Source organism: Miniopterus schreibersii (assembly GCF_964146895.1).
Source record: "Miniopterus schreibersii genome assembly, chromosome: 4".
NCBI classification, from domain to species: Eukaryota; Metazoa; Chordata; class Mammalia; order Chiroptera; family Miniopteridae; genus Miniopterus; species Miniopterus schreibersii.
Genome location: NC_138105.1, coordinates 24,663,716 through 24,807,894, shown reverse-complemented (window position 1 = coordinate 24,807,894; position 144,179 = coordinate 24,663,716). Strand labels below are relative to the sequence as shown.

At 42.8% G+C, this 144,179-nt stretch overlaps 3 protein-coding genes across 3 annotated transcripts; 2 read left to right on the top strand and 1 right to left on the bottom strand.

Annotated features, from left to right (window-relative positions):
* Positions 1-33,551: 33,551 nt before the first annotated feature.
* IL5 (interleukin 5) lies at positions 33,552-36,463 on the bottom strand. The gene is made up of 4 exons (XM_081135668.1): positions 35,300-36,463; positions 35,076-35,108; positions 34,171-34,299; positions 33,552-34,063 (listed from the first exon to the last, which is right to left on the bottom strand). Exons 1-4 carry the CDS (start codon positions 35,591-35,593, stop codon positions 33,965-33,967), a joined length of 555 nt encoding a protein of 184 aa, XP_080991794.1. The 5' UTR covers positions 35,594-36,463; the 3' UTR covers positions 33,552-33,964.
* Positions 36,464-44,857: 8,394 nt separating this feature from the next.
* On the top strand, positions 44,858-114,714 carry RAD50 (RAD50 double strand break repair protein). Its single transcript, XM_081135667.1, has 26 exons — positions 44,858-45,303; positions 47,343-47,426; positions 49,278-49,429; positions 56,613-56,798; positions 57,131-57,335; positions 66,967-67,095; positions 67,329-67,494; positions 69,773-69,966; positions 70,373-70,579; positions 71,630-71,812; positions 72,284-72,441; positions 74,371-74,546; positions 75,100-75,337; positions 80,880-81,069; positions 81,392-81,518; positions 81,929-82,122; positions 83,763-83,873; positions 84,305-84,397; positions 84,469-84,582; positions 91,766-91,893; positions 94,091-94,315; positions 106,424-106,509; positions 107,041-107,183; positions 109,417-109,550; positions 110,906-111,417; positions 114,095-114,714. Exons 1-25 carry the CDS (start codon positions 45,175-45,177, stop codon positions 111,090-111,092), a joined length of 3,939 nt encoding a protein of 1,312 aa, XP_080991793.1. The 5' UTR covers positions 44,858-45,174; the 3' UTR covers positions 111,093-111,417; positions 114,095-114,714.
* Positions 114,715-130,210: 15,496 nt separating this feature from the next.
* Positions 130,211-132,314, top strand: IL13 (interleukin 13; the record flags this gene model as incomplete). The annotated part of the gene is made up of 5 exons (XM_081134036.1): positions 130,211-130,226; positions 130,320-130,534; positions 131,496-131,549; positions 131,784-131,888; positions 132,207-132,314. 5 exons carry the CDS (start codon positions 130,211-130,213, stop codon positions 132,312-132,314), a joined length of 498 nt encoding a protein of 165 aa, XP_080990162.1.
* Positions 132,315-144,179: the final 11,865 nt, after the last annotated feature.

Here is a 144,179-nt window from a genome sequence, read left to right as displayed (position 1 = left end):
ATCTCCTCACCCTCCTCTCCGGGGGGTGATGACGTCTGTCTCCCGAGCGCAGGTGAGGGGTTCCACCCGGGCACCTGCCACCTTCTTCAGAGTGGACACCGGGATTGAATTCCTGAAAACCAGCCTGGTTCCTCAGGCCCGCTAATGGGATGTCAAAAAGGGAGGATTTCAGTCCTCACATTGCCCCCTTCTTGAGGAGTGACCCACCTCCAGGTCACTCACCTGCCCTGGGAAAGTAAAGGAAAGCCTGCTGTGCCTGGGGTGCTGCCTGGGGCTGCCCGGCGGGCCAGAGGGAAATCCCACTCCGGCCACTGCTGGTGCAGTCTGCCAAGGGACCCGAGACCGCAGTTTTCTCAACTACAAAATAATAAGGCTACCTCGCTGGTTTACAGTGACAGAGAGATAATGTCTGTAAAGCATCATGCCCCACTTGGACAGCAGGTGCTGTGCGAAATCCCTGACCAGAGCAATAGTGACCAGGGAGACACCTCGCCTCCTTCTCAGTCTATATCCTTGGGACTGCCCTCCAGCTGGCCTTACCTAACGGGAAAACAAGAATTTCAGAGAAGCCAGGACTGCTGAGTTGGGGAGGGGGTGGGGTAGCCTTGGTCCCTTACAGTACTCCTGCCTTAGGCCAACTCCACAGCCTCAGGTGGCCCTTGCGTGGGAGCTCCTCCGTAGTAGCAGCGTTGGTGGTGTCTCTGGGTCCTTAGAGCTTGGTCCAGAGACGTTCTGGGCTGCATGGGGCAGTTTCTTAGGGCTGGCCAAGACCATGGGTCTAGCCAAAGGGTTGGGGAGCCCAGGTCCCAGGCCATTCGGGAAGGGCAGCTAGTTAACTTTTGTGCTTACAACTAGACCTTGCCTTACCTGTGTACTCGTAAAGGCTGGGCTGAGCGTTCATTTTCCATCCTTCACCTCCCCAAAGCTGCTGACTCAAGTAAATCACTCTTCCTGGCAGGGCTGGTTGTGTCAGGCCCTTCATCCCAGCTCTCCCTCCATAGTAGCACAAAGTTGCAATGATGCAGGCTATATGAATAGACACATTGATGCAGCATTCCACCTGTCAGTCACTCTACTACCTCCCTCCCACAGAGGAAATGGATGGGTTAGGCCAATTCTGGTGGTGGGTGCAGGAGCTGGAAGAGGCAAAGAAGCAGGAAGAACTGTGAGGAATGAGCCTAGGTGGGTGTTAAGCAAAATGGGAGGTGCTGAGGGCCTGGAAGGGTTGCAGTGCTTTAAATGACAGATGAGAATGGAACCCACTACAGAGACCAAGACTTTCTGAGCAAGAAGAGCAGAAACAACTGGCTCCTGAGTTGTGAAGTCTGTTCTCTGTGCAGCAAATGCATGCTTGTCCTGTCCCTGACATAACCACTGGAAAATTCAGAACGAGATTAGGGAGAGGAAGTTTGCATCTCATGTGGTCTGAGAAATTGACCAAAATGACCCTATGAAGGCAATTGGAGACTGTAAAAAGTGCTTTAAAACAAGAACTTTATATTAATTCACAGATAATCATCCATATGTGTACATGTATATATAATGAGCATCTTTCCATGCCATGAAATGTACTTCTGCAATATCATTTTCAATGGATACATATTATCCTATCATAAGGATAAATAAGATTTTACCCAATTAATCCCCTTTTGTAGGACATTTAGGTTATTTCCATTTTTTCATAATGCAAACAACACTGTGTAGCTAAACCTTTGCACACATCAATGATTTTTTGCTCAGGAGAAATTCCCCAATGTTGCGATTCACCAATGAAATTGTCTGAAGTGTTCTTTGACTTTTTTTTTTTTTCACTTTTAACATTAACTTTAGGGATTCTATTGTATCTTGAAGCCTAAAGCAGGATTGGGACAGCTATACTCCAAGTAGGTGAAATAAAGCTACACTCTGTTGGAGTATCTTAAATTTTTATTGTAGCTCCTCTTGATGAATCCCATTCCAAGATGTATCACATTTTCCCTGTAATGCTAATCAGAACACAAAGTCTTCCTTAGTTTTTTCTTAGTAATTCAGGGCTGACCCTTTCCCCTCTCTGACTGAAAATACTCATCCTCTGTGATTCCAGGTGTTCCCTCTGTACAGGTGATGTCCAAACCCAAGCTCTGGCTGACTTCTGGACACTCCCCTACAATCCTATCCATAGATTCACACGCATACAAGCAGAAGTCCTGGCCTCCCCTCCCATACTGCCCCCAGCAGCTTTCTCTTGTCCTATTTCCAGCTCCCTCCTGGTGAAGTCTTTCCCATCCTCCACACCCCTTTGCCTCACCTGGTCCTCTGGGTCTTCCTTCCTCGAACCAAGTCATGTTTTCACATTCCAGGACCAGACTGTTTTGCCACAGCCCCCTCTGTGGCCTGCCCCTCCAGGTGCCTCTGCACTAGGGTCATCTCCCTAACTTTGATGATCTCCCTAACATTCAGGTCCACCCTGGAGCTTTCTGAGTTCTCCCAGACTCCTCAGCCCTACATTCAAACTGATGCTCACTCTGGTCCCAAGGATCTCATTCCAACCTTCTCTCCCACAGCTTCCCTATTCTTGGCAGTAACTAGAGGGTGGTGGAAAAGAACATAGAATTTCAGTCCAAGAGCCTGGGTTCTGGTGCCTTTGCTATTTTCTGTGTGACCTTAGGCAAGTTACTATCCCTCACTGGGCCTCAGTGTTTACATCTGTAAAACAGAGATACTTTAGTCCATCTCCTGATGTGAATACAAAATTTGATAGACTGTCAAACTCCTTTCTAAACTATAAAACATTAGTCAGCCCGGCAAGAGTGGCTCCGTTGGTTGAGTGTCGTCCCAATACACCCAAATGTTGCTGGTTCAGTTCTGGTCAGGGCACATACCTGGGTCTCAGGATAGATTCCCAGTAGGGGGTGTGCAGGAGGCAGCTCATTGATGTTTCTCTCTCTCTCTGAAATCAATTAAAAATATATTTTTAAAAGAACATTAGTCAAATGACATGTAGTAATAACAGAAATGCACGAACCTTTCACTGCACTTCCATTCTGTTGTATTTTCCCCTTCATGTCTTTGCACCTTCCATTTGCTCCACAACCCTGACTTCCTGGGATACTTTGAAACATTCACCCCCACCCCCTAATTTCAGTTCTCCCCGGCTCACTACCCCTCCCCCCACTTCAATTTCAGTCTCCATTTTAGGGCCCAGAGCAAATGCCTGGTCTATGAAATACCCCCAGAGCAGCCAGCTAGAAGTCATTCCGGAACCTCCTCAGGACTCCCTCACCCTTAACTTTCATGTTGCCTTTTCTCCAGTTATCACATTCCGGGTGGTGGCCTTCTGGAGAACTCTGCATTTTTCCATGAGACCTGAGTTGTTCACACCTACAGCTGAAGTTAGCTGGGGCTTAGCTCTGGAGCAGGGGCCCGCAGGATGCCTCCCATCTATACTGTCATTTACTGCGGGTAAATTTAGGGGGCAGTTTCTCTGTATAAGGCCCTGGGGCTTTCTAGGCTGGCAGGAGGGGCTGACTGGCTGGCAATCAAGATGCTGGAGACAAGCTCACCCTTGTGGGAGCCTTTTCCCTGATGGACCAAATTCTATCCTCAGCCTCTCAGAACACACTGTTACCTCCTCGGTGGGTCCAGTTAGTCCTGAGGTGCAGGACCATTGAGGCTTTAACTAGGTTTTTGAGATTAGGGCAGCCCTGGGCCCCTGCTGGGCCTGCTACCCAGAAAAGAGGCCACAGTCCCCAAAGCAAAGAAACCCACAGCAGGCATTCCAGCTTCCAGGTCCAGAGGGAGGGCTCTCTTAGATGCTCAACATTCCTCCCAGCCATCTTTATTTTCACAGCAACCTGGGAGGAAGTCAGTCCTAAACTGTGAAGTGCAGACCACAAGTCAGACATAAAATCATCTGTGCATCCAAAAGCTTAATGATAGAATCCAGGCGGCTTCACTCTTCCCGAAAGGAGCCTAGTTAGAGAGAAAGGAAGAAGTTTCTTAATTCATTCAACAAACACAAATTGCACTCCTGCTCTGGGTCAACTCCAGGTTTGGCCCTGGGGATATGCTGGGGCACGAGTCTAGCCCCTCCTCTCTCATATCTCTGGAAGAAACGCAGTATGACACAGCAGAATAAACGTTGTGCAGTTATAAAAATCCTAGATGCGGAGTGGGTGGTTGCAGCTGGCTGGGAAAGCGCTAGGGGTCCCGCCAGCGCCCCGGGCTGTTCCGGAACCCCGGAGGGGGAATACGGTGTCGATGTGGGCTGCCGCTGATGCCCTGTGCACTTTCATTTCTTATAAACACAGCATTGGAAGGAAAGAGGCCTCAGCTCCCCATCCGGCCCGAGGGGGCCCCCGCGAGGCGGGGTGGGGGAGGACTCGGAGTGGAGCTGGACCGGAGCAACACCCTCCTCCCCCGCGCGAAAGCGTCCTGCAGCACGGCCAGTGCTATCGTTCGTCCAGAGTGCTCCTGGCAGGCTTCTTGGACTTTACGGGGGCAACTGTACCCCTACTTCGCCCTGGGGAATCCGAGGCCTGGTGTAGAGCCGCTCGCCTCCCCCCGCCCCCCCCCACCCACTGGGTGTGTATATTTGGAGGGGAGGGGGGCACAAGCTCTCCGGGCCAACTTCCACATTCCTGCTCAGCCCAGACTGGGGGTGAGTTAGGGTGAGCGGCCGGCTCCGGGCTGGCTGGCTTCCCGGAAAGGGAGGGAGGGCGGGAGAAAAGGAAAGCCTCCCAGCCACGCCGCTGGGGTGGCTGCCTGGGAGCGCCCCTCCCCCTCCGGGAGGCGGCCTCGCCCACTCCGGGCGGCTCACCTGCTCCCAGCCCCGGCCACTTCCTCCTCCTTCCCCGCCCAGCCTCCCGCCGAGGGCCTTGTATTTGCAACCAGCTCCGCAGCTACAGGCTGTGTGACTTCGGGCAAGTTACTCGCCTTCTCTGTGCACGTTATGTACCCCCCCCCCCACCTCAAGATGAAACCAGTAACACTTTGGGTGCACAGCCCTTTGTCAACGCCCCTGCCCTCCCTTCGTATGCCCCCCCCGCCCCTCCCTTTGCCTCCCGGGGCCGTAGGACACACACAGTAGGCGCACAGAAATGGCGCCCACCTCTGCTGCTGCAGGGGAAGGCCGCTACGTCCCGCCGCTGGGGCACTCCGCCGTCCGCTGCAGCCAGAGAGACTCAGGTTAGACTCGCAGCTGCGCCGGCCGGGGGTCGGCGCGGAGCCGCGACACTCAGGGTGCCTCCCGCCTCTGCTCGGCCCTGCGGGCGGGGGAGCAGCGGGCAGGGCTGGACAGGCCACCCAGTTCTGCTTGGCCCGCGAGCCGGTTCCCCGGGGAGGGTCCGTAGGGGAGGAGCCTGGGTTTCGGTTTCTTGCAAACGCCGCCGCGACAGGGAAATCGAGGAGTTTCCGGGAACCGAGCCGGGAGTGCTGAGGTTCGCGCGGCGGCGGGGGCAGGGACGGCAGGGCGCCCGGCGCCGCGGGCCGGTGATCCTCTGGAAGTTCCAGCGGGAGCTGGGGAAAACCGGCCCCGGAAAAGCCCCACGCACATGCGTCTGCCCCCAGCCCCCCACCCCGGGCGGTGTCCCCACAGAAAGGGGCGTGGGGGGTAGGTGAGGGGCCTGTGTAGGCAGGCAGGGGCGAGGGAACAGCGCAGGCCGGTGGAATCTGAGGAATGGGGAGTCCCCCTCTCTCTGAAGTCCCCAGTTTTACCACACATTGTCACATCCAGTTTTATTGTCTTTATAGCTCTTATCATTGCTGAAATTATCCCATTTGTGTACTTTATTTGTTGGGGGATTTCCCCTGTGTGACTTGGAGTCCCTTAGAGCACAGCCCTGCCTGCCAGTGCAGCCTGCTGGGTCCCCGGGGCCTAGAACCCAGCTCACAAGGAGAGACTCAGCGAGGGCTTTTTGAATGAGTAAAGAAATGGAGTGAATTAGAGGCATCTAGAGTGGGCCTTGTGGCCTTCTGACCTGCTCCCCGGGGACCTCTGGGCCCCTCTTTCCTGGCCCTCTAGACCAGCCAGGTCCTACGGATACCCGCAGTTGAAGGAGGCCTTAGCCCCTGTTGGGGGAGTCCTCTGTGGCTCCTTGAGAACTGCCCTCCAGATGGAGTAGGTTGGACAGTGAGCAGACTATAGTCATCACAAAGGAATGCTGCCTGTGAGGGTCGGCAACTTCCTGCCCTCCCCAGAGCTTGCAGCTCAAGCCAGAGATGTTTGTGGGTTGAGCTTGGATGGGAGCCAGAGAGGCTGGGAGTTTGGAATGGTGCAGGCAGAGTCCAGGACTCTCCCTGACCTCTTCAGAACAAAGCAATAACTGGGGTCAAGGTGCGCAGTGTCACCTGCAAACCCATGTCTCCTAAATTCTTACTTTCAGGATACCAAGTCTGTGATGGGGGTCTCCTTCCTGATAGCCCTGAGACCATGGCTCTTAGAAAGACAAACAAGCCCAGCTGGGCGTGGCTCAGCGGTTGTGGGCGTTGAATCCAGGAGATCGCTGTCAGGGCATATGCTGGGGTTGTGGGCTGGATTACTAGTTGGGGGCGTGCAGGAGGCAGCTCATCAATGGCTCTCTCATCATTGATGTTTCTATCTCTCTCTCCCTCTCCCTCCGTCTCTCTGAAATCAGTAAAGATATATTTAAAAAAAAAAAAAAAGACAAGTACAACTTCTCCAATCCAGAAGAGCTGGGAGTGGGGCAAGTAGCAGTAGTACCACTCTGGAAGCACCCAGCTAGCCAGTGGAAGGATAGGCAGACAGACCCTCAAGCATCCCTTATCCAGGCCAGCATCGACCTCCTCTGGCCCAGGCTCAGAAGCAGGTGGCTGACCTGGGAGAGGGCCAGGGAAACTCCAAATTCTGCAATTGTGGAGCTTGTGCTGTGAGCACAGCCCCTGGTGACCCTGGTGACTCAGCCTGGGAATCCCAATTCCAGAGGCTGCGCTGGAATCAGGCTCAGGACAATGAAAGGGTACCCTTGAGGGGCATAGTGATCATGACAGCAGTTTAGTGAGGCCCCAAACCAAATAGATTATTGTCCACTCTTTCTGTTGCCCAAGGCAGGACCCACTGATGCTGGTTCTCTGCCTAGTCCAACTAATGTCTTTGAGGTGGAACCTAACCGTGATCCAAACCCATATATTTGACTTGGGAGAGGACCTATCTTCCCAGTCTGTGTTGGGTTCCATTTAAAGTCACATTTCAGAAACAATAGAGGTAGCTTAAGCTAGAAAATATCAACAGGAATATGTCTTTGTAGCTTGGACTCAGCAAGAGCTGAGTTTATAGGTGCATTCATGGAAGGAAAGCAGGGCAAGAGGCAGGGGAGGAATAGCATGGCCTGGTGGGTTCTGTGTCCTGAGTACTGTACTCTGGCTGAGCACATCAGGTACCCTGTAAACCAGTGTGACATGGATGATGCATGGATGGATGGATGAATTGATGGATGATGGATTCAGATTGTCTCAGCAGTGTGCACATTTTCCCTGAGATGGTCTTGGCAACAAGACAGTTTCCACAGAAACACATTGATTCACCAAAAGGAGAGAGGGAAGGAGGAGCATGGCTTCCCTGAGCAGCACTCTGATCATTTCTGTCTAGTTCTGTCCCTCCAAGGGGATCTCTGCTTCCTTTCCCATTGCCTTGTTCACATATGTGGCCCCTCTAAGTCCTGCAGAGAGACTGGGAATCCAGTGAAAACGGGCCAGCCAGCTACAGAACAAGGGGAAGGGGCTGTTAATATCAGGTGGGTGCTCTCTTCCTCTCCTGAAGGTAGGTCCACACAGGGGCTCAATTTAAATAGGACCTCAGCCAGATGTGAGAGTTTTCAGTCCTTTCTCTGCATGGATAAGTCTTCAGGAAAATCTGTTTACTGACTGACTGATAGGAGGGTTTAGGGTCAACAGAAAACCCCCTGCCTGGATAGTCTGGGAGAAAGCATGACTGTCTGTCCTCCAGCTTTGCAGGCCACAGTGACTGTGTCACCACGTCAGATAGCCAATCTGAAATGCTGCTCTGGGAGTATTTCAGAAGACTGAATCCATATTGGGGAGCAAAATGTGTCTGGGTCGGTTGGGAGGAGTTCTGAACTGGTGGACTTCTGGTGACTGGTCACCCCCAGGAATCAAAAGCCATTCTCCCGTCTTCGAGAACCTTTGTGAATGTTGGAGAGGGTTCCCCACAGCCTCATGGGCTGGAGCACACATGTATTAATTTGCTTTTAGTAGAATAGTCACTCCAGAAGGCTGAAGACTTGGGGGCATCTGATGATCATGGAACGTTGCTCAGCCCTGTGGCCATACTGCCTGTGTGAGGCACTTCAAAGTGCGCAGCCACAGTCCCCACCACTACTGTGGATATGAGCTCTCTGAGAGCAGAGAATGTGAGTGCTACACTTACAAAGCCAGCTCCCTGGCATCTAGCATGCTCCTCAAAAACAGTAGGCACTTAGTGCGCTCTGACAGATGTGTGTCATACCTGGAGCACAAGGCAAAAGGCAAGAGATACTGGGTGTGAGGACAGGAGCGGTTTATCTCAGCCATTGTTCACAGATGGCTACTCTGAGGACAAAGCATTCAGCAGGGTCATGAGGGAGTCAAAGTTTAATGGGCTAGCAGTGGAACAGGGCATTCCAGGATGTGGAAACAGACCAAGGAAAAGCCTGAAAGCTCAAAAGTGCACACAGATCCTGCTTGTGGTGTGGCTGCTTCGGGAGCTGAGGCTGGAGCAGCCAATGGCGGACACACTCGGAAGAAATTTGAATGCTGTACTCAGGAGTCTGGACTTTATCCTGCAAGACAGGGTGCTCCTCTGGGCATACCCATGGTTCCTCCCTTTCTGGAGAGCCAGGGTCTGTCATCAGATGTTTGTTGAAGTAAATTCTAGGGCAGATCCTGTGAGGGTAACTGGGAGTCTGATCTGTTCTTTAGAACTTTCTGGGCTTTCAGGAAGATGAGATGTGTGGCAAACCAGAGAGGAACGAGGGTGAAGCAAATAGTGTCCTAGGCTGCAGAACACTCTCAGGGGCCAGCTCTGCACTTGCATGACCCCAAGAGTGAGCACCTCCTTAAATTGTGCTCCCTAGGCACCTACTTGCCTTACCCTAGTCTGGGACCCTGCTGCATTCTGGAAGAAGGGTGATGGGCAGGAGGCAGCTAAAGTGATCCAAGTGGGTTAGGCTGTGGCCATAGGAAATGGGGAGAAGTGGGCCTACTTGAGAGCAGGATTGGAAGACAGAATTCGGGGATGGACAGGATGTGGGATGGGTTGGAGCAGGACCATTCTGAGGTCCTTCTCTAGGTTCCCCATTCTGGGAGCTGTGTAGGGAGACGGACCCACCACTCCACCAAAGGGGCCTATATGCCTACAGCCAGGGCCAAAGCAAGACTCTGAGCCTTGGCTTCTGTCCAAGGTTATGAGTCTGGGGAATCAAGGGCATTGAGCTAAAGAGAATAGGGCAGGAGGTAGAAAAGTCACACAGCCGACCCCAGGAATGCCCAGGTCACTGGTGACTCCAGCTAGAACATGAAACAATACACCAAGACTGTTCTGCCATGCCCTTTGGACACTAGGTATGTGGGCACAGCAGCAGGGAAGGCTGGATAAGAGTGCCTCCACTTCTGGATGGAGCATGTCTATCAATTCATCATCCCTCTGCTGTCCAACAGGACCAGAGTCCATCCCAGGTCCACCTGTGTTCCCAGGGCATTAGCAGTTTGGCCCCTGGAGCTTCAGACTCCTGGAAGCTCTGACCCTGTGGCAGCAGCTCCCCCTGGGGGCGAGGGTATAGGAGTCTAGGGGAGGGAGAAGGGCTCCAAGGGCAGGGCCAGGAATTGAGACTGGACTTTGGTTAAGGCAGATAGGCAGGTGCCACTTAGTAAATAGAGCACCTGTTTCCTGGTCAGTAGCCTTTGAACAGGTGATAGAGAGTAGGACCCAAGCAAAGGCAGACAGAGATGGGTTTTCTAAAGTGACTACTGAGGGAAGCCAGATGAGGACCCTGTTCTCTCCCCTGCCTGTGTGACCAAGAAGACTTGCACCCTAGGCTGAGCACACATCTCCTCAGGTGGGCTCAGGCGCCCCCTGGGTTCCCGCAGAGCAAGCCCCCTGAACCCACAGAGGATTTGGCCTGGGACTGAAGGCCAAGGGATAGACCTTTGAAGGCTCAGTGCCCTAGGCACTCTGAAAAGGCAGAGAGTCATCTCCAGACACAATTCCTGCCCCAACTATCCAACCCAGGCTGGGAATGGAGGCAAGAGCACGTTAGCAGATCAAAATCGGGACTCACTCCCCTCCTGAGCCCCAGGCCAGTGCCTTGGGACACAGGGACCAGTTTGGAGTGCTGGATGAGATGGACAGAGGAGTGAGAGGACTCTATGTGTGCCGCTCCGGTCCCTTCCAAGCCAAGAAGTCCACAAACAGGGCCACATCTTGGGAACCCCCTTCGCAGAAATTTCTACCACGAAAATAGTGGCTTTCCTTGATAAGCCCTGCCCAAACTTGGCCCTGCCATCTGGAGTCCCCACCTCACATTAGAGGCTCTAGGAGTTTACATCATGACTTTTAGTTACAGTGAAGGCTGAGACCTCACTTGGCTCCTGGGAGCCCGGCAGGGGTCTTGACCTCAGGGAAACTTCTCTCCCAGGCTAAAGCGGTGTCGGTGGCCACTATTCTCTTTAGGACTCAGAGAGGGCTGAGTGCTCAGGAAAGCAACTTCTCACCATGCCCTAGGTGTGGCCCTAGCAGCCACCTTGATTCACCAGGGCAACGTAAGCTCCTCAAAGAGACTCCTCAGACCGCTCCGCTGCCAGGCTCTCAGGGAGAGGTGAGGCCTACGGGAGAGTCCCTGAAGAGAAGAAACTGGTGCTGTGTGTTAAAACTGTCCATGCACCCTAGGAGCCATACTCAGCCAGGAGACCTGGTGCCACATGGCCTGAGAGAGGGTGGGAGCCATGGGAGCAATAAGGTGTCACCAGTTTCTGGAAGGGATGCCACCGTGCTGAGGATTGTGGGATGAGAAAAATCAACTTTCAGACACCAGGAGCACAGCGAACAGCAGATGAGGTCCAAAGGGTCTCATTTCCTGACAAGCAGGCCTTGTGAAGGCCTTTGGGCTGTGCCTGCCAGCTGTTCTATTGCCTCGTGTGCATTCTCTGAGGGCCTAACAGCCCTAGCAACCAGGGGAAGGCTGTCCCTTGGGTGGGAACCCACGCCAGAGCCAGGGACATGGCAACTCTGTCACATGGTCCCAGAACACTTCTAGAGGAATCCATCTTCTCTTTTAGGCCCCTCTGCAAATTTTCTCTTGTCATTTTCCTGTATGTGTCTTTACTCTCCCTCTTCTAGCCTAGGGATGTTTTTGACCGTTGGTGCCATGGGGATGGATTACTTGACAAATTCAGACAGCAAACATTTACTCTGTGGCCAGGTGCCATACACAGAGGTAGGTGCTGTGGGCACAGACTTTCAACAAGAATTTATTGAGCCTGTACTATGTGCCAGGAATAGCTCTGCACACTAGGGATATAGAAATAAAGAAGACAAAGTCCCTGCTTTCATGAAACTAATATTCTAGTGGAAGCAGGCAATAAACAACAGGGAAAGTCATTTTGTGATAACTATTCTGCAAAAAAATAAATTACTATAGCACGGTGTCATAGGGAGTATGGAGGTAGGCACTCTAGATTTGGTGTGCAAGGAATGTCTGTCTGAAGTGGTGACATTTCAACTTTCTAAATAGCAGAAGAGTCAGTGATGTGCAGAACAGAGCAAAGAGTACTCCAGGCAGAGGGAAGAGCTTGTGCAAAGGTCTTAGGAAGAGCAGATGGTGTGTTTGAGGAAAAAGATCATTGTGGCTGCAGCATGGTGGGCAAGCGGTGGAATGATAGAAGAAGGGACCAGGAAGACGGGCAAGGATCAGATCATGGGCACTTGGGACCCACTGTCAAGGGCTTGGGTTTTATGCCAAGGGAATGGAGAGCCTTTAAAGGATGTTATACGTGGATATGAAATGACGCAGTGTGCATTTTTTTTTTTTTTTGAACTTTTTATTGAGGCATGACATATATACATAAAAGAATATAAAGCACAAGCATATAGCTTGGTGAAATTTCTGAGTGAACACATCCATGTGACCAGCTCCCTGATCAAGAAACAGAACATCCCCCCACCCCAGAAGCCCCGTTCCCCCATTCCCTTCCCAGCTGATATCAGCTCAAGGCTAATCATTGTCTTGACTTCACCATAGATTAGTTCCACCTGTTCTTGTACTTTATACAAATGTATATAAGTAAATATCTGTACTCTTTTGTATCTGGCTTTCTGCTCAGCATCATGTTTGTGAAATTCACCTACTGGATATTGTTGCGTGAAGTGGCAGTTCTTTCCTTTTCACTGCTGTGTAGTATTTCATTATGTGAATATACCACAATTATTTATCTAGTCTATTGTTGATGGGTTTTGGGGTAGTTTCCCGTTTTTGTATGTTATGAGTAGTGATGCTATGAACACTCTTGTACACGGATTTTAGTGAATGTATTTCTGTTGGACATGTGCCTAGGATGGAATTGTTGGGTCAAAGGACATGTTTACTTACCCAAAGGGTAGCTTTAGAAGCTGTTGCTGAATAGTTTTCCAAAGAGGATGTGTCAATTTACATTCCACCCAACATTTGGTGTTAAGTGTCTTTTTCTTTTAGCTTTTCTGGTGGGAGTGTAGTTTATCTCTCTGATGTTTCCGTTTGTATTTCTGGTTACTGAAGAAGTTGAGCATGTTTTCATATGGTTATTGGCCTCTTCTGTAAAGTGCTTTTTCAAGTCTTTTGCCTATACTGTATTTCTACTGAGTAGTTTGTCTTTTTCTTATCGATTTGAAGTTCTTTATATATTCTGGATCCGAGTCCTTTGCCACATATATATGCTGTAAATATCTTTTCCCACACAGTGAATTGCCTCTCCAGTCCCTTGTGTCTTTTGAAGAACAGAAATTCTTCCTTTTAGTAGAATCCAATTTATTTTAGTTTCCAGGAAATATGTTTTGACAGGTTGAACTTAGCTTCTATCTTTCCGGCTAACTCCATTTTTCCCTTCTGAGTCATCTGTTTTCCATGTTCTGTCACAGGCCCAGGAGGGGTATGGAGATGTGCATCGCAGCATCGAGGTGCTGGCGGTGAGCATCTCGGTGTCATCCCTTAACCTTCTCTTGCTTAATGCATCTTCTGGGTTGATCTTTAAACATCCCTTCTCTGTTATTGCTTCTGGGTCCCTTCCCAAAGATCTCAGTCCTCACTTGTCATCTCCCTTCGGATCAGCCTCTCTCAAGCCATGTCTGGGAGCTGCTCAGTCAAGTCTTTTGAATGAACCAAACCAATTCTGGCGCTGCTGTGTACCAGCTGTGTCAACCGAGGCAAATGCCTTCACCTGTCTGGGCTTTTTGATTTCCATCTCTGGCTTGTTCAAGGCGCGGCGAAGAGGCCAGGGTGGCTGGGCTACGCAGTGTGCATTTTTAAATGCTCGCTGGCTACTGTTTGTAAACTGAAGCGTAGGCCAGTCCAAGTGTCTGACAGTGGGGTAAAGGTGTAATGGGCACCATAGAGAGAAGATATCTTAAGACTGACAAATGAAGCAGACAATTCCACAGATTATAGCAATTTGTTATAGGGTAATTTACCTACAGGAAGATTGCTTCGGAACAGCAGTCTGCACAGATTATCCTCCGATGACAGACCCCTGTTATGGTACCTTTTAAATAGTATATCTTGAGTGCTAATGATTGACAAGACAAAGGGACAAAGAATGCAGTAGTGCCAGGGACCATCCCTCCTGGTGGTCTTATGATAGATGGTTGTTTATAATCGATACTGTTACCAGTTTGATATTTATCTTGGTTGCCATGCCATTCAGCTATTACTAAAAGCAAATTTATGGCTGTATTTTAAGGAACATGGGTAATCATCAACTGAAAAGCTTTGATATGTTTGCTAAGGACAGTGAGGCTGGTCAAAGATCACAAAAAAATGGAATGAAATCCGGGGCACAGAAATAGAGTGAGTTTTGCTCACATCTACATCTATACACCAAGTCTTTCTGCAGGTGGGGAAGCAAGAAGACCACGGCGGAGGCCAGAGGGGGGGAATGACCCAGGAGAGGCAAACCAGGGTGGTGGTGGTGTAATGGGAAGAATGGGGAATGAATCCAGGCAGAATATGGAAGGGAAGCCAAACGGAGGTGAATAAAATGTGGTGGCTATAGATTGGGAGAAAATGTTTGCAAATTATATATGCCATAAAGGACTTGTATGTAGAATATATAAAGAATGCTTACAACTCAATAATAAAACAACACATTTTTTAAATGGCTAGAAGATTCATATGGATATTTCACCAAAGAAAATATACAGATATACAGGCAAATAAGCAGAAAAGATGCTCAACGTCATTAGTCATTAAGGACATGAGAATTAAAACTGCAATGAAGTCCTACGACACATCCACTTGGAAGGCTAAATGTAAAAGGTTATGCCAAGTGTTGGCAATGGCGTGGAGCCACTGGAATGCTCCTAAATTATTGGCAGGAATATAAAGTGATACAACTACTTTGGAAAACATTTTGGCAGTTTCCTATATTTATCCAAAACAAATGAGAAAGTGTTGTATGTGTCTACACAAAGACTTGTATTTGAATGTTCATATGTTCATAGCAGCTTCATTCATAATAAGCAAAAACTAAAAACAACAAAAATAACCACAGACAAGTGAATGAATAGATTGTAGCATAATTCATACAATGGAATACTACTTGGCACTAAAGAGGAATGAACTAGGTAACATGGAGTGAACATACTCCACTAAACGCAGCGATAAAACCTGGGCAGGATGCATGGAGGACTCTGACAGAGTAAATAGCTGGTGAATTGAGGAAGAAAATCAGAATTTGGAGTACCATTGAACTGGGGATGAGTTTCCCATTTTCCCTCCAGCAGACTCCGGGCTGGACTTAAAGCAGTCTGAAATCTAAACGTGGGCAACAGGGCACAGACAGTGAAAACTCTAGGAGAAGCCCTTTAGTTCTGGTTTGAAGAATGGGAAATGAGCTCCTAATGCTCAGAGAGTGAGGAAACACCTCCCTCTCATAAATTTCCTTCATTCTCTCATGCTCCAGCCCCCCAACATTCCTGAGGCTTGCAGGCACCTAAAACTCTAAGGGAGGGAAACATTGGCGGCGTCCCCAGGGATTGGGACAAACCCTGTTGCTCGCTCTTGCTCTTGCTCTTGCTCTTGCTCTCTTTCTCTCCATTCTTTTGCCACTTGGCCCTGAAAGAGGGCACAGTTGCAGGAAGACGCTGCAGAGCAAAGAAACTAAAACTCCAGCTTTTTAACCAAAAGACCAAAAAGAGGAGCCCCAGGGAGTCACAGATGACTCCATAAAGTCATTTGTGAACTCCTGAGCTCACTTCCAAGCTGAGCAGACATGTGTATCCTAAGCAGCATACCAAGTACTTAGACCCGAACTGCAGGATAAGCCACCACCCTGTTCTCAGACTGATCACTGGGTGGTGCACATATGGGACAAATCTAAACAGCCCTGCAAAGGCTTCTAAAATGGAATTAACATTGAGACCACAATCCACAGAAGCTGGTCAGGACTTGTGGCCTGAACCCAATAGTCAATTCCCTGCTAAAATATAAATATCAGTATTCTTCATAGTATTAGAACAAGACCCATTCTCATAAAATTCGCAGTGTCTGGGACTCAAAAACAAAATTACTTACCATACAAAGATCCAGGAAAATATCCATTTACATGGCAAAAGATTATCAAAAGAGGCCAACAGTGAGATGTTGGAATTAAGTAGCAGACTTTAAGACACAACAATGAAAATGTTCCAAGAAATAAGGACAAACACTCTTGAAATGAACGGAAAGAGAAAGTCTCAACAAAGAAAAAGAAGATACAGAAATAAAGAAATAGAAATTTTAGAACTTAAAAGTACAGGATCCAAAATTTAGATACTCACTAGATAAGCTCAAGAGCAAAATAGGAAATAGGACATGGGAAAGAGAAAATAAACATGAAAGTAGGTTAATATGAATGATCCAAACTGAATAGCAGTGAGAAAATGATTTTCATAAATGAATAGAGCTTTGCCCCAGTGTGGCACAGTGGTTAGAGCATCAGCCCGTGCACCAAAGGGTCATAGGTTCGATTTCTGGTCAAGGGCACATACCTGGGTTGCAGGTTCAATCCCTGGCTCTGGTAAGGGCTCCTTCGGGAGGCAAACAATCAATGTTTCTCACATCAATGTTTCTCTCTTTCCCCACCCCTCCTCCCACTCTCTCTAAAAACAAATGGAAAAAATATCCAAAGGGTGAGGGTTAACCAAAACAAACAAACAAATAAATAAATAGAGCCTCAAAAAGAAAACCAGAAGATTTAGCATTCACGTCATTGGAGTTTCAGTAGTTTATTAGTTTAATAAACTAATTAACAAATTAGTTTCACTATGATAGCAACAGGGAGTTTTTTGTTCTGTATTCTGATTGTGGTGGTGGTTACACAAATCTATATCTCTGTTAAAATTTGTAGAACTGTTCACCAAAAAAGTTTTTTATTGTAATTTTAAAAATAAAATATCAAATAAGGAATACACTATTGATACGTGCAACAATATGGGTAAATCTCAAAATAATTCTGCTGAGTTCAAGACACCAGGCTGAGGATGATCTCATTTTTATAAAATTCTAGAAAATGCAGACTAATCTATAGGGACATAAAACTGATCCATCCTGTGATTGCCTGGGAGTGAGGAGGTGAGAACAAGTGGAGGAAAGAATTGTTAAGCGACAGGAGGAAGCCTTTGGAGCGATTGATCTGTTCACTATCTTGACTATGGTAAGGGTTTCTTAGGGGCATACATGTTCCAAACTTACTGAATTGTATGTGGTTAGCCCAGTTTCTCCTATGTTTATTATGCCTCAGTAAAGCTGTGAAATAAAATAGCGTGGCTGTCCTCAAGGAGCACAGGATGCAGTGACAAGGCAATTGACAGTAGTGTAACCCAGAGTTCCAGGAACAGAAGCTGTGGGAGCCCCTTGCCCAGCTGAGAAGTCCTCTGTGGTTGGTCACAACTTGCACTATTTAACTTTTGCATCCACAGCCTGAGCAACAGAAAACTCATGATAAAGCTGAGCCTTTGAGGAAGTGTCTCACTCTTTCCAGAATGCCCTCCCAGCACTTAATCTTTTATCCTCATGCTGTATCCCAACTTACCATTCACAAGCTGTGTGACCTTGAGCAAGGTACTTGGCCTCTCTAATCCTCACTTTCCTCATCTGTGAAATACGGGTAATCAAAGTGCCCATATGGTAGGGTTGGTGTGAGGATCGAATGACATCAAGACTCTAAAGCAACAACATATCCCCATTTCACAGAGGGTACTTCTGGGAGGATTTTATTTTTTATCCTTATGAATGTATATATATTTTCCTTATAAATGTATATATATTTTTATATTATGCGCATAACACTTATGATGTTGGAGAGAGAGAAACTCTGGGTCAGGATACCACAGTCCTAAGTAAGGTTGGGTACCTTTCCATCCCACTTACTTCCTACGGCCAAGAGAGCCCCATTTCAGTTTACAGATGGGGCCACAAGAGACAAAAGAGCTCACTGATGGCAGTGCAGGGACTCCTGACTCCTGGCCCAGTGCTCTGACAACAAGGGCAGAGTTTGGGGACCAAGGTCAGAGGACAATCAGAGAAATTATCATTTGGGGGCTGGGAGTTGGAGAGCAGGGGAGGTAGTTGAGTGGGAAACTGTCTCAGGAGCCATGTAGCATGCTGCACTCTACGGGCAGGGTGAGGGGGCAGGAGGGGGTGAATGAGGCACACTCGTGGCACTCAGTCATTCCTCCACCCCTTCGCTGTGCCATCTGATGTTCATTTTGTGCCGGTGCTGCGGGGGACCCGAGGGATGAGTGAGAGAGGCCCCTTTTCCCCCCAGAGCTAACACGGTTACGGCCTGAGAGATGAGGGCTTAAAGTGGGATGTTTGGGCTCTTGTCGGGCGGCTCAGTTGATTGGAACATCGCCCCGGGCATGCACCAAAAGGTTGTGGGTTCAATTCCCAGTCACGGCACGTACCTAGGTCCCATCGCCAAGTCAGGGTGCATATAAGAGTCAGCTGATCGATGTTTCTCTCTTACATCGATGTCTCGCTTCCTCTCCCTCTCTCTCTCATTGGTAAACATACCCTCAGGTGAGGATTAAAAAAATTAAAAAGTGATGTTTTATCACAATTCTAATTGTCAGTGCCCATTGGCCAGTCACCCTTGTCCCCTGGGTTTGTTCTTGCTGCCCACTGGTCTAGGTTTAAGGTGAGCAAGAAGCTCTAAGGGATGGAATGGTTAAGAGAAGGACTGAGACCAAGGATGGTTAATCTCTTGATGCTCTAGGTCTTCCAAGCTCAGGGGCCCGCCTGACCTCTCTCCTTGACTGGACTCAGGCCACTGCTGAGGGTCACCCCCGGAAATGCAATGGCTCCTGTGCAAAATACAGAAGTTGGTCCAAGGATTTAACTCTCCACACTTGATGCTGGGAAGGCTAGTGATTTGTCTCTAAAATGGGATTAGTAGGTTCTAGAATTAATGTCTGTCAGCCACCAGAGGGCGGTATGTCAACACTCCAGAAAACTACCTCAGCCAGAGGATGGTAAACAGGGCTTTGCTTCCTTCAACCCAGGCTTCCATGTCAGACCGACTTTATTTGTTTTTCTTATATGTCTTAAGCACCTTAAACTTTAGAACCACTGTGTGTGCAGGGACTTCCAATGGCAACCTTGCAGGGAGCCACGGAATCCTGCTTTAGCAGGAATTCTTGGGGAAATACCTGGACCAGCCGGTAGAGGGAGGTGGGGAACTGAAATCTTGAGTCCACGGGTAAGCAATGAACTGAGGTCACAAAGGGCTACAGAAATTGCTCTGTATTAGAAATGAACTGTAATTGGGTGAGGAGGGAGAGGGAGTTGGCAAGATGGCAAAAGGTTGGAGACAAGGGGAATGAAAAACGGAGTGGAGATTAACCAATGCCACCCCAATAAATTCAATTAAAAAAAGGAGAGGGGGAGAATTGGAAAATCCACCAAAGTGGGGTGGCCATAGGACTTCAAAGAACAGGAATCCCAGTGCTCAGCTTGAGGTTGCTTCTGCAATCTGGGTGGCTGGTCAGCTTTGCTATGTGAACAGGATTCAGTGGGAAGGGTTGCATTCTGTCGGGTGCAGAACAGGAGCAGCACTCCTGTAGAATGTTCTGGGTGAATTAACTCCACAGAGCAGGATCAGGGACCCAGTGGTGGTCATGCGAACACAGGCCCCTGGGATCTTACAGACACCTTGGCAAAGGCTTTGGACTTGCCCATGGGCAAATGGGAGCTTGAGTCTTCTCATCTCCAGGTCTTGGGAGCCTGGGGGGATACCTGTATACATCTGAGTTACAGGAGAGGGCTCCAGGGTCATGAGACAGCAGATGGGTGAAAGAAGGCAAGGACCTCAGGTCCGGGGAGCCCCACCACCTTCAGAGAGAATGGAATTCAAAGTGAGGGAAGGCTTTTCCTGCAGAAAGTGAAATTTGGATGGATCCAGAAGGGAAAGACGAAGATGCAGGGAGTGGGAGAAGACAGACCAGGCATCCATGACAAGCTCTGTATGCATGATGGACCCTGCCTCCTCCAGACCATCCCACACCATTCACCCCATATCACACAGAGACCCAAGTTCAAGCCACCAACCCTAGAGCAATAGCTTTCTAACTTATTTCCCTGATTAAACACGAACACCCTTATCTGTTTCCGCAGAGATGCAAGAGATTTTTAAAGAATGTAAGTCAGATAATGTGCTTTTTTTGCTTTAAAGCTTCAGTGACTTCCTATTACTAGGAGAAATGCAAAACCCTCTCTGTGGCCTGCATGGACCCTCCCTTTACCCCCTAGCCCATCTTCTGCCTGCCATGTGTTCCAGCCATCAATGTCTTCCTGCTATTCATCAACCATGCCAAGTTCATCTCTGATGAACTTGCCGATTCCTTCTATTTAGATCTCTCTTCCCCCAGACTTTCAATTAGGAAGTATGAAAAGCACACCAGCGGTGGCAGACTTTCCCTTTTTATCAAATAGCTCTAAAATGTCACCTTCTTAGAGAGGCTTCCCTGACATATAAGGAGGCCCTTGCTCCCCAGCACCTCCCTCCCTAATCTTGCTCTATCACATCAGTCCCTATCCTTACTGCTATCTGAAATGGCCTTTGCTGATCCAGTGACTCTTCCTCCACTTGAGGTCAAGACCTTGCCTGTCATCACTACTAATCCTTAGTGCCTGGCATATAGAGGTGCCCAATAAATATTTTTTGAAAGAATAAATGTTCAGTCAACTCTACTCAGTAGATTCGATCATCACTACCAATTTATAGAAAGGGAAACTGAGGCCTAAGAAGGTTTATGAACTTCCCCAAAGTTTTGCTAGAGGCAGAACTTGAACTCAGGCTGCCTGACTTTCGTGCTTACACCTTGATGGTGGGTTATTTTACCTCTACGTTTGTTCTTTCCTGGATAGCACTTAGCACACTTTATAGTGGTTTTGTTTGTTGTCTGGTCCCTCTACTGGGTGTGATGTTCCTAGAGCAGGGCTGTGTCCTGCTCCCTGACGTGTCGCCAGTGCTTAGGAACATGCCTAGCGCATTGTAGGTGCTCAGTGAGTGTTTGCTGGGTGAACGGAAACTGAGTGAACAGACAAGGGAGGGTTAAAAATGAAGGCGTGTGAGTGCACCAGCGGTGGCAGACTTTCCCAGGCCCCAGCTGAGTCCAGCGCCCCGAGCCCGGCAGTCCCCGGATCTGCTGAGAAGTTGCCTCTTACTGTTGCGAAAGGCACCTTTTGGGGCAGATGACAGTGGCCTCGCTTCCTCTTACAGCCGGAGTCACCTGCTCCATGAATCTTCAAACTTGGGGTCATCCCCCGGCGAAGGGCCTGGGTTTGGCCTTTGCTCTGACCACAGCTGAGGGTGCAGCCTGTCCACTGGGGTAACCCCCAGGGTTCTGGGTGGATCATTACGTTATGTCAGCACCTTTTTCAGCTTCTGAGAAACAGGAAAAACCACGATATGTGGGGGAGTTTGACAGGATGATAAGGGGCACGATCGTGTTTCTTTGGTTTGGACGTGGGGGGCTGGGGTTGCTGCTTGCTCTCCTCTAACTCTTCACTTTTTTCCTTATGCCAGAATTCCGGAGGGAGAGGACTGTGTGGGAAATATGCTTTAGGGGCAAAGGAAAAGGGAGGGGGGGACAAGAGTTTTAAAAATTATGATGATGAAACAAATACATACAAAAGAAAATATACCCTACGTGTACAGCTTAAAACATAACAAAATAAACTCCATGTGTTTGACATCCCATCCCCGTAAAGGGTTAGCACCACACTTCCTCCCTACCATAGGTAACCACTACCTTGATTTTTGTGGTTAATCATTTCTTTGCTATTCTTTGAAGTTTTATCACATCTGTAAATATCCTCAAATTATATATGATTTTATTTTGCCTATTTTTTACTTTTTTTTTTCTATTTTGTCAGTTTATTTAATTATTTTTTATTTTATTTTTTATTTTTGTTGTTGACAGTATTACAGAGGTCCCCCACTTTCTCCCCTCTGCCCCCCCCCACCCAGCCCCTGTCCCACTCCAGGCCTTCACCACACTATTGTCTGTGTCCATGGGCTATGTATATATACACATATAAATTCTTTGGTTAATATTTTTGACCTTTTTGTAAGTGGAATCATGTTGGATGTGTTTAAGACTCACTTTTACTGCTCAACAAAATGTTTTCGGACTCATGCATGTTGACCCCTACAGCTGTACGTTCATTTACTCCACTGTACCTACCTTACTGTAATCTGGTGACTGAATTAACCACCATTTATGTATCTATTTTATACTGATGGATATTGAGGGTATTTTTTCAGTTTTAGTTATTAAAAACAATACTGCAAAAAGGACATGAGGTAAATACTGAGGAAATATAAATAAGAAAATAGACTGTAGTTAATAATAATATATCAGTATTGGTCCATTGATGTGACAGATATGCCACGTTAATGTAAGACAGATTAGTAGGGGAAATTGGGTGTGGAGTACGTGGGACTCTGTACTTTTGCCACAGTTTTTCCATAGATCTAAAATTATTCTAAAATAAAAGGTTATTTTTAAAAATGTTTTTCAATTACAGTTTACATTCAATATTATAAGATCTTATTTTTTAAAAAACTCAATGCTGTTAGGAACATACTTGCTTCTATCTCCTGATGCCCACGGGCAAGAATTTAAATGTACTCCAGATTGAAATTCTGGGTCACAGAGTACATGCATCTTCAATTTTACTAGACACTACATGTCAAAAATACCAATTTACTGTCCCGTGCACAACGTGTAAGAACTCCTTTTACTTCACTTCCTGGGCAAGACTTGTAATATCTGACTTTTTAACTTCTGCCTGTCTGGTGGGTGTAAAATGTTATCTCACTGTGGTTTAATTTTGCATTTCCCTGACTACTAACAAGGTTGAACATCTCTTCATATGTGTTTATTGGCCATCTGTGTTTCCTGTTCTAAGAAATGCTTATTCATGTCATTTACATTTAAATTTTTTTTTTCTAGTGGGTTATTTATCTTTTTCCTATTGATTAAGAGGATTTTGTTACACATTCTGGAAACTGCTCCTTTGTCATTTATACTGACATATGTTTGTCCTCACTTGTGGCTTGTCTCTTCGTTCTCCTTATAATAAATTTGATGAATGTTCAGTTTCCTCAGTGATCTGTGCTTTGGGTGATTTATTTATGAAATCCTTCCATTTGGCTGGAGAGTTCTTATTTGCTTCTTCAGACCCACTCTCGATCCTTATTTAGCCTTCCCTGTGTCCTGGGAGGGGAGGCAGACCTGTCTGGACTACATTAGTGACTTCTTTGGTCATGGGCTCCCCATTGGGTTTGACCACGAGGAGTGCTGACAGGCAGTCAAAGCTAAATGAAGTCAGGGTATTTTTCCTCCCAGCTCTCTCCTTGCAGAGTTACTGCAGGCTGGCCGTGTCCCCTACTGAAGTTTCCAGCTCCTACCAGTGGCCCTTTCTCTGAGTCTTAGTAGCTAGTCCCTGTCCTGTTACAGCTCCTGTTAGCCTCAGGGGACTGCATTTTTCCTCGTGGTTTCTCTACACCCTATTCTCACTTTTATAATTGTCCCTTTATTAAATAAACTCTCTTCAAGTTACCCAGTATGAATATTCCAGCTGTTTCCAGCTGGATATGCTCCCCCCAAGGTCATTTTTTCTTTCTTTCTTAATTGGTCTATGTCTACCCCCGATGTCTCAACCTTGGCGCTATTGACATTTTAAATGGGATAATTTGTTGTTGTTGTGGGGCTCTGTATTGTTTAGTAGCATCTCTGGCCTCTACCCACTGATGAAGATGCCACCCCCTCCCTCCTCTTCAGTTGTGACAACCAAAAATTGCCAGTGTTCCCCAGGGTGAGAGGAGTCATCCTCTGTTGAGAACCACTGCTCTACCCTCCATGTAATTGCTAAAGCCTGATATCTAGTGGCACACATTCTCCCAGTTTGATCTTCTTTAGGATTGTATTGGCCATCCTTGGACCCTCATTCTTCCATGTACATGTTAGTAAGCCCCATGATGATTGGGGTTTTGACATGAGTTACATTGAATTTATAGATCAGTTTCCAAAGTACTGTACTTACTGGTTTTCCTATCCATGGACATAGTATAGTAGGTCTCTGCATTCATTCAAGTTCTTTGTAATGTCTTTCAATAAAGTTTAATATTTTTCCCATTATTTCCTTAGATTTATTTTTGGCACTTTATTTTTTGTATTATAAGTATCTTTAAAATTACATGCTATTTGTTGGTGATGTATGTAATTGATTTTATATATGATCCAGCACCTTTTAATCATTTGACTGGCACTACATTCTTTGGGTTTTATTTTTGTCATATTGTACTATCTGCATATATATACATTATATGTATGCATATATATGAATTTCGTTTCTTCCATTACAATCTTCATATTAATCAGTTCTACTTATATCTTATTGCAAAGCCAAGACCATAAGTCATAGTTTTTAATAGAAATGGAGTTAATAGTATTCAGGGCCACCACTAGCCCATGTAAAGCCTGTGTACAAATAGGAAAAAGAAGCCTCTTCCTCAAGACACTTTACTTCCATCTGGTGGGAAATTGTCATAATACATATTGAAATTTACAGTGTCTCTGATACTTCTGGTGTCCCCTGGGCTTATGCAGTGCACACACGGTTGTGCTGCAGATTGTGCTGCAGGTGTTCTGTACTGTCCTGATTTTAAAGGGATACTTTTAACATATCACATCATTGAGCACAGTATTTGCTGTAAGCTTAACAGATTAAAGAATTTCCCTTCTGTTTCAACTTTGCTAAAAGTAGTTTTAATAAATGGATATTAAATTTCAGTAATGCTTTTTGTGCATTGATATAATGTGATTTATTTCTTCAGTCGGTTATTGCGGTAAATTACATTAAGAAATTTTCTAGTGTTGGATCTTGAATTCCTAGAATAAACTCAACTTCTTTACTTTGTAATATCCTTTTACATGTGCTAGTTTTGGATTGAAAACATTTTGTTTACAATGTTTGTGTCTGTGTTCCTGAGTGAATATAGGGTCATAATTTTCTAATATTGCCTCCCTCTGATTTTACTATAGTATATGTGAGCTTCACTAGAGCAGCTGGGAAATACTTCATTTTGTGGTTTTCTGGAAGAGCTTATATATGTTTGGAATTACTGGGACTTGAAATTTTGGGAAGACTCACCTATAAAACTGGCCTTTCTATATTCTTTGTGGGAAGATTTTTTTAACAATTAACTCCATTTCTGTAATGGTTCTAAACCCTTCAGACTTTCTTACATCAGTTTTTGCAATTTTTATTTGTATCGGTCACAGATTTGTGTGCTTTCTCAGATTTCCTCCACTCCCTGCTTTCTGTCCCCTGGCCAGCACCCCACCCGCACCTCATCGCCCCTTCACTCCTGGACATAGATGAGATCCACACTGTGTGGGATGGGGCCTGGCTTCTAACGTGGCTGCCCATGACCAGATGGTGCAGCTCGTAAGTTCAGGGAAGCACGCTCCTGCGGAGTAAACCTTGATCAGTGGGATATGGGAGAGAAAAGAGAGACTGGCATATGAATTCCCCTCTCCTTTGCCTTTTCTCTGCTCTTGTAAGGTGCACTTTTTCTTTTCATCACTTCTGGAGAAATTCCAGGTAACAAACCAACATACCTGCACCTGCTGAGAGACTTGCTATTTGTCCTCATGCCTCAGTGTGGCGCTGTGGCCAGTGCGGTCATGTATCCCTTCACATTGACGCATCACATCACTGGCTGCACACCTGTCTTGTCTCCCCTCCCTTTTCCCCTCAACCTCACCAACCTAGGCTTCTAATTCCAAAATATATTGCCCACACTTTAAGCCTTGCTCAGGCTCTGCTTCCTGAGGAGACCTGGGCTATGACAATCGGTGTCCAATATAACAAGCCTTTGGAATGAATTTTATAATTGTATAGCTCACCTCTCTAAAATAACAGAAACCTATTGCTGAGGATAAGTAAGTTGGCAATAACTTCTGGCATTCGGTGGCTTTTCCATTTCTTAAGCTTTTAACTCTGGTTATTTTGGATGAAGGGCAGGTGGAGAGAAACACAATGGGAGACAAAGTGGCTGGAATGTGTGAGAACCATGTTAATTACAAGGATTGCAGGGTACAGGGGCGCTCCAGCTTACCAAAGACAACGAGAGGCTCAGGGCAGTCTAATTCCAAGTTAAGACGTGCTGTGAATGCTAGGAGACTTCTGTGGTAACTTTAAAGGAGACCTTGCTTCCTACAGCCACAGGGCAGACCGAGCTGAAAACTGAGCAGAGTGTGATCATGTGCAGGTCTTTGTAGGGCTTCAAAGGAGAATAGTTGTTCACCTTTAACAGTCTTTTATGTCAAAGTCTGGAAAGGATGGGACCACAAGACCTGGGATAGGAGCATTTGAGTGCAAAAACCTGAGAAGAGGGTATAGGGGCATAAAGGGTGATAGAAGGAGACTTGACTTGGGTGGTGAACACAATACAATATACAGGTGATGTATTATAGAATTGTACACCTGAAACCTATATAATTTTATTAACCAATGTCACCCCAATAAATTCAATTAAAAATATTAACACCTGTGCAGCAAGATTCTAGTAGGAATTAGAGAACCTTGATCTTTGACTCTCAGGGACCTGAAGTGGTGGTTAATACATTAGTGTTCCTAGAGGCAGAGAAGTGGGTCATCAGTCAACATCCTATCTAATATCTGTGTCGTCAGAATCAAGAGCTTGTGGGTAGAGAGGCCTGACATCAGCCACTACAATGGAAAATCAGGCCCTTCCCCCATTTCCCAGCTCTAATGCAGTTCATAAATCCAGTCTCCATTCATTAAACAGGAGAACCCTACAATGCCTCTGCATGTACATGCAACAAGCTTTCTTCAGTTCTTTACTAAAGAGACCTAGAGCCACCATCAGAATATCCGTGCACTGGTAAAGGGAATTCTCAGACTTTCAAAGGTTGATACATACGAGGTCTGAGCTGACACTGACACCTGGAAAACCGAAATGCCACCATGAGTTTCTGCTAGAGTAGAACTCATATCAAATAAGTAATCAGTGGAGCTGTGGCAGAAATCTTCCTTACACCCTGTGATTACTTTCTTAGTTCTTTACTGTATAAATAGGGTAAATATGCCCAGCACCTGGGAGAACTTCTACATGGGTTCTCGGATCTATGAAGTAAGGGTCAAGTGGAAGGCCCTGAAGCTATCCCACCCCCCACCACCCCTGTCAAGATAGTACATCAAAGGCAATATACAATACAGTACTGTGTTCCTCGATGGTTGCCACCATGACATCCTGAACATGCAGGAGTGCTGGTCCCTCTCACACTCCCATTCAACTTACCTCCCTGGCTTCTGCAAAAACCAGGGCAGTTCAATTCAGGCTGTGGCAAACTAGCTTGTACAGTCTAGCCTTCTAGTTAAGAACAATTAGGAAAGCTTGTCAAATAGTTCAAAAATCTGCTTGAAAGAACCAGAGAACTAACATGGCAATGAAGACTTAAGAGACTAAGTTCTTAGAAGGAAAGCATAGAAGTGAGCCTGACAGTAGGCATAGCTTTTTGCCTTGAGACATTTACAGATTGGGAAGCTGTGGTCCGGAGATTGAGAAGCTGAGCAACTGAGAAGCCGAGAGAAAAGCTGTGGTTGAGGGGCTGTGAATGAAGTGAGTTTGGGGCAGTCTCACAGGTACAGAGTAGAGGAACAAAAATTGGAACTCAGGATTCCCAACTAGGAGGGGTTTCTGTAAATACTTCTAGGCTTTCCGTTAGGACCCCTGAAGAGTTATACTCTAAGCTTAAGAACCAACTTAAAAGAGACCAGTTTTTTTTAAACCAAACCCAGCTTCCCATCAGCCATGTCTCAGACTAAATTAAGATGATCTTTTCTTACCCTAATTGCGTGCCAGAAGTAAAGTAAATAATTTCTGGAGGAAGATAACATCATCCTGTATAAACAGTAACTCTATAATTCCTTCTTGCATTCTTCCTGAGATGATTTTTCTCCTTCCAGGAGTACAATCTCTCAGAGTCCTTTCAGTGAGAGTTTATTGATAAACTCTTTTATAAAAGCTCTCTTTTATTCATTTTAAAATGTTTTTAGCGAATTGAACAAATGGGCAAAAAACATGAACAGACACCTCCCCAAAGAAGATATACAGATGGCAGATAAGCACATGAAAAACTGCTCCACATCATATGTCATTATAGAACTGCAAATTTAAAAATGAGATATCACCCCCTACACACCTATTAGCATGGCCAAAATCCAAAACACGGACAACGCCAATGCTGGCAAGGATGTAGAGCAACAGGAACTCTCACTTGTTGCTGGTGGGAATTCAAAGTGATACAGCCACTGTGGAAGACAGACAGTTTAGTTCATCAGTTTCTTAGAAAAAATAAACATACCCTTAACATATCCAACAATCATGCTTTTTGGTATTTATGCAAATAAGCTGATAACTTATATCCACACAAAAGCCTGCACATGGGTGTTTATGGCCCCTCTGTTTATAACTGCCAAAACACGATGTCCTTCAGCAGGTGAGGACAAATAGTTGTGATACATCCACAATGGAATATTATTCAGTGTTAGAAAGAAATGTGCTATCAAGCCATGAAAATGGAGGAATCTTAAATGCATATGACTAAGTGAAGAAGCCAAGCTGAAAAGCCCACATACTGCATAGTTCCAATGATGTGACATTTGGAAAAGGCAAAACTATGAAGACAGTACAAACATTAGTGGTTTCCAAGGGTTGAGGGGGATGAAAAGCTGGAGCACAGAGGGTTTTTAACACAGTGAAGCTATTCTGTGTGATACTATAATAGCAGATACACGGCATTATACATTTTCCAAAACCCATAGAATGTACACCACCAAGAGTGAACCCTAGTGTGAACTATGGGCCTTGGGTGACAGTGATGGGCCAGTGTAGGTTCGTGGATTGTAACACGCCCCACTCTGCTGCAGGGTGTTGTTAGTGGGGGGTATCTGGGAAATCTCTGTACTCCCTGCTCAGTTTTGCTGTGAGCCAAAAACTGCTCTAAAAAATACGTGTATTTTTTTAAAAATGTTTTTAATTCATCTTTATTTTTGAAAGCAATGTTCACTGTTCACAGAATGCTAGGTTAACCATTTTTTCCCTCAGCCTTTTGAAAATAACAATCTGCTGTCACCAGACTTCTGTGTGTTGCAGTTGAGACCTCAGCTCCCAATCTTGTTTATTTCCTTGGTAGGCAATCTATCTTTTTCTGGCTGCTCTTAAGATTATTTTCTGTGGTCCACAGAGGAGTGAAGCTGCTGCCTCTAGGGTTGGGCACTTCTCAGGGTGCCATGAGGTTCACCTGCCCTGCCTCAGAGGTCCTGGTAGAGGCTACTTTGAGCAAATGTCCGTGCTGCACTAGGTCAGAGAAACCCTGGCCTCCTGAGTTGGTTTTCCATACATGAGTCAGCACTTTGTTTTCAGATGTACAGCCTGCTGTTTCTAACCTCTGTGTGTTCCTAAAATAGAGAAGAAGGAGACGAGATCTGTCTGCTCCACATGGAGGTGGACCCCTGTATCACCCCAGGTGCCAGAGGAAAATATTTCCTTCTAGTGTATATTACGGATTGAATAGTATTCTCCCAAAATTCATATGTTGAAGCCCTAGCCCTCAGGACCTCAGAATGTTGGCTGTATTTGGAAATAGGACTTTTAAAGAGGTAAATGACAATGTGGTGTCTAAGGTGGGTCCTAATCCAATCTGACTAGTGTCCTTATCAGGGGAGATTCATCTATATAGAGAGATTCCTGGGATGTGCACATACCATGTGAGGACACAATGGGGAGGCAGACATCTGCAAGCCAAGGAGAGAACCAACCCTACAGAGAAAACCAACCCTGCCAGCACCTCAATCTTGGAATTTCAGCCTCCAGAACTGTGAGAAAATGAAGTTCTGTTGTTAAAGCCACCCAGTCTGTGGTATTTTCCCATGGCGGATTAGCAAGTGAATGCAGTGTGAACTGAATTCAACCCTTACATCACCCCACTAGTTTGTCAGCAAAGTGGGACTGGACTGGGCTGGGGAAAATTTGCTCTCTGAAGGCCTTGTGGAAAGTTTCGAGGTTAGACAACAGTGGTGAGGGATAGGGTCTTCCCGCGTGAAAGTGGCCAAGTCAGATGGCTCCATCTCAGTGTTTGTTCAGATTTCAGAGGCCATTTCCTCCTGGTGCTTGTGTGCCAGTTGCTGGGCTGATCTTGTTTAGGAGCAAGTCTTGCATTGTATGGAGAGGAAGGAAGGGAGTGGGGCCATTTCCAGGCTCTCAGCATTGGTTCCTCTGCTCAGAGGTAGCTAATCACATGGGATTGTTTGGCTTCTGTACTTGACTCTGGGAAGAATCGTTTGGAGGAAGATTGCTTCACAAGCACCTGCTCAGGTTGCCTGAGTACCTGTGGTGCATCACTTGATTGTTGGTTTAGTATGACGGAGATTTGGTCCAGTGACGTGAGAATGGCCCAATTTATTGGGAACCAGTTGTCAGCACGCAGTCCTGGCCACAGTCCTGAGCATTTCACGTTGAAGGTATTATTATATTGTCTCTCATTGGCTCGTTTCAGAAAGGTGCAGGGTCTGTTCTCATGGAAAGCAAGCTTTCTTGTTCCTGGTAACTGCTACCGCACTGGCTACAGAGCTAAGTAAAGTATGGGGGCAGTGACTAGGGGTGAATTGAAGGAGTTTCCTGTTTCTGCAAGTCATCTTGAGGACCTAGATTAGCCTCCTTTTTATTTTATTTTATTTATTTTTCAATTACAGTTGACATTCAATATTATATTAGTTTTAGGTGTTACCTCCTCTCCTTACTCACTGGGTCAGGTGGACAGTTTAGAAGAAAACAGATCTCATGACCTGGTGAACTGAGAGATGAGGTCAAGACCAAAGAAGCATGCTTGTGCCTCCTCCGACCCACAGTGGGATGCAAAAACAAGTGGCAAAGCTAGAATTCGATAAAGAAGTTCCTCTCTCTCCCTCTACCCTTGCTGTCCCTCCTTTGTTCCTCTTATAGACACTTAACAGGTGCCACTAACTGTGCTGAGGGCCCCACAAGGAGCCGGCTTGGATATGCTGATCAGCCATCTTATCTACTTCACTGATTTCTTTTTAAAGATTTTTTAAAAATATATATCTTTTATTGATTTCAGAGAGGAAGGGAAAGAGAGAGAGAAACATCAATGATGAGAGCGTCGTCATTGATCGGCTGCCTCCTGCACGCCCCCGACTGGGGATAGTGCCCGCAACCCGGGCATGTGCCCTGACCGGGAATCGAACCTCAGTATCCTGGATCCTAGGTCAATGCTCAACCGCTGAGCCACGCCCAGCTGGGCTACTTCACTGATTTCTTAAGGCCAAGAGAATAAGACTTCCTCAGAAATTACGGGAGGTTTGGAATGAGACATACCAGGGTTTGAATCCCTCTGTATTAACTGTGTGACCTTGGCCAATAATTTAAACTCTTTGAGCCTTTGATTCCATAGCATAAAAAAGGAATAATATTATCTCACATTGTGTTGTGATGAGAATTAATTGAGATACTGATGTACACTGTTTAGGAAAGTCCCAATCCAGAAAAGGTGGTAAGTGGTAGTTTGCTCCTCTTGCTCGGCAAAGCACTGAAACACTGAGAACATTTGTGGAAGGATTACTGTGTTAGATATTAGTGCTGCTCTTCAGTGTTTCTGATTGTCCTCTCCTTCTGGGCACAAGGGAGAATGATATTTCCCCTGCCCCTTGAAGTTATTCATGGCAGCGTGACTTGCTCTGTCTAATGTGATGTGAGTGGAAGTATTTAAGAATGGATGTGTGACTCTTGCTTTTCCAAGGAAATTGCAAAAGCAGCTGTGGATACAGAGGCACCATAAGGCGAAGCATCCTGGAATGCAGAGCCAGTACGTGGAGGACAGCTGCTCTGAAGGTTGCCCAAGACCACACCACAGTAGACTCTGTGTGACTAAGAAACAAACTTTTGTTGTTTCCCCCACCATTGGGATTCAGGGATGATCTGTTACTGCAGCATCCCCTGGACTATTCAGACTGACACATGTACAGGGATGTACAAGATGTATCTGGAAGCACTGCCATATAAAAACAAGAGCTCTGATAGAGAAATGTTCAAAGTAATGCAGGACCCTGAGAACGGAGCAACTAATACTGCTTGGCTAGGCAGGGAAGAAATCAAGGAGGAAGCATTTGAGCTGGACTGTGAGAGCCAAGGGAGAGGAATGAATGAAAACATCTAGGGGACAATTCCATGTTCCTTGTGTGGGGAAAAGCAGATGAGCTGAGTCAGTGTGGGCAAAGGCACACAGGTGTGAAAATTCTTGGGGTGTTCCGGGAAGAATAAGACCTAGCGCTCCCCATAGAACATCTCTCCAATGAACGTTTTCCGCATAGAACGTTTCTTCATGTAACATACGTGCCTTTCTATGCAATGCCTGTCTACCAGCATTTATGTGGGAAAATATTATATTTACGTCCCCCAAACTTGATGCATTTTTAACAAAGTGATAGGAGGGAGCTCAACAGAGAAAGTTTGTAGGTTCACTCCAGATATAATTGGTAGCATAGCAAAGTTCATAGAAGACCATTGGAAAGGCTGTGAAGGTCAGCTAAGGGGACATGTAGCATGTTACACAGACAGAGTAGCCATGTTAATGACTTGGTGATCAGAGAGTACTGCTTTAAATATTTTACACCCTTATTTTACCATAGTTCACTAAGTAAATAAATAAATACCAAAAAAATATTTCACGACCTAACATGTAAGCTTATTGCTTATATACAGGCATTTTACTATGTTTTATGTTTTGAGAAAGTGGCTAAGGACTTTCAATTTAAAATAATGGGAATGAGGCCAGCCGGCATAGCTCAGTGATTGAGCGTCGATCCTGAACCAGGAGATGGTGGTTCGATTCCTGGTCAGGGCACATGCCCGGGTTGCGGGCTCCATCCCCAGTAGGGGGCGTGCAGGAGGCAGCCGATCAATGACTCTCATCATTGATGTTTCTCTCTCTCTCCCTTTCTCTCTCTGAAATCAATAAAGATATATATACATATTTTTAAAATGTATCTATATATAATGTATTTTCTTGATCCTTGAGAAGTTTTCTCAGGGACCTCTAATTATGGTACTGATAGTCATAAACAAGCAGATAGAGTGTTATTCTGCCTGATTTCCCTCTTCCCCTGAGAATGCAAGATGGTAAGGACCTTTAGAACCCAGCCTTCTTGATATAACTGCCTACCAGCACTTCTCTGCCCCTTTTGTTATGCCACAATGTCAGGAGAGGTGAAGGAGAACTCCCCACTCCACCAGGCCACAAGACTCTGGGCTCCGCCGCAAAGAGGGTTTCTGGTTCCTTCCCTGAACCAGCAGTAGGATTGTTCTGCCAAATTCTTTCCATAGGCTGAGATGAGACCTAGTTACAGATTCATACACTGTCCTCCTCCCAAGAGAAACCTTGAAACACATTTTAATTCTATGGCCAGTCCTGGAAGGCCCATTCATTCATTCATTCATTCATTCAATCACCTACCATTGAACCTGCATCATCCTAGGTTCTGGGTATACCGTGGAGAAGAAACCAGGCTCAGCCCCTGCCCTGTCCCTGCTGCCCACATCCTCCCTAAGTCCTGCTGCATCACTTTCACTCCCCGTACGCCTAGCAGCTCTGTGACTTCTGCCAGCAGGGCGACGGAGTGCTCGGCTGGCACACACACAGCCCCCCCGCCCCCCTCAGCCTGTTTGCACACAGGCTGCGCTCACTTCAAGAGTAAGACAAAGACCAGCAACAAGTTGAATCAGAGTTGTCTATTTTTGTTTTATTGGAACACAGACTGACATGAAATAAATATTAATTTTCCAAGTTCTTAACCATTTCATAAATAACATTAAGTTAACAGACATTTTACAGAATGTTGCATTAAATAAGATCAAAGTATACTTCTACTTTGCCTAGAGCTAACTAGAGGAAAGTTAGGATATAGAATCCATGATTCCTATATCTGGAATATATCTAGAATATTTTGTTTTTATGCTTTCTGCCTATGTGAGGTAGTGAAGCAGCAGTATGCCCAAAAAGACTGTTACTTTGCCTCGGAAGTTTAATTACACTGAAGATGAAGGCCCTACCCTTGGCTGGCCCTCATTCTCACGGTAATAAAACAGCCTTCTTCTCCAGAGTCCTTCGCTACAATAAGCCAGTTCAGTCTCAGCTTTCCGTTGTCCACTCAGTGTTTATCACACCAAGAAACACTTGCAGGTAGTCTAGGAATTTTTTTGCTTTCAATCGTTCCCCTTCACATTTTTTCTGTGAAAAAGAACAGACAAGAGGCATTGTAAGAATCTGTCAATTCCTGTAAAAATAGGCGCAGCCAGACAAATCTATTTAAGTTTCCACTGAATTTTTTCACTTACTTTTTCGTTATCTATGTATTCTTTTATTGAAGACAAGTTTTGGAAGAGCTTCTCCACGGCATCCCCTTGTGCAGTTTGATTCCTCAATATGTCTATCCCCTGAAAGACTTCTTTAATGCACAGTTGGTGCTAAATGAGGAAGATTTGAAAAATATAAGTAATCAAATCAAGGAATAAAAAATAGGTCCAAAAAGCTAGACTTTGTTTTGGGGTGTTTACATGAGTTCTCTTCTCCGAAGAGTTTTTTACCTGTTCCTTTTCTAGGTGGCAACCAACTCATATTGAATATAATTTCTAAAAGTAGATGAGGTTTATATAATTCCCGAGGAATTTTACAACTGATATCAATTAAGTACTCTACCAAAAATACAATGTTTTGGAAGAAAAATGCAACTACCTTACTGATTGACCTCACATCAGAGTTTCCTTTCATAGTTCTAGCTGGTGATTTTATTCTATTTAGATTAATGAAATCATATATTTTACATTTTAGAATGACCATGACATACTCCAAATGTATACAATTCCACTATATGTCAGGATCACTTTAAAATGTGGAAATGACTGTTAATAAAAAGCATTCACTGCATATTTTAATGTGTATTGACCATGATTCTAAAAATATTACCCTAAGTTGCTAATACTTTCAAAAAGACATTAAAGCGAGGAAAGCCGTAGATAGTCAGAGTTGAATGGAGGTGAAGAGGCACCTCTCACCTGACAACATCCCCAAAGGATCTGGTTTAATGGATTCTACTTGTTGTAAAGTCATTCCTAATAAGCACACACATCCACATCACACACATAAGAACAAAATATAGAACATAAATAGTCCCAATGATAACTATTGCTCTATAGCCTAAAATATGCAATTTATCTATTCATGCAATCATAGTTTAACTTACATTTTTATGTTCAGGAGTAGGAATCATCAGGTTCTGAGAAGAAAAAGAAATACATTCATTTTTAAAACACTCTAGCATTCATAACTTAATAAAATGATTGTGAAATGGTTATCAATTATCTATTGCTAACACTCATAACTTCATTATTAATAACAGATCTTTAAAAATTAACCACCTGAATGATTACCAATGCCTTTTAAAGACTATAGAACTCAGAAAGTTACCCCATCGCCTGTCAGCAGAGTCCGGTGAGTAGAGAGCAGGGTCAAGGTCTCTGCCACCAGTCTTTTCAAGGGACTTTCTAAGGCAATGGCACAAATGTTGGCAGCTCCAAGCGCAAGGAAAGTCAGAAGCAGAAGCATTCTCATGGCTCTGAAATGTTCAGCGATTGTCTTGGGCAAAGAAAGTGCATTGTACAAGATTATATACCCAACCAATTTATTGTCTCTCTTTGAGGAAATGAATAATTTCCAACAATCAGATAAAGGGTGTCTATTAATGGCGTTTTGTGAAACCATGTGTTTCCAATGCCTTGTATCTTAAAAAAAATAATTTTACCTTTATCTTTTAATAGTAAAATCCCTGTTTTTCCCCCCTTCAAAAACACTTTCTAGTCAAAAAGAAAGTCTTTGGGCTGATACAGCATTTTCCCACATTTGCATTTTTTAAACTCTGAAGATTAATTTCCTCTTAAAAGATATACATAAAAAGGAAGTATGACACAAACCACTAAGTAAAATTTTAGGCTAAAATACACAAATATTGGGAATTTTTTTTCAGGTCTACTAAATTCTATCACGGTTGTTACTAGGTCAATTTGCCTTAGAAGGAATTGAAAATACTGGTGGGATGGGAAGATGGTGATTAGAGCAGAGACCATCAAAACTGAAGGGGGTCAAATTGTGTTCACTGGGGTCTTGATTAGGATCCTTTGTGTTGTCAGTGACCCAAACTGGTTGAAGCTAAACAGGGAATTTATTAGCTCATATAACCAGACAGTCCAGTGCAGAGACACCTTTATATTTTGTTTGCCTTGGTGACTCTTCTTAACTCCTTTCTCAGGCAGCTCTCCAACTGTGGTCCCAAGATGATGTCAAAACTCCTGGATCTGTATGTATCCTGTGCTTGAGCAGCGGGAGAAGGCAAATTGTGCTTTTCTAATGGCTCAATCCAAAGTCCTAGAATTCAGCCTCCTTGTGACAAGGGATCGCATGTTCACCCTTGAACGGTGGCCAGGGGTATGGGACATGCTGATTGACTCTCCCTGGAGCTGGAGGTGGGCTTCATCCCACCCAAATGGCATACTTAAGAAATATGAGGTCCTAGATAGTAGTAAGAGGGATATGGATGCTGGAAAGGTGACCAGTAAATATCCATCACAACCACATAACATACGGGCATGGCCTCTCTTTCATGTCCAACAAGGGTGGGGGTGTCCTTTCACACCCTGGGTGGGCCAGGTATGATCAGAGGACTCAGCCTTTGTGTTTCTTAGGCTCAGACCTGTAATCCCAGAAGGGAGCAAATGAGGCCCCTTCTAAAACACACACTTCCTTCCTCCCTGGCCTGAGCACACATAATGGAGCCGTAAGCCATCTGCTTTCAATGGAGGATTTCAGTGGGTATCCCAAAGTGGGTCTGTGTTGGGGCCTGGAAGCCTGACTTTAGGACTGTCTTGAACATCTAGGGCAGATGGTACCAAACACAAATGGCTGTGCAGAACCCTTTTCCAAAGCCTGAGAAAGAGGCACCTGGGAGGTAGACATGCCTTTTACATGCATGTAATGAGAGCTCTGCACAGGTAGGATAAAAGTAGCGTAGGACTTTGGTGGCAGCCTTCCTGTACCGTGTCTGGTTTTGTTTGTGCTGAAGTTTGGGACTCTTGGTTAGACACGTCTGATTTGAACACTTGAAAGGCCTTTTCCTTGAGACTGCAGGAGAGGTACTGGCTCACTTCAGAAGTCAGGTAGGAATCACAGACTTGGATCCAGGGTTGTTGTTTTTTTGAAATATGTCTTTATTGATTTCAGAGAGAGGAAGGAAGAGGGAGAGACAGAAACATCAATGATGAGTCATTGATCGGCTGCCTCCTGCATGCCCCCCACTGGGGATCAAATCCAAAATCTGGGCATGTGCCCTGACCAGGGATTCGAACCATGATCTCCTGCATCATAGGTCAGTGCTCAGCCGCTGAGCCACGCCAGGCAAGGTATTCTTAAAATACACGATCAGAACCGAAGCTGAGTTCTGGCAGGAGCCTTCTCTCCCCAGCGGCTTTCCTGTGAGAGCGTTCCTTCTGGTTCTCCTTGGACTCCTTTGGGCTACACTGAGGAAGTGCGGCCTTACATCAAGGTTTCAGAGGCATCACCAAGTGAGTTATTATTTTAATACCTTGAATACGCCAAGTTCTGAGTATCTAACTTCTTTACAGGGCTGCATGGGCAATCTGGTTGATGGAGGACTGAGATACCACTGTACTAGCCTTCACTCAGCAGGAGAAAATTCACCCACCACTCACCACTTTTAGGAGAGTCATACTCACTCTGAAAGTAAGATGAGCAAAGTGCAGTGTGACAAAGGTGGTGGGGCTATGGGAAACTGCAGCATGCCTGCCGTCTGCGCGTGGCAGGTGCCACTCGGCCCCAGCTGATTGTTGCCGTGTGACACCTTTGGGCTTACGTTGCCAGATCATCCGTTATTTTTCAAAGCAGCCAGAAATCCTGATTATTATGTATAATCTCTTGGTTTTTAAATGTTGGCAATTCGTATTTTCAAAAACCATACAGGGTGCCATTTTGCGGCCTCCAATTTACAGTATAGCTGTGGATCCCTATTGGAAGACTAGTTACTTTTTTAAAAACCTAGTCAAAATATTTCTTTTTAAATTGTGGTAAAATACATATAACAAGATTTAACATCTCAACCATTTTGATTTGTACAGTTCAGGGGTGGTAAGTAAATTTACAAAGTTGTGCAATTCATCTCCAGAATGCTTTTCATCTTGCAAACTGAAACTCTATACCCGTTAAACAAGAACTCTCCATTGCCCCTACCCCACGCTTGGCTACGACACTTCTACTTTCTGTCCCTATGAATCTGACTCTTCTAGGTAACTCATATAAGTGGAATCATACAGTATTTGACTTTTTGTTATTGGTTTATTTGACTTACCAAAACGTTCTAAAGGTTCATCGATGTTGTAGCATGTGACAGAATTTCCTTCATTTTAAGGCAGAGTAATATTCGATTGTATGAATATATCACATTTTGTTTATCTGTTCATCCTCAATACATATTTAGGTTTCTTTCATGTTGTGGCTCTTGCAAATAACACTGCTATGAACATGGGTGCACAAAATTAGATTTCTTATTAAATTGTTTTGTCATTAACTTTTCTTCTACGAGTCTGATCTCCTTGGCCTGATTGGAAACTCTTTCAGAGCAGTGTCCATAAAATAATGTATTTGAAAGAACTTTACTAATGTAAAACTCCAAACAAAAGTTAATGGTTTTAATCTCCTGTGCAGAAGAATCCCAAGTAATTTATGTAGACATTCCAGCCTCAAGGAAGTGGAGTATAGCCCGCCTTAAGTGTGCGATACATGGTAATTTTATTTAAAAGAGTACGGTATGGAGAGGGGATGAGAGGAGTAACTTTGCAATGGAGAAAACTGTCAAACCTCAGTCAGGTGATCAAGAGCGATATCAATAGTGATAAGTCATGTTAATAGCACATACCCTTAACATGATGTGATAAGAATGGCATTTTACCTCCGTGGTCTTCCTCCCCCAAACCCCTGTGCTCTGTTTAACCGGGAGGAAAACCTCACAAAAGCCAAATTAAAAGACAAAATACCTGAGCAATACTCCTAAAACTATCAAGGTTGTCGAAAACTAGCAAAGTCTGAGGAACTGTCACCCCCACAGGAGCCTAAGGAGACAGGATGACTAAATGTAGTATGATATCCTGGATGAGATCCAGGAACAGAAAAAGAACAGTAGGTAAAACTAAAGACCCCCCCCAAAGACAACACTATGGAGTCTAGAAATGTGCTAGTGTGGGTTCCTCAGCTGTAACAAACGGGTCGTGCTAATGTGAACAGAGGAAACTGGGTGCAGGGTACGCAGGAACTCTCTATAACATTCTTGCAACTTTAATGCAAATCTAAAATTATTTAAAATAAAAAGTTTATTAAAAATAACATCCCGCAGCTCTGGCCGGACGGCTCAGTTGGTTGGAGTATCACCCTGTAAGGTTACAGGTTCGATTCGCAGTCAGGGCACATACCTGGGTTTCGGGTTTGATCCCCAATTGGGGCACGAATGGGAGGCAGCCCATCAATGTTTCTCTCTCACATCAATGTTTCCCTCTCTCTCTAAAATCAATAAACATATCCTCAAATGAGGATAAAAAATAACATTGCATGTTGAAAAAAGTTAATAATTGTTTTTCCTATTATTGTTGAAGACTCTGTATCCCATAAATGTCATTGACTTCACCACTAGACTATGAACCCCTTGAGAATAAGGATTTTACTTAATCGATCTCTTGATTCTCAAGGACCAGCCTATTATAGGCACTCAATTAATGTTTGTAGAATAAATAACCAAAGAAATAAGCAGGCACTTGGTTGTATTAGTTGAACAAATTAATATGAAACTCAAGGAGTCTGAAGGAACAGAAGCAACTGTGACAGGTCTCCCAATAAAAAAATAGAACAAAACTTTAAGGTTAAGCTAGAGACCAAGCCAACGTGAACTACCATGGTATTTTTTTTTTAAATCCACATTACTCTAGGAGAACAGAAAGAAATTAGTAACCAGTATGCAGAATTAAGAATTATTAGTAATTATGTAATTTAGAAAAAGGACTTTGAATAGTGTTGAAAAGGTGTATTAGTGGGTAACATCCATCCTTTTGCCCTAAAACCTTTATCTCTATTACTGGCTTCTAAATTGGCAACTTGTTTTTAAAAACTGATACCCGTGGTTTTTACTAACTGCATAGTCATTTAAGGTCAAATGACTTTTCCATGAACTGATTTTTATCAATCACCTGGGCATCGTGCCACAGAATTCTCTAGGTTACTAAATGTAAAATGATAGTATCTCATTTTTGACCTTAGTCTAACTTCCATCCTTTCAATCCTCAAACATATGTTTGAAATAATTTTTTATTGAATAAATAACATTATAGGAAAATAAACACAGAACGTCTTCCCCTTGGCCTAGCAACTATCAGGTTTTTTTATGACTTCTTCCAATCTTTACTAACACATATAGTTTTACAGAGTTGTAATCAATGAATATATGCATTTGTGTTTCTCTTTTTTGCTTATTAGTACTTCATGTATCTATTGGTTATTTTAAAGGTTACCTGCTATTAGGTGAAAGTGATGTACCACAATTTATTCCACCATTTGGGTTGTTTCCAGTATTCTGCAATTATAAACAATGCCACTAGAAAACTCATTGTATCATTTCTAAAACATTTCCTTATGCTAAGGAACTTGCGTGATAATTACTTGCGTGATAATTTTTTAGCTTTGTTACATTTTACCAGATCACCCCTCTGAAAATATTCAATGTACAAAAAAGAAATACCTTATATTTTTACAGTGTTTTGCAATTTATAAAGCACTTTCAAAAAATAACTTTGTTTAATCCTGACATCAGCACTGTGGGGTAGACTTCTTTCCCTGAAGGCTCTTTAGCAACAGGGCTTAATAGTTTTGCTAATGGAATGAGTGAAATGACCCCAGAAGGTATGATGCCAGAAGTGGAGATAATAAAAAAGACTGACAAATCTTTTTGGTAAACCTAAATAAGTAATGTCGGTTAAAAACAAATTCTTTAGCCCTGGCCAGTTTGGCTCAGTGGTTAGAGCATCAGTCTGTGGACTAAAGGGTCTCGGGTTCGATCCCGGTCAAGGGCATGTACCTCGGTTGCAGGTTCTGTCCCTGGCCCTAGTCAGGGCCAGTAACTGGAGGCAACCAATCAAATCTCTCTCCCCCCCCCCCTCTCTGAAAAGCAGTGAAAACATATCCTCGGGTGAGGATTAAAAAAGAATTCATTTGGGGGTTTCAAGACAATGATGAGAAAACATACTAAACTGATAATGCAGGAGACGGAAGGAGTGATCAGAGTTGGTGCGTTTTATGATACTGTACTGTTTGAGAGGATGCTAAAGATACTAACTTTAGACTTCAAAACAGGCATGTACAATTTTTAAAAGTAACCACGAAAATAACAGAAATTGAATGTATAAGTCCCAAGACAGTAGAATAAAACATGGGAATAAAGGAAGCTTAATCAATCCAGAAACCAGGAAAGGAGAAAACGAAGTAAAGAAAAGCACAGAAGAAGATGAGAAATACATCCAAATTTATCAGGAATCACGGTAACTGAGAACAGATTAAACTCACCAATTAAAAGGAAGATACTATAAAATTATATTAAAATCATCTCGGCTATTTTCAAGAGATACACTTGATGAAAAATGACATTAAAAGGTTGAAAATCAAGGGATAAAAAGATTGGACAAATACTAATCAAAATAAAGCTGATGAAGCAATATCAATACCAGAAAAAGAATTTATATTAAGTATTATAAGGATAAAGAGGTTCACTAATAGGTATAAGATAATATCTCATGGCAGTTTTATTTTCCATTTCATTGAGTATGATATAAGCGAAACCAAACATTTTTCAGTAGTAGTTTGCTGAGAACTGGGAACTTGACTGATTGGCCTTTTTAGTTTTTATTTTAAGGATCAATCATTTTTATTGCAAATATTTTCCACCTTCCTCCCAGAGTTATCTTAGCTTTATTGTTTCCTATTGTTACAAAGTTGAAAATTTTCGTAATGGAATTTACCTTGTCAGGTCCATTTTTTCCCTTCAAATTCATAGCTTCATTGAAAGCATGACACTATCATTAACACTTCCATATGTACCTCAAAAAATGATCATTTTCTTACATAGCAAAATGTTATCACATCTAATATACTGAAATTAACAATAATTCTTTTTAGCATTTAATTTGCAGTCTACATTCAGAAAACGTTTCCCCATGTACCCCTAATTCCCTTCACATCTCTATGTCCAAACCAGGATCAAATCCAGGACCATGTGTTGCATCTGGGTGACATGTAACTCAAATCCCTTAATTTGCAACAGTCCTTAAAAAAAAAAAAAAGAAAAAGCCTTTTAAAATCTCCATTTTAATGACAAAGAGAACCTGGCTAGTGTTTTGCAGCACATCCCACCTTCCAGATTTGCCTTTAACATCCTTATGGTGTTGTTAGCTTAATCCTTAATTCTTGTGAACTAGAAGTTAAATTTAAAGGTGTGATTAAAGTTTAACCTTAAAAAAAAACAACTGCGTAAGAAGTGACGTTAGGTACTTCATGTTAAGATTACAGGAGAAGGCGTAATGTCTGGTTGTCCCAGTCATCACTGATTTCTTGTTACTTTGAGTCATAAAATTCTCTTTTAAAAGTGAGGGTAATTACATTTCTGGGTTTTTCTTTTATTGCTTTCAGAAATATCTAGATCTTCATCAACCCGGAGTGGTAAGTTAAAATATAGATTTGCTTTTTCTTCTTACTGGCACCCAAGTATGTATCCAAGTATTTATTTAAATGGTGGTTATGGGGGAAAAGTGGTCTTGATGGTTACACATCTGTTTACATTTGTCAGAATTTATAGAACTGTACCCTGGAAAGGGTGAATTTTACTCTAGGTAAATTATGCTTCAGTAAACCTAATTTTTTAAAAATGAGCTTTTGTTATGTTAATACCAAAAGAGCATAAATCAGACGTTCTAGTTTCCTCACTAAATGTTTGGCATCCTACGATGAGAATCTCCTTTCAATCAGCCACAGAAAATAGGTATGAAAATAATGAACTCACCAGTAAAGTCCACTTTGAATAGTCTTCTATAGAAACTTTGTGAAAGCCCCACTGAGAAAAACGGTGTGTGAGAAGTACAGCCAAATAGAGATGCTAAACATTCATTACTTTAGCTTCTCTTAGTAATTTTTTGGTATTGCGTAAAAAGAAAAAAAAATTTAATTAAAAAATGGGCTTTAATCTAGTGTCATTTTATTCCATTTGGTTGATTACGTAAGGCATTACTGTATAATTTCAATGTTGTGTTCCATTGGTAATTAAGGTATGTACTCTAATAACTGACACTTTCATATTTTTGTACTTGGTACATCAAGACACTATTCACGGGTCTTCCCCACTTCCATCTTTGACCTGAATTTTTTTTTAGTTTATGTACTAAGTTCTATAAATGATCATTTTAGGAGTGTGTGATGGGAGAGTGTTTCCTACATTTTTTTAATCTCAGTAGTCCAAAGTTTTTGTTTCAGTTTTAAAGTCTTCCACTACTGTTTCCGTAATTTTGTCTATACAGCCTTGCCTGTGATATCCCTCCGTTACGTTGGTTTGCAAAAAGCAATATTCTCGTTTTCTAAAATTGACTTTTAGAGAGAGGAAGGGGGAGAGGGGGAGAGAGAAACATCGGTTTGTTGTTCCACTTCTTTATGCATTCATTGGTTGCTTCTTGCGTGTGCCCCGACCGGAGATGGAACCTGCAACCCTGGCATATCCGGATGACGCTCGAACCAACCAAGCGACCTGGCCAGGGCCACAATATTCTCATTTTTGAGAAAGGTAATTTCTCTTTCCCTTATTTTACTTTAATTTTTTTGGCATATAAAAAGTTGTATATAGTTAATGTGTATACAACATGACGACTCTGGAGGTAAGTCTACTCCACTCAGTGACATTAACATATTCATCACCTCCAAAAGGTTCCTCCCCCACCTTCTTTAATTTTTTTGTAAGAACACTTAACAAGATCTACCTTGTTAGCAAAATTTTAAGTATACAGTATAGTATTGTTAACAGTAAGCACTGTGGTGTACGGTAGATCTCTCATTACTCATCCTGCATAACAGAAACTTTCTTTTTTGGAAAGTGTCTGTTTCTATCTTGTGTCTGTACTTATAGGAGTGGATTTCCTTCGTATTATATTTGCATATTTTACGGTTTTATTATAGCATTTGACTTTTAGTCAACACCTTTCTACTCTTAAAAATTACTGAGGACCCCAAAGGGCTTTAAATTTTTATTTTTATGAAATATGGTTGGCATACAATATTACATTAGTTTCTGGTGTACAACATAGTGATTCGACATTTATATGCCTTAGGACGCGACCGCCACACTAAGTCCAGTCACCCCGTCATCCTGCGATCCTGTCCAGTACCACTGACTGCATCCCCTGTGTTTTGCACTACATCTCCAAAGATCTTTTATGTGATTTATAACTAGAGTTATAAGTACTTACTCAATTAGAAATTAAAGTTGAGACTCTGTTTAAAGCACAAGAATATACAAGTACACATTCCGTTAGTCACCATTGCGATGGCGTCACCACACGTCACGTGATCACTGGAAAACACTGCGTTGGGAACGAATGAGGAGACAAGGCAAATAACGTCTCAGTTGTTTTTTTAATCGTTTTGACGTTAGCGGACACCACGCTTCCCTCCATTCCCGGGGTCACACTTTGAGAACCGTTGTCCGTCACAAGACTTCGTCTCACCTTAGCGTTAGTGCCTCTCGGTGCGGCCCCGACCCGGGCAGGGAGCCGGAATCCGCGGCCACCCGCAGAGCGTCCAACCCTCTAGGTCGGTACTAGTCCGGGAAGCCGGAGGTGCGCGCGCACCGCTGGCCTCCGAGTTCCCAGCGTGCCCCGGGCCTGCGGCATAAATACGTGCAGGATGACGCAGGCCGTAGCGGTTCACGTGACCCGCGGAGCAGCCGAGGCGGGAATCCGTGAGTTGGCGTAGTCCTGGGCACCTTCGGCCTGTGTTTTGTATTTCCCGCGGGCATCCCCTGGCGACCCTCACCCGCTTTAGCCCTCCAGCTGAGAAGAAAGCCGGTGTGGGAGGAAGGGTTGCAGCCAGAGCCTTCGCTCCCACCTGGAGCCTCACGGCCCGCGCTCGCCGCGCTCTGGCCTCACCGCTAAACCTTGCTGAGCTATAGGCCCCTGGTGTTGAGATAAGAAACATTTACAAACATGTCCCGGATCGAAAAGATGAGCATTATGGGCGTGCGGAGCTTTGGAATAGAGGACAAAGATAAGCAAATTATCACTTTCTTCAGTCCCCTCACAATTTTGGTTGGACCCAATGGGGCGGGGAAGACGGTAAGTCCAGAGTAGTCGCCTTCCGTTTACCGGTCGCTGCATCTTAGGAAACTGAAGAAAATACCTGGAGAGTTCAGAACTCTGACTAGGACGAGAGGCGTCCCCCAGGAAGTGCCTGTTCCTCCGGGTGACTTCCCGGCCCCGGGGCGTGGCCAGCGATTTTAGGAGTCGACCAGATCCAGCGTCCTAAGGGTGTCCAGGCCTGTCTGGTGGACAAGCTTTACTTGGGGATCCCACGAGACCCAGAGCTACAGCCTCGGGCGCTCAGAGAGCTCAATCCTACAAGAATCCCTTTTGTCTGTATTGCTGCTTTTAACACTCCTTGCTCCCACGCATAGCAGTCCCTGGTAGTTTTCTCAGTACAGGAACTTCATAAAAAGTTGTAAAATATACGTGAGTTTACAAGTATGTCTACTGTCTAAGCATAATAAATGGGAAATAAATTGCTTAATTTTAGAAGGAAACTGATGCGGTAGAGCTTAGTTAAATTGAAAGATTGCAGGCATACCTCGTTTTATTGCGCGTGGCTTTAGTGCTCTTAACAAGCGCTGCGTGGTTTGTTTTTGGGTGGTGGTGTGTTTTTTTTTTAAACAAGCTTAAGGCAAACCCCGCCATCAAAAAAAAAAATTTTTTTTATGACTCGCGTTATTGCGGTGGTCTGGAACTAAGCCCGCAATATCTCCGACGTGTGCCTGTTTTGTAGGATGCTCTTACCTAGTCAAAAAGTTTGAGCAAAACTTATTTAGTGTAGTTTTTTTAAACTTCTTCTGGGAATAGTTAGAAATTTAGGTTGGGCCTTGAAATGGCAAGCAGTTATGGAAAAACTATAGCCAAAAATCTGGACTGTCCATTAAAAGCAAGCAGGTATCAGTGTAGCAGGGAGAAGAGTAGATGAAGGTTTGTTAAGAGCATAGAGAAAGAGAAGGTTTAGTGTTGAGAGCTGAATGCCTGACTCTTGTCTGCTTTTATGTAAAAATGTTATACTTGTTGAATGCCTATTATGTACCTAACTTTGTATTAAGTGATCTACTGTAAAGGAGACTAGTATAGTGTTTATGAGCACTGGCTACCTGAATACAAATTTGTTGCTTCACCATTTATTAGCTGTGTGACTGTGCAAGAGTGACCTAAATGTTCTGTGCCTTAGTTTCCTCATTTATAAAATGGAGATAAAAAACAGTTTCTACAGCCTAGGATTAATGTGAGAATTAAACGGTTACTGTATGTAAAAGTGGTTAGTACAATATCTGGTACATAGTAAGGTCTATGTAACTGTTAACCATTATTTTTGATGGTGGTGGTTTATACTTTTTTAAAAATTTCATTTTTATCAAGGTATAATTCACACACAAAATTATAAGATACTTAAAGTATACATCCTGGTGATTTGATACCTAATGGTGAAAGGATTCCCCCTACCTAGTTAATTAACAAGTCCATCACCTCACATATTTATCTTTTTTAGTGAAAACATTTAAGTTCAGCAAATTTCAGTCATACAATAGTGTTATTAACTATGGTGACCATGTTTTACATTAGCCATTGTTATTAAATTAGCTTAAATGGTTTCAGTTGGAAATAGAGAATTTTTCCCAAATATTTTATTATACTTTCTTAATTATATAGTTTTTCTGTGAACTTACAGCAGTTATTCTCTAATACTTAATCATATCTATAATGCAGGTTTTATGTCAGATTTCACCTGATTGTATCCTTTATTGTCTCTATGGTAAATTATTTTTTTTTAAATATATCTTTATTGATTTCAGAGAGAGGAAAGGAGAGGGAGAGAGAGAGAGAAACATCAATGATGAGAGAGTCATTGATTGGCTGCCTCCTGCACGCCCCCAACCGGGGATCGAGCCCGCAACCCGGGCATGTGCCCCGACGGGGGATCGAACCCCGATCGCCTGGATCCTAGGTCGATGCTCAATCGCTGCACCATGCCCAGCCGGGCTAAATAATATTTTTATAATGAATATTTTATGATTAACTTCTGTAGTTCTCTTATGACTAAATAATAGAATTTTCTCTTTCAGACCATCATTGAATGCCTAAAATATATTTGTACTGGAGATTTCCCTCCTGGAACCAAAGGAAATACATTTGTTCATGATCCCAAGGTAAAGGTGCTAGTAAAACTTTGTACCTTTAAAATAATTTTTTGTAATTATAAAAGTGATAACAGCTTATTGTAGAAACCTAGTAATGGAAAAGTATAGAGATATGAATGTCACCCACACAGTCTTAGTACCCATTGAAAACCCTTGTTTACGTTTTCATGTATTTTCTCCTTTACATACTGTTTTACACAGCTGAGTTATACTCGAATTTTGTATTCTGAGGTTTATTTCCACTAATATTATAAAGTCCCATGTCACTAAAAAAATTATATTGAGTTCTTAATCTGCAGCCCAGATATCCCTTTTGATTCTTTTTTTTTCTTTTTTAATGTTTTTATTGATTTCAGAGAGGAAGGGGGAGAGAGAGGGAGGGAGGGAGGAAGAAAGAAAGAGAGAGAAAGAGAGAGAAAGAGAGAGAAAGAGAAAGAAACATTAGTGATGAGAGAGAGTCTTTGATCTGCTGCCTCCTGCACGCTCCCTTCTGGGGATCGAGCCTGAAACCTGGACATGTGCCCTGACCAGGAATCGAACCGCAGTCTCCTGGATAATAGGTCGATGCTCAACTGCTGAGCCATGCCGGCCAGGCCCTCCTGATTCTTAAGTGTAGACTTTGCATGTGAGATCTGCTGCTTCCGAGCCTGCTCACTCATACCAGTCTCAATTTGGCTTCTTTATATCCTTAGTTATAGGAATTTTGTTCAGCTGGTCTTCATGTGTTTCTCAATGATGGTTGTTCTAAAACTTATTACTAATTTTAATGTGCTCATGGGAGTAGGTGGGCACAGTGTTTAGCTACTCCATCGTCTTGACTGGAAATTTGTAGAATCTTAACTAATAAATGTAGGAGAAGTAGTCGAACTAGAAAATTACTATTCGAAAGCTAGTGTAGTAATCATTCAAGTAAGAAACATTACTAGATGCTAAAATTTGTGGAGAAAAGCTTGATAAGTGTGAGATATTTATATGATCTTAATATATTTCTCCCCCAATATTTATTAATAGCAAAGTAGAAAAAAATAACTTCATGGTACAGAAGCCTGGCAGATACCATTTTTATCAAGAGATTGATGTTAACATCCCCTAGTAATGAGATAAATTGAAATCATGCTGCATCTGATAAGATGCAATGAAAGGAACAATCGTCACTTCTGTAATATTCCTTCCAAAGATGCATAATCTGATTATAGTCATAAAAAAATATTAAAGTCAAATGTGGGGAGACATTCTATAATTTTCAAAATTATCAGGCATGAAAGTCAAGGAAAATCTGAGGAACTGTTCCAAACTGAAAGAAATGAAAGAGACATGACTATGATGTGTAATTCTGAACAGTGTGTAGTAACAATGTATATTTCTAAACCTGATTTTTTGTTGTAAAAGATATATTGGAACAATTGCCAAAACTTGAATGGAATCTGAGGACTATATGGTAGTTATATATCAATATCAATTTCCTTATTTTTATGATTGAAAATGACCTTGTTTTCTAGGAAATACTGGTGATGGGACAGAGATCAGCAACTAACTCTCAAGTGGTTCCAGGGGAAAATTATGTATACTGTGTTTCTACTTTTCTATTGCCTTGTAATTGTTTTGAAAGTATTTTTTTAAATGCTTTTGGTGCTTAAAAAAACTAAAATTTATTTATTTGAAAAATCACATACCTTAATGATGTCTTAATGATGCTGAATAATGAAGGGGGATATGTAATTTTAATAAATCAATTTAACAGTAAAATTAAGTTTTTTTTGAACTCTCATTTTCAGTAAGATTGTTTATATCTTTTCTTTCAGAACTAATGTTCTAATGCTTATTAAGGTAGCTTTTTTTTTTTCTATTTAACCTTGAAAGGTTGCTCAAGAAACAGATGTTAGAGCCCAGATTCGTCTGCAGTTCCGTGATGTGAATGGAGAACTTATAGCTGTGCAGAGATCTATGGTGTGTACTCAGAAAAGCAAAAAGACAGAATTTAAAACCCTGGAAGGAGTCATTACTAGAACAAAGTAGGTGTTTATTTTATATTTGATTATCTGTTCATTTTCTGTCTTTTTGTTTTTTGTGGTTTTTCCTATTTAAGCTTATTTTAGGGGAGCGTTTAATATTTTTAACAGACTTTATTTATTTAATTTGGTACAAGTTTTTATTTTTTTATTATTATTATTTTTTTAATATATCTTCATTGTTGAGAGTATTACAGGTGTCCCATTTTTTCCCCCCAATTGACCCCCTCCACTTCTCTCCCACCCCCTCCCCAGGCCTTCACCCTGTTACTTTTTATTTATTTATTTATTTATTAAATATATCTTTATTGATTTCAGAGAGAGGAAAGGAGAGGGAGAGAGAGAGACAGAAACATCAATGATGAGAGAGTCATTGACTGAGCCCACGACCTGGGCATGTGCCCTGACCGGGATTGAACCCCGATCGCCTGGATCCTAGGTCAACGCTCAACCGCTGAGCCACGCCCGGCTGGGCCTTCACCCTGTTATTAACTGTGTCCATGGGTTATGCATATATGCATATAACTTGTTTGGTTAATCTCTTCCCACCGTCCACCCCCTTCCCTCTTCTCTCTGAAATATGATCGTCTGTTGCATGCGTCAATGTCTCTGGATCTATTTAGTTTGTCAGATTCTTTTGTTCATTAGCTTCTTCTTAAAGAAGACCCTTCAACTTTTCCTGTAGTGCTGGTCTGGTGGTGATGAACTCCTTTAGCTTTTTCTTATCAGTGAAGCTCTATATTTGACCTTCAATTCTAAATGATAGTTTTGCTGGGTAGAGCAATCTTGGTTGTAGTTCCATGTTTTGCACCACTTTGAATGTTTCTTGCCATTCCCTTCTGGCCTGCAAAGTTTCTGTTGAGGAATCAGCTGACAGTCATATGGGTGCTCCCTTGTAGGTAACTAATTGCTTTTCTCTTACTGCTTTTAAGATTCTCTGTCTTTAACCTTTGGCATTTTAATTATAATGTGTCTTGCTGTCGGCCTCATTGGGTTCCTCTTGTTTGGGACCCTTTGTGCTTCCTGGACTTGTAAGTCTGTTTCTTTCCCAAGTAGGGGAAGTTTTCCTATTTCTGGAATCTTTTTTCTTTTTGCTCTTCTGGTTGGGTGTTTTTTGTTTCCTCATGTTCCAAATGGCTGACTTTATTCTCAGCGTCCTCTACTCTACTGTTGATTCCCTGTAAATTATTCTTCATTTCAGTTCGTATAGCCTTCATTTCAAATTGGTCCTTTATTATGTCATCGATTTTCTCCATTATTTTCGTCATACTCTTACTAATATCCTTGAGCATCCTTATAACCATTATTCTGAACTCTGTTAGCTTGCGTGGATCTATTTCATTTAGTTCCTTCTCTAGAGATTTCTTCTCTTCTTTCCTTTGTGACATGTTTCTTTGCCTCTGCATTTTGGCTGCTTCCAGGTGTTTGTTTCTGTGTATTAGGTAGAGCTGCCGTGTCTCCTGGAATATGTAGAGTGGCTTTGTGTAGTAGGTGTCCTATAGGGTCCAGTGGCTCAACCTCCCCAGCGACCTGAGCTGGGCCTTCTGGGTGCTCCCTTGTGTGGGCCGTCTGCACTGTCCTGTTGTAGTAGAGCCTTGGTTGCTGTTGGTGTCACTGGGAGGAACTAACCCCCACACCAATCAGCTGTGAGGACCAGCTGCAACTATGGTCAGAGAGCTGGTGTGCTGGAGACACCCCTGTGAAGCAGGATTTCCTTCAGTGGAGCTTTGGTATTCACCAAGTGTCACTTGAGCGTGTCACTCGTGGATGTGGTAGGGTTGTAATCCAGTGTGGTTGAGTCTGACCACCAGGTGCACTGTCTCTGGGGCCTCCTGGGAGGTGCAAAGTCAGCCTGTGCCAGTGCCTTGCCCAGGGCCACCCAGCATGAGTTACACAGCAAACCGAAGTTGGCTGCTATTTGTGCTGGACTTGGAGGTGTCCAGGAGAGGCCAAGCCATGAACCAATACAGGCTGCCACTAGTGCCAGGCCTGGGGCCACTTATCAAGCTGTATGGGGCCCGCTGCTGCTTGTTTGAGAGATTTTAGGAAAGTCCTAAGCGTGAGGCTCGAGAGGCCGCTTGCACAGTAAAGCCACCGGAAATGGCCCGGATGAGCTTGCAGGTGGGGAGGGGTGGGGCCTCCGGGAATCACCGGGGCGGGACCAAAGGTGTGAGTCAGGTGCTGGCAATTTAGATATGGCGCCTGCTTGCCTGCTGGGTGTGTTTGGTGAGGGCTTGCCGAAGGAGCAACGGCCTCTGCCAGCCCTTCTGCCTGGGAGAAAGCTGCCCCTGCACCTCTCGCCCGGATTTCAGGCAGGTTAGTTCCTCCCCAAGTGTCCCAGGTCCTTTCAAGCTGCTGCCCGGTGCTTGGCTCAGAGGGAGCGCGTCTGAGTGAGTCCATGTGCGGGGCCCTTTAAGAGGAGCTGCTGGGGCTCCCGCAGCCTCTGAGACCCTCAGCGATAGTCCCCACTGGTTTCACAGCCCGGAGTTGTGGGGATGTCTCTTCCCGGCCCTGGTGCCCTTGGCTGGGGGCCTGCTGTGGGGCTGGGACCCCTCCCTCCTACAGGAAACCGCCGGCCGCCACCAAGATTCCCTCCCGGGCTTAACTAGCGGCACCGGGTGTGGGCCTGTGGTCGCGTCTTTGTTTCTGCCCCGATCCGCCGCATCTTCGCCCCTTCTACCGGTCTCGGTGCTGCTTCAGTTCCCTGGTTGTAGGGCTTCTGTTCAGCCAGATTTCAGGAGGCTCTGAGTAATGGTGGTTCTGTATTTTAGTTGTAATTTTGATGTGGTTGCGGAGGCGGCGGGTGCAGCTGTTACCTCGCCACCATCTTGTTTCTCCTCCTGTGACATGTTTCTTTGCCTCCACATTTTGGCTGCTTCCAGGTGTTTGTTTCTATGTATTAGGTAGAGCTGCTAAGTCTTCTGGAATTTGTAGAGTGGCTTTGTGTAGTAGCTGTCCTGTAGGGTCCAGTGGCTCAGCCTCCCCAGTCACCTGAGCTGGGCCTTCTAGGTGCTCCCCCGTGTGGGCTGTGTGCACTGTCCTGTTGTAGTTGACCCTTGGTTGCTGTTGGCGTCACTGGGAGGAATTAACCCCCGGGCCAGTCAGCTGTGAGGACCAGCTGCAACTACAGCCAGAGAGCTGCTGTGCTGGAGACACCCCTGTGGAGCAGGATTTACTTCAGTGGAGCTTTGGTGTTCACCAAGTGTGCCCCTTGAGTGTGTCACTCGTGGATGTGGTAGGGTTGTCATCCAGCGTGGTCGAGTCTGACCACCAGGTGCACTGTCTCTGGGGCCTCTGGGGAGGTGCAGAGTCAGCCTCTGCCAGTGCCTTGCCCAGGGGCACCCAGCGTGAGCTACACAGCAAACCGTAGTTGGCTGCCACTTGTGCTGGGCTTGGCGTTGTCCAGGAGAGGCCCAGCTATGAGCCAATGCAGGCTGCCGCTAGTGTCAGGCCTGGGGCCACTTATCAAGCCGTATGGGGCCCACTGCTGCTTGTTTGAGAGATTTTAGGAAAGTTCTAAGCATGAGGCTTGAGATGCCACTTGCACAGAAAAGCCCCTGGAAATGGCCCGGATGAGCTGCAGGTGGGGAGGGGCGGGGCCTCTGGGAATCACCCGGGGGTGGTGCCGAAGGTGTGAGTCAGGTGCTGGCGATTCAAATATGGCGCCTGCCTGCAGTCTCTGTGCAGGGAGGATTCACCAAAGATGCAACGGCCTCTGCCAGCCCTTCTGCCTGGGAGAAAGCTGCCCCTCCACGTCTCTCCCCATTTTCAGTCAGGTTAGTTCCTCCCTAACTGTCCCAGGTTCCTTTTAAGCTGCTGCCCGGCGCTGGGCTCAGAGGGAGCGTCTGAGTGAGTCCGTGTGTGGGCCCTTTAAGAGGAGCTGCTGGGCCTCCCTCAGTCTCCGCGACCCTCAGCGACAGTCCCCGCTGGTTTCACAGCCCGGAGTTGTGGGGACGTCTCTTCCTGGGCCTGGAGCCCTGGGCTGGGACCCCTCGCTCCTATGGAAATCGCCGCCACCGAGATTCCCTCCTGGGTTTAAACCGAAGCACCGGGTGTGGGCCCTCGGCGGGTGTCCAATTCAGCCTCGATCCACCCGCGTCTCTGCCCCTTCTACCGGTCTCAGTGCTTTTTCAGTTCCCTGGTTGTAGGGCTTCTGTTCATCCAGGTTTCAGGAGGCTCTGAGTGATGGTAGTTCTGTGTTTTAGTTGTAATTTTGATGTGGTTGTGGGAGTTGGCGGGTGCATCCGTTACCTATGCTGTCATCTTCTCTCCAAACTATTTTTTAGAGCAATTTTAGCTTCTCAGCAAAGTTGCGCAGAAAATAGAGTGCCTGTATATTCTCTGTCCCTACACATGCACAGCCTCACCCATTGTCACCATTTCATTTTTTATTTGATTACAATTTACCAGTTAAACAGAATGATCCCATTAAAGGTTTTGTGATAATGCTCCATTCTTTTGAGTAATTTATGAACAGTTGCTGAATTAAAGATGAATAATCGGTCAAATAGAGATTGAATGAAAAAATGCTAGTATCGTGTAAGGATGGGTGAAATGAGAAGTAGACAAGTAGGAAAGAGGAATAGTTTGTCCATTTCAACTGTTAACATTCTGTTAGAACAGTTGTCATCTTGTAGTGAGTATAGATTTTGGAATTAGGCCACACTGGATTTAAGGCTTTATCTTTGTTGAGCAAATTACTTAACTGTATATTGTCTTACCCTTCCTTTCATTTATTTTTTTATTTATTTGTTAAACTAATTAAATAATCCCTTTATTTAACCAGTAACGGGTAGCATCTTTTATGTGCTAGAGGCACTGTACTAGCCACTAGCTTCCCAGGCAGGTTCTTTTCATTGGCTTTTAAGCAACTCAGGTCTCTGACATACCTTCGATTTCATTCCACTCCAGTTACTGTTTCCTTCTCCCCTTTTACAGCCAATCGTCTCAGAAAAATTATTCACATTCACTGTTTCCATTTCTTCACTTTTTCCTCATGCCTTCTCTGGTTCCTCCCTCTACTCAAACAGCTCCAGCTAAGGTCACTAATAACTTCTGTGTTAAATGCTATTGTTATACCAAAATAGACCTCATATGGAGTGAGCCTTTTTTTTTTCATTTGTAAAATAGGGATTCATTATCACTGTATACATGTTAAGAAAGATGTAAGGGTTGAGTTAATGCATATAAAATGCTTAATATGTATTAAGAGTTCATGTATTAGTTTTCTATGAACATGCTGTAACCACAAACTTAGTATCTTAAAGCAACACACTATTTTACAGTTCTGTAATTTAGAAGTTTGAATTGGGTCTCACTGACCTAAAATCAAGGTGTTGGTAGGGCTATGTTTCTTTTTGGAGGCTCTAAGGAACAATCTATTCCTTGCTCTTTCCACCTTTTAGAGGCTACCCACATTCTTTAGCTCATGGCCCTCTTCCTCCATATTCAAAGCCAGCAACAGTGGACAGAGTTCTTATCCCATCACTCTAACTTCCTCTTCTGCCTCCCTCTCCCAAATTTAAGGACTCTTTTCATTACCCTGGCCCCACCCACATAATCCAGAATAATCTATTCTAAAGTCAGATGATGGGCAACCTTAATTTCACTTGTAATCTTAATTCCCTTTGCCATGTAACCTAACACATTCACAAACTCCAGGGATTAGAATATAGATACTTTTGGACAGCCATTGTTCCGTGTACTACACAGTAAAGACTAGATGTTAGTAGATGTTAATCACTTCTTATTTGAACATATTTTTAGACTTCCATGACATGTCACAACACTATTCCCTCTTTCTTTCCCTTACAGCCACACCCTACCCAGCCAATAAAGGTGGGAGCTCTACAGACTCAGTCTTAGGTCCTCTTTGTTCTCTATATTCTCTTCTTAGATAATCTCCTTCATATGTATTGTTCAAATTACTGTGTATTCATAGGTGACTCACAGATTTATGTCTCCAGGCCAGACCTCTTGTTTATAGACTTAACCACCTCTCTCATTTTCTACCAGTTGTTTCAAAAACACCTCAGATTCAACTATATCAAATTCATGATCCTTTCCCCTGACTTCCCTTAAAAAACCTCCCACAACCTAGTCCTCTTGCAATTCTCCTTCTCTAAGTGAATGACACCACTACCCATCTAGTTATATAAGCCAAGAACCTAAGTCTGTCTTGACATCTTCTTTGCCCTTCATATTCAGTCCATTACCAAGTCTTGTGGATTTAACCTAAATGTCTTTTGAGTCTTTCCATATCTGTGATGACCATTCCAGTTTGAGCTACCATCATCTTTTCCTGGTCTAATGTGACAACCTCCTGGTCTCTCTGTGTCCATTCCATCCTCCTGCAAAACATTCTCAGTTCATTCAGTGTAACATTTTAAACATATATATTGGAATATATAACTGACAGGAAAGACAGACACTGCCTTTGCCTACCTAATCTAGTTGTTAACACTAGCTCTAATTGAACAGAAGATGTGAAAGAAAATGGTAGATTTGTCCTTCTGCTGAAAGCTACTGAGAGATCTCTTGGAATCCAGGAGCAAGGATACTCCTGGTTCTGGGTATACTGATGTAGGGAACTCATTTTAAAAACCTCGAGGCAGTTCTCTCTATTGGATTGCTTTGTCAGTGTGACCCTAGAGCTTGAAGTCTTCTGATTAAGAATCCTCCCTGGATTTGCTTAGATGGGTACTACTAAGGTTTGTTTGCTTTTACTCTCCTTTTACCTATTACTGACCAACCCCTCATCTAAATTACACAGTCTTTAGATGTTTTTGTTTAAGGCACCTTTGCTGGTCTGTGGATTATTATCATGTTTTGTTTTATTCTTTTAAGTCTCTTTATTTTCCTTAGTTTTAAATTATAAGGATGGGAGATAGTTTATTTTTTTCTATGTATTGTCTATAAATATTTTAAATGATTATATTTAAAAGCCCAAATATGTGAAAACAAAATTCTTGCATCTTTTTCTGTACCACACAGTTTTATGTACTTTTTTTCTCAGTGAACTACTGATTATTTCAGAATACATTTTAGTATGAGGAAGCTATTGTAGGGGGATGAATGAGTGGACTTTTTTTTTTTTTACAAGTACAGAATAAAGGATTGATTAAGCAATAGAATAGGTACAACTGGATGTAATTTTACATAAATTCTTAATTTTCATTTTCTATAGGCATGGTGAAAAAGTCAGTCTCAGCTCTAAATGTGCAGAAATTGACCGAGAGATGATAAGTTCTCTTGGGGTTTCCAAGTCTGTCCTAAATAATGTCATTTTCTGTCATCAAGAAGATTCTAATTGGCCTTTAAGTGAAGGAAAGGCTTTGAAGCAAAAATTTGATGAGATTTTTTCAGCAACAAGGTTTGTAACATTTAATTAGACTCTGTAGCCCATTAAATTATTGAGCCATGGTTGTAATTTGGGTGTTTCTTTTTTTAAAGATAAAGTTTTAAAAGCAAAAATTCATTAATTATTACTTCTCACTCGGTAGCAACCAGTGGTCATACTTCCTTTCAATTTTCTTTATGGGCATGTTTATTTACTACCTAGTTGACAGTGTATATGTAACTTTTTCACTTACCATTATGTCATAAGCATTTTCTAAGTTATTAATGACTGCATAATATTTCATTGTATGAATATACTATCATTTACTTCGCCAGAAATTTTATTTTTATTTAATATCTTCAAAGGTACATTAAAGCCTTGGAAACACTTCGGCAGGTACGCCAAACACAAGGTCAGAAAGTAAAAGAATGTCAAACAGAACTAAAATATCTGAAGCAAAATAAGGAAAAAGCTTGTGAGATCCGCAATCAGATTACTAGTAAGGAAGCCCAGTTAACAGCTTCAAAGGAAATTGTCAAATCCTATGATAATGAACTTGATCCACTGAAGGTAATTTGATTTCTTGCATGCTGAGAAAGTCACCTTTTACCATGGTAGCACTCACCCCTAAAGCATTTTATTTTTTTATTAATTTGAATGATACATAGATTTCATGAAAACATTATCAGACTATAGAATGTATGGTATAATGTCTTGGGTCTGTGTTAGATGGTTAGTTTTAAAATTGCCCAAACACCTTGGTTTTGAGAGTAAGGAAATTTATATCATCATACTAAGTTAGTAGTGTAGATCCCTAGTTGTTAATTATCAGTGTAATGGCCCAACTGTATAGTTCTGTATTCTTCAGGGTAATTTTTTTTAATTGACCAATCTTTCGAGGGAATTTTTATAATTTGTGGGATGTTCTTGACATTGCACACATTTTGGAATTGATACATAGCATGTTGGTATGCTGTCATAAGTCACATAATGATTTTTTGGTCAACAACGGACCATGTATATGACGGTAGTCCCATAAGATTATAATGGAGCTGAAAAATTCCTATTGACTAGTTACTTTGTAGCCATCCTAATGTCACAACACAGTGCAGTACTCATGGGTTTGTGGTGATACTAAAAGTATAGCACATACAGTTATGTGCAACACATAATACTTGATAATGGTAATAACTATTTTACTGTTTTATGTATTTACTACACTGTACTTTTTATCATTATTTTAGAGTGTACTCTTTTTACTTATAAAAATTTTTTCCTGTAAAACAGTATGTCTCATTACACTGGCAGTAGCTTCATACATCTGTTTTTTACTGTGTCTCTCGTGCTTGATTTAATATCATGTTATTTTGTTCAGCGTGGCCTCTACATGTACATAATTCACTGCTAATGTTGCCATTAAGAGGCCACATTGAGGGATTGACCTGGAAATGAAATTAAAAGTGGTTAAGAACTACAAAGGTGGAAAATCAGTGATAGTCATTGCTCTTCAGTCAGACATGCCCCATTCCACCATAGCTACTATATATATAGATAGATAGATAGATAGATAGATAGATAGATAGATAGATAGATAGATAGATAGATTGATTTCAGAGACAGGAAGGGAGAGGGGGAAAGAGAGAGAGAAACATCAATGATGAGAGTCACTGATTGGCTGCCTCCTGCATGGCCCCCACTGGGGATCAAGTTCACAACCAGGGCATGTGCCCTGACTGGGAATCGAACCACAATCTCCTGAATCATAGGTTGATGCTTAACTGCTGAGCCACGTTAGCCGGGCCACCATAGCTACAATCGTAAAGAACAAGAGCAAAGTGATGAAAACTATTAAAGGATCTGCTTCATTGAAGGCAACGAGACTAACAAAAATTTAAAAAGGGGATAGGTGCCTCGTTAGTGCAGTAGGTAGTGCGTCAGTCTCATAAAAAGGGGCCTACCTCAGACATGACCTGAATTGAAGACCAGACACAGAAGTGTATCCCTCTCAGAACCAAGATGATCACAGCCAAAGCAAAAAGATTGTGATGTTGAAAGAAAAGGCTGGACCCTACTCTGATGTTGAATTTACTGCTAGCTGTGGGTAGTTTAAACTATAGGGGTACCTCAGTTTTCAAATGTAATCCATTCAGGAAGACCATTTGAGTTCTGAAACGTTTGAAAACCAAGGGATAACAGCTGACAGCTAGGCCTCAGGATCTTGCACTCAGCAGAAGCTATGTGGCATGTTCAACTTCTGAGGCATGTTCGAAAACCGAAGCATTTCCTTCCGGGTTTACAACCTTCGTAAACAGAAATGTTTGTCAGCAGAGATTCGAAAACTGAGGTGCCACTGTATTCAAAAATAGTTATTCACTCCATAATGTGAAAGTGAGTGGTGAGTCTGCAAGTGCTGATGTGAAAGCAGTTGAAGAATTTTTGGAAATTTTAGAGACGTTGATTGTGGAGGAAAATTACTTGCCAGTGCAAATATTCAGTATGGATGAAGCCTTCCTATTCTGGAAATCGATGCCTGAAAGGACTTTTATCCATAAGGAGACCAAGTCAATGCCAGGTCTCAAGGCTTTTAAGGACATAATAATAGTCTTATTTGGGTCCAGTGTTGCAGGCAGCAGATTGAAACCCTTTGTGATCTGACACAGTGAGAACCCCAGGGTCTACAAGCATATCAGTAAGCACAAACTGCCAGTATATTACAGGAGTTCGAAGAAGTCCTAGAGGACCCAAAATGCCCTCCTGAATTGCTGAGCCCACAAAATTGAGAAGTAGTGTTTGGAGAATAACATAGACCTATCACGATTTTGCTTATTGCTGATAGTGCTCTCAGACATCCTCCTCTTGGTGATCTTCATCACAATATCAAAGTGGTGGTTTTCCCTCCAAACACCACCTGTATGATCTAACCAATGGATCAAGGAGTTATAGCAGCTTTAAGGCCTTTCTCCCTGAGGAGGACCTTTGCCCAGGCTACTGCTGCAACTAAGGAGGACACTGATGAAATTCTGAAAGAATTACATTTGTTGACTGCATCAAGGCTTGAGCTTGGGGTGATGTCACCAAGGAGGAGTGTATGAATCGGATCTGGAAGAAGACATTTAAAGGATTCATCCATGACTTCTAAGAAGTTGCCAGGATAAGAAGGTTACAAAATCAACAAGGCCATGGTTGAGATAGCTCACAACTTTAACCTGGATGCAGATAAGGACAATATAGAGGAGCTCTTAGAAGTGGTTCCTGAGGAATTGACTAATGAGTTGTTAGAACTGTAACAGGAACACATAGCAGAAGAAGCACTAGAAAAGAAAACTGCAGGAGAAGAAAAAGAAACCCCAAGAAAATTCATAGTGAAGGCTTTAGCAGAAGCTTTTGCAGCTCTCAACTGGTTCCTTAAAAAGTGTAATAACATGGATCCTAACACTGAAAGGTTTTCATTAGTAGAGAGAAATGTTCATGGTGCATTATCTGTTTACAAGCAAATCTATGATGAGAAAAAGAAAGGAACCAAGCAAACCACCAGGGACATATTTCTGAAAAGATTTACACCTACTTAAGATCCTCAGGCAGGTCCTTTAGGAGGTTTTCCAGAAGAAGGCATTGCTACCATAGGTGATGACAGCTCCACACATGTTATTGCCCCTAAAGACCTTCCAGTAGGATGAGATGTGGAGGTGGAAGACAGTGATACTAACCGAGGCTGATGTGTGTGTTTGTGTCTTAGGTTTTAACCAAAAAAGGTTTAAAAAGTTAAAAATGTTAAAAGTAGAAAAATATATGGAATAAGGGTATAAAGAAAGAAAAATTTTGTACAATTGTACAATATGTATTCTAAGCTAAGTGTTATTACAGAAGAGTTTTAAAAAATTTACAAAGTAAAAAAGTTACAGTAAATTAAGGTTAACTTGAAGAAAGAAAAATGCTTTTTATTTAATATAGCCTAAGTGTACATTGTTTATGAAGTTTACATTAATTTATGAAGTGTATAGTAATGTTGAAGGCCTTCACATTTACTCACCACTCATTCATTCACCCAGAGCAACTTCCAGTCCAGCAAGCTCCATTCATGGAGGTGGGTATATGTAGACCTATGCAATTAAAACCTGTGTTGTTTAAGACTCAACTATACTGTACCTTTTCTGTGTTTAGATACACAGATACCATTGTGTTACTATTGCCTTCAATATTCAGTATAGTAACATGCTGCACAGATTTGTAGCCTAGGAGCAATAGGCTATACCTTAGAGCCTAGGTATGTAGCAGGATATGCCACTCTGATACTTGCATAGTGACAAAAATCACTTAATGCATTTCTCAGAACATATCCCCTTTGTTAAGTGATGCATAATTGTATTTTCAGTGAGTATAGCTTTCTAAACTCTTTGGCTTATAAAAACACCTTAAGGAAATCCCATTTATTCATTTCATAAGCATTTAGCTGTTTCCTGTGTGCAAGGGCATACTATGCTTGGGGCTACAGGTATAATGAGGACTTTCCCTTGAGGTATTCCTAGTCTAAATAGGTAAGAACATTCTTGAAAATAGCCATTTTCTAAGTTTCAGATAGTAGTTTTTGAAAAGCCATTTAAAAATTACTGATTTGGTTTTTAAAAACTCACCTATGAATACTGTTATAAATCTTTGAATTGTAAACTAGAAAACTTTGGTTTTGTTTCTCTCTCAATACCCATGAATATTAATGCATTCTTTAGTAAATATTTGTTGTTTTGTGCATAGCACTATGCCAGGTGCTCTTGGGGATGAGGAAGGTAAAGACTTGGACCTTGCTTTTTAAAGAACTTAAAACCTAGTTGGAGAAACAGGGAAACTCTTTTAAAAGATTGATTACAAAGAAGTAAAGTAAAGAGCTATATGAATGATATAGTTTGGAACACACATTCTCTAGGAGCTAAAAGACAGTGCCTGCAGCATAAGTGAGAAAAAACAGGTAAATTGTTCTTCATCAAAATGAAAAACTTCTGTTCTGCAAAATATACCATCAAGAAAGCAAAAAGACAACCCACAAAATGGGAGAAAATATTGGCAAGCCATGTATCTGATAAGGGACTTGTATCTGGAACATAAAAATAACACTTATAACTCAGTAATAAAAAATGAATAACAATTTGAAAACAGATAAGGAATCTGGGTAGTTCTCCAAAGTAGATATATGTGTGTCCAATGAACATATGAAAAGATGCTTGACAACAATATTCATCAGGAAATGCAAATCAAAATCACAATGAGATGCCACTTCACACCCACTGAAATGAGTATAAATCAGAAAAACAAATAAATGTTGGTGAGGATGTGGAGAAATTGGAACCTTCATACATGCTGGTGGGAATGTAAAATGGTATAGCCACTTTGGAAAATAGTTCAAGTTCCTCAAAATGTTGAACATAGAGTTACCATATGACCCAGCAATTTTACTCTGAAGTATCCTAAACCCAAAAGAAATTAAAACATACATCTGCACAAAAACTTGTATAAGAATGTTCATAGCACCCAAAAATCTTCATTTTTTCTTTAAAAGTAATATATGCTCACAATGAAAAAAATTACAGAGAATATTAATTTAAAGTAAGAGATGTTTTTCCTACTCCTTGTCTTTGACCTCCCAGATGCATCCAACCAACAGCTTTTTTTTCCCCCATATATATATAATACATAGGTACATATAGTCACATGTATATATGTATATATTCACACATACAAGCTTATCAAAACAGGATTGTGTGAGGAAGAGCCTGGGTTAAGTAAATCAGTAAAAGGAGTGAGAGAAGAATTGCAGTCAGATTATGAAGCGCTAATGGGTTTAGAATGACAAAAGAATGACAGTATGCTATATTTTAGGATGAGTTGTTTGTTTTTAAATATGTTTTTATTGACTTCAGAAAGAGGAAAGGAGAGGGGGAGAGAGAGAGAAACATCAGTGATGAGTCATTGATCAGCTGCCTCCTGCATGCCCCCTGCTGGGGATCGAGCCGGAAACCCAGGCATGTGCCCTGACTGGGAATCGAACCATGACCTCCTGGATCATAGGTCAATGCTCAACCGCTGAGCCATGCCGGCTGGGCTGGATGAGTTGTCCTGATAACTGTGTGTAGGTACTGCAGTAATTACCAACATATTGGAACCCATTTTATTTTCTTTAGGAGCATCCTGGTTGGAAAGATGACAAGCACACATAAGTCAGAAAAAGATAAGAGCTGTAAGCTCTGAGGTAACCAGAAAGGATTTTATGGGACTGAATTTGGGGTATGATTTTTTAAACCATAAATGAGTAGGTAACTAGAGACATAGGGACAGTAAAATGCAAGCTGCCTTTCAACACTATCAAGGAAATTCATAGAGCTGAAGTATAGCATTTGTATAGGAAATATGTCAAGATAGGACTGTGATGACACCTGATATTTATTGAGTGGTGCCAGGATTCTAAGGCTGTAGTAAACATTGAGGTGTTTGTAAATTTCTTTGTTTAATTTGATTAGTTCTCCAAGGGTTTAATCTTATTCTCTGTATCCTCAGAGCGTAGTCTAGTGCCTGTGGGCACATAGCAGGTGGGTCAGTAGATATTTATTAAGTGGATAATTTCCAAAGTCTTTTTTTTAGCTCTGATATATGAGAATTCTTCCCATCATAGAACTCAACATAAACTTTGGTCAAATCATCTTCCCAGCAGCCATCCAGGGATAGCTTTATTTCACTACTGCACTATAATTCATGCTTTGCCATTTTTACAGATTCCCTCCATCTTTAGGAACTCTCTCATGAACTACTTTATTCCTGTCCCACCCCATCTTATCCTGACCTCGACCCATTTAGCCCTGTTTTCCTTTCTTGCCATCAGTGGAAACTGCTTGAGAAATGTGTTTTCAGGTTCAAAAACACCTTCTGGCCCTCTTATTTTTCCACACACAAGTTCATAGTCATTATAGACCTAATAACCCAACTGCCCCATTCATTTATCTCATTTCACACTAATGCCTAAGCGTTAAACACTCAGCTGCATTTTTTTGGTTGTTTACAAATTTGTCTTAGCTCCGTTTATTAGATTGTGTGCTCTGGGGATAGAGCCACAATACAAGTCAAAAAAGGAATCCACAGGATCTGGTGACGGCCTACATCTAAAAAAATGAAGTAGCTAGGGATGTCAGAAAAGATTCAGGCCCAGATAATGTTAATGCCACCAAGAAGCTCTGAAAACACTGGTAGAGAGAAGCCAAGAAGTTTTTGAGAAGTACCACAGCTGAGGTGTTAATACAGGCATACCTTGGAGATAGTGCAGGTTTGGTTCCAGACCACCAAAGTGAGTTGTAATTTATTTGCTGGTGGAGAGACTTTCCTTCAATTTGTAAAAAATGCAACTTCTGCAAAGGCAATAAAACAAGGTATACCTGTAGTCAGTATTTTGAGTGTTCAATCCATTTCTCTTTGTTACTGTTCGAAAGGTATTTTCTGAACACAGAATTTTTTTCACAAGTGATGTGAATTATCCTGTTCATTGAGGGTCAACTGTATGTCAGTCACTGATCAAAGTGCTTTAAAATGTATTATGTAAACTACACATTAACCCTATGAGGTGTTTTTTTTAATATATATTTTTATTGATTTGTGGGAGAGGGGGAGAGAGATAGAAACATTAGTGATGAGAGAGTCATTGATCAGCTGCCTCCTGCATGCCCCTGACTGGGGATCAAGCCTGCAACCTGGGCATGTGCCCTGACCAGGAATTGAACCGCAATCTCCTGGATCCTAGGTCGATGCTCAACCACTGAGCACCACCTCGGCAGATAACCCTATGAGGTTTTTAGGTAAGAAAACTGAGGCACAGATGTTCACATTGGAAGTAAGGGGTAAAAGCCAGGATTTGAGTCCAGACCTCTCTGATTCCTAAGCCCATACTTTAAGAAGTCAGATTTATTGAAGTATAATTTACATGTAGTAAAATCAACCCTTTTAAAAGTGTGTAGCTCAGTGAGTTTGGGCAAATGCATATAGTAGCATAGCCACCACTCCAGTCAAGATACAGAGCATTTCCATCACCTCAAAAAGTTCTTTCAAGTCTTTTTGTAGTCAGTCTCCTCCCTCCACTCCTAGCCCTTGGTAACCACTAATTTGTTTTCTGTCATAGCTTTGTCTTTTCCAGAATGTCACATAAATGGAATCATATCTTGTGTAGTCTTTTGTACCTGGCTTCTTAGCATGTTGCTTTTTAAGTAATCTCTGTTGTACATATGGGTAGTTATTCCTTTTATTGCTGAGGATATTCCACTGTGTGGCTATATTACAGTATGTCCATCTGTTTCCTGATTGATGGACATTAGGTTGTTTCCAGCTTTTACCTATTACAATTAAATTGCTATCAACTTTCATGTACAGGTCTTTGTTTGTAGTGTGTTTGTTTCTTGGGTAACTCCTTAAGAATGGAGTTGCAAGTATATGGAAGTATATGTTTACCATTATAAACTGCCGCTTTTTCAAAGTGGCTGTACCATTTCATAGTCCTACCAACAACATTTAAGATTGCAGTTGCTCTGCATTCTTTTCAGCACTTCAGCACTTAGTATTGTTAGTCTTTTTTATTGTAACTATTATATTAGATAGGTTGTATCTCTGAATATTTTTTTCATTGTGGTTTTAATTTGCATTTTACTAATATTCATGGCTGTTGAGCATCCTTTGTGTTTATTTGCCACCTGAATATTGTTGGTAAAGTGTCTTCAATTTTTCTGCCTATTTTTATTTTTTTTGTCTTATGAGCTGAATATTCAGAGTTCTTCATATATTCTGAATACAAGCCCTTATCAAATATGTATTTTGCAAATATTTTATTAACTGCTTTTCAAAGGGCAAGAGTTTTTAGTTTATCATTTTTTTCTTTTATGGTTTGTGGTTTTTGTTTTCTGTCTAAGAAATCTTTGCCTGACTCAAGGTGACTTTTCTTCTGTGTTTTCTTCTGACATTTTGTAGTTTGAGTTCTACACTTAAGTATATGCTCCATTTCAGGTTAATTTTTAAGTATGGTATGAGGTAAGGTTGAGGTTTACTTTTTTGCATACAGACATTCAGTTTTTCCAGCACACAGAGCCTATAGTCATAACCGTTATACAGCCGTGTATCCCAGCCTTATCTTTTATTGTTAAGTATCTGTGTAGTTTTATACAAGTTAAATCTTCAAAGTCTCCTCTACCTAGCACATACAGTCTTATAAGGATTAAAGAGAATGTATAGCAGCACTTAGTACAAGGTCTGCAATTTGGTAGGCATTTAGTCGGTGATAGCTATAACTGTAAGTGTAAAATTACTTTTAAAAAATCTCATTCTTTTTTTGGTTAACATACTGAACACCTATTATATGTGTTGGTGACATATTAGTAAACAAAGTTTCTATTTTTATGGTGATTACATGCTACTCATTAATATACAAATCACAGGAGATGGTATTAAATGACATTAAAGTTGGGGATGCATTTTGGTGCAGCTTTGAGAACTTAAAATTACTATCTAAGCACTCTAGTAATGTGTTAGTTTAAAAATTAGGTTCTACAAATGTAAGAGGAATTGGTCAGCCTTGGAAATGTAGTGGCAAATAGTGGAAGGCTGTCCCCAGCATCATCCCAGGAGAAAATACTCCTGGTCACACATATTCCTAGGATATGAGGCATCCACTGAGGAAGCAGACCACTGAGGTCATTTGTCACATTTCAGTTGTTGAAAGTCCTCTGTGCTTGAGCAAACTTTGAATTAAAGTGTAGTCTTCCATGTAAATTTGCCTACAGGCTCAGAATGCACTAGTGACTCACCATGAGTCTGTAGCCCACTAGTTTTGCTAATTTTTAAAAATAAATAGTCTTTTGAGGATTAAGTTCTTAAAAGGTACTTTATATAATGTGGCTCTAAGTACTCAATGAATGACTTCTGGGAGGTGTTGAAGGCAGAGCATGGGCTTTGGAGTTAGATTTGGAGTTTAACTACTGCTTTTTTTTTACTAGCAATGAGGAGTTGAGCAAGTTACTTAATGTCTCTAATCCTCAGTTTCTCTGTACTCCGTTTGCTGCATTGTTAGCATTAAATGAGATCACGTTTACCAAGTGCCTGGCCCCGGCACATCTTATTTCTCTTATCCATCTGTAGTATAAACTATAGAAAACTTTATTTATGTAGAGTGTGTGTGTTTTTCCAGAATCGCCTAAAAGAAATTGAACAAAATCTCTCTAAAATAATGAAACTTGACAATGAAATTAAAGCCTTGGAAAGCCGAAAGAAGCAAATGGAGAAAGATAATAGTGAACTGGAACAGAAAATGGAAAAGGTTTGTAGTGGTAGAATTTTGTTCTACTTCAAAATTCTGGGGTTATTGTAGTGCACCTCATTTGAATCCATTTTGCCACTCATTTTGAAAGAAAACTATACATGATGTTTGTGTTGCTTCCATGTACATGTTAAAAAGAAGGATATTGAATAAACTTTGGTTCATACTTTGTACCTCAGAGTGTTATCTCCTTATACTTATTCATTAAAGCTCTTTATTTTGGTTATGCATAGGTTTTTCAAGGGACTGATGAGCAACTAAATGATTTATATCATAATCACCAGAGGACAGTAAGGGGAAAAGAAAGGAGATTGGTAGACTGTCAGCGTGAACTGGAAAAATTAAATAAAGAATCTAGGCTTCTCAATCAAGAAAAATCAGAACTACTTGTTGAACAGGGTAAGACAAAGTGTTTATTTGGTCTTATTGTAATTGTTATGCATTTTCAACATGAATGATGAATCTCCAGGGAATTATGCTGGGTAAAAAAAGCCAGTATCAAAATATTATATACAGTGTGTTTCCATTTATGTAACAGTTTTGAAATGCCAAGATTTTAGAAGTGGAGGACAGACTAGTGGTTGCTAGGGCTACTAAGTAGGAGGAGGGACAGGAAAAAGGTTAGTGTGGTTATGGTTATAAAAGCAACAAGAGGGATTCTTGTGGTATTGGAACTGTTCGGTATCTTGACTTGTGGTAGATATATGAGCCAGCGCAGGTGATACAATTATATAGAATTTAATACACACATCCAGATGGGTACAAGTAAAACTGGGGAAATCTGAATAAGATTGATGGATTGTTCAGTGCCTATATCATGGTTGATATAATACTACAGCAGGTCCTCGAATAACTGTTTTATTATGTTTTTGAGATGCATAGGAACTTAATTCTTGTCTATATCAAGTAGTCCATGGTAAATTTGGTTTCATTATATGTCATTTTATTTAAAGTTACAGAATCTATCCATGACTTTATAGTTTTGTAAAATGTTACTAAAACAGTTTTCTGCTTACGATAATTATGACACTGGATTTGTGCATTTTCCCACACCAAACAGTTCTCCAATTCTTAGCAACTGGGTGTTCTGTAATTTAATTCAGTTCTGACACTAACTGTCTGGAATTAGCACATACCCCATGGATTAAGAGCTCAGTCCTGTGTGACTGCCTTCCACTTCCAGTCCCATTTGCTAGGTCCAGATTGTCTGTACCTATACTTCTGTCCACTGACTATAAATCAGACATTCCCACAACCCCTTCCTCAGGTTCAGTAACTTGCTATAGTAGCTCATAGAACTCAGGGAAACACTATTACCAGTTTATTATAAAGAATACAGCTCAAAAATAGCCAAATGGAAGAGATGCATAGGGCAAGGTATGGGGAAGAGGCGTGGCACTGTGTCAGCACCTCCATGTGTTCACCAACCTGGAATTGCTCTGACCCTTGTCTTTAGGGGTTTCATGGAATTTCCATTATGTAATCATGATTGATTAAATTATTGACCATTGGTGATTGAACTGAATCTTCAGCTTCTCTCCAGAGTTGGGGAGAGGGGTACTGAAAATTCCTACTCTCTAATCACATAGTTGATTCCTCTGATAACCAGCTCCCATCCTCCAAGAGTCACCTCATTAGAATAAACTCAGGCCCTGGCCAGTTTGGGTCAGTGGTTAGAGCGTAGGCCCAAGGACTGAAGGGTCCCAGGTTCCATTCCAGCCAAGGGTATGTCCCTCAGTTGCAGGCTCTTTCCCACCTGGCATGAGCAGGAGGCAACCAATCAATGTCTCTCTCTCACATCAGTGTTTCTATCTCTCTCCTCTTTCTCCCTTCCACTCTTTCTGAAAAGCAATGGAAAAAATATCCTCAGGTGAGGATTTAAACCAAAAAAAAAAAGAATAAACTCATCCTCCCTAGGCGTGGTTCAGCAGTTGAGCATTGACCTGGAATCCAGGAGATCACAGTTTGATTCCCAATCAGGGCACATGCCCTGGTTGCAGGCTCGATCCCTAGTTGGGGGCCTGCAGGAGGCAGCAGATCAATGATGACTCTCTCATTATTGATGTTTCAACTCTCTCTTTCTTCCTCTCTCTCCCTCTCTCTGAAATCAATAAAGATATATTTAAATAAATAAAAAGAATAAACTCAGGTGTGGTAGAAAGGGACTTACAATGAATAACAAGACACTCTTCTCTTTCCCTGGCCAGTATTGTTCAGTGGTTAGAGCATTGGCTCACTCACTGAAGGGTTGCAGGTTTGACCCTGGGCCCTGGTCGGAGCACGTGCAGGAGGCAACCAATCGATGTGTCTCTCTCACATCGATGTTTCTCTCTCTCTCTCTCTCTCTCTCTCTCTCTCCCTCTCCCTCTCCCCCCCCCCCCCCCCCCAGAATCAGTGGAAAAAATATTCTTGGGTAAGGATTAACAAAACAAAAAAGACACTCCTCTCACCTCTATGAGAAGTTCTAAGAGTTTTAGGAGCTCTGTGCCAGGAATCAGGGACAAAAAACAAATATATATGTATTATTATAATATCACAGTTACCATTTGGGGAAACTGGGCAAAGGGTGTAAGAGATCTTGCTGTGTTTTTTTTTTACAACTACATATGAATATACAATTATCTCAATTTTTTAAAAATCAGCTGAAAAAATAATTATGGTGGTGTTTTTTGTAAAGGTCGTCTACAGCTGCAAGCAGATCGCCATCAAGAAAGTATCCAAGCTAGAGATTCATTAATTCAGTCTTTGGCATCACAGTTAGAATTGGATGGCTTTGAGCATGGGCCATTCAGTGAAAGACAGATTAAAAATTTTTACAAACTTGTAAGAGAGAGACAAGAAAAGGAAGAAGAAACTGCCAATCAACTGATGGTAATTTTTTTTTTTTTTTTATGTCAGCATCTCTAGTTAAATTGTTTTAATTTTTGGATGGACCTTATATTCTTATATTTTTGGATTAAGGTTAGGATAGTCTGCTACAAGGTAGAAGAAGCCTTTATGGAAGCAAATTTTTTAATGTGTATGAGGCTAAAAATATGAAGAAATGCAGACCTACATTTTTTATTCGATTTTAAGTAAAATTTCTTTTTAAAGCTAATGGTAAAGAAAAAGTTTGCTCAGAGTTAATAATTATTATCTGTGGAGGATAGCCATTTCATATTTTTATACTTTTTAATATATTTTCCTTAGTGTGCATATACCATTTTTATAATGAAGAAATGTTTGCTTAATGAATTGTTTAGTGAAAAAATTAATACTCATTCTTGTATGTATTTAGAATGACTTTGCAGAAAAAGAAACTCTGAAACAAAAACAGATAGATGAGATAAGGGATAAGAAAATTGGACTGGGAAGAATAATTGAGCTAAAATCAGAAATCCTAAGTAAGAAGCAGAATGAGCTGAAAAATGTGAAGTACGAATTACAGCAATTGGAAGGATCTTCAGACAGGATTCATGAACTGGACCAGGAGCTCACAAAAGCTGTAAGACATAATAATTTTAAAGCACGAGATATTTAGAATCTTGTTTTTTTGAAGTATTTTATCTGTTGTTAATCCTAAGATTATGGCATGTTAGTTAAAATATCTACCTTGTCTAACAATCTCATGTAAAATGAATTCATCTAAATATGTTAACACTCAACTCTTCAGTTTTGGAACCCAGTGGATTAAAAATTAGAATTACCTGGGAAGCTTTTAAAAAGTACTTAGGCTTAGACCTTACTTCAGACCTCTCAAACCAAACCCTCTAAGAGTAGAGCATGGAAATGTGCATTCAAAACAAAACTAGGTTATTCTAATGAGTACCTTGGTTAAGAACCACTTAAGTTAAAAAGAAAAGTATTTTTCTCTAGGTTCCATATACTGTAGATTTTATAAGATTTTTGCCATGGTATCACTTTTTTTATGGTGAAATCTTTCTTAGCCCATCTATTCTTCTCACAGATTTCCAAATTTTCTTTCTTGTTTCTAATCTGTTCTCTTCCTTCACATCTCTGCCGCCAAAGTAAGCATCCTAAAGCTTAGCAAATCCCCTTCTCAGATCTCACTTTGATAATTTAAGTAAACATTCCTTTTTGCTCCCTAACAACATCTGGTGTACGTTTTTGTCAGTTTAGCATTTTATCACATTATTGTTTTGTTGTAACAGGGTAGCATTGTTCCAGGACAGCGTCACACTGTTTTTATAGTTTCTATGTGACAGGAAATGCAGTGAGTTACATGGGTACTTGATAAATACTTAAGTATTGACTGAAGAGTTATGAAACTATAGTCTTAGACTATTTCTGAGACTTTCTCTTAACTTTGTATTAATTCTTATTCCCCCACTCTTGTTTGACCCTTTCATATTTATTTACTAATTCTCTAGTATTATAACATAGTAAGGTAACTTTATAAGATTTTCCTTAAAAATCTTATTCCTTATGTTTTTTTTCTCTTTTGGAGTGAGTAGTTGACTTCTAAAACACTTTGTCGTTATTTTAACACAAACTATATAAAACTGTGCTTTTTTTTTTTTTAATTATTGATAAGGAACATGAGCTAAGCAAGGCTGAGAAAAACAGCAATGTAGAAACTCTAAAAACAGAAGTAATAAGTCTACAAAATGAGAAAGGAGACCTAGACAGGACCCTACGTAAATTGGACCAGGAGATGGAGCAGTTAAACCATCATACAGCAACACGCACCCAGATGGAGATGCTGAGCAAAGACAAGGTATGACCTTTCTTTTTGTTCTAATTATAATTTCTGGTATTTTAAGTAGATTATTTTACATTCATAATTGATACGCTATGAAGTATTTAGTTGGTGTTGGCTTTATATTTTAGGGGCTAAGTTGAGTTTAATACTCTATAAAATAGGATTTCAAGCTTAAAACTATTTTCTAATTAGGAAAAATCAATAATATAGAACTGTATACATACAAATACATATGTACATTGCTGTTAAATTTATATCTCATACAGAAGTTTTAATTTTTATATCATCAGACTCATTACTCTTTTCTCTTATGCTTAGAAAGGTTATGCCCACTCTTAGACTTGAGGAAATTATATGTTTTCTTGCATTTTTATGGTTTTTCTTTTTAAGCCTAGAACTTTAATCAATCTAAAATTTATTTTTGTTCTTGATGTAATGTGGAGATATTGAGCTTTATTTTTAAAAGATTTTTTTTTTTTTTAATAGGCTGACAAAGATGAACAAATCAGAAAAATAAAATCTAGGCACAGTGATGAATTAAATTCATTGTTAGGGTATTTTCCCAATAAAAAACAGCTTGAAGACTGGCTTCATAGTAAATCAAAAGAAATTAATCAGACCAGGGACAGGCTTGCCAAATTGAAGTAAGTAGTAGAAAACTCTTATTTTATGCTTTCATTTTTAATTGTTCTAAAGTCATTTATTGCCATGAAATGGTATGTCTTGTTAATTGACTTTAGTTCTCCTATATTTTACGAATTAAGTAAAATGGTAATGATTGGGGATCTCTTGTTCCTTGAAAGTTTGTGGAATTAAGTGAGTGGATTAAAATTCTCATTTATAAAAAGTGATACCTGAAACTATAAAATACCTAGAAGGAAACATATGGGGAAAGCTTTATTATATTGAAATTGGCAATCATTTCTTGGATATGACAACAAAAGCACAGGCAACAAATGCAAAGTAGACAAATGAGGCTACATCAAACTTAGAAAGTTCTACACAGCAAAGAAACATTAAACAGAGGGAAGAGGCAGCCTACAGAATTGGAGAAAATGTTTGCAAACCGTGCACCTGATAGGGGGTTAATATTCAGAATATATAAACTCCTACTACTCAACAATAAAAAACACACAAATAACTGGATTTAAAAAATAGGCAAAGGACTTGAATAGATATTTCTCCAAAGAAATATTTCTACAAATGACCAATGAGCATGTGAAAAGATGCTCAACATCACTAGTCATCAGGGAAATGCAAATTAAAACCACATCATGCCCAGCCAGTGTGGCTCAGCAGTTGAGCATCAAACTATGATCCAGGAGATCAAGGTTCGATTCCCAGTCAGGGCACATGCCCTGGTTGTGGGCTTGTTCCCCAGCAGGGGGTGTACAGGAGCCAGTGGATCTATGACTCTCTTATCATTGATGTTTCTATCTCTCGCTCCCTTTCCCTTCCTCTCTCTGAAATCCATAAAAATATATTTATTTATTTATTTTTAAATATATCTTTATGGATTCCAGAGAGAGGAAAGGAGAGGGAGAGACAGAGATAGAAACATCAATGATGAGAGAGTCATTGATTGAGCCCACAACCCGGGCACGTGCCCTGACCGGAAATCGAACCCCGATCGCCTGGATCCTAGGTCGATGCTCAACTGCTGAGCCATGCCTGGCCGGGCTATATATATATATTTAAAAACATTACTTTACACCAGTTAGGATGACCAGTATCAAAAATGCACAAAATATCAAGTGTTGGTGAGAATGTTGAGAAATTGGAACCCTTGGGCACTGTTAGCAGGAATGTAGAATGGTGCAGCTGCTATCGGAAACAATGGGAAGTGTCAAGAGGAAGCACATGTGCATTCACATTTATCTGAAACAGATTTCTCAGAATAGTACCTGTCCTACCTATGTGCAGTTTACTGCAATATATCCTATGCTGTTTGATAAAATATGCTGAAGTGATGCATTGAATTGATTACATGACTTGCCTCATAAACTGCAAAATAAAAAACCCTGGTGTATATGCATGCAGGTTGGCTAGGGTGAAATTTAAGAGTTGGAGTGGAGATAAATTTTACTAGTGAGCAAAGTCTTTGATGAATGAGAAGAAATGATCAAGACATAAGTAGATGACAACAAGGAGGGGACAAAGGCAAAGTTCACAGGAAGGGGAGGAAGTAATATTGTGAATGGGCCCAAAGGAAATTAGGAGAATATTCTTCCCCTCTTCTCTCCCTCCAATAGATCCAGCAAGCACATTCTCCTTGCTGAGGCTCTTAACCTGAGATCTAAGACCATGAATCCCCAGAAACCAGGCAGAATTTTGCCTATACTACACATTTTTCTGGGACCAGGTCCATGACCACTGATGGCAAGTGAGTCAGTGTCTGAGGGGGAGAGTTCAGGCAGAAGTAACTATTGCCTGGACTTCTAAAAAAAGCACTTGGTCACAGCAAACTTTGTAATGTTTTTTGGCAGAATTTATCTTATATCTACCTATTCAAACTTTTGAAACTTACATCTCATGTTTTAAAATTGTAATCTGTATTTTTTCTTATTTTATAGCAAGGAACTAGCATCAGCTGAGCAAAATAAAAATCATATAAATATTGAGCTAAAAAGGAAGGAAGAGCAGTTATCCAATTATGAAGACAAGCTATTTGATGTTTGTGGTAGCCAGGATTTTGAAAGTGATTTAGACAGGCTTAAAGAAGAAATTGAAAAATCTTCAAAACAACGAGGTAAGTTACCTGCTTTATATTATCAAGGCACTGTGACATTTATGAATGTTCATTGACAGGTAACTAAGGACGGGAGATTTAAAAACTTGATTCTGGAGCCAGATGGCTTAAGTTTTAGTGCTGGTTCTATAACTTATTGCTGTGTGACTTCGTGCATATTGAAACCTTTCTGTACTTCAAATTCATCATCTGAGGACATAATTACCTACTACCTAGACCGTTAGGGAGTAATAAATGAGATTATAGCTATAAAACTCTTAGAACAGTTCCTGGCACATAATAAGCTCTAAAATTTTGTTACACTTTTGTGTGTTATCCAAAAGACAGATCTGAATGTATTGTTGTAGCCAGGATTGTGAAAGTGGTTTAGACAGGCTTAGGAAGAAATTGAAAATTTTTGAAGAATATTTAAGTATCAGAGAACTTTAAATTATTTAATGTGTTTATAAAGCAAGAAGAATAATCATAAATTTACAGTGGAGGATGTAAACATATTGACAAAACTGTATATTATTTTCTCCTCACTGGAAACCTATTTATTTTCTTAAAATAGCCATGCTGGCTGGAGCCACGGCAGTTTACTCCCAATTCATCACCCAGCTAACAGATGAAAACGAGTCCTGTTGCCCTGTCTGTCAGCGAGTTTTTCAAACAGAAGCTGAATTACAAGAAGTTATCAGTGATTTGCAGTCTAAGCTGCGGCTGGCCCCAGATAAACTCAAGTCAACAGAATCAGAGCTAAAGAAAAAAGAAAAGCGGCGTGATGAAATGCTGGGGCTTGTGCCCATGAGGTGAGAATAGGGATTTACATTACTGTAGCAGCAGCAGCAGCACTGTAAGAGGCACCAGCCCAATGCCTGGCATATGGTAGCAACTCAGTAGCACATCTTGAATGAATAAAAGTTGAAGTCAGGATCCTGAGTAGGTAAGCCCCATCTCATGTTACTTATATAATGAGAAGAAACAATGAATTTGTTTCTTTTTTTGTTTTCTTTTAAACTGTATTATGGCCCTGGCAGTGTGGCTCTTTTGATTGGGGTTGGACCATGCACCAATAGGTTGCTGGTTCAATTCCCAATCAAGTAACATGCCCAGGTTGCTGGCTTAATCCCTGTTAGGGGTTATGCAAGAGGCAGCCGATCAATGTTTTGCTGTCACATTGATGTTTCTCTCTAAAAAGCAATTAAAAATAATAAATAAACTATGTTATGTCTTTCCCACTCTTAAAAAGAATGAATCCTAGACGATTTTCTGTTTATTTTCCCCATGCTTGGCACAAGAAATTCAGATGATGGTCTATTTATAAATCAAATCAGAAAGTATGTGATGATTGCCTTGGTGTCTCCCACAACAGAACACAGAGCTGGTCAAAGACCAGTGACATGACCCTCAAGGAGCTGATGTCCCAAGAAAGGAAACAAGCTTTCAGAATTAGATATTTAGAAAGCTGTGCCTAATAAAGTGCTTAATTAGTTCAAACAAATGCATTATTTAAGAAAAGAGAAGCCACTGGAATACAGAATGAGGACAGGATTTTGAGAACAAGGTAGGAGGGGGAATGTAAACCACAGGGAAACTGGGAAACTCAGTTAAGAAAAGGAAAGGGGAGAGGAGAACAGTGTGTGTAAAGCAACAGAGAGTGTGACCTATGCTGCAATAGAAACGTTATCTGGAGTTGGGGAGTTATTTTTAGGGATTGATTCCCATAAATTGGGAGATAGTACTATATTATGTTCAGGTCTAGTTACAACTCTGATAGGTGATGAGCTATTCTAAGGGGTTTGATCAACAATGTGTTTTAGGAAACTTAATCTAATGTTAATGTATCGAATGTTAATGTATTGGATGAGAGTGGAAAAAACTCTGGAAGCAGAAAAACCAAGAAGGTCTGTTTTGGAAAACCAAAGAGGAGTTTCAGGAAAAGCAGAAAAGTTCTAAGAAGATGTGCTTTGTGGTAGGCATCCTCCAAGGTTGCCCCCAGTGATCCTGCCTCCGGCATTCACAGCCTTGTTCCAGGATTGGTCTGTGTGACTGATAAAATACAACAGAAGTGATAGCATGCCCCTTCCAGGATTAGATTATATAAGACACTCAAGCTTCCTCTTTTTCGCTCGTGGATCTGGGGAAGCCAGCTGTCATGTGAGCTGCCCTGTGGAGGGACCCACTTTGTGAGGACTGAGGCCTTTGAGCAGCCATTTGAGTGAGTGCACCATTTGGAAGCAGATTCTCCAGCAGTCAGGCCTTGAGATGGCTGCGGCCCTGGCCATCAGCTTGACTGCAACTTCAACAAGAAGCCCAAATCAGAAGTACCCAGATAGCTGCTCCTGATTCTCATATGTGTGATAAATAAATGCTGCTGTTTTAAGCTGCTAAACTTTGGCTATTCTGTTATGCAGTAGATAACTAATATAATCATTATGGGTGAAACCAGATTATGGCAGACTACAATGAGAACGTGATGAGGAAACAAAAGCAGTAGTTTGAGAATGAAAAGGAAGAGGAATAAGGCAGTATCTTGAAAAGAAAAATCTCAAAAGATTAAAGTTGGTAGAAAGTGCATGTCAAGGAAATTTGAGCTTAGTTCTGTGTCTACTGATGTATTATAAGTAACAGAAATCAACATTGTATTGTATTTTGGGACCCTTGCCATCGCAGCTCCCCTCTTCCGAGTAAGGTGCCTGGTGCCTACCTTACTCGGTGCTGTAGTTTCATAATTATTCGTGTATTGTAACTCTGGTAACTATTTGCTGAATGAATGAGAACTGTAGTATCTGTCCCACTTATTTATTGCTGCGTAACAAAACTCCTCAAAACTTAGTGCCTTGCAATGATTTATTATGGTTTTTCATGGTTCTGTGGAATGATTGGGCTTAGCTGGGTGGTTTTCTCTTGAGGTCTTTCATTATGCAATTGCAGTTAGATGTTGGCTGCAGTCATCTCAAGGCTCTCCTGGGCTGGACGTTCAAGATTCCTCACTCACATGGGAGCCCAGCTGGGGCTGTCAAACAGAATGCCTTCACATGGCTCCCACATATGTCATGTGGTAGTATGACATATATCATATGGCTTTTGGTAGTATAGTGGCTGGGTTACCAAAGGAAGTACCCTAAGAGCAAGTATTCCAAGAGACTGGAAAGAGAAGCTATAAGTCCTTTAAGGCCTGGGCCCAGAAATGGCGCACTGTTACTTCTGCTATTTTCTGTTGGTCAGAGCAGTCACAGAGCCTGCCAAGATTCAGCAAGTGGACACATACTTCACCTCTCAATGGGAGGCGTGGCAAAGTATTTGTGGCTAACCTTAATACACATGTACCCCAATATCTGGAGTGGCATCTGTGTGCTGTTCTGGTCACTGCACATAAGATAATCTGAAGCTTAAAAATTAAATATGTAGTCTTAGGTGATGATCGGTGCTGCGAAGAAAAATATAGCGGGGTCAGGGAATAGAGAGTATCTGAGGGTATAGGAGGGGAGTAGCTGATGAAGGTGGCATTTGAGTGGAGACCTTAGGGAAGTGAGGGACCCAGCCATGCAATTGTTCAGGAGAACAATGTTTGGCCTCAACGCCAAAGGAGAAAGTGGTTGAACATGAGCTTAGAAAAGTAGTAAGGAGCCAAATTTTTGTTATTCTCTTTGAGGAAAATTATACTTTCATTTAAAGCCCCAAACTTAAAAACAATATAAGACCACCATCATGAGTAAAATGTCAGATAAAAATATACCTGTTTATCATTTTGCTTAGTATTGACTCAGGTTCATTTATTATAGCAGCTAACTTAAATAAAAACTCAACTAGTACTTTCCCTTTTCTTCAAAATGTATTTTCAGTACCATATCTGTGTTGGTCCCTTTTACATAAAATCCCCTTGGAAAAGAAATGCTGTCACAAAAATAAGTGAATTGAGTTTTCTGAAAAATTTAAGAAACAAAATAAAACAGAACTTAACAGATCTCAGTAGCCCATTCTCTCAGGAAATAGCTTTACTTTTTCTTAGAATACTTAATTTTAAACATCTTGGGTAATCAAAAAGGCACTAAAATCTGGACCTCATCGGTAAGGGTTTTTTTGTGTGCAGGTGAAAATGTAAAAATAGGATTAAGATTGTGAATGGATGCCTGTAGTTCTCCACAGAGACATCCCCAGTCAAGCAAGTGCTTGACTGTCCTTTGGCTATTGTAGCTGTGTCACTTTTTAGGTACTGGACACATAATTTAAGACCAACTTGTGGTCTATGATCACAACATTTAGGAAGTAATGTGAGCATGGACTTACTCATAATCTGCTTGCCTTCATATTTACTCGGGGGATTTTATTCATTTCTGTGGTAAAAAAAAATAAATTACACGTCTTCTATTGCCACAAATCAGTTCAGGTTAGCATTTCTTAGTCGTAGTGTAGACTTTTAAGAAATCATTAAGTAATAGCAGTATGTAAGAGCTAACCCTTGAGTTTCGAGTTTTTCCTTTAGTTTATTATAAAACTCCCATGAGAAACCAATATAATTTACTGCACTAATTTATTTAAATCAAGAATTTGGAATTTTTCCAAAATAAACTTGATAGCTTTTTTAAAAGCTAAAATACAAGTTTTATTCTTTTAGAGCTGTCAGCAACTTTGTAAATTATATAAATGTTTAATCATTTTGTTGTACACACAGAACTAATATAATATTGTATGTCAACTGTAATTGAAAAACATTTTTTTTTTAAAAAGACACTAAACCAGGAAAAGAAGAAATAATATGAGAAAGGCAATACTTAGATGCTAAATTGGGTTAGGTAATGTAGTAGATGAAACATTTAGAGAAGGGGGAGACAAGTAAAAGCTGGTTCTGAGAGAAAACCTCCTAGGAGGAGGGACTAGACTGCCTTGAAGATTGGGTGAAATTTAATAAGCTTCCGGGTTGGGACAGTGTTCTAGTATCATCACAGACATCTTGGATTTAGAAGGCAAAATGGAAAACATTCTCTCTCGATAGCCCTCTGGGCTGCCAAGATTTAAAACAAACATACCCATAGTTTTCAGTGTGAATTGTTCCTATGCTTATTATTTCTGTATTTTACCATAAAAGGATTCAATAAAATAATGAGAGTGAAGATAATAATATACATGTGGGGCTGATACCTTCCACATTAGCTAGGATAGCAACAGTAAGCTGAATTAACAGCTTTTGTACCAAAACCCCATGTAGTATTTGGCTGAGTGGTCTGTTGCCTTCCTTCATTCCATCTTTTTTTTTTTTTTTTAAATATATCTTTATTGATTTCAGAGAGAGGAAAGGAGAGGGAGAGGGAGAGATAGAAACATCAATGATGAGAGAGTCATTGATCGAGCCCGCAACCCGGGCATGTACCCTGACTGGGAATCGAACCCCGATCGCCTGGATCCCAGGTTGACGCTCAACCACTGAGCCACGCCCAGCCGGGCTCCATCATTTTTTTATTTTTTATTTTGAAAAAATTTTAGACTTACAGAAAAGTTACAAAAATAGTTCAGAGAATTTACGTATAACCTTCACCTAGCTTCTTGTGATGATCAGAATTTATGTAACCATAATGCAGTTAAGAAATTAACATTGGTATTATGCTGTTAACTAAATTATAAACCATATTTGAGTTTCAGCAGTCTTTCCATTAATGTCCTTTTTCTGTTTCAGGATCCAAACCCGGATCCCACACTGCATCTAGTTGTTATTTTTCCTGTAGTCTATAACAGTTGTTCAGTCTTTGTCTTTAATGATCTTGACCCTTTTTTTTTCTTTTTTGATTTCAGAGAGAGGAAAGGAGAGGGAGAGAGAGATAGAAGCATCAGTGATGAGAGAGTCGTTGATCAGCTGCCTCCTGCACACCCCTGACTGGGAATCGAACCGAGATCTCCTGGATCCTAGGTTGATGCTCAACCGCTGAGCCACGCCCGCAATTTTGACACTTTTAATGAGTGTGATCAGTTAATTTGTAAAATATCTCTTTTTGACAAACATAGTAATAATTGTTGCAAGCAACATGTACCAGTAGAGACTGAAATCGGGCAGAAGTTTGAGGAGAAACAGGATATTGACACAGTCTCAATCAGTGTATCTCTCCTGAGATATTTATTAACTACAAAAAGGAAAATAGTAACTTTACAATGGATGGATCTGGCTGACACCATCTTAACCAAGTGAATAAGTTTAACATCTCCAGTAATAAGACATACTGAATGTACCCATTGATATGATGCCCTGAGAAGGGTCCAGTATCACTTCTATGATAGTATTGCCAAAAATACATAACCTCAGTCTCATTATGAGAAAATATTAGGTAGCTTATTTTTAATTGTGTGTTTTCTGTTAAGGCAAAGCATAATTGATTTGAAAGAGAAGGAAATACCAGAATTAAGAAACAAACTTCAGAATGTCAATAGAGACATACAACGCCTAAAGAATGACATAGAAGAACAGGAAACACTCTTGGGTACAATAATGCCTGAAGAAGAAAGTGCTAAAGTGTGTCTGACAGATGTTACAATTATGGAGAGATTTCAGGTATGTTTATTGTAGTTTGAGGCAGAATAAAACTTGTTTCATGGTGATTTGAATGTGAAGTGTGAGGGTGTTAAAAACAATAGCTGGTATTCAGGTATAGATCGTGTTTAGAGTTCCCCATCCTGAATTATTTATAAATTATGAAAAATAGGTAGCAGCCCTGTTTGTTTTCATTTTAGTCTGCTTCCTTTTGCTTACATCATTGAAATTATTAAAAATTAACTTTGTTTTCATCCTATCAAACTTTGTTCAAATTATATCTGAAAGCAGTTGTAAATTGCAGTAAGTTTCTTAAAGGAAACAACTTTGTTTTATTCTTAAGATGGAACTTAAAGATGTTGAAAGAAAAATTGCACAACAAGCAGCTAAGCTACAAGGACTAGACTTGGAGAGAACTCTTCAACAAGTAAACCAGGAAAAACAAGAAAAACAACACAAATTAGATACAGGTAATGTGGTCTGTTTCCTCATGTTCCCATTAAAGATGTCAACATTCCCAGCTTTTGCTTTTCACCATAAATTTTACACCTGTTACGTGAATAAGAATCTGCCTTTCCTCCTTCCAGTCCACAGTATATTCACTTTCTTTTCTCAATAGCATCACTTCTCCTCTGTTTCCTTGCTTTGCACAACAGATTTTGAATGATGACTATCAAATGAGCTGTATTCTTTCTCAATCATACCTGCTTGTGAGTGGCCAGGAGAGGACAAAACGATGGTTTCGGGGCTGGAGGGGTTCCAGTGGCACCCATAGAAACTTGCCTTTGTGAATTCCATAGACTATAAAACTGGAAGGATGCTGCTCACAGCATTTTCTGTACTCTTACATTAATCACTGTGTCCATATGTTTTTGTGCAGTTTCCAGTAAGATTGAATTGAATCGTAAGCTTATACAGGACCAACAGGAACAGATGCAACACCTAAGAAGTATAACTAATGAACTTAAATCAGAGAAACTTCAGATATCCACTAATTTACAGCGTCGTCAGCAATTGAAGGAGCAGACTGTGGAATTATCCACTGAAGTTCAGTCCTTATACAGAGAGATAAAGGTAAGAACATTTGTACATGTTTGGTTTTTTAATTAGTTCAAATGTATGGAATGCTCTTTATTGGTGTAGTGGTAGACTTATGGATATTGTGAGGATAAAATGAAAATGGTATAATAATTCCTTGTGTGGCTCCCGGATGACAGAACTTGTACTAATAGGTAAAGATGTCTGGGAGAAGGATTTTGGTCATAATAAGGAAGAATTGGCTACCTGGTTAATTTAGTAGTGAGTGTCCTGTTATTGGAGGTGGTGAGGTGGTGGCTAGCTAACTCCATATAAGGATTCCTACATATGAGGTTTGTCTTATCTATAGATTCTATATCCACAGCCAACACTGCCTTAGTCATAGCACTTTTTCTATTTGATTCGAGATGTAGTCTTGGAATCCTTCCCTAAACAGTGAATAGGCATTGAGTTGCCACATAAAATGGAACCCATTTGGAATCCCTCATCTGGATTAATCAAATCTAAGACCCAACCAATTAAGTTTTTGAACAGTTTTAGAAACAGTCTTACCTAGGTTTTCACAATTATACACATTCAGTAAGCACTGAATATATTACTGAATCTATAGATACTATGATTGGATTTGGATTACAGATTATCAGAGGCTGGGAGTATGATATGAAATAGTACTACCTGACATTTATGTAATTTTTTAGTTTTTACAGAGCACTTTGATAGTAAGCCATTTAATGTCTCAGTAACCTTGTTGAGATAATATTACTAAATCCCCTATTACAGAAAAAGAAATTGAGACTTTTAGATGTCCCATGACTTGCCCAAGTTCATGCAGCTAATAAGAGGCAGGGTTAATTTCAGATGTTAAGTCTACTCACATCTAAGACATTTGACTTCCCCTTATACCATACCACTTCCCAATATGATAAAATACACCTGTACTGAAGTAATGCTAAATAATAATTTCTACCTTTTTGGATTCATTAGATACTTCAGGATCTTAAACTGCTTAAGGATCATTGTTTTGAACAATGGTTATCCTGTAATTATGCTGTAGAGATGTTACAAGGCCAAATAATCCAGACTTCTGATTAGTAAACTAGTTTGTTACTCGAAAGCCCTTTTCCTTCCAAAATAGGTGTGGACACATCAGTAATATTAATGTGTACAGTACACTTTTGTTACCATAAAATACTTAGTCTTAGCAAAGTAAGCTTAAGCACAAATGTGTCCTTTACAGTCATATTCCTATCTGTAAAAGAGAGGCCTGGCGTGAACAAACTTTCCTATCCTTTGCTCACAGAGCTGACATGGGCCCCTGCAAACTTAAAAATGTATACCTGAAGCAAATTGTTCATATAATTGGGAGCACATGGTGTAGTTTAAGAATCAAGACAATGGCTGAGGCAGTGTAGCAGAGTGGTTCAGAGAGAGACTGGAGCTGGATGGGATTTGAATCCTGGCTCCTTTATTTACTGGCTCTTGTGACCCTGAACAAGTCATTTCTGTGCCTGTTTACTCATCTGAAATACGGGATGAAAACAGTGGTACCTTCCTCATAGGGTTGTTGGAAGAGGCAAATAAGTTGATTTTTAAAGCATGGCACATAGGACAGTGCTTTTATGACTATAAAATCTGGCATCTGAAATAAGATAATGGAATGTTTCTTATATTTTTAGGATGCTAAAGAGCAGATAAGCCCTTTGGAAACAACATTGGAAAAGTTTCAACAGGAGAAAGAAGAATTAGTCTACAAAAAAAATACAAGCAACAAAATAACACAGGATAAAGTAAGATTTCATTTATATGTTTACTTACCAAATATATATATTAAACATGTTCAGAGCACCATGTTGGACACTATTATTTCACATGAAATTAAAAACATGGTAAGAATCAATAGTATTTTCAGATATGTAACTGTTGACATTAAAAATTCTTGTTAGAATAAGGATTAGACTTAAATTAGTTTGCTTCTTGATCTATAATAGAAGTTGAGAATTGAGACTATTTAATCCAGCTCCATAAGTGATAAAGGGAGTTATCTGAGATAATACAGTGTGCTGGTGATGAAAACTAGAACCCAAGGCTCCTAACTTTCAAGCCAATGTTTCTCTGTGCTTTCCTATTAAGTTTCTGTTATGTTAATATATTTCCTTAGAAATAAGTCATCTTAATTGCCCTGATCCTCAACCAATGTATATTAAATATTTTTCTACAGATGAATGATATCAAAGAGAAGGTTAAAAATATTCATGGTTATGTGAAAAACATTGAGAATTATATTCAAGATGGGAAAGACGACTATAAGAAGGTAATTTAAAACTTAAATCTTATTTATTTTTATTTTTATTTCTTGTACTTAAAGAATTTTCTTTTTTGTAGCAAAAAGAAACTGAACTTAATCAAGTAATAGCTCAACTAAGTGAAAGCGAGAAACACAAAGAAAAGATAAATAAGGAAATGGGAATCATGAGACAAGATATTGATACGCAGAAGGTAGGTCTTTTTTGCTTGTGGCTTATGGTATCACTTATACCAATAACATTCTTTTTTAAATTTTTAAATTTTATTTTCAGTAGATCCATTAAGTAGAAATGCAAACAGTAGAGAGACTATCAATTCCAATAACATATTATTTTCAATGAAACATCCACTTGGTAAAAATTTAAACATAAAAGCCTAAAATTTAAAATCTCCCTCCCTTTCTGCTAATTCTCAATCTCACTCCTAGATGTCATTACCATTAATAGCTTTTTGTTAGTTCTTAAAGAAGATTCTTACTCATCTACCAGCAGGTGGGGGGGGGGGGGAGAGAGAGAGAGAGAGAGAGAGAGAGAGAGAGTGTGTGTGTGTGTGTGTGTGTGTGTGTACACACATTTACTTTTACAGATGAGATCATATTCTGCACCTTCCTTTTTTTTACTTAATGCCGTTTTTTTATGTTTGTTGATTTCAGAGAGAGGAGGGGAGAAGGAAAGAGAGAGAGAAACATAAATGATGAGAGAGAGTCATTGATTGGCTGCCTCCTACATGCCCCCTATTGGGGATTGAGCCTGCAACCTGGCATGTGCCCTGACCGGGAATCGAACTGTGACCTCCTGGTTCAGGGGTCTTCTCTCAACCACTGAGCCATGCTGGCTGGGCACTTAATGCAGATCGAGCTAACATACCATTTCACAGATCAATAACTTCCTTTTTAATGATCATAAAATATTCCATTTTGTATATGTACCATAACTTGATTACTTTTTTCCTTATAAACTGTGGCAGTAAACATACATATATCTCTATTTTTTTCTTATTGTAACATTTTTTTATGTAGGATAAATTATACAAAACAGGGATAGAGGTATAATGATATATTTTTAAAAGTCTGTAAGTAAAATATCTGTATATCAAATGATCTTTTCGTTAATGCCTATATAATATATTTTCTCTATTCAAGAAATTGATTTCCACAATATAAAATCACATAGAACAACTATCTTTAAACATGCCTTATGCAAGCATGATAGTTAATTTACCTTTAAAAACTAGAGTTGATGCTTAAACAATGCAGGGGTTAGGAATGACACCCCTCCCCCCACCTCACACAGTTGAAAATTCATGTATAACTTTTGACTCCTCCAAAACTTAGTTGTCCCACGTTATCTTCTGAGGATTGGTTCCAGGACCCAATTTGGATACCAAAATCTGAGGATGCTGAAATCCTCTATATAAAATAGTGTAGATTAGTGCATATGGGTGACCCTCTGCACCCACAGACTCCCAACCAAGGATCGAAAACAGTACAAGTATTCAGGTATTTTTTGGAAAAATCTGCGTATAAGTGGACCCGCACAGTTCAAGTCTGTATTGTTCAAGAGTCAGCTGTACACCATTTCTCGGTTCCTGCTGTTTTAAACAAAATTTGCTATTTGAATGCTTTAATCACTTGGGTATAAGTAGTGGTTAAAAATCTCTTTGAAGATTAGCTGTATCAGCTTTCTGCAGGGTCTCTGACTATAGTGCCAGGAATTTCAAGTATATGAATGTCAGTCAAAGGTAAATCAGATCTCTATCATCTATATGCTGAATAGCTATATAAATTTAAGATGCATATATAACAAAATATTAGTTATCACTAGCTTATGAGTATTGCCTATTTAAAATCACAATCTACAAATCAGTAATATCCCTCCGTATCCATATACTAAGATGAGTAAGATTTATCAATCTGTGACCCTTTTCAAGTTGATAGCCTAAACTTAGTGGATCTGACTGTATTAGTTTACTTCTGTAACCTACCTTGTTCTAGAAATTATTTATTAAGTCACATACATAGAATAGTGCCAAATAACATTTTATATTCATGGAAAAATGAGACAATGTGGAAATAAGGACAAGAAGTTAATGAAATTAGGGTAGTAGTAAGTCCAGCCGGTCCTTGAATAGCATTGTTTTGTTTTAATGTTGATGAGATACTCCAAATCAAAGTAAGACCAACAGAAACTGACCTAAAAGAAAGAAATGCCTAGCTTTCTCGTGACCATGAAGGAAAACAAACCAGAAACAATTTTTGCACCTATCTCCACTAAAAATGTGATAGCCCTTTAAAGAGTTCTTTTATGGTGACTACCTATCTCATGATGGTAGAGTAGGGAAACACTGTTTTCGCCTTTTCACATGACCACATAGAAATTACAACTAAATTATAGAATAACCATCACTGAGAACCACCTGCAGACTAGCTGAACAGAATTCCTAAAACTAAGGATATAAAAAAGAAGCCATGTTGAGAATGGTAGGAGGGGCAATGACATGGAATGGGCAGATCTCGCACCCACGAAGTTGCGATTAAAAATTGGGAGGGATATCTTCTAGCTGCAGACGTCCCTGCTGAGGAGCAAGGGGTCCCAGCCCCACACCAGGCTCCCCAGCCCAGGACACCAGTGCCAGGAAGAGGAGTCCCCACAACATCTGACTGTGAAAACCAGTTGGTGTTGTGTCTGAGAAGGAAAATGAGCTACTAGAGACCTAGGTGCTGCAGGTCTTAAAGGGCCCGAGCACAGACTTACACTTACTCTGAGCTCTAGCACAGGGGCAACAGCTCAAAAAATTCCAGGGACATGGGAAGGAACTAACTGGACTAGCTTCAGGGTGAGGGCTAGAGGTGCAGGGGTCAGGGCAGTTCTCTCCAGGGACTGAAATGCTGGCAGATACCATTGTTCCTCTGTTGAGCCCTCCCCCCACTCAACCAGCAAACAGGCACCAAATCTAAGCTCTCCATTAATCTGGCTAACCCTCTTTACCCCACCATGGTGATTCTGAAACCCTGCCCCACTCAATTTGCATAGCCTGCCTGAACCTCTTTCAGTGGCTTTTCCACCCAAGCAGTCTGCCTCGGCTCATGCTGCAAATGGTCCTAAAGTCTTAAAGATCTACAAACTCCAACCAAGCAGCAGCTGGCCTTGGTGTGCCCTGTACCTCTTATTAAGCAGCCTCAAGTTCAGCACTAGTGGCAGCTGGCTTCGGTTCACAGTGTCGCCATTCCCAGGCACCTCCAAGCATAGCACGGGTGGTAACCAACTGCAGAGCACTATGTGGCTCCTATCAGGCGGCCCTAGACCATGCACAAGCAATGGCTGACCTTGGCTTTCACCAGAGACAAGAGGCCCCAGAACCAGCATGCCTGTTGGCCAGCTTCAGACCACACACCCGAGCACCACCCAACCAGCTCTACAAATGGTATACCCAAAGGGCAGATTTGGCAGGCATCAGAGCCCTGGTAACATGAATCTTGCTCTGTTAGGTCAGCCCCTATACCATATCTTGTCCAGTGTGGTCATGGCCAGTCAGCCTAAGGATCAATTCCACCAACTCATTTGCCAACAGCAATCAAGGCTCAACTACAACAGGAGGACAACCCACTCGAGGGTCACCCCTGGAGCACCCGGCTCAGGTGGTCAGGGAGACTGCATCAGTGGACCCCATAGAGCTACGTAAGACTGCCCTGCCAAGACTGGGAGATAGACCTACCTTACCTAATTTATAGAACCAAACACAGGGAGTCTCGCAAAATGAGACAGACAAACGTCCCAAATGAAAGAACAGAACAAAATTCCCAATAGAAAACTAAGTGAAATAGAGACAAGCAACCTACCAGATACAGAGTTCAAAACACTGGGTATACAAATTCTCAGTGAACTTAGGGGAAGAATAGATGAGCTCAGTGAGAAATTCAAGAGACAGAAAACAAAAAGAGCTGGTCAGAAATGAAGAATGCAATAACAAAAAATACACGATAGGGAATCAACAGCAGATCACATGAAGCAGAGAATCAAATCAGCAATCTGGAAGACAAGGTAGCATAAAACACCCAATCAGAACAGTAAAAAGAATTTAAAAATGAGGATGGTTAAAGGGAGTTCTGGGACAACATAAAGTGTCCCAACATTTGCATCATTGGATTATCAGAAGGGAAGAGAGCAAAGGATTGAAAACCTATTTATACAAATAGTGACTGACATCTTCCCTAACAAGGCAAAGGAAATAGACATACAAGTACAGGAAGCACAGAGTCCCAAACAAGATGAACCCAAGAAGCCCACACCAAGACACATAATTTAAATGGCAGAGATTAAAAACAAAGCGAGAATCTTAAAAGTAGCAAGAGAAAAGCAATTAGTTACCTACAAGGGAGCTCCCATAAGACTGTCAGCTCATTTCTCAATAGAAATTTTGCAGGCCAGGAAGCAACCTAAGTGTCCATCAGTAGGCGAACAGATAAAGATGTGGCAAGAAATATTCAAAGTGATGAGAAGCAAGGACCTAACAACAAAGATTACTCTACCCAGTGAAGCTATCATTTAGAATTGGAGGATAAAGGGCTTCCTAGACAAGAAAAAGCTAAAGGAGTTCATCATCACTAAACCAGCATTACAAGAAATGTTAAAGAGACTTCTTTTAGAAGAAAAGGTCAAAAATATGAATAAGAAAATATAGGAAAGGAAAAAAAATTGTCACTGACAAAGGCAAGCAGTAAAACCAGTGGATCAACCAGCTAAAAAGCTAGTACAAAGTTTAAAAGGCAAAAGTAGGAAAATTCTGTATAATTACAATAGTAAGTCAAGGCATACACACAAGCACACACAAAAGAAGTAAAAAATAATAAACATGGAGGGGGTGAGTAAAAATTGTAGTGATTTTAGGTATTTGAACATAAATGACCGTCAGTTAAAATAGACTACTATAAATATAGCTTGGTATATATGAAGCACATGGTAACTACAAACCAAAAATCTACAAGAGAGATACAAGAAATAGAAAGGAATCCAAACACAGAACATAGAAATTCATCAACATACAAGAGAGCAAGAGAATGAGAAAGGAACAGAGAACTACAAAAACAATCAGAAAATAATTAATAAAATGTCAATTCTTACATACCTATCACTAATTATTTTAAATGTAAACAGTGGACTAAATGCCCTGATCAAGACATAGATAGGAAAGCTGAGTGGATTAAAAAAAAAAAAAAAGACCTATACATATGCTGTCTACAAGAGACCCACTTTAGATCAATAGACCCACGCAGAATAAAAGTAAAGGGATGGAAAAAGATATTTTATACAAACGAATTGGGGAAAAAAGCTAGGGTGTATTAGATAGAATAGACTTTAAAACAAAGGCTATATAACAAGAGACATTGAAGGACCCAGCAATTTCACTTCCAAATATTTATCTGAAGAAACCCAAAACATTAATTCGAAAAGATATATGCATCCCTGTATTCATTGCAGCTTTATTTACAATAATGAAGATATAGAAGCAACCTAAGTGTCCATCAATAGACGAGTGGATAAAGATGTAGTGTGTGTGTGTGTGTGTGTGTGTGTGTGTGTGTGTGTGTGTGTAATGGAATATTAGCCATAAAAAAGAGTGAAATTTTGCCATTTGCAACAAAATGGATGGACCTAGAGGGTATTATACTAAGTGAAATAAGTCAGAGAAAGACAAGTACCATGTGATTTCACTTATATGTGGAATCTAAAAAAAATAAACAAACCTGGAAAACTCATAGATACAGAGAACATTTTGATGGTTGCCAGATGGGGTAGGGGATAGTATGGGTGAAAGGGGGGAAGGGATTAAAATGTGCAAATTGCTAGTTATAAAAACAGTCATGGGGATGTATAGTACAGCATAGGGAATATAGTCAATAATATTCTAATAACTATGTATGGTGCCAGGTGGTTACTAGACTTATCAGGGGGATCACTTTGTAGGTTATATAAATGTGTAATCACTATGTTGTACACCTGAAACTAATATAGTATTGTGCATCAACTGTAATTGAAAAATAAATTTTTTAAAAATGAAGTTATTTCATGCAGTTATGAGAGCAAATTCCAGTGTTATGTAATATTAGATGAAAAAAAGCAGTACAGTGTTCTCTTGTTCTTAATAAGAAAAAAAGTACAAGGATAGTCTCCATGGAAGAATCTTAGAGTGTCACAGCAGCTGCAGTGGTGCATTAAGTTGTCTTGGCAACAAAAGGTCATTTACCACCATATCATTTTAGTCACCTTAAACTGCTTATAATGATATCTGTAATAGATTAGTATATATTTATATTATTATTACCAGGAAAACTGATGACAGTTGGGGGGGGAACCCCTAAATAGTGATTTATAGATGGGTAGGGTTGGATATGAACACTAAACATGTGAGAAAAGTTTCCATGCTTCTCTCCCATCTCCAAATCCATTTTCCTTGGTGACGTTGTGCCGTTACTGCTGACAACAAGACATTGCCAAAGATCTGCCTCTCCCTTCCACTTCCCACATGACTCTTGAGTTTATCTCAGCTGCAAGGGTCACTGAAGAAGGGTCCTAGCTTCCTCTTTGAGAAGTCTTGACTTTGAGCTTGTGATTAGTTTTCTATGTTCAGGCTTTTATGGTCCAAACCAACATTGTTTCTGCAGATAATTTTTTTCTCTAAATTTCAAAAAATCAACTTACAATTTTTTCTTAATGTTTGTCTCTTGACAAACAGTCCATTGTAATCACCGAGAAACTACTGAAATGTGCTGGCATTGCTGCTGCTAAGTGATTAGATCTCCTTAAGGACAAAACTACTCAGTAAGAATAGCCAACTTTTCAAATTTTCAGTTCAATTCAGTGTCCATGGAAGTATCATCAAGTACACAGATATTTACTGTTTTTGTGGCACTTCTTACTGCCTTGTATGATTATTATTTGTTAGCTTGAAGGTAAAGATGTTATCTGACGTACTTAATAGTATTTAACAGTATTGGCATATATTAGGAGACAAATACAACTAGACAAAAAAAATTAAGGGGAGACATTGATAGTATTGCTATCTTGTGATTTTTTTCTGTTAACTAGATTTTATTATGTGGTTCCTATGCAAGATGATTCAATGGGGTACAGGTACAAAATATTTAAATATTTAGTTACAGTTTTTATTTCATCATGTAAATTTGTTCTGTGTCTATATGTGCCGTCCAGATTAGTCCAGTATGCAGATTCCTTCACCCTGGCTTATTTTCCCAGTTGAATTTAACATGATTCTAAGTAAGGCAGAATTAGCACTACCTGTCAGCAGTTGCCTGTTGTGAATCATATGCTGGTAACTTGGTTTAATTTTTGTTAACTGATATAATATTTACATTTAGATACAAGAAAGATGGCTGCAGGATAATCTTACGTTAAGAAAAAGAAATGAAGAACTAAAAGAAGTTGAAGAAGAAAGAAAACGACATTTGAAGGAAATGGGTCAAATGCAGGTCTTACAACTGAAAAAGTATGTTTTTAAAAATAGTCTTTAGTTTAAATAAAGGTCTATTATTGAATTGTGAAGAATATTCAATACATGTTTTTTTAAAATGACTTAAGCCTTTAGCCTAAGTGTCCCTTGAGACTACAGGACAGTGAGTGGAATTTTTATACAAATATATTTCATGGCCTTATGAATTAAATTACTGAAGAAGTGACACAGAATTTATAGTTATATTGCAGTGGTGGACAGGATTAAAAATGCCAAGTCCCCAGATTTCTACTAGCATGCTTTATAAGCTAATGATACTGAGCAAAAAATATATGGCCTGTGGACCCTGCCTGTGTCAGAGCTTGTGCAGTCTATAATATTGCCAAAGTGATTTAACATTGGAGACCCAATTTAGATGGTCCCAGTTATAATTATATGACAACCAGGTGGGGGGTTTTTCTTAAGATTACCCTGATTCTTCTTTCATCTGGTTTTATTGGTACTTACTATAGTTTCTACCTTCCTGGTGCAGCAGAAAATATTTTGTTCTTGTCTTGTCTGCCTCAAAGTTAGTTGCCTTAAGAATTCCGTAAGAACCTGTTTGATGCTAAGGCACTAGACTGGTATAAAAGACTATTCACCAAATAGATTTTTTAACTACCTCAGTTGATTAAATATAGATCTCTCATTCATTCAGTCATTCCTTGTAGATTTTTCATTTGTCTTCTTGACTTTACACAGAAATCTGAATCAAAGAATGCTTTAAGTTTTTCTAAAGGATATAGTAAATTGAAATTTTAATTTAATTTATAAAACATTACAAGTGATTAATCCTGTTATTGGTTTAGCTATTTAGAATCTCTTTCATATAAGGAGGAAATCAGACTTTATAACTGGAGGAGCTCTTCATCTTTAGCTTCCTCATTTTTTTATACATTAGAACACAGAGACCCAGAAAAAAAATCACAGGAAATTTTGGTGAAAGCCAGGAATGTGACCCAGATATCCTAGCTCCCAAGCCTCAGCTCTTTAACGCTATAATGTTAGTGTTACTGGTGGCAAGTTGGAAAAAATTAAGCTTTTTAGAAGAAACTTTTAAGTGAAACAATTTATTCTTTGCTACCGAAGACCAAAATCAGGTATTTTTATAATTCCTTCTGTGGTCGGTACATAACAATGCTTTTTATATCCATTCAGACTACTAAGTATGACTGCTCTTTTTCAAACCTTTCTTCAACCAGAACACAACAGAAATGTCAACAAAACAGACAGTCAGGCCAGTTCTATAAGGATGTTCATAAATTTGACAGCAGTGCCTGGCACATAAGAGGGTGCTTAATAAGTAATTGTTGACATGAAGATTTTTAAAGCATACATTAAAATCTGTATTATCTACCAAGTTATCAGAAAAGTTTGGGTATTTTACTTTTTTTGGTCAGTGTTATGCTTTTTTTATACTTGTGTGAGAATTTTTTTCATAGAAGAATACAGACTTTTAGTAGGTATTACTATAGAAATTAATAGTTTGAAATAAAGTTATAATTTGTCTTGGATATTGTGAACAAAATTATAACACCTATTATTCAATAACTCCAAAGTGTTGAAGATTGTATATTCTCAGTTCCCAGTCAGAAGTTTGTGCATTTCTAATACTAATCACTAAGAGTGCTTTACTTAGTGTCTGAAAGTCAGGCACTTTCTCACTACTCATGTGTTGTGAGAGTTCTCGCATACAAAAATCAACCATGTTTAGAAACTTGGATGCTTTGGAGATCTGGAAGGAAGAAAATTTTCTTTCATACTGAAGCCTTAAAAGCAAGGAGACTCTTCTGGGCCCACCATTGAAGAGGTTGATTAAGCCAACTTTGAGCATAGATTTAGCATTGTTCCACAAAAAATGTTGAAGGACCCAAATTTGTAGCAAATTCCATGGGAGTTTTGAAAGTTAGCTGCTGTATAGGTAAATAACTGGTCATTCTTGATACTTGAATATGGACTGTGTACACAGGGAAAGGAAATAATGCACTTTATAACACTGTATTATAAAGTGGAAAATGCAATGTCTTAAATAAAGCTATTTAAAATTGGCCAAAATAAAAAGCAAGGAGAGACCGTTATATGCTGATTGCTAAGGAGAAAGCTAAATGATATTTATCTCTCTGAAGAGATCTGGCTTTTCCACTTCAGGCTGCCAAAAGCTAAAAATGGTCCTCATTTGTCATTCCCTTTATAGTGAACATCAGAATTTGGAAGAAAAAATAGAAAATATAAAAAGAAATCACAGTTTGGCAATAGGGCGACAGAAGGGTTATGAAGAAGAAATTATTCACTTTAAGAAAGAACTTCGAGAACCTCAGTTTCGAGATGCCGAGGAAAAGTATAGAGAAATGATGATTGTTATGAGAACAACAGAGCTTGTGAACAAGGATCTGGACATTTATTATAAGACCCTTGACCAGTAAGTATTGGCCTGGGAATTTGGTTCCCATTGCAGTGAATATCAACCAGCATATTTTAGTCATATTTCCTTCCTTTTTCACTTTTAAATTATATTTCATACATACCAAAGTGGAAAATATATATATATGTATGTGTATACACACACATGCTGAAGTTATGAAGGTAAGTTATAAAACATATTAATACCAAGGAGTAGTCATGATACCACCTCCTCACACATACCCAATCCAAGAACTCTTCCATTATCACTGGCTGGCATCCTCTTAAATGCTCCTCCTTATCTCAATCTCTGTCCCCTCTCTCTGTAACCACTGGCACAGATTTTTGTTTTCTATGCTTTAAAAAATAATAATTTTATCACATGCTTGGTTTTTTTGAGCTAAAAAATATATTCTGTGCACTCTTCTGGCATTTGCTTTTTAAATTTTGTTTTTTTTTTGTTTATGTTGTTGATAGCTGTAGTTCATTCATTTATCTTCACTGATATAGAATTCTATTGTGGTGCTATACCACTGTGTATCCATTCTCCTGTAGATGGACATTCCATTTCCAGGTCTTTACTAATCTAACCCTTGTTGCTAGGAACATTCTTGTCATGTCTTCTGGAGCAGAGGTATAAGAGATTCTCTAGAATATATGTGGGGGTAAGATTTCCAGGTTGCAGGGTATGCTCAATTTTACAAAATAACGTTAAAGTTTTTGCCAAAGCATTTTTACTAATTTGCACCACTAGTAGAATATAAGGATTTTTTTTTGGCACATCATCTGACATTGATTTTGTCAATTTCTTAGTTTTTGCCAGTGTGAGGGGTTTAAAATGATAAATCATGGTCTTCATCTGCAGTCCCCTGATTTCTAATATTGCTGAACATTTTTTTTATGTTTGACCACTTTGTTTCCTCTTTGAAATGTTTGTGTCTTTTACCTATGTTTAATATATTATCAGTCTTTTTTTCCCTTTACTCCTCACCCAAGGATATGTTTATTGATTTTAGAGAGAGAAACATCGATTGGTTGCCTCCTGTACACACCCCAACCCGGGATCAAACCTGCAGCCTAGGTATGTGCCCTGATTGGTGTATAGGCTGGAACTCCAACCAACTAAGCCACCTATCCAGTGCTTACAGTCATCTAATTGATTTGTTTTTATTTTTTTACTCCCCCCCCCCCCAGGATATTTTTTCCATTGCTTTTCAGAGAGAGTGGAAGGGGGGGAGAGAGAAGCATCGATGTGAGAGAGACATATGGATTGGTTGCTCCTGCACGTGCCCTGACCAGGGCTGGAGATCGAGCCTGCAACTCAGGTTATATGCCCTTGACTAGAATCAAACCCGAGACCCTTCGGTCTGAGGACTGACCACTGAGCCAAACCAGCTAGGACTTGCAAGTGTTCTTTATCTCTTCTACATTTTAATTCCTTTTAAGTTATAGATATTACAAATATTGTTTTCAAATTTTTTATGTCATCTTTTCACTTTCTTATAGTGTGTTCTAGTGGACAGATTTGATTTTAAGGTTATTGAATTTACCAATCTTTTCTTTTTTGGTTAGCTCTTTTTGTGTCTTGTTTAAGAAAGAAACCCTTCCCTACTCCTGTGTTTTCTTCTAAAAGTTTTACAACTTTTTTTTTTTAAATATATCTTTATTGACTTCAAGGAGAGGAAAGGAGAGGGAGAGAGAGATAGAAACATCAATGATGAGAGAGTCATTGATCGGCTGCAGCCCACAACCCGGGCATGTGCCCCGACCAGGAATCAAACCCTGATCGCCTGGATCCTAGGTCGACGCTCAACCGCTGAGCCAGCCGGGCTCTTCTAAAAGTTTTAAAGTTTTGCTTTTCACAGTTAAGTACATTTAAGTATTTAATTATAAATAGGATTTTATGTGCAGTGTGAGGTAGGAACCCAATTTTATTTTTTTCCTTATGGCTAACCAGTCCTGTCTCTGTTTAGTGAGGAGCCTGTCCTTTTCTTAATGATCTGCAGTGTCACTTATACTATCTATTAGAATTCCATATGTGTATTGATTTTCCATTCCGTTCCACTGTCATTCTGTCTTTCTCTGTGCCATTGCCTAGGCTGCCTTATTTCCTAGACCTTTGTGATATATTTAGCATATAATAGAATTTTGCTTTTTATTCAGTCTGACCATCTTGTTCTTTTCACTAGTGAATTTAGTTCTTTCTGTTTATGGTGATTGATTAATTAAAAGAGTTGTATTTATTTCTGTCTTTTTTCCTCCTTTCCTGCCTTCTGTGGAATTTTTCTTTATTCCTCCTTTTTCCCTTCTTTGGGTTGTAAATGATATATTCCACTTTAGTTATTTAGGTGTTTACCTTTAAATTTTAACATGCATATTTTAAAATCAGATACATTGATTCTCAAAGTGGTTCTGGAGCAACATTATCAGTATCATCTTGGAACTTATTAGATGAGTAGGAGGGACGGAGACAGTCCCACACCTACAGTGTAGAGATTGGCAAATATAGCTCAGCTTTTGAGGTCTTTCCTGAGGAGTGGGATGTGAAGATGTGGAGAAAAAGGAACCCTCATGCCCTTTTGGTGGGATTGCAAACTGGTGCAACCACTGTGGAAAACAGTATGGAGGTTTCTCAAATGAAAAATGGACCTGCCTTATGATCCAGCAATCCCACTTCTGGGTATTTATCTGATGAAATCCAAAACACTAATTAGAAAAAATATATGCACCCCTATGTGCACTGCAGCATTATTTACAATAGCCAAGATGTGGAAGCCACCTAAGTGACCGTGAATAGAGGAATGGATAAAGAGGATGTGGTACATATATACAGTGGAATATTACCCTGACATAAAAAAGAATGAAAACTTGCTATTTGCAACAGCAGGGATGGACCTTGAGGGTATTATGCTAAGTGAAATAAGCCAGACAGAGAAAGACAAATACCACATGATTTCACTTATGTGTGGAATCTAAAAAACACAAAACAAAATAAGAACAAACTCATAAATATAGAGAACTGATAGTTGTCAGATGGGAAGGGATGGAGAGATGGATGAAAAAGATGGAGATTAAGAATGTAATGACCAAGCCCTGGCCAGTGTTGCTCAGTGGTTGGAGCCTTGGCCTGCACACCAAAGGGTCACGGTTTTGATTCCCAGTCAAGAGCAGGTACCTGGGTTGCCCTGGCCCCATTTGTGGCCATGTAAAAGGCAACCAATCAATGTGTCTCACGTCGATGTTCCTCTCTCTCCTCCCCCTGCCCCTCTCTCCACTCCCTCCCTCCCATTCTCTTAAAAAAATTAATGGAAAAAATATCCTTGGGTGAGGATGAACAACAGCAACAAAAAAATAATATAATGACCAATTGGATTAATGACCAATAATACATAAAAACAGATAAAAGACAAATGTTTCAAAGAGGAAACAAAATAATCAAACATGAGAAGATGTTCAGCAGCATTAGAAATCAGGGACCACAAATGAAGATAACAAACTGCCAGCTATAGAAGTAATTGTGGAGTATACAAATCATACGGCATATGAATGTCCAATTACTGTGCTGTATACCTGAAACTAATATTTGTCAACTATAATTTTAAGTGAATTTTTAAAAAATCAGAAACTCACTGAAATTTACGAAAACAAAAATTTGACCCTACCTTTGAATTTGACAAAATGGAGGTTGCTAATGACTCTGAGGAGCCATCTCAGTGTCTTGGCTGGAACTAAAGCCTTGAAGTTGGGTGAGGAAAGGATGGGTGGTAAGAAATGGAGACAGTGAGTTCGGTTTTGTTTTAAATTTTACGTGCACATATTCTGCTATAAGGTAGTCCCTCCACTTAGTACACTGACCTGCAGACCTAATTTCATGTGCATTGACTGAATAGGAAACTACAGCTAGGAGCCCTCCAGCTGTTCCTACAGCCCCCGAGAGCCAGTGACAGTCAGAAGAGGAATTTCCTCAAGGCACACGTTCATTCCCAAATCCCTGTTCTCGCCACTCTTGTCAGGGAAGACAGAGACATCATACCCTGTCCCTCCTGCAAACTGCTAACAGTCTAACAGGGAGACATGGTAGGTGCCCCATATCTGTGTTTGACCTGGGCCTTGAACAATGAAGGAAGGACAGACATTTCAGTAGAGAAAAATGCTTCAATCACAGAGGCATCAAACAGCCAACCGATGGGGGTGAGAGGGCTTGATGTAGCCAGTCAGGGGCTTCCGGGGTTGGGGAGGTGCAGGTGCTTTCCAGCAATTTGGGCTTACTGAAGGAACAAAGCCAAGCTGTTTACTGAGGTCTTTATCTGGTGATCAGATGGATTCTACTTAAATGAGAAGAATAGAAGTGGTGCAGATTTCCCCAAAATTGGGTCTGTGTGGGCTTGTGCTTGCAAACAGAGGCCTTCTTAAGGTTTAAACTCAGCCTTAAGTTTGCCTTCTCACCTAGAAGAAAGTGAGGTCCAAAATTTCCCTCATTGTTTCACCTCTTAGAATGAAGCATGCAGTCAGTGTAATTGTTGCATTTAGCTGTCTATTTAAGGTAACACAGGAAATTAGCAATGCATTTTCAAGAAAGGCTGATTACCATCTGTTATTAATCATCTAAAAACATCACGGATTTTAAGTACTGCCAGTGGTCAGAGACATTTACACTGGCTTAGAAGAGGGAAAACATTTAGAATGTATTACTCCTTGTCCCTTAGTAGAATACATTATTTAAGTTAAATGATTTTAGAATATATCAAAGTACACTGTTCTACCCTATGCCAGTCTTACAGTCATTTTCCTTAAATTTGAAATGTTGCATATTAAGCCACACTTCTGCTGAGACTGTGGAAATGTAACTTTTACAGTTTTGCACCTAAGGCAGCCAACTGTCTGTGAATCTTTTCAGAGCCTGGCTCCCTGATCGAATGGAGGGCTTAGCCAGAGCTCACTTCTCAGCCACCACTCTTGTCTTCACCATGGATACAGCACAGTTTCACAGCATTGGGTCCCCACAGCATCAAGCAGGTAGATTACAAAACCAAAAGATAGCCAGAGACTTTTCACATTCACTGCAGTTTTTTTTTAACCAAATGTTTATCTTGCAATAGTGGTTGAACCATTGCCTGAATTTTAAAAGCTGTTTTTTGGGGACTCTGACTAAAGGAAATTAGTTTAATATTTTTAAGAACTCTTTAATAGTCTTAAGGGTTTTATCTAGAAAAAAGTCATTTTTCTTTTAAATGTGCAACTTCAGTTTGGCAAATTAGGGATTTTGAGTTTGGCTAGGTAGTGAAAATCATTTCGTTTGGAACATGAAACTCAGTAGAACATGATACTCATTGATACCATTTCCTCTATACGAGAGGGCTTCCACTGATCTCAGTGTTGGGAGACAGGAAGTTCTCACGGTGGTGCCAGGGCAGTAGGGAAGAGTAGCCAATATAATAGTGAATAATAGTGGTTATAGCCAGTTTCTTAGCAACCCATATATCTCAAATTTTGGTACAATTTTAAATACAAAGATGTGGATAATATAATTGGAAAAAATTTCTTTTGTTAAGTATAATCTTTTCTGCTTTTTTCCAACTTTATTAACTTAGTTTTTTCATACTTCTGAACTAATATTTTTTATTAGTAAGGAATGTTTGTATTTTTCCCTTTTAATCAATATTCAATAAAATAGTTTGAGACTATGGGAAAATCCAGTTTAAGATTTGCCATTTTATGTGCATTAGTTCAAATTTTGCAAAATGGTAGCTAATCTTCCTTAGTACCTTGAGTCCTGGAGATGGTTTGAATAATGAAAGGAACAGGACCTGGAAAGGTCTTTTCCTGGCAGGTGAGGTTTTGGTCTATTTAGATGACATTTTTTCAACCCCTTAGATACCTACGTCTCAGACATTCTGCTAATGGCTAAGTCCTGATTTAAAAAGTGGCCTCAGAACAACAGCAAAACCCCTGAACTGCAGCCCTGTGGAGACCTAATATGCTTTATTTGTCTCGTCAAACTAGAACATATGTATACTTAGGAAGATGATGATGATTCAGAAGCTTTTCATTAGATGTCCAAGTGTGGGAGGCAGCTGGACAGCTTAGAACAAAAAGGAAAATTATCTCATTGCTGGGGCAGAAGCCCTGGTGCAGAGAGGTGCCTAACATTTACAGGAGGGGTCTGTAAAGAAGGAAAAGGGACATGGGTGGAAATAGCTGCACAAGTGACATTGGCACATAGATCTCTTTCCATTTCATTCTTTTTTTTTTTTTTAATAGAGCAGTTTTAGGTTCCCAGCAAAATTGAACAGAAAGTTCAGAGATTTCCCATATACCATCAACATCCTTCACCATAGTGAAACAATTGATGAACCTACAATGACATATCATAATTACCCAAAGTCCATAGTTTACATTAGGATTCACTCTTGGTGTTGTACATCTTATGAGTTTGCACAAATGTATAATGACGTGTCTACCATTAGAGTATCATATAGAATAGTTCCACTGGCACATTTCTTTTTGTCTTTCTGGCCTCATGTTGCCCTCTCTCATACAGGAAATTGGTATTCTCCTTATGGATTTCATTTAAGAAACAGGACTTTCATGGATCACCAGTATTATCAGTACCACTAAAGCCATTGTTGTCCTCATAATACACCATAGATTATTACTGAAATTATAAAGGAAATCTTTAGATTAAGCATAGGACCAAACAATTTCTAGAACACTATATTCTTAGATCTTATATTCTATATTCTTAGATCTTAGACCTAAGATCTCTCTTGTGGGAACCAGTTTGGACAAAATGTACCACTTCATGTGAGTTAGTATTATTTAACCAAGTGACATGCACACTGCAGGCACATATGGGGCTGGTGCAGCTAACCAGATGACCACTTACCCAAAAGTTTCCAGCCCATGAAATTCATATCTTTGCCTCAGCAGAATGATTGTTTATTAGAGGTCATGGGCTTACAAGGTCAATCTTAAATGTTAATTATGAAGTCCAGATGCTAAAACGTGTGTGAAGTTCATCTTTGGGCCTATATTTGTTCATCAGCAATCCACTCACAGGGTTTCTGCACAGTACTGTCTCAGAGCTGCTGTTCTTGCACAGCCCCCTCCTACATCAGGCACTCCTTGCTCTTCCCTGTATTGCAGTTTCCCCCACCTTTTTGTCCCTCCTACCCTCCGTTATACTTCCACCAGATTCATTTTCCTAAAGGTGGTGGTCTCTTCCCTGCTAACTTTAGGACAGACTTCCACACCTGACCTTCCCCGTTTCATCTCTCAATACTCACCATGTTCTAAGTAAAGTGAACATTTTGTTCCCTTAGGACACCTTACATTTTCCCATGCTATTTCTCTTCCTTGGAATGTTACCTTGATGAAGCCCTTCCCAAGCAGATGTAATTTTTCCTTCCTGTGTACTCCATAGTATTTTGTACAACTTATACCAGTTAACCCATTCAGCCTATGTTAATATATTTATGCTTCCCTGTACTCACTCCATTACTATACAAATCTCAGAACATAGTTCACATTGGACTTAGTTTATTTCCATGACACTAACACTCAGCACTTAAGTAATAGTACATTGGTGACATGTTTTCATTTCCCTCACAGTGCTTTTGCAAGTATGTATACACAGATACATCTTTTTTGGTTTTATGTATCACACTGTAGGTATTTTTCTATTTGCTTTTTCTTTCACTTAACATGTTATGACGATCTTTTATGTTCATATATGTAAGTACCTCATTTTTAATGGCTGCATAATCTATAAAATGGATGTTTCCTATTTTATTTAAACACAGATGGACATATTAGGAAGCTTTTAAATGATTGTTACTACGGATAGTGCTACAATGATGTCTTTGCACACTTGTGGAGATACACGAGAAAGATAGCTTCTTAGAAATAGTTAATGCGTCAGGGTATGTACATTTTTAAGGTGTTATTGCCAAATTGCCTTCCAAACACACTTATAAAATTTGTATTCACCAGTAGTGTATGAAAGTACTCATTTCTCTGTGTCTGTATTTTATATTATCACCCTTCTTAATTTTTGCCAATCTGTTGCACACCAAAAAAAGGTTCACTTTAATTTACATTTCCCTGTTTTATACAACAATGTTGAGGTTAAACATTTTTACATATGTTGGCTATTTGTATTTCTTCACGAATTGTCTATTCATATCTTTTTGCCAGTTTTTCTATTAGGTTTTCTTTTTCTCAGTGATTTGTACCACTTTTTAAATATATATTCTGGATAGTAATCCTTTTCACATACATTGCAAGTAGTTAGTCTTAGTTTGTCATTCCCCTTTAACTTTCTGTACAGTGTCGTTTGTGACTTTTAACTTCTAGGTAGGCTTCTTGATTAGAAGAACCTCCCCAATCTTAAAATTATAAAAATGTTTTCTTCTGATAGTTTTATTTAACTTTTAATCCTTTGGATTAATCATTTGGATTTTAATCATTTGGATTTTATTTGAGGTTTGTTAAAGGATAGTGATAAAAGTTTCAAGTTTTTCCTCTCTCCAACACTATTAAAAGCTTTTCTGTTGATTTAAAATGTCATTTATAAAACTAAAGTTCTATATGCATTTAGTTTTATTTCATTTCTATTCCTGTCCCACTACTGTGATTTTATTCTTTTGCATGGTTCTTTTGATTTTATTCTTTTGGAAAAAGAACTTTAGAGTCTCCTTATGGATTTCATTTAAGAAGTGTTTTTAATCTTGTTGGGAGTTTTGTTTGGGTTGCATTTGCTTTATGGGTTACTGAGGAGAGTAGACATCTTTGCAGTATTGAATCTTCCATTTTGGACTCTATAATATGTCTCTCCTATTTAATCAGTTCTTTTTGTCCTATTGTAAAGTTTTATAGCTTTCCATTTAGATCCTGAACCTTTCTGTTAGATTTCTTCCTAGGTATTTCATAGTTTTTATTGCCACTGTGATTAGGATCCTTTTTTCTATTGTTTTCTATTGGATTTTGCTACTAGATAATAAAACTATCAATTTCTATGTTTATTGTATTTATATCTTATTGGTTTTAATAGTTTTTCAGTTGATTTCTTAGATTTTCTGAGTGCACAGTTACATCACTTGCAGAAACAATGACATGTTTTGGGCTCCCCCTCCCCTTATTTATTATTTATTTATTTTGTTAGGGGTCTCTAGGATATTATTTTAGGATAGCCATAATAAGAGGCATCTCTCTTGTTCCTTAGGGGGAATGCTTCTCTATATTTTAACATTAAGTTTGATGCTGCTGTGGATATCTGATAGTCATTTTGTCAAATTAAGAAAATTTTCTTCTATTTTTCACTGAGGATTTTTATCAAAACTCAGTGTTATAACAAGTACTTTTTGGACATTTATTGAGATAATTTTTTTCTTTTAATCCATTAATACAATGCATCATCTTAATTTTGGTTTTTTGTTGTACTATTTTTGCTTTCTTGGGATTAATACTACTTGGTCCTGATATATTCTTTTTAATACCTCCCTACTGAATTTGATCTTATTTAGAATGTTCATATCTATAGTCATAAGCAAAATAGGCCTATACTTCTTATTCTCTTTCTACTCATATTTCTTTTTGCTATGTAATATTTTAAATACTTGAGAGTTAGGTGTGCCATTGTACCTTCAAGATTTGATAACATTTACTCATAAAACTGTCTGAGTGTGGTGGCTTTAAAGATGGCATGCCTTTTAAATTTTTAATTATCATATTTGAGGACTGTTAATATTCTACCCACTTTGATCTTGAGCAAGTTACTGACTTCATCAAATCTCAGTTTTCTTAATGGGAAAGTGGGGATAATGAAATCTAACTCTCCTAGTATTGTAAGGATAAAATGAAATGAGGTAATAAGGTTGTTTAAGCATAACTGTGGCTCCCATAAGGTAATGCTCATCAATAGTAACCACTATTACCACTGCTATTCCCTCAAGTGGGTTAATGTAGTTAGTTACCTTAACCATTCCCAGCTGTTGCATAGTGGGGCTAAACTCCAGACTAGACAGGATATAGCCAACGTAGCATCAAGTCTGTCTGACACACCCCTTGGTGAATCTAGATCTTTCTCAGGACCAGAGCTTTTTCCTGCAGTGCTGTCTCTAAGTACACCTACCCACAGGCCAGGATGTACTATGTCAGTTGTACAGGGAGTCACGGCAGAGGCTCTGTTCAAACCTTGGACCCCGCCGCCTCACCCAGAGCTTGTTCTCCACAATGGGAATGCTTATTTACGGAAGGTTTTTAACTTGAATGGAAAGATGACTGTTTTAAGAAGTCATTTGAAAAATCAGGATTGTAATATATAAACTTATGGATTACAGCCCCATCCAGGTGGCTCAGTGGTTAGGCGTTGTCCAGTACACCAAAAGGTTGCAGGTTTGATTCCCAGTCAGCGCACATTCCTAGGCTTCAGGTTCGATCCCCAGTTGAGGTGCATACAGGAATTGGCTAATCAATGTCTCTTTCTCACATCAATGTTTCTCTCCCTCTCTCCCCCTCTTTGCCTTCCTCTCTTTCTAAAATCAATTTAAAAAACCTATCCTTGGATGAAGATTAATTTAAAAAAACACAGCACTATGGATTACGTGATTGGTCCCAAGAACATTTTCTGAGCGTGGGTGTGTGTGTTTTAGCAAATATTTATGTTTTTTTGTTAATACTCATCTGAGAATATTTTTTCCATTGATTTTTAGAGAGTAGGAGGGAGGGAGGGGCAGGGGTGGGTGGAAGAGACAGAAAATTGATTGGCTGCCTCCCGTACAAGACCTGACAGGGTCTGGAGACTGAACCTGCAACCCCAGGTAGGTGCCCTTGACTGGGAATTGAACTCGCAACCCTTTGGTGCGCAGGGTAATGCTCTAACCATTGAGCAACACCGTCCAGGGCTGTCTCCGTCCTTTGAAAACAGTATAAAATGTTAGGCTGAGACAGATGTATAAAGTAGAAAATGGAGACTTGTATTCTCATCAACAAGCAGAATGTGGTTTTTCTAGTCTATTACTTCAAAATTCTTCATCTGATATTTAAAATGTATTTATGTTGAGTCATTTCTTTCTCTTTGGCTGGTGAACCAGAAGATCATGAAGTGATTGTGCAGAGGCATTACACTCAGTTTCTTTTTTTGTATGTATCAGATAAGAGGCTTGCAAGTGGAAGTAAGGCTGCCTCACATCCTTTGTGTGGCAGGGGCACCGATGCTTGCCTGTTTGTCACTGGGCAGCATTCAGTAGTTCATAGCCTCCTTCCAAGGAACCTAGGCTTTCTGGTGAAAGGTGACAGTAGTAAGAAGAATGTTAGACTCTGAAGGCTCTTTTGTTTTCACAAACATTTCTTTCCTTCTTTTTAGGGTTTAGAAACCACTAGTTAATTTTAAGAGTGTTGTGAGGGGGTGGGGGAGGGGTGTCCATATTTAGAGTTAGGATTTTTGAATCTTTGACTAGGAAGGGAAAATAAAAGTTTCGAGGTTCAGCTCAGCTTAAGCTTCTAAATTGCCCTTTCTGTACCAAAGCTTCTAATAGATTAAAAAGCTCAGAGATCTGAGGAATACAAGCAGCCTAAGAAGCTGACTCTTGGTTAACCTTAATAGTAATAAAAGAGGGAAAAGACTGCATTTCCAAAGGTTCGCCTATTTCCCCATAGAGTAAGGGGACCCTGTACACCCCTTCCCCTCTTACTCTTCCATTCAGCAGGTCTTCCTGCAACTGGTGGGCATCAGTCCTTCCAATAAGACTAAGAACAAGTCTACTAAAAAATGGTTTTATGAAGTGTTCACAGTATTTATATGTGTATTTAAGGGAGTGTTTATCATATCATAGCGTAAAAATGGAGATGGGTAGGGACCCTGGAGCTCTGGAAATATGAGGCAGTTTTCGTTATTAGCCAAGCAGCAAGATTTTGGCTCTGTTTATTTTTTCTAGCTCTTACCTTATCCTACTTTTATCACTGATAATATCAGGGAAGTTACTTCATGATAATGTTACGATGTTATTTACATTATTATTACATACATTATTATATATTTCACATTTTAATATATTACTATTACATATAATAATATATGATCTTAGTATTATTCTGTTAAAGTACCTACCAATGGCTTTTTTTGTAGAGCAATAATGAAATTTCACAGTATGAAAATGGAAGAAATCAATAAAATCATCCGTGACCTCTGGCGGAGCACCTATCGTGGACAAGGTAACCGACATGTGTCACGCGTGCTCTTTCCAAAGCCCTGTCCCAGCTCTCACCCATGCAACTTCTTATTGGGCCGTATTACTTCCTGGATGCCTTACTGAACATCTCTGATGTGTTCTAAGAATTCTTATTTTGGCAACATCCTGTAGCAAGAAGATATGCAAAGGTTTCTATTCCAGAGCCTGACAGACCTCACATATTTGGCTACAATGCACATTATATTTAGCTGATGACATAATAGGCTCTGTTGAGTGTCGATAGGGATAAGCCAAAATGTGATGAGAAAACCATCAGGAGGAAACTCAATAGAACTAAGAAAGGCAGCGCTGAGACTGAGGGTTGGGGTATCTGGATTGCTTCTAGCCAGGAATCCTCGTGAATCCTCTCAGCCAGAGAAGTTTCCAAATGAGCCAGGGTTTTCCCCTATGATGTCAGCCTCACAAAATGTTCCTGGGCTTATTTGACAGTGTTGGCGAATGACAAAAGGCTACAGAGTGTAGGTTCCACTGAATCTTCTTCCTTCTGTGTCAGATATTGAATATATAGAAATTCGGTCTGATGCTGATGAAAACGTATCAGCTTCTGATAAACGGCGGAATTACAACTACCGAGTGGTGATGCTGAAGGGAGACACGGCCTTGGATATGCGAGGACGATGCAGTGCTGGACAGAAGGCAGGTATCTTAAGGACCTAGGGAGCCACCTTTACTAAGAATTGACAGAGAGCAGCAATGTCAGTGCTGTGGAAGCAGCCACGCCGCCCAGGAGTGGTGGGAGGCTCTTTACAGCTCTCCTGGCTGCCACGTGCAAGGTCGGGATCACTCCCCTCATTACACTCCCCCACCTCTAACCGGCATTTCCTGCAGCTTTACCTAAATTAGGCCTTTAGGAGAAGGGCCTAAGACTTTCTCATAGGATAGGCTAAATATAAAATAAGGAGCTGAAGACCACTCATTGTTCTATAGCATTCCTTATGAGAATAAGGTTACTGTGTCATTGATTGTAAGACACACCACTATTTTATGTGCGCTAAGAAAGAAGAAAGTCAATTGTAATTATAAGATGCATCCTGATTTCAGAGAAGTCGGGGGGTAGGAGGAGGTGTGTTTTAGAGTCGGTCATGTATCCACATATCCTAGGTTGAGCCAGATGAGCCGTTACAATATATGAGCATCTCATTGAGAAAGCAGCCCCATTAAATGACTGAGTTCCCCAACACCACCCAGCCTAGCCTTGGGGCCTGCAGACCACCACACACACACAGACTCAGCTGCTTGCAGGGCGCCTCTACATGAGGCTCTGGGTGTGGAGCACAGAGCAAATCAGGAAGAGGAGAGACATCTAACAGTCAGAAAAGTGGGACCTGCATCCTGGGAGCAAGGCTGGGTCCTTTCCCTGTGCACAGGTTTGCGCCCAAGATGCCACAGATTCTTGAGCTTCCTCCTTTCAGATTGGAAGTGGAAGATGATAACATCTCTAGACCCTTGATTTTCTTAACAAATTTTTAAAATTCTAGAAAATGATGCTCATGTTAACCAAGCTATTTTCATAAATAGTTTTCAATTTTGACCTAAAGACACTCGATGCATGTATGTATTTTGTTGTCAGCCTAGACAGCTATACCAATTCGAGGCATCTGCAGATTATTATCGTAATCATAGTCTGCAAAAAATGACAAATTTGTGATCTATAATCAGTATCCCCTACTTGCTTTGGTGATTTTTAGTGGTAATTATGAATGGGAAAACATAGTTTGAAACATGTCTCTTTGTATTAAAAATACTTTCAAAAAATATTTTCTGAACATAAGTAGATTTCCTATAGCTCCTCTAAATTATAAAAATTAATTAGCAGTAATTGCTTGCTTGGTGTTGGGGGAGAAGACAGACAGATGGTTTGGTAGAGGTGGGCCAGGACCTCAGTTAGACTCCGCCTTGAGTAGGTGGTGGTGGAGGTGGCACCGGTAGGATTCAATATAGAAGTGCCAAGGTCCAAGCTGTGCCCTGGCTCCTACAATTGGCCAGCCTGCCCTAGGCATCACTGCTCTAAAATCACTAACTCACTGATTCTCCTTTACTCACAAATTCAGAGGGAGAGGGAGTTTACAGCTCACACAAAGGTACTTTAGACTTCCTAGAACATCCCTCACTCTTAATTCTGTGTGCCTTGTACCCTCAGGTGGTTTCAGCTGGGCCTGAGGGGTTTACTATTAGGCTTCTATTAACCACGAAAGTGCCTCCATTTTGGTTGCTTAGGTTTCCTGCTGGTAAGTTTAAATAACACCATACTTCTCTACTCCTGATACTTTGGCCCAATAATTCATTCTCTCTTTCCATCTCAAAATTATATACACAAACATATATGTGTGGTTTAGAGCATGGTGTAGGTTAGGTGCCTCTTTTGGACCACAGAGCATAGAAAGACTCTTAAGAGATAAAAGGTCTCTGAGACCCTGGAAAATGTAATGTGTCCAAGATCCTGACAAACCTCATTATCAGGAAAATAAAATAGGTTGTGAATTTTTAAGGTAGTTAATCTTATACCATTATTAAAATTATTAGTTACAAGTAAATGGCAATGCATTTCTGATTCACACCTGGGATTTTGAGTTTTGTTATAGCTGATTTTACTAGAGAAGGGGGTGGGGATCAGCGTTGCTTTTAGCATTTTATTTTATTGCAAATAATAAGCTGAGATAATGCACTTGATGGTTCACCTTCTGGAAGAACATGGGTCTGGGTCATAGTGCCAGGCTCTCCGGAACAAAAGAGCAGTGATTTACCTAAGGTCTGTGGCCCTGTGACCTTTCCCACCAAAGAGATGTAGCCAGGTCTGCGCACTTTCCTACCGGGAATGAGAAAAGGTCTGTGCAGCGCAGCTCAGCTCGGCTTTGGCGCTTTTTTCCAGGTTTTAGCCTCACTCATCATTCGCCTGGCGCTGGCTGAAACATTCTGCTTGAACTGTGGCATCCTTGCCTTGGATGAGCCTACAACAAATCTTGACCGAGAAAACATTGAATCTCTTGCACATGCTCTGGTTGAGTAAGTTTCTCAAATTTGGGGACAGGTTATGATAGTTTTTAAACTAAGATTGAGAGAGTTCGGTGGTGAAACCCCTCTCTAGATGTGTCTTCCATGGAGAAGCTGGTTGGCTTTACTTTTTGATAGTAATTTATCAGATTTTTTAAAAAGGACTAGATGGTGACCAGCAGCAGCAGACACATCCTGCACCTCCCTGAGTGTATTCATAGGGAAACTGCGGTGAGTTTTCTGGTTTGGTTTGACTTTCCTGTAAACCCACCAGGGGCCCAGCGTCATGTACACAAGTTACCATGACTTGCTAAAACATTCTAGGTGATCGCAGTGGTTTGGGACTGTCTCCTCAGCTTTCCACATGCGTCAGACATCTATGAGGAATGACAGTTCTTATTCGAAAGGTGTATTCATGGTTGAATAGAATCCAGAAAGGGTAAAGTTGCACACACCTTGCAGCACATCCACCTGTGGGGGAGGCTGCAGGGGAAAGGCATTTCCCAAGGCGAGCGCTGTTTCAGGTACTCCTGGCAGACATAATGTTCTGGCTGATGGCTGGGATTGGGCCAGAGGGAGCATTGAGCAGCCACAGAGCCACCTTTCTCCAGCCACCTTCCAGTAGTCCTGTGTTACCAGCAAGTAAGAGCTAGTGCTTTTGAAACCTAAGTGCATCCAGCTCCAGACAAGGGGTATATGTGGTTGACTGAAAGAAAAGCCTCTCAGGTCTCAGCCTCGGAGCTGGTTACCTCAGCCTATAGATCATGAGCACAAGTTATCTCGGTCCACCCACTCAGGCCTGTGTGTCATGCTCATGATGCATCTAGGGCCTGGTGGTGGCAGAATTCTGAGTAGACACAGCTCATAAGAAGGCAGTGGGCTCGCATGTGTTATTCCCCTTGCCTGTAGTCTTCTCAAAAAGAAGAAAAGTATTTTCTTCCAGAGAAGACTAGTCACAGGTCAAGAAAACCCCAGGAAAGGAGTAAGTCCAACTCCTAAAGCTGAGCAGCGCAGATATTGAGGGAAACCCGGTAGAACATTTCCGTCTGCTCTAGTGGAACTTTGCTTTTCTGGAAGAAACTAGATCACGTATTCTTCCCGTTCTGCAAGCCAGACCTACGTGAAGAGTCAAGCCCCGCACCCCTACCGCCTGAAGAGGAGATGGGCTCCTAATGGGGGGCTGGAGGCCCGGTCCACCCCACCCCTCCCCCACTTCCTGCAGGGCTGTCAGAGGCTCTGCCACTCAGGCACAGGAAAAGCCCTGTTATCATGTGTTAGACAAAGTTCTCAGTAGCTTTTTCAAATAAAGGAAAGGGTTATTTATGCCCTTTAATGTTAAACAAAATGTTCTGAATATATTGTTTCAGGATAATAAAAAGTCGCTCACAGCAACGTAACTTCCAGCTTCTGATAATCACTCATGATGAAGATTTTGTGGAGCTCCTGGGGCGTTCTGAGTACATGGAGAAGTTCTACAGGATTAAGAAGAACATGGATCAGTGCTCAGAGATTGTGAAATGCAACGTTAGCTCCCTGGGATCTTATGTTCATTAAAAAGACTCAAGATGTAACTGCCTTAGAAACACAGATCCTCAGGCAACTGCTGATTTCTGGTCTCAGCGGAGTCAGTAAGCAAATATATTCTTTAAAAGGAGCTTTGTGTCTAGGATTTTGAATGAGAAGTTCTAAAATGATTAAAATAGTTTCACATGAAATTTGGACTGATTCCTGAACTTCACCCCCTTCTGGGCAGCCTGACAGGCCTGCAGGGCTCCGCAGCAGCACAGTCCGGCTCAGCTTCTCTTCCCTTCCCAGCATTAGTGTGTGATTCCCTGGGCCTGAAGCTACGACCCTTCAGTTCTCAAAGCACTGTTGAGAAGTAGGTTCTTGCCTTCAAGATTTATGGTTTTGGCATTTTTTAAAAATCAGTGTTAAATGTTACCACTAAGTTTATTTCCTTGGATGTGGTTTTAAAAAACTGAGTTATCCCTCTGGCTGGTGTGGCCAGGTTGGTGGGATGTTGTCCCCTGCACTGAAGCGCTGCTTGTTCAGTTCCCAGCTGGGGCACGTGCCTGGGTTGTGGGCTCCTGGTGGGAGGCATGCAGGAGGCAGCTGATCGATGTCTTGCTCTCACATCGATGTTTCTCTCTCTCCCCCCTCAAAATCAATTTTTTAAAAAAATATATCTTTATTGATTTCAGAGAGAGGAAGGGAGAGGGGGAGAGAGAGATAGGAACATCAGTGATGAGAGAGTCATTGATCAGCTGCCTCCTGCACACCCCCAACTGGGGATCGAGCCCGCAACCCGGGCATGTGCCCTGACCGGAAATCGAACCCCCGTCGCCTAGATCCTAGGTCGATGCTCAACCGCTGAGCCACGCCCAGCTGGACTCAAAATCAATTTTAAAAAATCTTTTTAAAAACCTGAGTTCTCAGTATTAATATCTGAGGATGACCATAAATTATGAGATTTTAATGTATGCTACACTCTTAACTATAAATCCAGCCAAGTGACCTCCCTGTCTGGGCCTCAGTTTCCCCAACTAAAATTTTAAGAAGTGAATGGGGCTTCAGAGTTTCACGGGAACCTTAAATAGTCTTCTAGTTCAATATCCACCATCTTCCCTCCCCACATATCCCTGTAGGCTGTCATCCAGACTCAGGGCTCTGTAGAGAGGAAGTTCCCCCCTGTGCACACCCACCTTTGGAAGACTCTGACCAAGAGCAAGGCCTCCTTTCACTTGGGGCCTCATCTGCCATCACGAAATCTAACTTTTGTAGGTCTACACTGTGTATCATCTCAGCCTCGACATCAACCCCGATGGCTCTCCAGGGGTGCATGGCAGGGTGGAAGGCAAGCAAGGCTCACAACATCTGGACCTGCTCCCAGTGGGCTCCAGCCAGACGTGGAAGAGCCGGTCTCATTTCACTCCAGATGTCATTTCTAATAAAAGCCCAATCACAAATTTCCTTGGGATTGCCAGCTGGCTTCTTGAAGCCTCGCACAAGTATTGCATACGGAGTGCTACACACTTTTCAGTTAGACTATTGGGTGTTGATCATTCAGAGCCTGGCAGTCATGCGGCAGGTTTGTGTCATCTGCACTCCTAATGAGGATATGGTCTAGACAGCCGTTCTCAGCCAGGGTCTAGAAGAGAATTAAGCTCTAAGATCCTTAAAGGGGCATAAATGGTGACAGAAGGAGATTAGACTTGGGGTGGTGAACACAAAATATATGCAGATGATGTGTTATAGAACTGTACACTTGAAGCCTATATAATTTTATTAACCAATGTCACCCCAACAAACTCAGTATAAAAAAAAAGCTCGGAGGTCCTAACGTACCTGTGGTAGGCTGAGGAATGGCCTCCGAAAATCCCAGGTCTTAGTCCATGAAACCTGTAAATATTATATAGCAAAAGGGGCTTTGCAGATGTGCTTAAAGCTAAGGACCTTCAGGCGGGGGGACTCCCCTGGCAAACCCCAAGTGTAATCACCAGTATCCTCGTGAGAAGGAGGCAGAGGCCGATCTGCAGAAGAGAAAGCAGTGGTGACATGCCAGGGAATACAACTGACCGCTAGAAGCTAAAGATGTCAGAGAAACCAATTTTCCCGTCAGCCTCCTGAAGGAACAGCCCTTTTGGCACCCTGACTCTTAGCCCAGTAAAACTGACTTGGGACCCCTGACCTCCAGAACTGTAAGAGAATACATTTGTATTGTTTAAAGCTGCTGGGTTTGCGGTAATTTGTTACAGCAGCGATAGGAAATTAATATAGTCTCCACTGTATGTAACCAATTTCTATGCAAATAAAATTATACTAGTTATGTACTATCCTTGGGAGAATTGAAAAAAGAATTACAGTGGTACCTCGGTTTTTTAATGTAATCCATTCTGGAAGACCGTTCAAGTTCTGAAATGTTCGAAAACCGAGGCGTAGTTTCCCATAGAAAGTAATGGATTAATCTGTCCCAGACCTTTAAAGTCAACCCCTAAAGCAACAATTTAACATGAATTTTACTATCTAGTGATACCACAGATCCATAAAATGATACACAGTGAAAGCAATAAACACAATATACTGTACTGTAAAAGCAATAATAAATTAACAGGATGTAAAAACAGTACTATAGATGATAAAAATGAAAATGTAATTTTTTCTTACCTGCAATGATGATAGTCATGGTTTGGATGGGGGTCCCTTCAATAGTCACAATAGCTGACCTTTCCTCAGGTGTTCTGTGGCCTCTTCCAGAATCACTGTAGGTGGCTCCTCTCCTGCCATTCCTCCCCTTGATTTCTTTACGCCACTGACACCTGGTCCAGACTCACTGGATCTTTGCCTCACTAAAAACTTTTCAGTTGACATTTGCTTTTTCCGATGTTTTGAAATTTGTCTAAAGTGAGACACAGCATTATCACTGACAGTGTCAGGGGCATGACTTGCAGCAGCTTCATCAGGGTGATGTTTTTCAACAAAAATTTGCAGTTCAACCCATTTCGCACACATTTCTTTGATCAGTGCAATAGAAACACTTTCTCTTCCCTCCTCCGAAGACAGTTCCTCAGTTGCCTGTTGCTGCTCCGTCAGAACGTCTGGAAGGTCTGCGGCGGGTTCAGTCCTGTGGTCCTCGAGCCCCTCCCCGTCATCGCTACTCACTTCCAAGCCCGTGGACTGCCCCAGGGACACAGTATCCTCAGCAACAGGAGCATCCTCTTCAGCGCCCTCAAATACACGCGCAGGGACAGCTTCTGGCCGTTTCTCCCGTGCTGACTTCGTTGTTCTGTGAGACACATCCCTCCGTGCTTTGTCTATGAGACGCCAGCAATGTAGGATATTGGAATGATTCTCCCAGGACTCTCGGAGGGTTAGCTGTGTCCGAGGTCACCTCAAAGCACCTTTGGAACAGTGCTTTGGTGTAAAGCTTCTCAAAATTAGATATGACCTGCTGGTCCATGGGCTGGATGAGTGGAGTCGTGTTGCGGGGCAAAAACTTTACATCGGTAAAACTGAACTGTCCCATCAACTCATCCTCCAAGCCTGGAGCGTGAGCTGGAGCCTTATCCCTAACAAGCAGGCACTTCACTGGAAGATTTTTGTCTTGGAGGTACGCATTTTTTTACACTTGGCCCGAACACTTCATGAACCCACTCAATAAAAAATTGCCTGGTTAACCAAGCTGTTTGCTCTCCACATCCCATGCAATTTGCTTTTTATGACATTGTTTTTCTTAAATACCCTGGGGTTCTCAGAATGGTAGACTAGCAAAGGCGTCAACTTAAAATCCCCACTTGCATTCCCACAAAAAAAAATATTAAAAGAGCCTGTCTTTCATGGGCTTGTGTCCTGGCAATGATCTCTCCTCCTTTGTTAATGTAGGTCCCCTTTGGCATTTTCTTCCAAAAGAGGCCTGTCTCGTCACAGTTGAAAACTTGTTGAGGAAGGAAACTCTCTGCCTCTACATAATCTTTAAATTCCAAGACAAATGGGTCGGCGGCGTCTTTGTTGGCACTGGCAGCTTCACCGTGTCTCACCGTACTGCGTGTGCCACTTCCCTTAAACTTTTCAAACCACCCTCTACTTGCCTTGAAAATCTCTCTCAGCACTTGTTCCAGGGGTGTTTTTGATGAGGTCAGCATGCAAATGTACAGCTTTTTCACAAATCATGCTCCCAGAAATGCTGTCACTGGCCGTTTTTCATTTATCCATATGAAAAGCAATTTCTCCACTTCTTCAATCGTCTGTGTTCTTTGTCTTGTGTTTTAACACCTCTTGCAACGTTGGCTCCTTTAATGGCTTTTTATTTTTTAAGATGGTACAAATTGTAGAGTTGGCCATACCAAACTGCGTTGCCAGGTGACATACATGGACACCACTTTCAGGTTTGGAGATAATTTCCTTCTTCACCTCTGTTGTTGTTCTGTTGATGATTCCCTTGGCTTTGCAGCTTTTATCCATTTCTCACAGCAACGGGTGACTGGCAGAGGGCTCCTGAGATGACATGAACACAGATTGATTGCACACAGTCACAAAAACAAATTGGTTGCAAGAGCGCCCCTGAGCTGAGCACAGACTGATTGCACACAGTCACCAAAGAAGCCCAAATATCACCTCTGTGTTGTGCGGGTGCTCAGGACTCAGCAGCTGCCAGCTGGGCCTCAGGATCTTGCCCTCGGCAGAAGCCGTGTGGCATGTTCAACTTGCGAGGCGTGTTCGAAAACCGAAGCATTTCCTTCGGGGTTTACAACATCCGCAATGTTCGTCAACGGAGATGTTTGAAAACCAGGGCACCACTGTACTCAAATTCCTTTCTGTGTTCTGTGGTTCCCATGAACCCTGGTTGAAAAGGCTCGTCTAGACCCTCACCCAGTCCCTGGATGAAAGGGCCAAGTGGCAAAGCCACCACTCCAGCCACCTGCCTCCCGTCCAAGGCCCCTTCTCATGACCATGTTCAGTCATCCCAGTGAGCTTTCAAACACTAAAATTACCCATATTTACCAAACTAGCATGACCTTGACAAAGGTACCATGAGAAAAAATAGACCACTTCTCGCTCTGAGCACAGATCCAGGAATTCATAAATTAAAAGCAAACCAATTCTGGTCATAATTGAAATACACATAATCAACCAAGGTGTTTTTATCCCAAGAGTACAAGACTACTTCAGAAAATGAGAAGCCTGTTCCTAAATCATCAACATAAAGCCCAAGGGGAAAATTTCTGACAGACACCTAACACTGGACATTATTGGATAAAACTGACGATCTTCTAGCTTTAGCAAACTCGTAACATTGCAAAGAATGAGAGAACATTTTCTTAATGTTGTCATCAAATCAAAATTAAACTCAGCAAAAGATGAAGCATTCCCATTAAATAAAACCAGTTGCCTCCTATCAACACGTTTTTGAAAGCTCTAGCCATTGCAACAGGAATGACCAAAAGTGGCAACTCAGGACCAACACGGGCCGTGGAACAAAGTGAAACAGGCCTCCCAAGCTGGAGCCCGGGTTCCCGGCTCGGCTTCCCCTGCAGCCCTGCTGGCGGCTGCTCGCTCTCCCCGCTCCCCTGGCACCTGGGGGCGAGCAGGGGCTGGGCGCCCTTCTCGCTTTTCGCTGCTGCTTAGCATGCCCGGCGCAGAGCAAGCACCGAGTGTTCAAGAAAAGCTGCCACCTCCAGCTTATTCTTTCTTATGCAGTTACCCTTAGTCCCCAGCCTGGGATGCCCCCTCCCTTATTCCCTGCCGGTGTCCTCGCCCAGGTCACTGTCACCCTCCAATACAAACCCCCGGCCTCTCGGCTTCTTGTTTCCCCCAGAGAGAGACACTCCACAGTCTTACTCCCAAGTCCAGTCCTTGTAATAACAGTAACTGCAGCCTCCACAGGCTCGACTGGAAGTGTCTCCTGCACCTGACACTTTCCAGTTCACTCCTGCGGCCTCCCCCCAGCAATTCTTTGAGCCCACAGGATCCTGCCCATTCATTCCACCGCTTCTCTGGGGGTTCCCGTTCCTGTGCCTCTCTCCCGGGTACATCTGGAAATCACCGTCTGCATAGACCCTCAGCAGCCTTGTCGTCTTCTGTCCTCAGACTTTCCCGACAGCCCCAGCCCTCTCCCTGCGCATGCAGTTTCCTCCGCTGGTCCCCACTCCCCTCACCCTTTGGGGTTGTGGTGCTTCTGTGCTCAGCCTGAATCTGCACCCCCTTCCTCTCTGCACCCCCTTGTTTGTTGATCTCATCCAGTCTCATGGCCTTAAAGTTATTTTCTTAGTTTGGGCTCTCCCAGAAGCAGAACCTAAAACAATGATTCCAGCAAAAGTAAACAGTAGGAGCCTGTGGGAATTATACAGTGAAGGCAGCCAATGAAGACTGTGTCTTTAAACCAGCATCCCTAGCAGGTAACTGGGGCTTAATCCCACAGGGAGACTGGGAAATTTGGCAGAATATGTGTTTCAGAATTATCCCACCCGAGGGGCACGAGAGCTGGGTGTGTATGTATATACCCACTCCCGAGAGGCACTAACAGGGCTTTTCCGGGCAAGCTAGCTGTTGGCTTGCCACGGACACCAGCAGAGCTGCCCTTTACAGTTAAAAAAAAAAAGAAAAAAGAAAATGCCTTTTGACAGAGAGACACATAGCAGAAGATACAGGTGGGATGGAGCACACTGGAAATTCTTAGAGGTATGACCCTGATGGCAACTTCAATAATCATGTAGATGCTACTCCTCAGATAAGTCTCTAGTCCAGATCTCTTCTAAGCTCCTAACTCATTAAGCTGACCACTGGACATCTAGTGCACTTGAATAATAGACATTTGAAACTTAAAATGACCAAAACCAATCTTTCCCTCAAAACCTGCACCTCTGATAGGCTCTCAATTAATGGCAACTCCCTTCTTCCAATTGCTCAGACAAAACCATGGCATCACCCTTTATTCTATTTATCTCACATCATGCATCCAATCCATTAGTATAATACTATGGTTGCAACTTTCAAAATATGTCTCAAATCTGACCATGCCTCAGAGTCCAAACCACTACCGCTCTGGCGCAGGCCACCACCATCCAACCTGAACAATCTGGGGAACCACCGAACTGCTCTGACGATTTGGTCCTGCCCTCCACAGTTTGCTCTCAACACAGCAACCAGCCATCTTTTTAAAAGTAAATGAAATAAATATTTCTCACAGGGACGTGGGTTAGCAATTCTGGAACCACTGTATATCTAAATCAAACACATACGTACACTGTAGATAATAAGAACTGAGTGTCTCACTGTTGAAGAAAGACGTTTGCATATCCGGAATGGGGAAGGCTACAAAAAGAACCCAGTTGTAGCGGGTTGAATCCAAAGTGTCAGTTTAAATGTATGGTTTTAGTATATAAAGGATTTCTACTTCCATAAGGGAACAACAAAGGCTGCCAAAAACCCGCTTCTCCATAAAAGCAATGAGAACAAAGTCAAAATAAACTTTTTTTTAGAACTTTGGAAACTAAAGGCCTGCAACAAGCCAAGGAGTGTTTCATCAAGGAAAACAGCTGAGTCTCTGTAAGAAAAGCCAGTGCATTTTAACATGCCCCAATCCCATCCCCTCTCCCTGTCTCTGTGGCAGCTTTGAAAACCAACATAACTACAGTACCTGTGAAAACCAGCGGCCCCTGGAGGAAGCAGAATGGATTTGGAGCTCCCCCAAATCTTCAGCCCAAGGAAACTGCCACTGCTGGGCCCGTCTGCAGCTCACTGAAACTCTCCATCCCCGGCCGACCTGACCCAAGGCAGGCTGACTGCAAACAGCCCTACCTGCTGTAGCCAATCAATGGTAATTGGTTAACGCTGCAGCTGCCTGAGGCAACAGGGGGCTAAGGAGAAACTTAAAAGGAAAAAGTGGGGAAGGAAATGTCCACGAGGGCTTTGACAAATTGAACATACTCCTGGGAGTCTAGGAGTTCTTGTGTGTGTCCGAGCTTTGTGCATTCTCAGGAAAGACCCGAGGAGGCCCTAAGCTTTGACTTCTGGCCAACCTTGATACTTAGGCAAGAAGTGAAGGCTACGGCGCAGTTATAAATTGCCTACTAGAGCGCTGAAAACATGACCAAACAATCTCAATCTCAATCTCTCTCTCTCTCACGTACACGCACACGCACACGCACACAGCCCTTCAACAAAGGCTTCAAAACTTATTAGTTCAAGGCACCAAAAGAAATCTCTGTCCAATCATTAACTTACTACTAAGCTAACTAAGTAGAGACTTCAATGACCAAACATGACAAAGAAATCAGCTTTACTTAATTACTCCAGGAATGTCAACAAATAAGTAGCAATAACAACAGTTACAAACCCTGGGGACGGGCTAATCTGATTTTCAGAGTTGACACATCCTATTATGTCCAGTTTTCAAACAGGAATTATAGGACGTGCAAAGAAACAGGAATGTATAGTCCATCAAAAGAAAATGCCCCTGAGGAAACCCAGATAAAGACTTCAAATCAACTATTATAAATATATTCAAGGAACTAAAGGAAACAGTGTCTAAAGAATTAAAGGAAGGCATGAGAATGGTGTCTCACCAAACAGAGACTATCATTGAGATTGAAATTATATTTTTTAAAAAGAACCAGGCAGAAGTTAGGCAGGTGAAGAATACAATGAACAAAAATCCACTCAAGCCCTGGCCAGTGTTGCTCAGTGGTTAGAGCACCAGCCAATGCACCGTAGGGTCATGGGTTCAATTCCCAGTCTAGGGCACATACTTGGGTTGTGGGTTCACTCCATACACACCCCCCCCCCAGTAGGGCGCGTGCAGGAGGCAACCAGTTGATGTGTCTCTCTCATATCAATGTTTCTCTCTCTCTCCCTCTCTCCCTTCCACTCTCTCTGAAAAGCAATGGAAAAAATATCCTCGGGTGAGGATTTAAAAAAAAAAAAAATGAAGACAAAGAGAATCTTGGAAGCGGAGAGAGCAGTGGAGAACCCTCAATAAAACTAACAGCTACTTTTCCTTAGGGAAAATGGAAGCAGGGGCTGGCATGCCAAAGGCGCTGTATGAACAGGACCAGGCAAGAATCCTGCATCACCGCTGGCCGGCGTGGCCCAGCTGGAACGACGTACCATGTTAACATCAATCAAAAGAAAGCAGGAGTCGCTATATGAATATTAATATGTTAATTTCAGACAGCATACCGTCTCATCCAACGGCAGAAATGCACATTCTCCTCAGCTTACACAGGAAGTTCAAGACGGACCACCGCCTGGGGCCTTAAAGCCCACCTCACCACAGTCACACAAACAGCAGCCCGACAGTGTCTGCTCCCATACGACAGTGGAACTAAACTAGGAACCAGTGACAGAAAGACAGCAGGAAGATCCCCAAATATGTCGAGATTAAACAAAACACTTTTGAATACTCTGGGTCAAAGAAGAGCTATTTGGGTTAATTAAACAATATTTTGACCTAAATGAAACTGAAAACACAACTTTTCAAAATTTGTGGGATCTGGTGAAAGTAGTGCTTGGAGGGAAATTTATAGCATTGAATATATATTAGAAAACAAGACAGATGTAAAATCAATCATCTAGGAGAGAAACAAGATGGAGGCAAGGTAACAGCTGCGCCCGCCGCCTCCGCAACCACATCAGAATCACAGCTAAAATACAGAACCACCAGCACTCAGAGCCTCCTGAGATCTGGCTGCACAGAAGCCCCGCAACCAGGGAGCTGAAGATGCACCGAGACCAGGAGGAGGGGCGCAGACGCGGGCGGATCGGGGCTGAATAGAAGAGACAGGCCGCGGGCCCAGCCCCGGTGCTGCAGTTGAAACCCGGGAGGGAATCTCGGTGGTGGGGGTTTCCCATAGGAGGGAGGGGTCCCAGCCCCACAGCAGGTCCCCAGCCCAGGGCTCCAGTCTGGGAAGAGACGTCCCCACAACTCCGGGCTGTGAAACCAGCGGGGACTGTCCCTGAGGGTCGCGGAGGCTGCGGGAGCCCCAGCAGCTCCTCTAAAGGGCCCGGCACGGACTCACTCGGACGCGCTCCCTCTGAGCCCAGCGCCGGGCGGCAGCCTGAAAGGACCCGGGACACTCGGGGAGGAACTAACCTGCCTGAAGTCGGGGCTAGAGGTGGAGGGGCGGCTTCCTCCCAGGCAGAAGGGCTGGCAGAGGCCATGGCTCCTGTGGCGAGTCCTCCCCGCACACAGCCGGCAGGCAGGCGCCATATTTGAATCGCCAGCACCTGACTCCCACCTTTGGCCCCGCCCCGTGATTCCCAGAGGCCCCGCCCCTCCCCACCTGCAGCTCATCCAGGCCATTTCCAGGGGCTTTTCTATGCAAGTGGCCTCTCCAGCCTCATGCTCAGGACTTTCCTAAAATCTCTCAAACAAGCAGCATTGTGTCCCATACCGCTTGATAAGTGGCTCCAGGCCTGTAACTAGTGGCAGCCTGTATTGGCTCACAGCTTGGCCTCTCCTGGACACCTCCAAGCCCAGCACAAGTAGCAGCCAACTACGGTTTGCTGTGTAGCTCATGCTGGGTGGCCCTGGGCAAGGCACTGGCACAGGATGACTTTGCACCTCCCGGGAGGCCCCAGAGACAGTGCACCTGGTGGTCAGACTCGACCACGCTGGATGACAACCCTACCACATCCACGAGTGACACTCAAGGGGCACACTTGGTGAACACCAAAGCCCCACTGAAGTTAATCCTGCTCCACAGGGGTGTCTCCAGCACAGCAGCTCTCTGGCTGTAGTTGCAGCTGGTCCTCACAGCTGATTGGTCTTGGGGTCAGTTCCTCCCAGGGATGCCAACAGCAACCAAGGCTCAACTACAACAGGACAGTGCACATAGCCCACACAGGGGAGCACCTAGAAGGCCCAGCTCAGGGGACTGGGGAGGCTGAGGCACTGGGCCCTACAGGACACCTACTACACAAAGCCACTCTACATATTCCAGGAGACATAGCAGCCCTACCTAATACATAGAAACAAACACCTGGAAGCAGCCAAAATGCAGAGGCAAAGAAACATGTCACAAAGGAAAGAACAGAAGAAATCTCTAGAAAAGGAACTAAATGAAATAGAACCAAGCAAGCTAACAGATATGGAGTTCAGAATTTTGTTTATAAGGATGTTTAAGCAGACTATTAGGGAAATAACTGAGAAAATCGATAACATAATAAAGTACCAATTTGAAATGAAGGCTACACGAACTGAAATGAAGAATAATTTACATGGAATCAACAGTAGAGTAGAGGATGCTGAGAATAAAGTCAGCAATTTGGAACATGAGGAAACAAAAAAACACAAAACCAGAAGAGCAAAAAGAAAAAAGAATCCAGAAATATGAAAATAGTACAAGGAGCCTCTGGGACAACTTCAAGAGGCCCAACGTTTGTGTTATTGGGGTGCCAGCAGGGGAAGAAGGACACCAAGAAATTGAAAACCTATTTGAAAAAATGACAGAAAACTTCCCCTACCTGGGGAAAGAAACAGACAAGTCCAGGAAGCACAGAGAGCCCCAAACAAGAGGAACCCAAAGAGGCCCACAGCAAGACACATCATAATTAAAATGCCAAAGGTTAAAGACAAAGAGAGAATCTTAAAAGCAGCAAGAGAAAAGCAATTAGTTACCTGCAAAGGAGCATCCAGAGGACTGTCAGCTGACTTCTCAACAGAAACCTTGCAGGCCAGAAGGGAGTGGCAAGAAATATTCAAAGTGATGAAAAACATGGAACTACAACCAAGATTGCTCTATCCAGCAAAGCTATCATTTAGAATTGAAGGTCAGATAAAGAGCTTCACAGATAAGAAAAAGCTTAGGGAGTTCATTATCACCAGACCAGCACTGCAGGAAATGTTGAAGGGTCTTCTTTAAGAAGAAGCTAATGAACAAAAGAATCTGATGAACTCAATAGATCCAGAGACATTGACGCAGGCAACAGACAGTCATATTTCAGAGAGAAGAGGGAAGGGGCATGGAGGGTGGGAGAAAATTAACCAAAGAAGTTATATACATATATGCATAACCCATGGGCACAGACAATAATGGAGTGAAGGCCTGGGAAGAGGGTGGGAGTGAAGTGGAGGGGGTCAGTGGGGGGGGGGGGAGGAGGAACGGGACACCTGTAATACTCTCAACAATAAAGATAAATTAAAAAATAAAAATAAGTAAAATAAAATCAATCATCTAAGCTTCTACCTTAGGAAACTAGAAAAAAGAGCAAGTTAAATCCAAAATAAGCAGAAGAAAATAAATAAGAAGAATTAGAGTGGCCCTGGCAGGTTTGGCGCAGTGGATGGAGCATTGGCCCAAGGACTGAAGGGTCCCAGGTATGATCTGGCCAAGGGTATGTGCCTCGGTTGCAGACTCAATCCCTGGTCTGGGTGCGTGCAGTAGGGCAACCAATTGATGTGTCTCTTTCACATCGATGTTTCTCTCTTTCTCTCTCTCTCTCTGAAAAGCAATGGAAAAAATATCCTTGGGTGAGGATTTAAAAAAAAAAAAGAATTACAGCAGAAATCAATGAACTTGAAAACAGGTAATCAACAGAAAAAGTCAATGAGGCCCAAAGCTGGTTCTTTGGAAAGATCAATAAAATTGGTAAGCGTCTAACTAAGAACAAAAGAGAGAACACAAATTACTAATAACGTACCTAAAATAAGGGCACCACTGCAGATCCCATGGACATTACAAGGATAATCAAGAAATAGTATAAATACTGCGAATACTGTGAACTATTCTATGCCTAAAAAATTGATAACCTAGTTGAAATGGACAAATTCTTTGAAAGACAATTGGTCAAAACTTGCACAAGAAGAAAAAACCAATCCAAATAGATTTATATCGATTAAATAAATTGAATAATAATTAATAACCTTCTAAAATATAAAGCACCAGGCCCACTCAGATGGTTTACTGGTGAATTCTGCCAAACATTTTAGGGAAGAAATTATATCTTCTCTACAATCTCTATCAGAATATACAAGCAGAGAAAATATTTTCTAATAAATTCCATGAGGCCAACATTATCCTAATATCAAAACAGACAAAAACATTATTAGAAAATAAAAGTACAAATCTATCTCTTATGAACAGAGATGCAAAAATCCTCAACAAAATATTAGCAAATTAAATATGGCAATGTATAAAAAAAATTATACACCATGACTAAATGGGTTTTTTCTTAGATATGCAAGGTTGGTTCAACATTTAAAAATCAATTAATGTAATCCATCACATCACCAGCTAAAGACTAAATATCACATGATAATATAAATTGACAAAACCCATCACCCATTCATGATAAAAACTCACTCAAAAAAAACTAAGGATAGAGAGGACCTTCCTCAACTTGACTAAGAATACCTGCAAAAAACCTACAGCTAACATCACACTTCACAGTTAGAAACTCAAAGCTTTCCCACAAAGATCAGGAGCAAGGTAAGGATATCCCCTCTTACCACTGTTTTTCAACATTGTACTGGAAGTCTTAGCTAATGCAATAAGACAAGAAAAAAAAATAAAAGGTATATAGATTAGGAATGAAGATATAAAATTGTCTGTTCACAGATGACATGGTCATCTAAATAGAAAATCTAAAAGAAGCAATAAAATACTCCTAGAACTAATAAGCTACTATAGCAATGTTACAAAATACAAGGTTAATATACAAAAGTTGATCACTTTCCTATAAACCAGCAATTAACAAGTGGTGAAATGTGCAATTAAAAACACAATACTGTTTACATTAGCACCCCAAAAATGAAATATGTAGTTATCAATCTGACAAAATATGCACAAGATCTGCATGAGGGGAACTACAAAACTCTGATGACAGAAATCAAAGAACTAAGTAAATGGAGAAATAGTCCATTGTTCATGGATAGGAAGACTTAATATTGTCAAGATGTCAGTTCTTCCCAACTTAACCTATAGATTCAATGCAATCCCAATCAAAATTTCAGCAAGTTATTTTATAGATATTGACAAACTGATTCTAAAGTTTATACGGAGAGGCAAAATACTAGCCAGCACAATACTGAAGGAAAACAAAGCTAGAGGACTGACACTATCTGACTTTAAGACCTATAAAGCTATAGTAATCAGGACAGTGTGGTAATGGTAAAAGAACAGACTAATTGATCAGTGGAACAGAATAGAGAGCTCAGAAATAGACCTACATAAATACAGTCAACTGATCTTTGACAGAGGAGCAAAGATAATCTTTTCAACAAATGGTGGTAGAATAACTGGCCATCCACATGCAAAAAAACAAATCTAGACGCAGACTTTACACCCTTCACAAAAGTAACTCAAATGGATCACAGACCTAAGTGTAAAAGTCAAAACTATAAACTCCTATAAGATAACATAGGAGAATAGGTAGATAACTTTGGGTTTAGTGGTGACTTTTTACATGCAACACCAGGTCACAACCTATGAAAGATATAATTGATAAGCCGGACTTAATTTCTGCTCTTCAAAGGACTCAAGAGAATAAAGTCAAGCACAGACTGGGACAAAATACTTGCAAAAGACATATCAGATAAAGGACTGTTATGCAATATATACCAACTCAAATTTTAAAAAGGGTCAAAGACCTTAACAGAAATCACACCAAAAAAAGATATGCAGATGGCAAGTAAGCACATGAAAAGATGCTCCACATCATATTTCATCAGGGAAGTGGTGAGTTATCTATTAGAACAGCCAAAATCCAAAACACTGACAACATTAAATGCTAGTGAGGATGAAGAGCAACAGAAACTCTCATTCATTGCTGGTGGGAATGCACAATGGTATAGCCACTTTGGAAGACAGTTTGACAGATATTTTTTGCAAAACTAAACATACTCTTACCATATGATCCAGCAGTCATACTCCTTGGTGTTTGTGTAAATGAACTGAAAGCTTATGTCCACACAAAGCCTGCACATGGATGTTTATAGCAGCTTTATTCATAATTGTCAATAGTTGGAAGCAACCGAGACATCCTTCAGTAGGTGAATGAGTAAACTGTGGTATGTCCAGACAATGGAATATTACTCAATACTGAAAAAGAAATGAGCTATCAAGCCATGAAAAGACATGGAAGAAACTTAAATGCATATTACTAAATGAAAGAAGCCAATCTGAAAATGTTAAATAGTATATGATTCCAACTATGTGACATTCTGGAAAAGGCAAAATTATGGAGACAGTGAAAAGATCAGTGGTTTGGGGTTCAGAGGGAGGAAGGGATGAATAGGTAGAACACAGAGGATTTTTAGGGCAGTGAAAATACTCTGTGGATACATGTCCTTATACATTTGTCCAAACCCATAGAATGTATACCACCAAGAGTGAACCCTAATGAAAACTATGAACTCTGGATGGTAACGATGTGGCAGTGCAGGTTCATCGATTATAACAATGTACCACTCTGGTGAGGGAGGCTGGAAATGGAGTCTGTGCCTGTGTGGGGACAGGAGGCATATGGGAACTTGGTAATTGTTCCTCAATTTTGCTGTGAATCTAAAACTGCTCTAAAAAATAAAGCCTGCCTGGCTGGCACTGCTCAGCAGTTGAGCATCGACCTAGGATCCAGGAGATCTCAGTTCGATTCCCAGTCAGGGCACATGCAGGGGGTGCAGGCTCGATTCCCATCAGGGGGCGTGCAGGAGGCAGCCCATCAATGACTCTCTCATATTTGATGTTTCTATCTCTCTCCCTCTCCCTTCCTCTCTCTGAAATCAATAAAGACATATGTAATTTAAAAAAAATAATAATAAAGCCTATTTTTTTAATGCATTGGACTTCCCAAAATTTAATAAATGATAACTGAATTTTTTTAAAGACAATTTCTAAGAATTTAATAAGATGTTTCTATTTGAAAGGGCCCACAGTGTGCCTGCCATAGTAAATGAAAACAAAACTACACACAGCACATCCTTGTAAAATCTGGAACATGGGACCTGGGAAAATTGCCTACAAATTTCCAGAGAGAGAGAGAGAGTTAGAAAAGGTCTGGATTCAAAACAGCTTTTGGATTCCTGAACAGCAGTACTGGAGCACAGGAGGCAATAGCACAGGCCTTCAAGTTTTGGAAAGAAAATTATTTCCTGCCTGAAATTCTGTGTTTATTAGAATGTGTCCCCCCAAGAAAGAGGAAGACCTGGGATGCAAAGAATAAGGGAGACATATGAGAGAGAGGCAAAGGGAGCTCCAGGGTAGTGGTGCCAGGCGAGCCAGGGGGACAGCTGTGTGGAAGGGTCAGAGGGCAGCTGTCCATCCCACAGCAGGCCACGGGCTCCGAGGAGGCTTCCTCGGGACGACGAAATTATGAGAAGAACTGATTTGCACAGGTCTCTTCAGAGGAGATTTACGCAGGTGGCCAAGATGTCAAGGTTAAGTCACTGCCATTAACGCAGGCAACCAAGCAAATGGGAAAACAAGACAAATTTTTCCCCCTCAGTTTTTCTATGGAATATTTTTGTGGATTTTTTTTACTGAATTTATAGGGGTGACGACGCTGGTTAACAAAATTATACAGGTGTCACGTGCAAGACAATTTTTAATTCCAGAGGAAATAAGTTTTGAGAGATAATAATAATCAGAATGAACCATGTTTCAGCTGTGAGTATATGAGTATAATTATGCAAATAGTAGGCAAGGCTTCTGACTGACCGAAATTACGATCTGTGTATACTGACTGATAGGAGGCAAGGAGAAAAAGAACAGTTGGAGGGAACGAGAAGTGACTGTTCAGCTGGACCACAGATAATGGCTACACATGAAAATCAATAAATTTGGAAACATGGAGGGGATAAATACCAAGAAAAACTGTCAAAGTGGAGTTTTTTCTGGACAAGAGGCTGGGGGGGGGGGGTGCTGCTTGTCAGCAGCTGAAGGGTCTGAGATTTTACCCTACTTGCAGGCTAACCGGTTAGGTCGCCAGTTTCCTGGGTGCTGGCAGAAGACACAAAACTCTGGGATCAGAGACAAGGAACAATGTGCTGTGCACAGCGGTGGGACCGGAGGGTCCGCCTTCTGACCCTGTTCCCTGAAGCCCGTCCTCAGAGCGGCGCTGCACGCGCGGGGCGCGGCCTGGGCTCAGGGAGCCTGCAGGGCTCAGCTCGGTCAGCACGGCCGGCGGCCCTTTGCTTCCGAGGGAGGCGCTGGCGCTCCCAGGGCCGGTTGCTATACAAACTCCTTCTAAACTTGCATGCACAAGTGACTTCCATAAAAATACAAATCTAGTAAGTTCTATATTTTAAATTATCCAAACAACTCGTCTAACCCCTACTCCTACTGACGAGGCATCTTTTCTTTCCAACAGCAGAAACCCAAAGTTGGAGAAAGTTGGAGAAAGTTGGAAAGGGAAGTTTTCCGAAACCTTGCGGGGCTTGTCCCGGGGCCGCGGCGCAGCTCCCCCGCCTCCAGGGCGGGACAGGAGAGGGGCGAGCGCTCGGCGTCACCCCTCACCCCCAGCCCCCAGGCCCCCGGTCCCCGGGGGGTCCTGGCCAGCTGCCCGCCGCAGGACGCGCGCCACCCGCGGGTCAGGGCGCAGGGGCGCTCGGGGCTCAGCAGCCGCGGGTCCAGCCCGGCGCGCGGACCCACCACGCCCCCCTTGGCCGCCCCTCGCCCCGCCTTTGACCTTCGTGGACCTGCGCCCTCCCCCTCCCCAGGCGCGGCCATGGAGCAGGGCCGGGCTGCACGCAGCGGGGCCTTATCGGGCATCTCCCGTTACATAAGGCCGCGCCCCTATCTCCCAGCATCGCCGCGACCGCGGGGCCAGCGCCCGTCTCCCACGCGCGGTGGCGGTGGCGCCCCTGCCCACCTCTCCCCGCCGGGGTTTCGCTGGTCCTGGGGAGAAGGGCGGCGCTGACTCACCCTGGCGCAGGGCTCGGGGACTTGCACAGCCCGTGGTGGTTCCCCACACCTTCCGCCGTCGGAGACCCCAGGCAAAGATGCCCTTGGCCCTATTCTACCGACGGAGAAACCGAGGCCCACAGAGGGGTCACAGCCCCGAAGCAGCACTCCAGGCACGGGGGTGGCGGGCACAAGGGGCAGGGGCACAAGGGGCAGGGCCAGCTCCCGCAGCCAGGGCCTGCAACTGGGTGGGAAGCTTAGGGTTTGGACAGAAGGGACGGTGGGACAGGGTGACCAGTGGGCGGAGAGGGGGCAAGGCTGGGAGGCTTCAAAGCCAGAGACAGCTCCCGCATCCCTGGAAGGGCCTTTTGAGGAGGTTGGGCCCCGTTATGGGGGTGAGAGGGGGTAGGTGACAGAGAAAACCTGCCCAAGCAGGCAGAGAGGGGGCCTGGAGGGGAAGGCACTGCCTTAGGAGAGCGAGAAAGTGGGGGGGGGGGAGCGCTTGACATCAGTACCCAGTAGGCAAATGCTGCTGTTGTGGGGGTTCCTGGAGGACTTCTAGAGAAATGAGGGAACAGCAGGAGATGGCTACATGCCAGGGTCCCTGCAGAGGGTGGGCTGCTCTTCATTCTGCAGTAGGGAAACTTGAGGCGCCCAGAAGGAATGGGGCAGGCTTCCCACAGAGACTGGTGGGCACTGGGAACAGGTACACTCTGATCTGGGCTAAGGCTGGTCGGCCTCCCACTGGCCTGGCACAGTAAGGGTTGCCCGGCAGGACTCACCCAGACTGAAGGCCTAGGTAGGGTTCCCAGTGTCCAGGTGGCCTGTGCTCCAAGTTATCATCAAAGCAACATGAAAAAGGAAAGGTCTCAGGAGGACCCCTGAATCTGACTGGATCGTTTAGTGGAGACTGGGAATCTGAATTTTTATAACCCTTCCCACAGCGGGGCCAGCGGGGAACCAGGAGGCCCAAAAGAGAATTCACTCTGCTCCTTTTTCCGTTTGTACTTTGTATCCAAAGCAAGCATTCCTTCGCTAATGTAAGAGACCAGTTCACTGAAAAATAAAACCTCCAATTTCCCGTATCTGGTGGACTCAGGTCATACACTGCCAGCCTAGCACATATGGTGACCCAAAGCAGTCTGAGGACAGGAGCTGGGCAGGCCCTCAGCGGTCACGAAGCAAGACTGCTGGCGCTCCAGGTGCATGGCTGATGCCGGGCCCCCCTTAGGCCCTTTCACCTGCCCCTGGAGTAAGCCCATCCAGATCTTTGAAACTGCCCGAGACCCCTCTCAATATTAAGTCCACAAGAAATCAAACACTTTCCTTTATGCGACGATGGATTTTCCACGAAGTAAAATTAAGATGAGTAAAGATGTGGTTTCTAGATAGTGCCTGGCAAAGCAGAGACCAGGGTGTGAAGCGTCATCACTTGGGCCTATAAAAGCTGCCACAAGAGACCAAGGCCACAAGCCACTCAGCTCAGGCCAGCCTACGTGTCTGCTCCTGGCTCCTCTTGCATTAGCTCTGGGCTCCATGGCGCTCTGGTTGACCTTGGTCGTTGTTCTCACCTGCTGCAGCGGTTTCGCCTCCCCAGGCCCGGTGCGCCCCCTCACGGCCCTCAAGGAGCTCATTGAGGAGCTGGACAACATCACCCAGAAGGTGAGTGCCCTCTGGCCAGGGTCCTAGCTCTAACGGTGTGGGGTGGTTGACTCTGGGGAGTGTACTGGTCATGGTCTGGGTCATGACGGCTGGGCCTGGTGCTAAGATGCCTGTGGGTCAGGAAGAAGCCCCAAGGACCAGGGGCCAGGTCACGAGGGAGAGAATGGAGCCAGGCTGGGGATGCAGCAATAGGGATGGACCCAGGAAGGAATCTGGGAGAGCCCCAGGGACCACTTGTTCCCCAGGCCTGGCCCTGCCTGCCCCGGCAAGCTCCCACTCAGCCTTTCCTGAACAGAGGAAAGCGAAGGGCCAGCACCAGCTTAGAACCATCTGGCATTTGCCAACGGGATCTGAACGCAGTAATGGGGCCGCTATTCACAGCGTCTTAGTTGAGCCCATTCTCGTGGAAGTGTTCAGCAGCAGGGGCAGCTTCTCTCCCAGTGGTGACAGCTCACACGTCTGAGCACTGATTGTGAGCCAGGCCTGGTACTGGGTGCTTACATCTCATTCCACCCGTCAACCACCTCAGGAGGCAGGTGTGATGACCCCGTTTAACCTCAGTGAAGTTAATTCTCAAAAGCCAGGTTCAGACCAGTCTTGGCCAACACCAAAGTGCCCATGCTCTGAACTGCGGTGTCCCCAGTTCAGAAGGCAGGTGTCTGTGCACTAGATCCCACTGCCTCCACCCTGTTGGCCTGGCCACCCCTCCCTCACCTGCCCCCGCCGGTCCTTCCCCACAGGCCCCCTCTTGACCAGCCTGGTGGCTTCTGCCCCCTTACCCTGGCCAATGGCGAGTATCACACAAGGCTTGTCCCTTAGTCATTCCGTTTTTCTCTCAAAGGCCCCTAGAGAATGGGTCTCCCTGACTGTGCAGAGAGGAAAATGGGGTTCAGGAGCATTGAGGGGGCCAGGCCTGCCTCAGTGTAACATCAGGGGTGCTCACTGTCTTTTGCTTCCTCAGGCCCCCCTCTGCAACGGCAGCATGGTGTGGAGTGTCAACCTGACAGCTAGCCCGGTAAGGACCCCTTGGACACTGGGACCCCAAGGCCTTGGGCTCATCTCTGAGCCTTGCTCACAGGGCTGGGGGCTCTAAGCAAGTTTAAAGAGCTACTCTCTCCCCTCCCACCACCCGGACCCCACCTCCACCAGACCCCTCAGTACCCCTCCTCCCATAAACTCACTGAAGGTGTCACCCAAGCCACAGGGCTGGGGCGCCACGGGGCCTGACACTGCACCCTCCTCCCTGCAGTACTGCGCAGCCCTGTACTCACTGATGAACATCTCTGACTGCCGTGCCATCCAAAAAACCCAGAGGCTGCTGAACACACTCTGCCAGCAGACGACTTCAGCCGGGGTAAGGCCCTTGCCCCACACCCTTCCCTGCACCACTCCTGCCAGCCCTGGACTTGCCCCAGGAGCTCCAGGGAAACCTGGCTGAGCACCTGAGGCAAGCGCCCACCTGGGGGGCAGGGAGGTCCACTGTGGCAGCAGGGACATGGCCTTTGGGATTTCCAGGACCTGGGCATGAGGGCTCCTGACTCCTACCCACATCTGTAAAATCAAAGTCATGACAGTACCCACCTCATGGGGTCTTCTCTGAGGATGCAACGTTCTGACCCCGGAGCGCCCCTGGCGTCGTCCCACTAACGCGTTGGCCTCTCTGTCACTACAGCAGGTCTCCAGCCAGCCTGTCCGAGACACCAAGGTCGAAGTGATCCACTTTGCCAAAAGCCTCCTCCAGCAGTTAAGGAAAGCTTATCGCCACGGAAAGTTCAACTGAAAGCGTCCAGCATGAACTACCAGCGTCACTGTCAGCAGAGGCTGACCCATTTAAGTTGCAGATTCATTTTCCTTTCGGATGTCAGAAATTTCTCGGGGAGACGGGGTGGAGGGTGAGGGAGGGGGTAAGATTTCCTAGCTTAGACCTCAGCCTGTGCTGCCTGCCTTCAGCCCAGCCCGACCCAGCCTTGCTGCCCAGGGCTCGGGGCTCCACATGGAGGGTCTCCTCCATCTGGGGCTCCAAGCTCAGTGGAGGAAGGTAAAAATTTTGCCCCACATGACATTCCCTTCCTTAGAGCAAACTGTAGCGTTACAGGGGGCGCCACCCTTGCCAAACATATGGTGGGATAGGGGCCTGCTTCACAGAGGGCAAGTGAGGCAGAGAGCAGCTCAGGTGTATTTCTTCTTGGCCTTATTTATTACTGTGTGTTATTTAAACAAGTGTGTCTGTCTGTGCCGGGGATAGGGAGGGACTTCTGTGCCAGAACCTGGAGCCAAGGGCATGGAGACCTGGGCTCCAGCACTAAAGCAGCGGCCCTAGGAGCCCCTGGGAATAAGTACTGTGTGCAAAATTCTCTACCTCACTGGGGTCCTGGGCTGAGGCTCTTGTCTGCCCACCAGCAGTTGGCCCTCAACCAAGGAGTAATTTATTATTTTCCCTTGTATTTAAAGTTAAGTATTAAAATATGTTATTAGAGTTAATATATACAAGAGCAACCTAGAACACTGCATTGGTATGTGTGGATTCAGGGGAGAGGTCATCGAATAAGGTTTTCATTGACTTTGTTAAACTGGAAGCCACAATAAAGATGGTGACGAGATACCTCATGGTGTTTGCCTTTTGTTTCGACCTTTGGGAACACTGGCCTAAGTGTTCCTAAGACTCTGTGAGGCAATTCTGGAGACAAGCGTATTGGAGGAGGGGCCCAGGATGGAGTGGAGAGGGAGCAGGGGACAAGACCTGGGATGGAAAAAAGTGAGCAAGCTCCTGGGGGAGGGAGGCCCTAGCCTGGGGGAAGTTCCCCCACCTACCCCCCGCAGAGAGCGGGGAAGCTGGGCCAGGATGTCAGAGTTCAAGGAGGGCGTCTGAAGCAGACAGAGACCTCAGAAGTCATCTCATGATCATAGCTCTTGATGAGTGGCCAGCCTGCACCTAGTACTTCCACACACCCTCCTGCATCTCCCTCACAACCTCTCTGAGGCTCAGAGAAGGAAGCTGGCTTGCTCAAGGTTACATGAGGCGTAAAGACAGGATTTGAACCCAAAACTCACTCCAACTCCTCTTAACAACACTTAACAACCCTGCCTCCCTCTTTCCAACTGTCATCTGGCCCAAATGCTTAACCTTTATAATATTTTCATCAACCTGCTTGGGCACCTCTTTTGATGAGGAGCTCACTACCTACTATCAAGGGACAGTCCATTCAATTTCCAAACACTTCTCATCATTAGAGTGCACACTTACCACCTCTGTGAATGAAGATGCACCAATTGGCTTGTGGCTCCTGGACTGTGAAGCGACTGAGGTAGAGAGCCAGGGTCACGGGGCCCTGGTCAGATGGCTCATCTGAGCAGGTCTTTCTGCTTCTCCCTGGCCTAGGCCAACACCTGGAGTGCCAGAAGCAGCAGGCCTCAGCAAGCCACAGCTGATGGTCATGCCCATCTTCAGTGGTTTCCACTGAGAATCTTTGGGAGGTGCCAAGAGCCTAGGGCTTCCCAGAGGACGGCATGCCATTCCAGTGGGTTGTGGGTCATTGGAAAGCAGTCTTGAACTCTGAGTGGCAGGCAGGTATCTTCCCTGGGGAGCCCAGAGCCCCGTGGAAACATCTGCAGTAATGCTCAGAAGTCAGTGGAGGCCACTCAGGAGCAGCGAGGGCTTCTGCATGCAGCAGAGGCCAGTTAGGGCAAGTCCAGGGGCAGATGACCACCCAGACTGCAGTGGGGTGGCCCCTCATCTGCTCTCAGACAGAGGTTAGGGAAGAACACACAACTGATGGAGCAGGATGCTAGGGGTGCTTGGCCCAGAGAGGGAAGACCTGGGGAGGGGCATAGGAGCTGAGCATCCCACGGGCTGTCCAGAGCAGGGGCTGGTCTGGTCCCTATGGTCCCAAGGGGTCCCAGAACCTGTTCGGTCCCACTACACTTTCTGAGGACTGCCTGTGGCCTGCACTGTACCAGCTTTCTGGGCAGGTGATAACCAAGACACCACATGCACACAAGGCTGAGCCCCAGCAAGGTGTCTTTAGACAATGGAGGGTCTGAGGAAGGGTGCTCTACCCCGTGGGTGGGGAGGTTCCAAAGTTGGGGATGCGGATAGGAGGCAGATCTCCGCTATCCCTCTCCATCCAGATATTCCAGAAGTTTAAAGCCAGAAGGACATTTACGGAAGATTAACTTTTTAAATATAAAACTTAGCAATCCATCTGCTCCCATGTCCTCTCTTTCTGACCAAGGCATTGGCCTATCTGTCCAAAAGGAAGATGGAAAATCTTCCGGTGAAATTCTATGTGAATCTCAAGAACAGAGACTGGAATTGAGGCTGGTGTGGGGGAGGGCCCCTTAGGATTTCCCAGGGCTATATTCTGAGCCCTGCAGCCTGGAGGGCCCCGTGGCTGGGTGCACAGGCCCGGCCCAGCCGCAGGCCCCGCCACTAGGGGTCCGCAGCGTGCCACATCCTCAGCCACCCACAGCTCTCTGCCTGCACCTCGGAGGCTGTCCCCTAGACAGGGGCCTGTGGTCCCCAGCGGTGTGCTGTGAGTCAGAGGAGTTCCAGGGATGACAGATGCCTCACAGAGCTGCAGAACCAAGCCACCTCTGGTGGCAACAGGGATGTGGGCTCAGCCAGGAAGGAGAGAGGAAACAGAAGAGAACACAAAGGTCTGTGTCAGCCACTGCGGCCAGAGTGCCAGCACCTGGGCACTGACCCTGGGGCGTTTGCTGGGAGTTTTCTCTACCATGTACTCTTGCTTCTTTCCTGCACGAGGCAAGGGCAGAAGGGGGGTTGGGAAGAGACGGTGCCTAGTGAGTGGGAGGGAGAAGGAGGGGTCTCCAGAGAGAAGGGGGGTCAGGAAGAGACAGTGCTTAGTGAGTGGGAGGGAGATGCTGATTATGGGGCTTGGGGAGGGGAGCCCCCTGGCACCCCAGGAACCCCAAGCCTAGGAGGTTTCACTGGAAGAGGGGCTGGGGCTCAAGTGAGAAGCGAGACACAAGAGAGCTTCCGGTGAAGTGGGCACCAAACATCTCTGCTGCTCAGATGAGATGTCAGAAACACTCAAGTCACTTCAGGGGTTCTCTGAGGCTGGCCCTCTGAACTGCTCAGGGCCTAGGAGCCCTGCAGCCTGGACCTGCCCTCGGTTCCCTGTGACCCAGCAGCGTGGAAGAAGGGTTTATCGAGTCCATCAGCTTATCACTCTTTCATTATGATGAAACAGGGAAGTGCCTTCTGCTTATGATCTTAATTCAGCTGGTCAGTTTGAGCAAAGTCAAAAACTATTCCTCCCTTCGGCTGACTCCCGTCTAAGAAGGCCCAGCTGCGTCCAGGCTGACCGTGCTCCGGGGAGGGGGTGCCCTGGCCTGGGACACGCTGGCCAGTTAGAGGGCCGAGCGGTGCCAGAACTGACGGCTGCATCCACGATCACCCGCCCACACGCGAGGCCCACTCCTACTCTGAAAAAGAAGAGTCAGTCTCATTATCTTCGTTCATTTCTCGGCTCCACCCAAAAGCAGCAGAGCAAAGGGTTTGCAACGAACTTTCCCAGATCAACTGATTTCCCGGCAGCCAGGGAGGGCCCCATGACGAAGCCGGTGAGATCCCAGAAGCAGTTTTCTACTAACAACCTCACTTTCTGTTGCGCTCTCTCCCTTCCCCTCCACACTGCCTTCTCTTGTGGAAAGTGATTCTCTCAAAGCGTCATTCAGAGCCGCCCCCAGCCCCCTGCACTGCCTGGGCAGACCTGCCATCTGGTCACTGGTGACACAGATGCCAAAATTAAACAGCCACACCCATCAGCTCTGCTCTCTGCATCACACGGACAACCCTGTGACCCCACAGCTCTTCCTGAAACCCACAGGGGTGTCCCATGCAGACCAGTGCCCGATGGCCTGCTGACCACACCAGCCAGAGGGTCTGTGCCCCTACTGAGCCCGGCCCCTGGCCTGAAGGAGCCACGGTGATACCACATTAGAATAGTGATTTCTCCTGTATTATCTTTTCTTTTTCTAATCTGTTTTCCCACATTTTCTATAAGGAGCATGCATTCATTTCGCACTGGGGGACAAAGACAAAATTAATTAAAAACAAAAAACGAAATTGATGTCATGAGGGAGATCAAACCTGGGGTGGGAAAGGGGCCTGCAGCACTCCCTGGGTGGGCCAGTGCTAGGGTGGGCCCCTGGGCTCAGTCCTAGCCCCTCCCTGGGAGCAGGCTGTTTCAGGAAAGGAGGTGGCATTTGCAGGGGCCTGGGAGGCAGAAGGTCCAGCGCTCTCCTCCCACGGGCTGGATCCTCGGGCCAATCAGGTCCTGCGCTGCCAAAGAGGGAGAAAAGTGCTCCATTCTTGGGGGTCTTCACCCAGCCTTGGTCTACCAGCTGGGGGGGGACGACTGTGAGCTGGGAGAGTGTGGGCTGAAGTGACATCGATGCCCTGGGGATACATGGAAAGGTCCTACAGACTCTTTGGCCAGCTTTTCTCTCTCAGGAGAAGGGCCTTCCACCTGCTTCTCAAAGAGAAGCCAGGGCCTATGGAACTGGTTCACCGTCCACTCAGCAAAGCTGGAGTCTATGGCCTCCTGTCTCCTTGTCCCCTGGGGGGGGGGGTCCTCCCTGCATCTGTGTTCAGGATCCCATTCCCCCTGCCTTCTCCAGGGACTTGGGGCAAGGACTTCAGGATCCAAACAGCTCTGGCTTCCAGGCCCCACTGTGCCCTGACCTCCCCTGTTACAAAGGCCAAATCTCAGCTGCCCCTCTGTGGAATGGAGCTCTCTATACTCCTTCAACAAGTATCTATCGAGGCCTTCACCAGGTGCCAGACACTGTTCTAGGCTCTGGGGATCCACTGCAAGATAAACAAGGTTGCTCCTAGTGGGGACACAGGATCCACAAACAAGGGAACAGGGAGAGTGCCAGTGATGGTCGGGCTCCAAAGGGCAGTGAGGCAGGTGGGGGCTGCCACACTTTGAGGAGCAGTCAGAGAGCTTCCCATGGTGAAATCATTCAGAACGGAGATGTCCATGAAGGGAGAGAGGGAGGAAGGCGTTTGGCATAATGTAGGAAAAAGAACAGGGAGAGATGACAGTAAGTGCCAAAGTCTTGAGGGTGAGGAAGCTGAGCGCTCCTCCCAGCATTTGGGAGGCCTGAGCAGAGGCCAGGACTGGAGCTACAGGAGGCAGGGCTTCGCTCAGGGTGGGACGATGTGACCCCAGCTGGCTCCCACTTAACAGAAGCCCTCAGGCTGCTGTGTAGAGAACAGAAAGTGGGACAAGGGCAGGAGTAGGGTGACTAGTTAGGAGGTTCCTGCAGACACCCAGATGGGAAATGACGGGGAATATGGGGTGGGGTGGGGTCAGATCCTGGGGATGTGTATGTGTGTGTGTCATCCACGTAATCTACACTTATATGTATATACCATGTACATAAACATTATATTTAAAATTATAAATACCTGTATATTATATAATATCTAAATAGTAAATATACATTTAAGTTTTTTATCCACATAATTTTTTAAAACCTTTATTATGGGAAATTTCAAACACATACAAAAGTAGCTCCTGGTTATCCATCACTCCGACTTCACCACTTAGCAACTCGTGGCCTATTTGATTGGTTTCTGCCCTGGCTCTTCCCCAACCCTGATCCAAACAGGCAACCACCCAGTTCTGCAGACCATTTGAAGACAGAAGCTTTGGTTCTGGGTTGGATGTGAGCACCGTGAAGGGGGAATCACAGTTCACTGAGCTGGGGCAGCCTGTGCTCAAGTGCGTGCCTTTAAAAACTAACCACTGATCATGCATAATCACCCACCATGTGCAGCCAACACCCTCCTCAACTGCATCGACAATCTACACCATCTACACTGCTCTTTCCACTCCATGTCACCCTCTCCGGGCATCTACGCTGTGATATCACCAACGATCTCCTATCACTAAACCCAGCTCAAGCACTCTGCCCTTCCGGCTCTCGACCCTGAGGAACTCGGATGCTGCTGACCACCCCTTCCCCCAGGGCTCCGGCCTGGGTCCCTCACAGGCTCCTTGGCTGCCACCTCCTCTGCTTCCTTCCCTGCGCCCAGTGTCGCGGGAGTGCTGCAGGCTTTCTGTCTGGCTCTTCCCTCTTCCCCTTGGCTTCCTCACCTGCTGTGTCTACAACCCAGACCCTCCTCTGTTCAGAACTTCAGACCCAGGAGCAAGCGGCTGAATTCCTGGTCCCTCCACCCCATATCCTTCTCTTCCAAAGTGCCATCACCATAAACAGAGGCCCCCCAAGCCAGAAGCTGGCATCCTCTGTGCCTTCTCGCTCTTCCTCACCCCATATTCTGCCAGTTCTAAGTGCTAATAATAATGGTGATGAGGACGATAATCATAGTCAGCATTTACTGAAGGCTTCCTACATGCCAGGCACCACACCAAACACTTCATCTTTATTACCTCATATAATCTTCCCACACCCCTATTATTTATATTAAGTCCTCACCTGGGGATTTTTTTTTAATTGATTTTAGAGAGGAAGGGAGAGAGTGAGGGAAACATCAATATGAGAAACACTGATCGGTTGTCTCTGGTACACACCCCAACTGGGGATCAAACCCGAAACCTAGGTATATGCCCTGACCGGGTCCAAACCCGTAACCCTTTGGTGTACATGATGACACTCCAGCCAACTGAGCCACCTGGCCAGCGCCCACACCCCTATTATTAATTAGCTCAGTTTGCCAGAGAAGCCTGGACAGGGTAACTTTTCCAAGGTCACCCCAAGAGCGAGTGGCAGAGCTGGGACACAGAGCTACCAGGTCCTGTAGGTGCCAGGACACAGGGCCTTCACATCCACCTGCCTAGCACCTCACACACACAGCCCCACCCTATCCCCCCGGACAGATGGACATGCCGTGTCTAACTGGCTTCCCCTCCCAGGCCCACTGGCTTTCCTCAGGTCCTGGGGGCCTTCCCCTGCCTGGCTAGGGCCTACCTACTCCAGTCTCTGCCAACATCACTCCCTTGGAGGGACTCCCCTGTTTTCATGAAAATGGCTGGTTAAGAGGAGTTGGAAGGGGCTCTTCTGTGTGTTGTCTGCTCAGCTGACAGAGAGGAGGAAGACTATTTCCAGGGCTGGGGGCGGGGACAAGGAACATGAGCCAGGAGCCACAGGAGACTGGGCTGCTCCCCTCAACCTCCAGCATTTCCCTGGAATGCTTACACTTCAGTCCCCGACCCCCTTGAAGTGAGTCTGCATCTGAATTCTCCAGGGAGCTGTGGGAGGCAGGGAGGCAGATGCCACCTTCCTGTTCCCTTGGGTTGGGGCCCCAAGGCTTACTCCTGAGCAGTTTTGGGGTGTTGGGAGAAACCCAGCTCTGAGATCCCTGGATTGTGACCTCAGGGGTGTGTTCTTAAATTTCAGACCTGCACTGGCAGCTTCAAGGCTAGCGGTTCTTCGTATGGACCCTTCCTTCAGAGTGGTGGGCCCGGCCTGGGGCCTGCTCCTCCAGCCTCCAACATTTTACACGCACCTACTTTCCTGCGCTGCGTGCTTTCTGCCTAAGGTGCCCACAGCAGTATCTGTTTCCTGCAATGAATCCAGGCGCATAAATATGAGGGGTGCAGTGTAGCAACTAGAGGTGACTCCCCAAGAAAAAGGATTGGGCCTCAAAGACTAAAGAGGGGACACATCCAGGAGGGTCACGTGTGGGGAAGTGTCTGCTGGCAAAGCCTCCACTGGCCCTGTCCAGGCTCGGGTTTGCCAAACACATTAAGTACCACAGTCATTCGAAGATGATGGTGATGAATAACGCCGCTGCTGCCTGGCCGGGCGTAGCTCCGCGGCTGAGTGTTGACCCAGGATCCAGGAGATCGGGGTTCGATTCCCGGTCAGGGCACATGCCCAGGTTGCGGGCTCCATCAGTGACTCTCTCATCATTGAGGTTTCTATCTCTCTCTCCCTCTCCTGTCCTCTCTCTGAAATCAATAAAGATATATTTAAAAAATAATAATAATAATAACGCTGCTGCTGCCACTCACAGAGCACTCACTATGTGCCAGGCACTGTTTTGACTACTTTAAAAACATTAACTTGTTTATTCCTCAGAACAGCCCCATGAGGCAGGTACAATGTCACCCTCACTTTGCAGAGGCGGCTGGCTGTGGGGCCACCGTCCCAGTGGCGGAGCAGAGCAGTCAGCACTGCCGGGCTGCCCGGCCCACCCTGGGCTGTGATGCGTGACAGGAGCCTAACGCTTTCCATGGGTCCTCTCCCTCACCCCTCACGGGAATCCCATGAGGAGGAACTGCACTATTCTCAGTTCACCGGTGAGGAAACTGAGACCCAGAGAGAGTTGGTGACCTGCCCACGATCACGTGGCAGACAAGTGGCCCGTTTGCTAACCTGTAAACGCAGTGCTCATAACTGGTGTGGTTCAGGGCCCGAAGGGGACGCTCTGAGGCCGCATGGGCCAGCGCTTGTAGTCAGCTCCCATAAAGGTAAAGGGAAGAGGGTCTTCAATTTGCCCACCCACGACTCCCACAGGCCCCCACCTTCCTGGCCTCTGCCCAGGCGGCCACGTGCACCGCTGCCAACCGTGCTGCACTGCAGACAGTCCCTTTCTACTTCAAGGGGACCTCTGGTTACTCCCTCCCTGATGTTCTGGAAAGCAAATCCTTTTTCCCTGGCCTTATCCAACCATTGGGGAAAAAACCCCAGAAAAGCTGTGTTCTGCTTCTGAGCTACTGGCTCCCATATTCTATTCCTTCTCTGACCCACATGTCTGTCCCCAGAGCCCCCAGCCCAGGGTCTGGCCCTCGGTGAAGTCGGGCACTCACAAAGCCACTGCTGAGCCCGTGGGGCTTTCTGTCGCCCTCACGCACTCCTCGGCAGGAGCCCTGCCGCCTTCCCTCCTCGCCGGCCTCCCCTCCAACCCCAGGCTCCGAGGCTGTACGCTGCAACCTGGACTCTCCTCCAGTGTGTCGCTCCTGTTTTAACTTAAATCTTTCCTCAAAAAAGGTGTGTGTACCATTTTACTCCAAATAAGAGTTCATCTGAATTGAGGTCTCCACCTGCTCTGGAAGGAAGTATCTGCCCGTCTCATAAACTCCACCTGTCTGTGGTGAAGGATTAACCTACCCTAGCAAAAAATAATCCAATTTAAAAACAGGCAAAGGACCCGAAGAGACATTTTTCCATAGAAGATCTACGAATGGCCAAGAGGTCCATGAAAAGGTGCTCAACATCACTAATCATCACGGAAACGCACACCAAAACCACAGGGAGGTACCACCTCGCACCTGTTACAACGACCATCGTGAAAAAGACAGGAGATGACAAATGCTGGTGACGACATGGAGAAAAGGGCATCCTTGTTGGTGGGATTTCAAAGTGGTGCAGTCACTGTGGAGACAGTATGGAGGTTCCTCAAAAAAATTAAAAATAGAGCTACCACATGATTCAACAATCCCACTTCCGAGTATTTATCCAACAGAAATAAAACCACTACCTTGAAAAGATACCTGCACCCTGTGCTCGCTGAAGCATTGTTTACAATAGCCAAGGCATGGGCACAACCGAGGGTCCGCCGATGGATACATGGATAAAGATGATGTCACACACACACGCGTATATAATTCAGCCATAAAAAGCAAGGAAATCCAGCCATTTGTGACAACATGAATGGACTCTGAGGGCATTATGCTAAGTGAAGCATGTCAGACAGAGAAAGACAAATACTATATAATATCACTATGTGGAATCTAAAAACAAGCAAACAGACAAACCAAACTCAGAGAAAGAAAAGCTCAGCTTTGTGTTTAGCAGAGGTATGGGGTGGGAGGAGGGGGCCTTGGATGAAGGTGATCAAAGGCACAAGCTTTCGGTTGTAAGATAAGGCACTGGGATGTCATGGACATGACTCTTGAGAACGCTGCCGTAGGCACATTTGAAAGTTGCTAAGAGGGTAGATTCCAAGTTCTCACGACAAGGAAAAACACATTTTTTTTCTTTTCCTTTTTTTGTTTATCTTTATGACAGATGTTAATTAAACTTGTAATCATTTCACAATATATGTAAGTCAAATCATTATGCTCTACAAACTAAACTTATACAATGCAGTATGTAATTGTATCTCAATAAAACTGGAGGGAAAAAGAGAAATGCCTATTTTAAAAAGAAGGAATTACTGTACCCGATGAAGTCTGACCTTTGTCCCCCTCTTGGAAGATAACCTCTAAACTCCTGCAATAAAGAATTCGGCTGTTTTTTGTCATTAGTTCCTGAGGGGTACCCCCTAAATCCTTGGAATTTCCCAAGTCATAGGCGTCTTCGCCATTCCTGGTGGGCCCTGAGTTTATGCTAATAAGGTGACTCAAGGTGGGGGGCCCGTCACACCATTAAGCTATTGTGGTATCAGTCCAACCTCTAGGGAAGGGGCCGGGGAGAAGGCCAACGGAGTGGCCAGCGATTCAGTCAGTCACGCCCACAGCATGGCGCTCAGGTGAACCGCCCTGCTTAGAAGCACACTGCGTGTTGTCACACGCTGAGGCGCTAGGGAGGTGACACATTCTGAATCCACCGGGAGAAGACAGCAGGAGCTTTGTGTTTGGAATCCTTTTAAACTTCACTGATTGTATTTGATTGGTATCCTTTTGCTCTAATAAAGACGTACAGCACTTCCCTGAGTTCTCAGTCATTCTACTGAATTACTGAACCCGAGGGCATAATGGGGAAGCTGGAATTTGTAGCCAGTTGGCCTGAAGTGAGAGTGGCCTGAACCCCCAAATCTGCAGCTGCTGTGCGAGTGAGGGCCATCTTGTGAAGGCTGTGCCCTGAACGTGTGTGGTGTGGTGTGGCCCAACTCCACATAGTTGGTGTCAGCAGCGACTGCCTCGAGCCTGGCAAACTTGTTGCACGGTCCCGATGGAAGCATCCTAAATGTGGTCGGACTTTTCTGATACAGTGATCCAGGAACTCCCCTTCAGAGCACAGGGCACTGCAATAGGGTCCGAAACGCAGGGACCACCTCAGTAGTAATATTTTCTATGTGACCTTCCAGAGGAAGGTCAGTAGGGGGAGGAAGCTTGGAAACCAAGATAAGGGAAGTGGAGAGCAGACAGGAGGAGAGGTCAGGGAGGAAAAGCACGGCTTGCCGGGGGCACAGCAATCCTGCTGCATGTGCGCGGACGGTGGGCGTGCTCAGCACCTCGCCAGGTGCAGGGGAGCTGGACGAAAGAAGCAGGTGGGTGGTGGGCATCAACGAAGACATTTGATTTGTACATCAGTAAGGTTGTGGCTCTTTTTCCCAATTGGCTAAAGATGTATTTAAGTTCCATTTAAAGAGTGTCATTCCTGAAACCTCGGTTGGACCCAACATGCCTCGCACCTCCTTCTATGCATCTGCTGTGGCGCCAGCTCAGCCCTGCCCGGCATCATCTGCCCTTTACCTGGGGGAATGGCACGCCCGAGTGCCAGGACGGGAGAGAATCTGTGCTCGTTACTTTCCTTCTACCCAGATACAGAACCGCACATCAGCTTTTCCACAAAAGAAAAGTTTCCAAGGTACCACCCATACTTGGAAAAAGCCAGGTTGAAGTACCATTCAAGTCAAACTTTCTTGATATTACTCTATCTTTCCCCAAGAGGGCTGCACTACAACAAATTCGGACACCTGTGG

Excerpts from the sequence above, each read along its gene's own strand:
- IL5 (XM_081135668.1), bottom strand. The coding sequence starts at position 35,593 with ATGGTTTCACAAAACGCCATTAATAGACACCCTTTATCTGATTGTTGG. Across the intron at positions 35,109-35,299 it reads CTCTGCTGACAGGCGATGGG|AACCTGATGATTCCTACTCC; the intron begins GTAACTTTCTGA and ends TTTTCTTCTCAG. Across the intron at positions 34,300-35,075 it reads CTACTCCTGAACATAAAAAT|CACCAACTGTGCATTAAAGA; the intron begins GTAAGTTAAACT and ends TTCCTCATTTAG.
- RAD50 (XM_081135667.1), top strand. The coding sequence starts at position 45,175 with ATGTCCCGGATCGAAAAGATGAGCATTATGGGCGTGCGGAGCTTTGGA. Across the intron at positions 67,096-67,328 it reads TGGAACAGAAAATGGAAAAG|GTTTTTCAAGGGACTGATGA; the intron begins GTTTGTAGTGGT and ends GGTTATGCATAG. Across the intron at positions 83,874-84,304 it reads ACAAAATAACACAGGATAAA|ATGAATGATATCAAAGAGAA; the intron begins GTAAGATTTCAT and ends ATTTTTCTACAG.